The 111197-nt window shown below is 40.7% G+C and overlaps 2 protein-coding genes and 3 non-coding genes across 5 annotated transcripts; 2 read left to right on the top strand and 3 right to left on the bottom strand.

Annotated features, from left to right (window-relative positions):
• Positions 1-26155: 26155 nt before the first annotated feature.
• FAM237B (family with sequence similarity 237 member B) lies at positions 26156-26563 on the top strand. Its single transcript, XM_056117944.1, has one exon. It carries the CDS (start codon positions 26156-26158, stop codon positions 26561-26563), a length of 408 nt encoding a protein of 135 aa, XP_055973919.1.
• Positions 26564-34524: 7961 nt separating this feature from the next.
• Positions 34525-96360, bottom strand: CFAP69 (cilia and flagella associated protein 69). The gene is made up of 23 exons (XM_056118393.1): positions 96209-96360; positions 87762-87827; positions 86296-86361; positions 82996-83105; positions 79850-79926; positions 72925-73023; positions 71473-71622; positions 71201-71378; positions 69304-69427; positions 67858-67906; positions 67647-67768; positions 66189-66405; positions 57429-57593; positions 55555-55673; positions 53214-53332; positions 47716-47797; positions 45268-45460; positions 44106-44243; positions 43087-43163; positions 41297-41494; positions 39986-40072; positions 35856-35960; positions 34525-34883 (listed from the first exon to the last, which is right to left on the bottom strand). Exons 1-23 carry the CDS (start codon positions 96326-96328, stop codon positions 34713-34715), a joined length of 2832 nt encoding a protein of 943 aa, XP_055974368.1. The 5' UTR covers positions 96329-96360; the 3' UTR covers positions 34525-34712.
• TRNAM-CAU (transfer RNA methionine (anticodon CAU)) lies at positions 40151-40222 on the bottom strand. Its single transcript has one exon. It is a non-coding gene; the product is annotated as a tRNA-Met (tRNA).
• Positions 85814-85952, top strand: LOC130027873 (small nucleolar RNA SNORA66). Its single transcript, XR_008793089.1, has one exon. It is a non-coding gene; the product is annotated as a small nucleolar RNA SNORA66 (small nucleolar RNA).
• On the bottom strand, positions 94530-94629 carry LOC130027916 (small nucleolar RNA U13). The gene has a single exon (XR_008793121.1). It is a non-coding gene; the product is annotated as a small nucleolar RNA U13 (small nucleolar RNA).
• Positions 96361-111197: the final 14837 nt, after the last annotated feature.

The raw sequence follows: 111197 nt of genomic DNA, 5'->3' as shown, positions 1-111197 counted from the left end.
AGCCACATGACACTTCATACCACGCATTCTACCCATATTCCAAGAGTACCGCACCACATTTGATGGGATTCAAAGTAGGAGACAACCAATCTTAGACTAAATTTTTTTATAGATATAAATAAATAGATATAAATATATATATATGGAAACTACTTCCACTACCCAGCCGTCGCCACACTCCAGGACGCTTTCCGGACCCACGCACAACTGAAGACCCACAGAACAAGATAAGCGGAACTCTCTGAGACCTTGGACTCCAGGCTCGGCGGACCCAGGGACAGAGCTTCTCTGCTTGCTCCCACCACCACAGGTGACAAAGGGATTCTAATCAGGAGCCCCACCCTACCCTGTCCTGTCTGCTTCCATCAACCACCCAGGGTTCGAATTGTGCACAGGACACCCACCCTACCCAGATAAATACCCCACTGGCAGACTTCCACTCTCGACACTACTTCCACTACCCAGCCGTCGCCACACTCCAGGACGCTTTCCAGACCCGCACGGCCGCTCCGGCCGAGACCCACGCACAACTGAAGACCCACAGAACAAGATAAGCGGAACTCTCTGAGACCTTGGACTCCAGGCTCGGCAGACCCAGGGACAGAGCTTCTCTGCTTGCTCCCACCACCACAGGTGACAAAGGGATTATAATCAGGAGCCCCACCCTACCCTGCCCTGTCTGCTTCCATCAACCACCCAGGGATCGAATTGTGCACAGGACACCCACCCTACCCAGATAAATACCCCACTGGCAGACTTCCACTCTCGACACTACTTCCACTACCCAGCCGTCGCCACACTCCAGGACGCTTTCCAGACCCGCACGGCCGCTCCGGCCGAGACCCACGCACAACTGAAGACCCACAGAACAAGATAAGCGGAACTCTCTGAGACCTTGGACTCCAGGCTCGGCGGACCCAGGGACAGAGCTTCTCTGCTTGCTCCCACCACCACAGGTGACAAAGGGATTCTAATCAGGAGCCCCACCCTACCCTGCCCTGTCTGCTTCCATCAACCACCCAGGGATCGAATTGTGCACAGGACACCCACCCTACCCAGATAAATACCCCACTGACAGACTTCCACTCTCGACACGACTTCCACTACCCAGCCGTCGCCACACTCCAGGACGCTTTCCGGACCCACGTGGTCACAAAGCGGCCGTGCAACACATCATAAGACACTAAATACCCATCTTCTGGAATTGTCGTACCATATTTGATAGGGTTCAAATATGGTAACACCTACAAGGGTGATTAGAGGTCACCCCAAAAGTCTCTATACCTCTCAGAAAGACTGGCAAGCTACCGAGAGTATTCCGCCCGCACGGAAGAGCCTGGCAAGCTATCCGCTGTGTATTCGATATGCCAAAACCAGTAACTACAACTGGTCTCATTCAACTGACCCTGAAGGCTTCACCGACATGGCAGCACTGAGAAGGATGAGAAAGGAGAGGCCGACAAAATCTCAAGGCCGACCTAGGCTGCCACAACGAAGGAAGACAAAAATGATCGTCTGTACTTTCAATGCACGTACGCTAGCATCAGATGCATCCATCGAGGACCTGATGGTACAAGCGCGAATGATCAAGTACGACATCATTGGTCTGACCGAGACAAGAGGGCACGAATCTCACCATGCCATTTTCGACACTGGAGAAGAATTGTTCCTCGGAACATGCGATAAAAGAGGTGCTGGAGGCGTCGGTGTCCTTGTCAACACAAACTTGGCCAAGAGCATTGATTCATTCGAATGCCTAACAACCCAAATCGGACGTTTACATTTGAATAGATGTGGCTCACTGCCTGCAGTTTCTATCTTCGTTGTCTACGCACCAACATCTCATTATGATGAAAGAGAAATCGAGAAGTTCTACATGGAGCTAGAGAAGTTCTATAAAGAAGACCACACCTTCTACAAGATCATTGTGGGTGATTTTAATGCCAAGATAGGACCGAGAAGATCAGCTGAAGAACTTCACATCGGGACCCATGGCCTAGAATGGAACAAACAGGGTGAGAGACTGTCTGAGTTCATCATGTCGACCAAGACCATTCATGGTAACTCACAGTTCCAGAAGGCAGAATCTAAACGATGGACATGGGAGTCTCCCGGTGGACGATTCCACAACGAAATAGACCACATCATATTCAATCGACGGTTTTGCCTGACTGATGTCGCTGTTGTCCCAAAATTTCGAACGGGATCGGACCACCGTCTCCTTCGTGCAAAATTCTACTTCACACAGCGGGGAGAAAGGGCTGCAAAGTTCAAAAAGAGAACTCCCAGAATGACCACCAACTGGGAACTCTTTGGTACTATTGCGGCAACATGGGAAGATGCCATTGTTGACAACATTGATGAGGAATACGATCGACTGGTTCAGCACCTCCATGAATGTGCGAGGAACGCCAAGAGAGAGATAGCCACAAAAAGTCGCCTATCTTCGAAAACTCTTGAGCTAATTCGCCAGCGTGGTTTGGCGCATGCCTCAGGCAACCGCAAACTAACGTCCGAGCTTGCAAAGCAGTGCAGAGATGCGATCAAGGAAGACCTCAGAGAGAGAAGAGCAGAAGTACTGGTAGATGCGGCAGAAGCCGGGAAAAGTATTCGTAAGGCCCGCCTGTCCTTCGCCAACTATAAGACCAAGATGACTGCCCTCCGACGTCCTGATGGATCCATCACATCCTCCAGAACGGCAATGGAGAAGATTATCCATGACTTCTACTCAAATCTCTTCGATAGCCATGTCCACTTGCCGACATACCAAATTCCACAGGATGGGTATGTCGTTCCTAACGTTCTCCCTTCCGAAATCCGACACGCCATTTTGTTGGTAAAGAAGCAAACAGCACCCGGCCCAGACAAGGTCAGACCTGAACACCTGAAGAACCTGCCGTCAGTACTCATCAATACACTGGCTCGGCTCTTCACTCGCTACCTGTCTGAATGCAAGGTTCCGTCCCAATGGAAAACCAGCAGGACCGTACTACTGTTCAAGAAGGGAGACATCCATGACATTGGCAACTATCGCCCGATCTGCCTATTGTCTGTCATCTACAAGCTGTTCACTCGAGTCATCCTGAATAGGATTGGCAGAACACTAGATGAAGGACAACCATGCGAGCAAGCAGGGTTCTGCAAAGGATTCAGCACCATCGACCATATCCACACGGTAACCAAGCTCATTGAGGTTTCTCGGGAGTTCAAGATGCCGCTCTGCTTAACGTTCATTGATTTAAAGAAGGCCTTTGATTCTGTTGAGATGGAAGCGGTCATTGAAGCCCTAGTCAATCAGGGCATTCAAGCCCAATACATCAGGATCCTCCGTGAGCTGTATTGCGGATTCACTACCAGGATCTCACCATTCTACAAAGAAGTGATCGTTGATGTCAAGAGAGGGGTGCGGCAGGGTGATACCATTTCACCGAAACTCTTCAGTGCCACCCTCGAGAACATCATGCGACAACTGGAATGGGAAGGAATGGGAGTGAAGATAGATGGTCGGCAACTACACCACCTCCGCTTTGCTGATGACATTGTTTTAATAACACCAAACATCAGCCAAGCGGCACAAATGCTGGCCGACTTTGACCGTGAGTGTGGAAAGGTAGGACTACAGCTGAATCTTACGAAGACAATGTTTATGAGAAACAGCCTTGTTCCTGACACCCCATTCACTCTCAATGGAACGACCATCTCCGAATGCAACAGCTATGTGTACCTAGGTCGAGAAGTCAACATGACAAATGACCTGGCACCCGAGCTGCGCAGGAGGAAGAGAGCGGCTTGGAACGCCTTCAAGAACGTCGAAGAAATAGCTAAGAGGACGAAGAACCTCCGGCTCTGGGCACATGTCTTTGATTCCACTGTTCTTCCTGCATTAACATATGCCTCAGAGACCTGGGCCCTACGCAAACAAGATGAGACCGCCAGTCAGGTCTCCCAAAGAAGAATAGAAAGAGCTATGCTTGGAATATCACGTTTCACTCAAATGAGAGAACGAATCCGGAGTTCTGACATCCATCGACGATCAAGGATCAGGGACGCTGTCTCATATGCCAAGGTGTCGAAAATCAGATGGGCTGGTCACGTAATGAGATTTAAAGACGACCGTTGGACTAGAGCTGTTACTGATTGGATTCCACGGGATGTCAAGAGACCGCGTGGCCGCCCACCTACCAGATGGTCAGACTTCTTTGTCAAGATCATGAACGATCGGTTTGAGGCCCTCCATGTTCCCGGAGCGAAGAGATGCCATTGGGCTACACTAGCACGCGACAGGGACAAATGGAGACGTTACTGGCCCCCGCTCGAGCAAATCGAGGACTAACGGGAAGTTAAGTGATTAAGTGATATGCACACAAGGCTCAACCTTTAACAACATGTTAGAGATCTCTAATAGAAGGGCTTAATGGCTGATCAGTGAAATACAACAATCTTCACATTCTTTCCTCTAAGAAAACTTTTTTGTAGCATTTTCATGACAATGTTTATGAGAAACAGCCTTGTTCCTGACGCCCCATTCGCTCTCAACGGAACGACCATCTCCGAATGCAACAGCTATGTGTACCTAGGTCGAGAGGTCAACATGACAAATGACCTGGCACCCGAGCTGCGCAGGAGGAAGAGAGCGGCTTGGAACGCCTTCAAGAACGTTGAAAAAATAGCTAAGAGGACGAAGAACCTCCGGCTCCGGGCACATCTCTTTGATTCCACTGTTCTTCCTGCATTAACATATGCCTCAGAGACCTGGGCCCTATGCAAACAAGATGAGAAGGCTATTCAGGTCTCCCAAAGAAGAATTGAAAGAGCTATGCTTGGAATATCACGTTTCACTCAAATGAGAGAAAGAATCCGGAGTTCTGACATCCGTCGATGATCAAGAATCAGGGACGCTGTCTCATTTGCCAAGGTGTTGAAAATCAGATGGGCTGGTCACGTAATGAGATTTAAAGACGACCGCTGGACTAGAGCTGTTACCGACTGGATTCCACGGGATGTCAAAAGACCGCGTGGCCGCCCACCTTCCAGATGGTCAGACTTCTTCGTCAAGATCATGAACGATCGGTTTGAGGCCCTTCATGTTCCCGGAGCGAACAGATGCCATTGGGGTACACTAGCACGCGACAAGGACAAATGGAGATGTTACTGGCGCCCGCTCGAGCAAATCGACGACTAACGGGAAGTTAAGTGATTAAGTGAAGCATTTTCAGTGGTTTTTCATAACAAACAATACAAAATATATTACTTCAGTTCTGCTTTGGGGCAGGGGCTGGAGTTCAGGATGGAAATATCCAAAATATGATGGTGGGAAAGTGGAATGGTATTGGGATTGGTGTTTGAACATAAAATTCAATCAAATATTGTGAATTGTCACTGTCACTGTCCTCCCATTGTTCATTGATTTGTTTGAGCGGGCCCAGTAACATCTCCATTTTGAGACTTGTTGTTACTGTATTTGGCATATTGAATACATCACGAGTAGCTTGCCAGGCTTAGCCATGTGAGCAAGATACTCTCGGTAGCTTGCCGGGCTCTCCAAGAGGAGCAGAGGAATAGAACCCAGCTCAGTCAGGCTGGCTGTGCACAAGGCAAACGCCCTACCACTGTGCTATCACTGAGCCGGGTTCAACAACTCTGCCCCTCTCGGAGAGCCCAACAAGCTACTGAGAGTATCTCACCCACACGACAATCTACCCGTGACGTATTGAATATGCCAAACACAGTAACAAGAAGTCTCACAATTGTGAACTACTTTATTATTTTTAAAAGAAATTTTAAAAAATTGAATTTGAGTTTGCTCACATAACCAGTGATTTCATCAGTCATGTCTAATGTAATGAAACTCCAGTAAAAATTTTGAACACCAAAGTGGGCTTTCCTGGTTAGCAGTTATATATCAGTATTACTGAAAAGTCAGGCATTTTTGGTATTCTGATACAAAAGCTATGTATTTGGAACTCACAGGTCTCATTCTATGGGTTTCTTCATTGGGTTAATTTTGATATATTCCCTTTATAATAAGACTATAATTGTGAATATACAGTTTTCCTGAGTTCTGTGAGTCATTTTATCAAACCTTAGGAGTTAGTAACTCTTGAGATGGTATCCAGCTTGTCAGATCATGAGTGTCTGAAAACCTGATAGTGGCAAGTTCCTAAAGGGAATAGGAATCTTACAGAGAACTGTTACTTTAACTTATGAAATATGACTTAACTTGGGTAGTATTTTCAGAACCACAATGCAAATACAAAGGCAAATTATCTTCAAATTATAGGAAACAGGAAATTGTGAATGCTGTCAAAGAAAAAATAACAACACACTACATACACAGAAACTGTGATGTGAGTGACTGATGACAACTCACCAGAAAAATAAGCACAGAAGACAATCACAGCACCTTAAAGTTCTGGGACAGGGATCCAGAAGTGCTCATTGGTAAAGTTGTAAGAATAAGGGACTGGAGAGATAGTACACCAGGTAAGGTGCTTGCCTTAAGAGCAGTAGATCTACATTTGTTCTCTAGTGCCACAAATGGTCCCCCGAGTACCACCAGGTATTGCTCCCCATCCCCCATCCTCCCAAAAAACTTGTAAGAATAAGACTACAAATTTAATCCCTGGTGCTGGCCACCAGTGTAAGTGCAATCCTAGTGATTTTGCTCTTTAGGGACATCTCAGTGTCAATATAGTGGAAGATCTCTAGTAAGCTGCAGAGATATGTGTGAGCACCACAACTAATATGTGCAACCACCGGAGAGCATGACTGTGAGCATAACTTAAGTGTTGGTCACCCAACAAACACTACAGCAAGAATATACATTCACACCATAAGAGAGGGCTGGAGCGATAGCACAGCGGTAGGGCGTTCGCCTTACAAGCGGCCAACATGGCCGACCTGAGTTCGATTCCTCCGCCCCTCTCGGAGAGCCTGGCAAGCTACCGAGAGTATTCGATATGCCAAACACAGTAACAACAAAGTCTCCAATGGAGACGTTACTGGGCCCGCTCAAGCAAATCGATGATCAACGGGAGGGCCTTTACCTTTACCTTTTACCATAAGAGTATGACATCCATGAGCACATGTTCAAATATCACAATTAAAAATGTTCAACCCTTGCTGAACCTAAGGCTGAGTGTTTAAACATTTTACCCGTATGTATAACTCCCAACTAGTACCACAAACAAGTGGGCACCACAAATAACACCACACCCAAGGATGGGTCTTACCCCTGGTAACTGCAACCACAAAAATGGGATGGGAGTGTGTGTTTGGTGAGGGCAGGAGGTGATGCTGGGGACAAAACAAAACACATCTATATAGAATTTTACTGTCAATGAAAATTATCTCTTAAGAATGGAAGACAGGGGAGGGGAGCACAGAAATAGTACAGTGGGTAAGGTGCTTATCTTGCACATGGTAGACCCTGGTTCAATCCCTGGCACAATATAGGGACCCCTTTCACAGCCAGTAGTAACCCCTGAGTACAGAGCCAAATAGTTAGCTTTTAACACTGTCGGGGTCCTGGCCAGTTGACCCCGGCACTCTGGAGTATGATCCCCCTGGTCGCCGGACTTACTCCCTATAGGAGAGGGAAGGGGAAGGGGAGAAGCCTCTGCCCTGGCCCTCTGCGCACCGCGGACTTGTGCCACCAGAAAGAACGACGTGGAAGGAGAAAGCTGGTGGTCAAGCAGCAGTCCGTTTATTAGCGCTCACTCAGGGGTTTTTATACATACAGCGGGCAATCCACGTGTATCACGTTTACCTTGTCAGGCTCAATATAGATGATGATTTACATATCCCGCTTTCAGGACCAGGTGAATTAGCTCAGGCAGATGGTAACTGTTGCATCCCTCATCCTCAACCAGAGGGCCTACATGTGTGGAGTGCTGAAAAAAGCCCCTGGACCCCTGTAAATAGGGCCAGCTCTTTCTTTCAGGGAGAGGGGATTTACTCAAAGTCTCAGGCTACTGAGACCACAACATAGCACTTCTGGATCTGATCCAGAAACAAACAAAATAAGTGAATAAAAGAATTTTATTCTTTTAAGATAAAATTCTTTTAAGATACTCTTTTAAGATATTCTTTTAAGATATTAAGATATTCTTTTAAGATAAAATTATGTTGACAGAGCATGCACTACAGGAATACTAAAGAAGTTCAGACTGACAACAATTAAAAACAGGCAGAATTCAGGTCTTTAGGAGGGAAACGAAGAGCATTAGAAACTATAACATTTTACCATGGGTTTATAATATGTGTAAATGTTATGTAGCTGGCAATTATAGCAAAAGGAATATGGGGGCAATTAAATGAACTCATACCTTGTAAATTTTCTGTATTTTACATAAATTGATTCAACAGTACTGCTAAGAAGTCTGAAATGTTAAAGATATTGTAATATCTGGTAAGCTAATTATCACAGCTTACTAATAAATGTTTTATATATATTGTGATCTTTACAGCAATCACTAAAAAGAAAAATGTAGAGATAAAGGGGTCATAGAATATATGATGTTTATATTATATATTTTCTATGTCCCAGCTAAAGCAAAATAACACTTTGATTCCTTGTTTATTTTTGTTTGGAGGTGGGAATGGGGTTTGGGCCCCACCTGACAGTGCTCAGGACTCCTGACTCTGCACTCAGGGATCACTCCTTACAGACTTGAGGAACCATACGGGGTACCAGGGATCAAATCCGGGTTGGCCACGTGCAAGTGCCCTACCCTCTGTACTATCTATCTCTCAGATCCCTGTTGTTCTTATACAGTGACAACAAAATACTTCTACTAGTGGACCTTTATGGTAGGAGTGAGGATTAATCCTTTTATTTTTTGCTAAGCTTCTCTCCTGAAGTTTTTCTTTTTCTCTCCCAACACCAAGACAATGTTTTCTTCATCGCTGTCTTCTATGGACTGAAAAAAAGATAATGTCTTCCTTCACTTCAATTATTCAGCAGACAAGAGTGCTTGTTTTCTCTGTAGGGTACTTATTTGTCTCAACTTTATTTCCTGCTCTCTTTCTGGCCAAGGTCATTGAATCACATTTTGATTAATACAATGTCATTAAGGTGTACTAGAGGCAATTGCAATGGTAGACACTAAATTAATGTCTTTCATTACAATGAGTCAGAAAAATCAATGAATGAAAAATTATTCTTTTTGTGGATATTCAGCATTAGTCAGCCAAATATTCCTGCTGTGTGTGGAGTGCTCTTCTGAATTCTTTGTGATGTGATGAAAGCAGTATTTCCTGGAGAAGCATATTGTATAAAGGAGAGACGTGATAAACACAAGTGTGACAGAGCTGCTACTAAGTGATTGGAAGATAGGAAGCATGGCGGGCAAAGACTGACTAAATCAGGAAATCTTCACAAGTAACTACTCTCCAGTTCTAAGAGTCTTGGATGACAATTATAGTTGGAAATGATCTGGACAAAAACCCAGTACTGAAAGTAGGTAAAGTGATATGCACAATACCCTTTCAGTAACAGTATTGCAAACCATAGTGCTTAAAAGGAAAATAAGAGAGAATATGAGAGAGAGAAAGAGAGAAAGAGGGAGAGGGAGAGAGAGAGAGAGAGAGAGAGAGAGAGAGAGAGAGAGAGAGAGAGAGAGAGAAAGAAAGAGAGAGAGAGTCTGCCATAGCCATAAAGAGGTAGGGCTGGGACTGGGGATGCAAAAGAGGAAAACTGGGGACATTGGTGGTGAAAAATGTGCACTTGTGAAGGGACCGGTGCTGGAACATTATATGACTGAAACCAAATCATACACAACTTTGTAACTGTATATCTCATGGCGATTCAATAAAAATAAATAAAAAATAAGACAGGTGACTTTTAGGAGCTGACAAACCTTCAGAAGTGTTCCAATCATGGATATAAAGTTGAAATCGGCCAAAGCTATTTTTGGAGTTACAATTATATTCTATCCCAGTCACTAGAAAAACATGAAATAGGGGCGAAAGAGATAGCCTTGCACACTGCTGTACACTTCCAATCCAGGTTTGATTCTCAGCACTGAAGATGGTCTCCAGCACTGCCAGGAGTGATCCCTGAGTGCAGAACCAGGAGTGATCCCTGAGCATTGCTGGATGTGCCCCACTCACCCAATAAGAAAAACATGAAATAAAGATAATACTTAGGGGCTGGAGTAATAGCACAGCAGGTAGGGCGTTTGCCTTGCACGCGGCCAACCCGGGTTCGATTCCCAGCATCCCATATGGTCCCCTGAGTACTGCCAGGAGTTAACTCCTGAGTGCAGAGCCAGTAGTGATCCCTGTGCATCGCCAGGTGTGACCCAAAAGGCAAAAAAAAAAGATAATATTTAGGGAGGATTATTGCTTTCTTGGGGGAAAAAACACCCTATGTAGATGACGAACAAATGCAAAAAATACCAAGTAATATAGTGAAAATGAACAGCTACATGCAGAAGGGGATTGAATTAGAAGGAACTTTGAAGTGGGGTCAGGGCCTAAAGCTACAGAATAGAAAGGAGAGAGAGTCCTTTCTTTGATATATTTCATAGAAGAAAGACTAAAGAAATGAAGTATGCTGGGAATAGGAAGAAATACCTTGTTGGTGGTAAAAAGAATTTCAATAAAAAATGCACAGCTTGGCAAACATTTACCCAGAGTTTGTTATGAATATAATGATAGATTTGATGGGTAATTAACTTGAATTTATCTTTTTAAAACTTCTGTTAAATCTTAATTCCCACATGAATTTATTGCAGCTATTTAAAAATATATTTTGTGACCAAAGGGCTCCAGATATAGTTCAACAAATTGGCACATACTTTGCATACTAGATACCCAAGTTCAACTTCTGACATCATGTGCTCTTTCAAGGACTTAGCTGGGTTTTTGTTTGTTGTTTGTTTACTTTGGCCATATCCAGCTATGCTTACTCCTGGCTCTGAACTCAGGGGTCAGAGGATTGGGAGACCATATGTGGTGCCAAGAATTAAACCTGAGTCAGCCATGAGCAAGGCAAATGCCCTTCCCGCTCTACTATCTCTCTGGCCCCTCAAAGACCTAACTGGAAGAGATCCCCAGTCACTGCCAAAACCAAAAAGAAAAACACAAAAATTAAAAATTACAAAAAGATGAAAGCAAAATAAAAGAGCTAGAGCTGTCTTTCAAATTAGTTATGTTTTGAATTAGAGTTTAGATATTCATTCCACAATATCCAGAATGAACTCTGGTTTTTTTTCATAATTAAGTCCAATGTAATACATTCTGCATCAAATATATGCTCCCCACTAATCTTCCTTCCAATCTTATATATTTGTAATTGTGATCTCTGTAAGCAATCATGATTTAAAAAATGTATTTCTCTTTTATTCTATTTCCAACTCATCTCAATGTGAACAACTCACCAAGTTTCTTAAATTTGAAACATATCATTATTACTATCCTAAAAGTTTTACTATGTATTAGTGAATCTATGATTCACAAATGCTCTCTTTCTAAACCTCATTCCCTATTTTAGGATATCCCTTTGGATGGTCCACTCTCCTAAATTTTATGTTAACCATTTTCTTTTTTGTTTTTTTTTTTAATTTTTATTAGTGAAACACCATGAGGTACAATTGTAGACTTACACATTTTTGTGCTTGGGTTTCAGTTATACAATGATTGAGTATCCATCCCTCCACCAGTGCCCGTTCCTCACCTTCAGTGCTCCCAGCATCCCTCCCACTCCCCCACACCCCCATCCCACCCGCCCCTGTGGCAGGGCATTCCCTTTTGTTCTCTCTCTCCTTTTGGGTGCTGTGGTTTGCAAAAGAGGCATTGAGTAGCAATCATGTTTGGTCTATAGTCTACTTTCAGCATGTATCTCTCATCCTGGGAGAATCGTCCCAACACCCTTTACTTGGTGCTCCTTTCTCTATCTGAGCTGCCTTCTCCCCCAGCATGTGCAGCTGGACTCCAAGCCATGGGGTGAACCTCCTGGTACTTATCTTGGCTATTCTTGGGTGTTAGTCTCCCATTTTGTTACTTTATATTCCCCATAAAAACGCAATCTTTCTATGTCTGTCCCTCTTTTTCTGACTCATTTCACTTAGCATGATACTTTCTATGTAGTACCATTTGTATGTAAATTTCATTACTTCATCTTTTCTAACAGCTGCTTAGTACTCCACTGTGTAGAGGTATCAAAGTGTCTTTGACCAGTCATCTGTTCTCCGGCACTCAGGTTTTTTTCCAGATTTTGGCTATTGTGAATAGTGCAGCAATGAACATAGAAGTGCAGGTGTCTTAAGTGCAGGTGTCTTTTCGACTGTACTTTTCTGCCTCTCCGGGATATATGGTATTACTGGGTCAAATGGGAGCTCAATGTCTAATATTTTGAGAATCGTCCACACTGTTTTCCAAAAGGGCTGAACCAGTTGACATTCCCAGCAGCAGTGAAGGAGGGTCCCTTTCTTGCCACATCCACACCAATATCGGTTGCTTTTGTTCTTTTGGATGTGGGCCAGTCTCTGTGGTGTCAGATGATATCTCATTGTAGTTTTGATCTGCATCTCCCTGATGATTAGTGATGTAGAGCATTTTCTCATGTGCCTTTTAGCCATTCAGTTTTCTTCTTTGGGAAAGTTTCTGTTCATTTCATCACCCCATTTTTTGATGGGCTTAGATGATTTCTTCTTGTAGAATTCAACCAGTGCTTTGTATATCCTTGGTATCAACCCTTTATCAGATGGGTATTGGGTAAATATCTTTTTTCATTCTGTAGATTGTCTTTGTATTCTGGTTATTGTATCTTTTGATATGCAGAAGCTAGTCCCATTTAGGATGGTTCCATTTGTTTATCTCTGTTTCCACTTGGTTGATCAGTGGAGTGTTGTCTTTGAAGATACCATTAGCCTCAATATCGTAGAGGGTTTTGCCGACCTTGTCTTCAATGTATCTTATGGATTTTGGCCTAATGTTGAGATCTTTAATCCATTTTGATCTGACTTTTGTGCATGGTGTTAGGTCGAGGTCTAAGCCCATTTTTTTGCATGTGGTTGTCCAGTTATGCCAGCACCATTTGTTGAAAAGGCTTTCCTTGTTCTACTTCACATTTCTTGCTCCCTTATCAAAGATTAGATGTTCATACATTTGGGGTTGTGTGTATAGGTATTCCACCCTGTTCCATTGTTCTGTGTCCCTGGCTTTGTTCCAGTACCATGCTGTTTTAATTATTACCACTCTGTAGTAGAGTTTGAGGTTGGGGAGGGTAATGCCTCCCCATGTCTTTTCCCCAAGAATTGCTTTAGCTATTCGTGGGCGTTTGTTGTTACATATGAAGTTCAGGAGTGCTTGATCTATTTCTTTGAAGAATTTCATGGGTATCCTTATAAGGTTCGCGTTGAATCTGTATAATGCTGTCAGGAGTATTGTCATTTTGACAATGTTGATTCTTCCTATTCATGAGCAGGGGATATGTTTCCATTTCCTCGTGTCCTCTTTTATTTCATGGAGTAGCGTTTTGTAGTTTTCATTGTAGAGATCCTTTACCTCTTTATTTAGGCTGATTCCGAGGTATTTGATTTTCTGGGGCACAATTGTGAAAGGGACTTTTTTTTTCATGTCACTTTCCTCTCTCTCATTATTTGCATATAGGAAGACCATGGATTTTGGGGCGTTGATTTTATACCCTGAGACTTTACTGTATAAGACTATTGTTTCTAGGAGTTTCTTGGTAGAGGATTTAGGATTCTCGAGATATAGTATCATATCATCTGCAAATAGTGAGAGTTTGATTTCTTCCTTTCCTATCTGGATACGCTTTAATGTCTTTTTCTTGCCTAATCGCTATTGCAAAGTACTTCCAGTACTATGTTAAACAGCAGTGGTGATAGTGTGCATCCTTGTCTTGTCCCTGATCTTAGAGGAAAGGCCCTTGGTTTTTCCCCATTGAGGATAATGCTTGCCATGGTTTGTCGTAGGATGGTTTTGACTATCTTGAGGAGAGTTCTTTCAAAACCCATTTTGATGAGAGTTTTCATCATAAACAGGTGCTGGATCTTGTCAAAAGCTTTCTCTGAATCTATTGATATGATCATATGGTTTTTATATTTACTTTTGTTGATATGATGGATTATGTTGGTTGATCTGAGAATGTTAAACCACCCTTGCATCCCCGGGATGAATCCCACTTGGTCATGGTGTATGATATTTTTCATGAGTTGTTGGATTCTATTTGCTAATAGTTTGTTGAGGATCTTCACATCCATGTTCATCAGGGATATTGGCCCATCGTTTTCTTTGTTGTTTGCTTTAGGTATTAGGGAGATATGTGCCTCATAGAAGTTGTTTGGGAGAGTTCTTGTTTTTTCAATTTCCTGGAAAAGTTTGAGAATAACTGGCAAGTGGTATTCTTTAAATGTTTGGAAAAATTCATTAGTTAATCCGTCTGGGCCTGGGCTTTTGTTTTTGGGAAAACTTTTGATTACCGCTTCACATTTGAAAAAAATCATATCAATTTCCTTGATATGAATGGGTCTATTCAGGTATTCCAAGTCTTCCTGGTTCAATCTTGGAACATTATAGGAATCCAGGAATTTATCCATCTATTCTAAGCTCTCTTGTTTCGTGGCATACAGACTCTCAAAGTAGTCTCTGAGGATCATTTGGAATTCATTGGGGCTGAAGTGATAACACAGCGGGTAGGGCGTTTGCCTTGCACGCAGCCAACATGGCTGACCCGAGTTCGATTCCTCCGCCCCTCTCGGAGAGCCCACCAATCTATCAAGAGTATCTCGCCTACACGGCAAAGCCTGACAAGCTATGCCAAACACAGTAACAATTGTCACAATGGAGACGTTATTGGGCCTGCTGGAGCAAATCGATGAACAACGGGAGGACAGTGACAGTGGCTGTGTGGTTTCTGTTGTGAGGTCCCCTTTTTCATTTCTGATTAGGTTTATTACAGTTCTCTCTCTTTCTTTCTTTGTGTGTGTTCCTAATGGTTTGTCAATCTTATTTATTTTCTCAAAGAACCAGCTCTTGGTTTCTTTGACCTTTTGGATTTTTTTTTTTTTGGGTTTCTATGTTGTTAATTTCTGCTCTAAGTTTTATTATTTCTTTCCTTCGGTCTATTTTGGGTTCCTTTTGTTGGTCTTTTTCTAAGATCTTGAGCTGTGTGGTTAGGTTGTCTATGTAGACCCTTTTTTCTTTCCGTAGGAATGCTTGCAATGCTATAAATTTTCCTCTTAGCACGGCTTTAGCTGCATCCCATAGGTTCTGGTAGCTCGTGTCTTCATTCTCGTTTGTTTCCAGGTATCTTTTGATTTTGTCTTTGACTTCCTTCCTGACCCACTCATTGTTCAACATTGAGTTGTTTAATTTCCAGGTGTTTGATTTTTAACCATTTTCTTACCATGAAATTATCTTATACATATATATGTGGTAAAGAACATGTGGTTTTATTTTGCTAGTTTTTTTAATTTATAGAAAGGGGGCTTCTGCAATTTTCATCTATAGTGAGTATTGCTGTATTCTATTTCATTTTCACTGTAGCACTGTAGCACTATCCTACCATTGTTCATTAATTTGCTTGAGTGGGCACCAGTAACATCTCACAACGAATTGTGAGACTTGTTGTTACTGTTTTTGGCATATTGAATATGTCACGGGTAGCTTGCCAGGCTTTGACGTGTGGGCAAGATACTCCTGGTAGCTTGCCGAGCTCTCCAAGAGTGGGCAGAGGAATCAAACCCAGTTCGGCTACATGCAAGGCAAATGCCCTACCCACCTTGCTATTGCTAAATATTGTAAAAACATGAGCAAACCACAATTAATTTAAATCCCATAAGTGATCATGTTATTGCCATGTTTTTTTTTAATTTTATGCTATTGTTGACCATTTAATTCTAGTGTATGTCTCTTGGAAACTACATGTGAGAGCTTCTTCAAGATACATAGCTATGAGAGAAACAACTTATTCCAGTGTCATATGCATGTTCCAACTTGTGAGATGAACTTATTTATCCTCTAGACTAATGGAGCCAATTTTTAGACCCCATCACCCTGAGACTCTTTGTTGCTTCGTGTGATGGTTTATTATATGTATCTAACTTGAACTTGAGTGCTCACATATTTGGTTAAACATTATTTCTAGAAGCTCAGAGAATTGTATAGAATTCGGGCACAGGACTGATATTCAGCACAACTTAGCTTCTTCTCCCTTAGTATCACTGCCTGTAATCATGAAATTCCCCAAGCGTGCCTGAGGACACTGATTATCCCTGCATTGCAGGGATTAGCATCATCACATCATCGAGCCCTTGCTCTCAACCACAAGCTGCGTTGGCTGAGGATTGTCTGTAACAGGGACTGGGGACTGGAGTGTTTTGCATGCAGCCAACCTGGATTCGATTCCTAGCATCCCATAAGGTCCCATGAGTAACAGCAGGAATAATTCCTGAGATCAAAACCAGAAGTAACTTCTGGGCATCACCAGGTATGATCCTCCCCACAAAAAAAAAAAACCCTCAAAAGAAGTAATAAAAACAACAGCAGAGAATTACCTGGAGTGGCCCCTCAGTTCCTTGAATTTATTTGAGTCTCTCAGTAAATATATCAGCAGATCCCCCATCTTCCAGTAGCTAGGTGTTACATTCATCAACTGCCCACAGCTCCATTGTGTAATCCCATCAACAGCCAAGACCCAGAGACTATAAAACCAAGCTCCCAGAAGAGAACAAGGCAGAGTCTCCTGCCCCTGTGCCTGGCTGTCCTCAACAGGATCCCTTGAAGGGGGGCGAGTTGAGTTTCTCTCCCCGCACCAAGCAGAGCCCAGGCAGCTGAAGACCTCCAGAACCAGCCACAGCAATGCTTAAGACCACTCTCCACAGGCTTGAACGAGCCTCACACTTGAAGGAACCGGCAGAGGAACTCAGGTGTGCGGGTTCCAGGGCTGAGATCTCCAAGCCTGCTCAGATCGGGACCGGGCCTCCTCCACCCAGATACCCCATCTTCCAGTAGCTAGGCGTTATACCCACCAACTGCTCCCAGCTCTGCCATGTAATCCCATCATTGGCCAAGATCCAGAAACTATAAAAACAAGCTCCCGGAAGCGAGAGGCCACATTTGCGGCGTGTGACCACTTATTGTCTAGTTCTTGCTCTTGGAGAACCTGGCAGGCTACTGAGAGTATGCCAGAGTCTGGCAAGCTTCCTGTGGCGTACTCAATATGCCGAAACACAGTAACAATGATGGGTCTCATTCCCCTGATCCGGAAAGAACCTCCAATGTGGAACTTGCTAAAATCTCAGGGCTAGGACAAATGAAGACACTACTAGGGCCTGCTTGAAGAAATCAGTGAACAACGGGATGACAGTGAGTGATACAGTAAATATAAATACAAAACCAAACCCCACCATAAGGTGGTTTTCTTGGGATTGACAGGTTGTATCCATTAAGTTTCTTTTGGATGGGATTGACATTTGAATGGACAAACTGAGTAAAGAAGATTGCCCTTTCCGATAATTTCCCTATTTCTGAACTTATAACACTCAATTTAGTTGACAGTGAGTCCCTTCTCCTTATTGTTGTTGATGTTTTGTTTTGTTTTGTTTTGTTTTGTTTTGGATTAAGGGCCACACATGCAGTGTTTGGGGCTACTCCTAGCTCTGTTCTGTTAGAGAGGGAGCACCCTGATGGTGTTTGAGGTACCATATACTGTAGAGGATTGAGATTCTGTGGTTTACAATATTGTTTATGATGGCTTCTCATGCACATCATTCTAACACCACCCCATCACCAGTATACACAGCTTCTTCCTCCGTGTACTACAATGCCCCTCCCTTTTGTCCCCTTGAATCTCACTTGATCACTTGATCATTTGACATCCTGTCACTCATCGATTTGCTCGAGCGGGTGCCAGTAACGTCTCCATTTGTTCCCGTCATGTGCTAGTATAGCCCAATGCCGTCTACTCACTCCAGGAACAAGAAGAGCCTCAAACTGATTGTTCAGGGTCTTGATGAAGAAGTCTGACCATCTTGTAGGTGGGCAGCCACGCGATCTTTTGACGTTCCTTGGAATCCATTTGGTAATGGCTCTAGTCCAGTGGTCATCTCCAAACCCCATTACATATCCAGCCCATCTGATCTTGACACCTTGGCGAATGAGACACCATCCCTGATTCTCGATCGTCAACATAGGTCGGAACTTTGGATTCTTTCTTTCTCTTCAGTGAAGCTTGATACTCCAAGCATAGCTCTTTCAATTCCTCTTTGGGAGACCCAAATAGTGTTCTCATCCTGTTTGTGTAGAGCCAGGGCTCTGAGGTGTATGTTAATGTAGGAAGAATAGTGGAATCCAAGAGATGTGCCCAGAATTGGAGGTTCTTCATCCCCTTAGCTATTTCTTCAATGCTATTGAAGGCGTTTCAAGCCGCTCTCTTCCTCCTGCATAACTCAGGTGCCAGGTCATTCATCATGTTGACTTCTCGGCCTAGTTAAATATAACTTTGCATTCAGAGATGTTCATTCCATTGAGAGCAAATGGAACGTCAGGAACGAGTCTTTTCTCATAAACATTGTCTTCATGAGATTCAGCTGTAGTCCGACCTTTCCACACTCACGGCCGAAGTCAGCCAGCATTTGTGCCACTTGGCTGATGTTTGGTGTTTTTAGAACGATGTCATCAGCAAAGTGGAGATGGTGTAGTTGCTGACCGTCTATTTTCACTCCCATTCCTTCCCATTCCAGTCGTCGCATGACATTCTTGAGGGTGGCACTGAAGAATTTTGGTGAAATGGTATCACCCTGCTGAACCCCTCTCTTGACATGGATGATCACTTCCTTGTAGAGTGGTGAGATCCTGGTTATGAATCCGTAATATCCATAATACAGCTCACATAGGATCCTGATGTACTGAGTTTGAATGCCCTGTTTGGCTAGGGCTTCAATGACCGCTTCTGTCTCAACAGAATCAAAGGCCTTCTTTAAATCAATGAACATTAGACAATGTGGCATCTTGAACTTACAAGAAACCTCTTGGTTACTGTGTGGATATGGTAGATTGTGCTGAATTCTTTTTGGAACCCGGCTTGCTCGCATGGTTGTCTTTCATCTAGTGTTGTGTCAATCCTGCTCCGGATGACTCGAGTGAACAGATGACAGACAACAGGCAGATCAGGCAGTGGTTGCCAATGTTTTGGATGTCTCCCTTCTTGTACAGTAGTACAGTTCTGCTGGTTTTCCACTGGGACAGAGCCTTGCATTCAGACAGATTTCATGTGAAGAGCCGAGCCAGTGTATTTATGAGTACTGATGGCAGGTTCTCCGGGTTTTTGGGTCTGACCTTGTCTGGGCTGGGTGCTGTTCACTTCTTTACCGATAAAATGACATGTCAGATTTCAGAAGGGAGAATATTGGGAACGATATATCCATCCTGCAGAATTTGATATGTGGGCAGGTGGACATGGCTATTGAAGAGATCCGAGTAGAAGTCATGGATAATCTTCTCCATTGCCCTTCTGGAAGATGTGATAGATACATCAGGACGTCAGAGGGTAGTCATCTTGGTCTTGTAGTTGGTGAAGGACAGGCGGGCATTGTGAATGCTTTTCCCAACTTCTGCCACATCTGCCAGCACTGCTGCTCTTTTCTCTTTGAGGTCTTCCTTTATCTCTTCTCTGTACTGCTTTGAGAGCTCGGAAGTTTGCTGTGGTTGTCTGAGGCTCGCCCCAAGCCACGTTCATGAATGAGCTCGAGAGTTTTTGAAGACAGGCATCTTTTTGTGGCTATCTCTCGGCGTTCCTCGCACAATCATGGAGGTGCTGAGCCAGTACATCATATTCTTCGTCAATGTTGTCAACGACGGCATCTTTCCATATTGCCGCGATAGTGCCAAAGAGCTCCTAGTTAGTGGTCATTCTGGGAGTTCTCTTCTTAAACTTTGCAGCCCTTTCTCCACACTCCGTGAAGTAGAATTTTGCATGAAGGAGATGATGGTCTGATCTCATTTGGAATTTTGGGACAACAGCGACATCGGTCAGGCAAAACGGTGGATTGAATATGATGTGGTCAATTTCTTTGTGGAACCGTCCACCGGTTTATATCTTTTGCCTAGAATCTCAATCAATAAAACATTTTTTTTCCAAAAGAGGGCTTGGAGCAATAGTACAGTGGGTAGGGCATTTGGCTTGCATACAGCCAACCCAGATTTGATCTCTGGCACCCCGTATGGTCCCCTGAAACCACAGGAGTGATTCCTGAGTGCAGAGCCAGGAGTAACAAATGAGCATTGCTGGGTATGACCCAAAAACAAGTCAAAAAGTGAATCTGTTCTTTTTCCCCCTTAATGCATGCATACTTTTATAAAAACCTCAACTTTTAGGGAACTTTTAAATATTATTTTCCTTCAAACTTAATTTGTATTGGTCATTATTCTGTTTCATAGTCTCTTTTCTTTGTTATCATATATTTAAAGATATTAATTTCCTCCCAAGAATATTATTTTTATTTATTAGATGAAATAATAATTTTGTGGGTGATTTTTGGACAAGCAGGAGAGGGTTCAAAGATGTGGTACTGTTAGGCTTTCTGGCACTGGGGACCACTAAGGCTACCTCAGCCATGCTTGGAGCCTCCAGGGCTGCACTCAGAGATGCTTGAGGGATCATGTGCTGAGGAATGAACCAGCACCAGCCCACAAAATGCTGTATTAGCTCTTGGCCCCAGAATGATTTTCAATGACTTAACAAATGTTGTTCTGCAGTATTTTATTATTATACAGTATTAAGTATTTTTATAGTTTTCTTTATAATTTTATATTTACTATTGCAGTTGTTAAGAAATGCATTTATTTTCTAAATTTCAAAATAGGTGAAAATCTGTATTACCTTTTTTGTTGTTGTTTTTGTTTTGGGGTCATACATGGCAGCACTCAGGGTTTATTCCTGACTCTGGGTTCAGGGATCACTCCTGGCAGACTCAGGGGACCATATAGGGTGCTGGAGAGTGAACCTGGGTCAGCCATATGCAAGACAAGTGCCCTCCCTGCAATATTATCAATCTGGCCTCTATTTCACCTCTTTTTGTAAACATAATGTATGATGTTTAAGCAAGAAAGTCTGAATAATACCTTGTGAAATTGTTGAGGATTGCTGTTTACTTGCTTTATTTTTATATTACAATAATGGTACACTCTTTTTTTAGGGATGGTGGGGGGGGGGAGGAGCACACTGGACAGTGGTGCTCAGGACACTGAGGATCATATGGAATGCCAGGGATTGAGGCAAAGCAAGAGCCCTACCCGCTGTCATATCTCACCCAATTCTATCAAGCACTAATAATCTTATATTGCTTTTCTCTTTCCTTTATGTCATTTGCATGGTTTAGCAACGTCTTTTTTGTACAGACACAAGAAGACAGTTTGTGCTATGCTTGGGAGTTAATTGACCTCAAATGATATTTAATCCTGGGCATCCATCATATTTATCTGACTTAAGCCTCAGTTGCCCTTACTTCCTAATACTCCCAAAAGGAGAATACCAATGAAGGGACTGTATGGACCAAGGTCAAACTGTAAGCTATCCTGGCATTGAAAGGGGACAAGTTAAGCACCATGAGTATAAGTTAAGAGCATGGTAATGGGACAAACTCTATCATGATACTAAAAGAAGTAACTGAATAAGGATCCTGCTGGGATTAGGAAAGACTAATCTGGTGCCTGAGGTCTGTGGTCTGGAATATATAGCGAGATATCCCCAGGAATAGCCAACCTTTAACTTTCATATATCTCTTACTATGTTCATACAAACTGACTAGAAATATTAGTAAGTAGTAAATTTACTATGATTGGTTAAATGAATAGGGCTGGAGCGATAGCACAGCGGGTAGGGCGTTCGCCTTACAAGCGGCCAACATGGCCGACCCGAGTTCGATTCCTCCGCCCCTCTCGGAGAGCCCGGCAAGCTACTGAGAGTATTCGATATGCCAGACACAGTAACAACAAAGTCTCCAATGGAGATGTTACTGGGCCCGCTCGAGCAAATCGATGATCAACGGGAGGGCCTTTACCTTTACCTTTTAAATGAATTACTAACTGAGGAAAGGGGAAAGCAATACACCCTAGATGGAATCCCGCCCTTGAGCAGATCTCCTAGTAATCTAGAGTGCCGAACCCTCAGATGAGATTTTATCCTTCAGTTAATCTCCTAGAATTTCCCCGAAAGGAGTGACTTTACCTCTCTTTGTTGTTATGACAATGTTCAACCCCCCTATGTGTGCCCCCACCCTTCACAATTTCTACATAACTGTTTTGTAAGGGCAAAGAGGGAGCTAGAGAGAGAAGGACTAGACTAGATGAGAACTAGAAAGATGGTGATTATGAGGACTAGGACAAGAATGAGGATGATGGAACTATGATGACTGGGACTAAAACCAAAACTACGGCTGTGATTGTGCTGTGAGGGAGAGATCAGACTATGCTGGGGAGGAGAGAGAAATAAATTGTCTACCAATCATCTGGGGACATGTTTCTCTGTTCCCCTGGTCCTTCATTGTCCATTGCTGTGGGCTAGCCAGGGGAACCGCTCTCAGCCACTGAACACTGAAGTTTCCTGAGTCCACACTTTGCCTTGAAACTCATACAGAGGGAGGAGGAGCACTATGACTACCATCCAGTTTATCTATAAAGCAGCTTTGGTGGGAGAGGGTTTCCTTGGAAGTGTAGTGCCCGGATCTCAGACAAGATGTGGCTGCTAGGTGGATAATTTTCAGTGCCTTATCCAGCTTCAAAAATTTGTGACTAATGGTGTGAACATCAATTTCAGAATCTTAAAGCACAGGAAAATCTGGTGAATGATGGACTTGTATAAATCCTACCTGAATGAACTAATTTAATCCTCTATTAGTTCTGTTTTGTGCATAAGATTATCATAAATAAGGAGGGGACAAGAAAAGAGATATTGTCATGGGAGAAGTACTGAATGAACAGCTCTTCTGCTATAAAGAAGAGTGTAAGGGAGAGTTTGGTAGAACTGTGAGAGGATGGATTTAGGGATGGGACTGGGAAATTGGGCTATTGAGTTTGGCACTCTTCTTAGGTTCCCATTCCAGCTCAAGAACCCAGAAGACAAACTACTGCTTAAGAGTAAGTGGAGCCCTCACCTTTTACACACTCAGGCTGAGTCTCACCCATGAGTAAACCTTTTCCTGCATGACACTTTATACATTTCATAGAACACACTCTATCCATACTCCAAGAGTACCACACCACATTTGATGGGATTCAAAGCAGGAGGCAACCAGTCTCACAGGGAAATATTATATTATTTTGATTCTGCTTTGGGGCAGGGGTTGGGGTTCAGGATAGAAACACCTAAAATACGGTGGTGGAAACGTGTAAAAGTGGTGGGATTGGTATTTGAATATTAAATGTAATCAAATATTGTGTACTAGGGGCTGGAGTAATAGCACAGCAGGTAGGGTGTTTGCCTTGCACGTGACCTGCCACAAGTTCGATTCCCTGCATCCCATATGGTCCCCCGAACACAGCCAGGAGTAATTCCTGAGAGCATGAACCAGCAGTAACCCCTGTGCATCACTGGGTGTGACCCAAAAAGCAAAAAAAAAAAAATTGTGAACTATTTTATAAAAAAAAAGAGAGAGTAAGTGTGATCGAGGCAACTAGCCTTGTATTGATTTAACATCCTGTCCCATTTGGTGATAGCTCTTGGAATTTTGGCATAGAAGATTTATACATAAAGATAGTCCAAATGATATGTTGAGGCTGAAATTGTTGAATACTACACAGATAGGGACTTGTCTGGAGTATTCATTCCATTGAAGACTAAAATCAAACAAATAACCAAAAAATGGGGATGGGGGAGGAGGCGATTACAGAAAGTTAGTACAGTAGTGGGTAAGATATGCAAAGCATCACCAGGAGTGATCCCTAATCTTAGGGCCAGGACTAAGCCCCTGAGCACTCCCAGGTGTGGTTCTAAAACTGTCACTGTCACTGTCCTCCCGTTGTTTATCGATTTGCTGGAGAGGGCCCAGTAACGGCTCCATTGTGAAACTTGTTACTGTGTTTGGCATATCGAATACGTCAGTCACCGTAGCTTGCCAGGCTTTGCCCCGGGGCGAGATACTCTCGGTAGCTTGCCGTGCTCTCTGAGAGGGGCAGAGAAACTGAACCCAGGTCCTCCAGGGTCAGCATTGCAAGCAAGGCAAACGGCCTACCTGCTGCTTTATCGCATGAGAAAGAAAAAATGAAGGGGAAAAAAAGTTAAAAGGGGGGAAATAAAAAGGATAGGAAGGGTTGGGGGAGATGGGGGATTTGGTGGGGTGCCTGTCTTCCCAGTTAAACTGTGTTTTTAGGTGAAGGGAGTCTTTCTTTGTGTCTGTGTGCATATTAGTATTAGTCATTTTAATCTAAATGGGATTTAGCTACAGGTTAGAATCCATCAGGGAGCTCCAGGATTTTATTGGGGACCTATGAAAGTTTTTCTCTCCCTAGGGAACTGGCCATGGAGGCTGCTGGGTCGTGGGAGCTTAGGTCTGAGGGCCGACTCCTACCTTGATGGGCCTTTCCCAGAAAAGACTGGGAGAAGAAAAAAAAAGCGCGCCAGGGAGCGAGCAGAGAGGACACCGGAGCGGTGACTCATTTGGAACCACTGGGGTGTTGGCTCGTGTGCGCGCGTGGGGGCTCCCCACAGGGAAGGTGAAGGCGGGGCCCGGAAGCGTGCCGCTCCCTGGACCCCTAGAAAAGGGGCGCGGCTGGCGGTCCGGCTGAAACCGCAGTGCCAGAGCGCAGAGCAGCGGAGGTAGTCGGGGGAGCGCAGAGCATCGGAACAGTTCCCGGGCGGCGGCAGGAGCATCTCTGAGACCTCGGTCCCTGCGAGTCGGGAGCAGTCAGCGCGTCGCGGGCGAGGTGGGGCCCGAGAGGTACTTTCACGCGGGTTTTTCTCTCTACTCAGGGGCGGGGACCATGCAGAGATACCCGAAGTTCTCCGCGAAGGACAATACTCTGGTCCCATCATCATCCCTCCCTTTTAGACTCCGTGTCATCCCTCCTCCGGCCGCGCAACAGTTCAGTTTCGGGAGGGATCTGCACCGTTTGCGGTGGTGCAGAGAGATCTCAGTGAGCAAAGTTTAACACTGGTAGCGTTGGGTTTGTCTCCTTATCCCAACTTTTGGTGGGCAGGTGGCGGGCGGCGAGGATAGGACAGAAAGCGAGAATCGAGAAATGTTTTCAGGGTCTGGTTTCCCCCACCCTATTCCCGGGGGCTGTCAAGGGGCTGGTTTCAGAGACATTTCCCAAGCCAGACTGGAATGGCCAGACAATTCATTGCCAACTTAGTTCTTCCTTTCCATCCAGCTCTATGCTTTAGATCAATTTTCTGCAGGGAGGAGGGGGGCGGGGGGCGGGACAAAGGGCCAGTTGTCAGGCTTTTATCATCTTTACTGGATGTTCCTTAGGTGGCTGGGAATCTCTGCAACTAGAAACAACCTAAAGACTCCGGGGACCCACCAGACACTGGGTGTTTCATTTAAAATATAAGTATTTCTCAGTGAATGGAAATGAAGCGTCAGGTCCTTTAATCCTTAATATATTTATTGTATTTAGCAGCCCAGCGCCTCTTGGGTTAATAGATTTCTAACACGAGCATTAAATTAAAAAAAAGCCCTCAGCTCTCCCCCTGCCCCACCCCACTGTGCTACATAGACTGGGCTTCATTTAGATCCATGGGGTTGAAATGTGGTGAAGAGAGTTGGAGAGGGAGACAGAAGACTTGTGAATTTACTATCATTAATTGAGATGGGTCCCCCCCACAACCCCTAATCTGTAAAGGAGGAAGGTTGGTGTATATGTTTTTGTTTTCCCAAATCTCTTCCAGAGATTTGGATGAAACTAATCTATTATATCACTAGGAATATGTGTTGAATTTCAGTGGCTCCTGAAGACTGTTTATCAGAATATTGGTAAATAAATTGGAATATCTTTCCAAAAGCAGGCCAGGAGTGTGCAACCAAAGAAAATCAGTAAATACATAGTAGGCAAATCTGGCTTGATCAGAACCGAATGTGTATGTTTATGTATGTATCTTTAATATTTAAACTGGACAATAATTAATTGGATAATTATGTTTTAAAATTAAAAATACCTCCCCTTTCTTTTTGCTTCTATGTAGAATATGGGTTCTGCCATAAGAAGATGGTTCTACCTACCTCTCAGCTCTCTGATTCTGGTCAGTCTGATTCAAGCTGATTTTGAATTTCAGAAGGGAGTGCTCTCCAGCATCAGCCCTGGGATCACAGAAGACATTGATCTCCAGTGCTGGAACACTTGCTCTTTGACGCTGATAGATCTCAAAGAACTCAAGATAGAGCACAGTGTGGATGCTCTCTGGAATTTCATGCTATTCCTGCAAAAATCCCAGCGACCTAGACATTATAGTGTCTTCTTAAGTATAGCTCAGGATTTTTGGGACATGTATGTAGACTGCTTGCTTTCAAGATCTCATGGAATGGGCCGCAGACAAGTGATGCCTCATGTGGCTGATTTTCCACAGAAGATAACTAGAGGTAATCTAAATGTGTAATTAAAGAAACAGAATTAAAAAGTCAATATTTACTCCTTCAGATTTTGTATCTAACAAGCAAACAAATGATAAGCTTTTTTTTAATCCTTTACTGATTTGACATCATTTAGAAACCATAGAAGCTCTGATGTGCAAACAGCTGATTCTAAATTACTTTGGAATATGTCATTTTGTTAGGTCACTAAAATTATTTTCCCACATGCATAGTTTATAATAACTTAATCTAACCTAATATTCATATTGTATATAAGTATATATGTATACACACATATACATGTATATTTGGTAGTGCTAGGGATCAAACCCACGGCCTCATATATGCAAGGAAAGTGTTCTCTGCTTAGCTACATCCTACGCCTATATTTTCATTGTATTTTTAAAGACATTTAAAGGAATGAGACCTCATTGACATTTTTAATTTTTTTCAATAGAGCTGTATAAAAAGGGGAATCTTTATATGTCATATTAGAGAAAAATGTTAACATTTTTTCCTCTCTAACCTTATAGGACTGGGTTTTACAAGACATGTTCTACATTTAAGAATGAGAACTTGGAAAATACCTTAAGCAAGATGATACATCCTGAAAGTTTATCAGCATTCAAGTGGTCAAATTATTTTCTATAGTATTAATCAAAATTGTTATTTCAAATTCTTTAATATTGATGATTGTATTTTTGTTGATATGCAGTTATTTAACAGTCATATTGGATTAGCATTTCCATCTTTTTCAGGTAATTTGTCAATAATTTTTCATTTAGAGAGCATCTGTAAAGCATCTTTGTTTGAAGGAAAACCACTTAAAATGCAAATTTACTAGTTTAATAAAGTTAATGAGCAATACTGTAGCAAATTTTATAGAGTAAAATACAAAAATACAAAATACATAATATTGTATTTAAAACTTCCAAAATTAAAGCCAATATTGTCTTTTTTTTTTTTACTTTTTGGGTCACACCCAGCGATGCTCGGGGGTTACTCCTGGCACTGCACTCAGGAATTACTCCTGGTGGTGCTTGAGGAACCATATGGGATGCCAGGGATTGAATCCAGTTTGGCTGCATGCAAGGCAAATGCCCTACCCACTGTACTATCACTCCGGCCTCAGTATTGTCTTAAAAGTAAGCTCTGCTGCAAAGTACTGTGTGAACTTGAAATGTGCATTTAATTACCAAGCCTTCTTATATACTGAAGTATTTTTCTATGTAATAGAACTATATTTTTATTCCTCTATTTTTTCCTTACTTCTCCTCCCTTCTTTCTTCCCCCTTCCTCTTTCCTAGCTCATTTTCTCTTTTGCTTCACCTTTCCCTCCCCTCCCTCTCTTCCCATCCCATCCCATCTCTTTCTCCATCCCTTCATTCTTTCATCCACCTCTTTTTTCCCCTTCAATATTATGTACTGGTTCAATAGGAGTATTTATTTTCTTTTGACCTCCTTCCCACCATGGTGCAAGGGATCAAACCTAAGTGACTCCCAAGCCCCTTTGTTGCCACCACCAAGCCTATACTATGCCATTATTTAGGCCCTAGGCAATAGCCAAAACTTTGGTCTGTTGCGTCTCAAGGAGAAGAGATATTCAAAAACAATTTCAAGATGCGCAGTGCACTATGAACCTAACTACTTGTTTCAGAAGTCCAGATTTTGCTAGGATTAATAACTAAATGTTATCTGTCCCATGGGATTCCTAAGCACTACTATCATGGTGTATAATACTGTTGTCAAATATCCCAACAATGCTAGTTTTCCTTCTATGTAAGTTGCTCCCAGCACAGTCAAGTTCAATTAAACAATTTTTTAAAGCATCAAAAATAATACTGAATGCAGCTTAATAGCCTTGATCCAAGGAAAATTTTCACTTTCTGAGTCGCTCTGACATTCTTTGAGTTAGGGACTGCTTTGAAATTCTTATGAAGCAATAGACTCTTCACTATGGTTTTTCTATATATGTTCACCATATTATATAACTTCAGGAGGTTAAGAATCTCCAGTATTGGTAGCTTCCCACAAGTGGAAGGGTGGAGGGAGGACAGTTAGGATAGAAAAGGACCCGTAAAACAGTGCTAGTTGGAAATGATCAATGATCACTCTGGACAAGAACAGTACCTATATTGCAAACCATAATGCCCAGGAGGGTGATGGGGCAAGGAGAAGGAGAGGGAGGGAGAGGGAGAGGGAGAGATGGAGAGGGAAGGGGAGAGAGAGAGAGAGAGAGAGAGAGAGAGAGAGAGAGAGACAGACAGACAGACAGACAGACAGAAAATACCTGCCATAGAAACAGGGTGGGGGACAGGTAGGGAGAGCAGCAGAGGGAAACAAGGAACATTGGTGGTAGGAAATATACACAGGTGAAGGGATGGGTATTGGAACATTGTATGACTGAAACCTAACCATGAATGACTTTGTAGTTGTATCCCACAGTGATTCAAACAAATTTTAATAATAATTTAAAAAGTATTTCCAGTATTGGACTGAAGCAATAGTAAAGTGAGTGGGGTACTTGCTTTGCATGCAACTGATTTGGGTTCTATACCTGGCTTCTCATATAGTTCCCCATGCACCACTGGGAGTAATTCCTGAATGCAGAGTCAAGAGTAACCCTGAGTACTGCTGGGTGTGGCCCAAAGGGGAAAAAACCTTCAGTATTGAAGAATGGACTGCATAGTTTCCAAGTGTTCTTTTGCAAATATTTCATATAACTGACTAATAATAGCACTGTCCTCCCGTTGTTCACTGATTTGCTCCAGCAGGCACCAGTAACGTCTCCATTGTGATATTTGTTGTTACTGTTTTTGGTGTGTCGAATATGCCACAGGGAGCTTGCCAGGCTCTGCCATGTGGGTGTGATACTCTCCGTAACTTGCCAGGCTTTCTGAGAGGGACAGAGGAATCAATCTGGGTTGTTGGCATGCAAGGCAAATTCCCTACCCGCTGTGCTGTCATGCTATTAGTGCTATTAGTCAATTATTCATATAACTTACTAATAATAATTTACATAATTATTTGTAGTCCAATGAATTTCTAGATTTAAAATTTCTTTCCAACATCTGGATCCTTAAGATTAAGATTTGTTGGAAGGAAGGGTCTTATAAAAATGAGTAGAGAGATAGACAAGAAGATTCCCTATTCTTATTCTACAGATCATCTGAAGAATTAGCTAGAGACACAGTGCAACAGTTTTCTTTAGAATAGATGCCTTTGACAACCTGTATACAAATGATTGAAGGTAAAAAATTCAGTGACATAAAGCAAGATTATAACTTTAGAACAAAATTGTTCAGCTAGATGTCAATTACATCTAAAAATTTTACAATTTTTATTATAGCTCTGCTTTATTTTAATTTATAAAATTGGGCTGGAGCGATAGCACAGCGGGTAGGGCGTTCACCTTACAAGCGGCCAACATGGCCGACCCGAGTTCGATTCCTCTGCCCCTCTCGGAGAGCCTGGCAAGCTACCGAGAGTATTCGATATGCCAGACACAGTAACAACAAAGTCTCCAATGGAGATGTTACTGGGCTTGCTCGAGCAAATCGACGATTAACGGGAGGGCCTATAAAATTGTTAGCCTTTAAAAATCAACTAATTTTCCAGTCCTCCTAATTTAATTTACATATTAATTGAATTATTAAAATATTTGATGTAACAGTTGACAAAGCTAGTATTCTCATTTTAGAGCTGTTTTGAAGTAATTTAAAGTCTTTTTGCAGGTACTTAGATACCATGTTCTGTTAAAACGTCCTTCAGAATTTCTCCCATGGCACAAATTATGGTATTTGTATGTAGAATATTATTTAAAAAAAATTCATTCATTCAGCAAGTACTCACTGAGCCTGAGGGTACACTGGAGGTATAATTCAAACACAGTGTTGTTGCACAGAATTGTAATTATAGCAATTGTCATTGCTGTAAAATACACATGTAGGAAAACCATGTGTGTTTTACCTTTCCTTTTCCTGGTAGGCAAAATCTACATCGAAGAAGAAATCTACATAGAAAATCTACACAGACATCACAGACTGCCTTAAATGTTGTCAGTCCAAATCACACTTCATTTTTAGTTTATCACTGTTTCAGGGGCTGGAGTGATAGCACAGCAGGTAGGGCGTTTGCCTTGCACGAGGCTGACCCTCTGTCCCTCTTGGAGAGCCCAGCAAGCTACCAAGAGTATCCCGCCCACATGGCAGAGCCTGGCAAGCTCCCCGTGGTGTATATGATATGTTAAAAACAGTAAAAAGTCTCACAATGGAGACTTTACTGGTGCCTGCTTGAGCAAATGGATGAACAACGGGAGGACAGTGATACAGTGCTACTGTTTCAGAGAATAATGCATTTTAACTTCTGTAACACTAATGCTTAGCAGTATGTATAGTATTTGTGGCTGCTTTCCTGTTGTACTAATGACTTTGCTCCATTTGCCGAGTTTGAGCAAAGGGCTGCCAGTTCATACTACTAAGGCACTTATTAAGTAATTTATTAACTAAGGTGTTGGTTACAATAATGAATGATATGTCTTCTATCTTGTCTTGTCTTTTTTAAAATATACAGTTTGGGGGGTCAGAGCTATAGTACAGCAAGTAGGGCATTTGCCTTACACATGACTAACCCAGGTTTGATCCCCAGTACCCCAGGTAGTCTCCCAAGCACCTCCAGGAATGATCTCTGGGTGCAGAACCAGTAAAATCCCTGTGCACAAACAATTAAATTAAAATTATAAATAAATAAATATATAAATAAATTATAGTTTGGGAAACATGCCTACAATAATGTTAGTAGTTATGGTCTTTATGTATTAAGTTATTGCTTCCCACCACCACCAAATTATCCAAGAACCTTCGTTTTCAGGGAGCAAAAAGTAAAAAAGGCTTATAGCCTAGAAAATACCATAAGAATTCATTGTTCTTATCTATAGACACTTTATTATGATCTCTATATGCATGAGTTTTTAAAAGGGTTTTTGGCAACTCCTGGTATTGCTCAAGGGACCATATGTGGTGTAGGAGAGTAAAAAAGCAATGAGTGTGTTTGCAAGGCACTTGACTTATATCCTGTACCATCTCTCTGGTTCAGGTACTTTTTAAAAATGGGATCTCAGTAAACTTAGAATTGAGCTGCCATACAACCCAGTAATTCCACTTTGGGGTGTCTTCCCCAGAACAGAAAAACGTTCAGTCAAAGGACAGATGCATACCGTTATTCATTGCAGCACTTAGTACAATAACCAAGATAAGGAATCATTTGAGATGTCTAAGAAAGATAAGTGGATCGTGAAGATGTATATACACACAACCGAATATTGCACAGGTAGAAGCAACAAAGAAACCATGCAATTTGCTGCAACATGGATGGAGCTGAAAGTATCATGTTAAGTGAAGTAAGCCAGAAGGACAAACACAGGAGGATGATCTCACTTATATGTAGAAATAGAATAACTGGACAAGGGAATGCAATGTTTTAAAGGAGGAATGCCCAGATGACCCTTTGTCGGGTAGTATACGGAGGAGAGAAGAGAAGGAAAGAAATCAAGGGCATAGGAAAAAGAGAGGAAGTATGTGGTGTGGATGTGGAGGGGAAATCAAAGGAATTCAGGTACGTTGGCAATATAAAGAAATGGCATAGCTACATATCCAGAACAGAGTCAACAACACTAAAACCATGAGACCCAAACTATTAACAACCAAACTTAAAAAAATGTCTGTTAGGATGCAGGTGATGGGGGGAGAGGAGCTAAAGTAGAGAGGAGATCTGGGAACACCAGAGGGAAGTTGACACTGGTGAGTGGGATCGGTGCTGGAAAACTGTATGTCTACAGCTCACCTGTGAATAACTATAAGTAGTGGTGCTTTAAAAAACTAAAAAAAGTTAAAAAGAAAGTGTGTGTGTGTGTGGTGTGGGGGGGGGGGGGGGGGGCGGATCTTACTGCTCTGCCTACTGGAGTTCATTCCTGTCTTAGTAAATGCCCTTTACATAGAATCTTTGCACTCAAGAACTTCCTGTGAAGGAGAGGAACAAATTCTATTATAAGGGTGAAACTGACGCCATGACAGGCAAATCAGCTAGACCTCAGGTTCAGTTCCTGGAACTGAAACATTTTTGGTTTCTCAGCAATGAAACAATGCGAAACTAGCCAATCAAGACTCCACTTGGATAGTCCTTGGGCCCAGCAGGTGGGCTCAATCAATCACCATAGGCCCTATCAACAATGACTATTGCCAGAAATTGTTCAACTCTTGCCTGACCGCTGTTGCTTGACTACTGTTACCATAGTGCTTGTTTAACTTTGAAACTTATATAAACCGCTTGTGATTTGGAGTGAGGGTCCTTGTTAAGACTCCACTGCCTTGGATGAGACTTGGACCACAGCTTGAGCTGGCAATAAAGTTCCTTTGTTTTTGCATTATTGTGTGTGGATTTGGTCTCTCCGTGACTAAGGATCTGAATCTTGGGCATAACACTATTTTCTACTATCTTGTTAGGTATATTAGTAATAGAGAAAGGGATTCAAGAGAGAACAAAGATCACCAATGAACTGATATATATGATCTACAGCTGTGACCATAAGGAGAATGATCAGTTAGGTCAGGATGAGAGAATGTGGGTCAAAGGTGAAGTGGTAATTTATTCCAATGAGAACCACCACAACAGCTGTAAATCTCCTCTGGTTGTTGGTGCTACTATCCTCACAAAGGGAAATTTCTCGAGGATTGAGTAGGGGGAGGAAGAGGCATGATGAAGTAGGAGAACGTGGGAGCAGTGGAGGGATGGAGTCTTTTCTTTTTGATAATGAAAGTAGAATTTGAGGTGCTGAAGCAATAGCATAGCGGGTAGGGAGTTTGCCTTGCATGCGGCCGACCTGGGTTCGATTCCCAGCATCCCATATGGTCCCCGAGAACTTCCAGGAGTAATTCCTGAGTGCATGAGCCAGTAATAACCCCTGTGCAATGCCGGGTGTGACCCAAAAAGAAAAATAAATAAATAAAGTAGAATTCGATGACTATCTTCCTATCTCTTCATTTGGTAGCATCAGGTAGGTAGTTTCAAATGTAGCAAAGATGAAATAGTTACATAATAATTTGACAAATGCAACAAGTATGGGCTTGTTCTACTGGAGAGCTTGCTGTGACATATAACCAGTATGTGCTGAGTGCCAACAATGGGCTAGAATCTAGACAGCTCTTGTCTTTCTGTCTGTCAGTCTGTCTGTCTGTCTCTCACTCTTTTCCTATCTCTCTGTCCTGCACATGAACTCAATTATGTGGCTTTCTGGGTAGAAAAGGGGACTCATGAGAGTGGAGAAAGACTATAAAAACCTCGTAATATCATCCAGACACACACATATTTGGTTCTACATCCAGCGTTTACGGTATCAGCCTTTTATTCTTTGGAAAGATCCTCTACCCCAAAGGCTGGAAGACCCTCCTCAATCTCCCTTTCTCTTTCCCATTAAAGTAATATTAGAATTTGCTTAGCATATATTAAGAGAAAGACCATCTGCATTTCAAGTTTTATTGTTCACTTCATGACTAGCTTTTGCTTTTTGTAACAAAGATAAACCTATTTCACTTTGATCAACGTATTTGTCACAAAATTTTATTGTTACATATATTTTTGGTAACAATATCCAGATCCCCATTTCATTCACATATTTTGGGTAAGGGTTACCTGATACCGGCTCCAGGAGTAGATAGTACTTAGTTATGGTCAAAGCCATGAGGTGTGGCCTCTGACATGTAGTCAGTGAGGGATTCCAAGCTCAGGGGCAGCTGCAGAGACTTTTGTGATAAAAGCAGTCACTGGAAGGTCCTGTTCACATACTTTCAGTCCCTAGAGTTAACAATGCTTATAGTATTAATTATTCCTAGATTTCATAGCTACAGAGCCAGTGTTTTATTTTGTCTTCATTCAGTTATAGCAGATGCTTAACCCATACAATATATTTTACAATTTCAGTGAAGAACATTGGTAGTCTTTCCAAAGAAATCAGTGATAGCTTATCTAGGCTATATATTTATATTTTTAATAAAAATAAACTATGTTTGCTTTTATTTTATAATATAAAAACTTTCATTCTAAAATATTTGCTTTATTTTTGTATACAAAGATATCTTTGACTAAAAAATTATAAGCAGGATTTATTTTTAAATAGAGTACTCATGTTGCAGCATTCTTCTTTGGTTCATCCTCAGTTTTCCCTCCTTTCACCCTTTGTAAGGCTCCTCCACGAATAGGCAGCTTCTTAACGGCAATGTCTGTATCAGCCAGAGGACCTCCCAGCAGTCTGTTAGGAGTACTTTCCACTGTGACTACCCGACCAGTGGGCACCTAAAAAACCAATATGTAGGAGTCCATTTACAACATTTTCAATAAGGGCAAAATCTGTTCTTATTTTCTTTTCTTTTTTCATGGTTTTTGTGTCATACCTGGTGGTGCTCAGGACTTACTCCTGGCTCTGTGCTCCAGGATCACTCCTGGTGGTACTCAGACCATAAAGTGTGCCCAATCTGCTGTACTATCATCTGGCCTACCCATTCATACTTATGCTTTTAGGGAAAACACATAAAAAGTAAATCATAAGTTACTAGGAAGCAGACTGGCATAAAGGAAAGATAAGGACTTTGGAACTAGGAAAAATAGATTTGATTCTACTTCTGGTTATTAGTATTGCAACCTGGGGACTATATGTCCAGATATGGACAACAGGGATACAGTATTTTGGCAAAGGAGGCACTACATATTTTCTAGCAGAGAACCATAAGAAGTAATATTTACATTAATGTGTGTATAAGTTTCTTGGGAATCCTAGAGGTATAGGTCTGAGTTAAACCAGCAGTAAGTAAGGATGAGGTACCTTAGGGATGAAAATAAACCGTGTGAGGCTGGAGCAATATTACACGGCTAACCTGGGTTTGATTCCTGGCATTCCATATTGTCCCCTGTGTACCACCAGGAGTAATTCCTGAGTGTAGTAACCCCTGACCATAGCTGGGTATGACCCAAAATGCAAAGAAAAAAAATGAATGATGTGAAATTCTTTGTTTTTGAGCCATACCTAGCTGAGCTCAGGGTCTATTCCTGGTGGTGCTTCAGGATCATATGGGGTGCTTGTGATCAAAACCCAGTTGACTATATTGAAGATAAGCACCTTACCTCCTGTACTATCATTTCAGGTCCCCAAGTATGTGACATTTAAATAGAGAAAAGAGAAATATGAGACTAAATTTTAACTGGAAATAACTTTCTTTGGTGGCTATATTCAGTATCAACCAAAACACCTACAGAGAAAAAATAACTTACTGTTGTGTTAAGGCCTTTAATATCTGTCCGATGAAATACCGCATTTGGTGGTCGTTCATTGTATCTAGAGGATTCTATAGCTTTTTCCTGGAGTCTTTTTGCTTTCTAAAGATTTTAAAATTAGAAAATAATATTAATCTCTATTAAAACATTAGCTATGGTACTTACAATGAAGTATACAAAGTTCATTTAGTTGTGTCTGGCTAATCCTTTACTAGGCTTTACTAATGTCTACATTTATCTAGTCTGAGAAGAGGCTTATTAGCATGTTACATCTTGCATACAATGCAGAAGAGACCAGTCATGTGAAAATGTAGAGACTTCCAAACTTATAGATATATGACCAATAAATAAGCTGGTCCTAAAGAAATCAGGTTAAATTTTTGGCACATCATTTAATAAGTTTCTAAATTTATCTAGTAATATATATTTTCAAAATATTTTGCATAAATTTGGGCCGAAGAGATACAGCAGACAGTGGCTGACCCAGGTTTAATCACCTGCACCACATAAAGTCCCCCGAGTCCAGCCAGGACTGATTCCTGAGTGCAGAGCCACAAATAAGCCCTGAGCACCACCAGGTGTGGTCCAAAAACAAACCAACATAAAAAAGTATAAGTTTGGGGTGGGAGGGCTACTAGGATCATTGGTGGTGGAGATGGGCACTGGTAGAGGGATGGGTACTCGATCACTGTATAACTGAAACCCAAGCACAAAAGTTTGTAAGTCTACAACTGTACCTCATGGTGTTTCACTAATAACAAAAAAAAAGAAAGAGAAACTAGAAAGGAAGTAAGAAAAGATGGAGGGAGGGAGAAAAAGAAGGAAGGAAGGAAGGAGGGAGAGGGGAAGGAAGGGGAAGGGAAGAAGGAAGGAAGAATGGAAGAAAGAAATTAATAAATTTGAAGCTCTATGCTTTACAGTACTGTTATGGTACAGTTTCATGCATAGAATATTCCAACACTGCATCCCCTCCTCCCCAAATTCTCTCCATAATTGTGTCAGGGTCTTACAACCACCTTCTGTACCTCCACAGCCCATTTCTGTAAATCAAAAAAATGTATAAGTTAAATATTAAAAATTCAACACTTAAATTTTTTTTATTAGTGAAACACCATGAGGTACAGTTGTAGACTTACAAATTTTTGTGCTTGGGTTTCAGTTGTACAATGATCGAGTACGCATCCCTCCACCGGTGCCCATTCTCCACCACCACTAATCCCAGTATCCCTCCCACCCCACCCCACCCCACCCATATCCCCCCATCCCAACGTGCCTCTGTGGCAGGGCAATCCTTTTTGTTCTCTCTCTCCTTTTGGGTGCTGTGGTTTGCAAAAGAGGCACTGAGTGGCAATCATGTTAGGTCTAGAGTCTACTTTCAGCATGCTTCTCCCATCCTGGGAGGATCCTCCCAACACCCTTTATTTGGTGCTCCCTTCTCTATCTGAACTGCCTTTACCCCTAGAGTGTGCGGCTGGCCTCCAAGCCATGGAGTAAACCTCCTGGTATTTATCTTGGCTATTCTTGGGTATTAGTCTCCTATTTTGTTACTTTATGTTTCCCAGATGAATGCAATCTTTCTATGTCTGTCCCTCTCTTGATGACTCATTCACTTAGCATGATACTTTCCATGTAGTACCACTTGTATGTAAATTTCATGACTTCATCCTTTCTGACAGCTACATAGTACTCCATTGAACACACTTAAATGTTTTAAACATCAAGAATAGGGGCTGGAGCAATATTACAGAGAGGAGGGTGTTTGCCTTGCATGTTGTTAACCCAGGTTCAATCTCCAGCATCCCATATGGTCCCCGAGCAAGCACTGCCAGAAGTAATTCCTGAGTGCAGAGCCAGGAGTAGCCCCTGAGCACTTCTGGGTGTGACAACAAACAAAAAAACAAATAGAAATAAACATCTAGAATAATGTCACATGATTTGTTTATAAGTAATGTTTGAAGTCCTAGAGCGGGAGGATTGTTTCTTATTTTTGCTTTTGGATCATACCCAGCAATGCTCAGGGGTTACTCCTGGCTCTACACTCAGGAATCACTCCTTCATGTGCAAGGAAAGCAACTTGCTTGTTACACTATTGCTCTAGCTCCTAGAATAGGAGAAACATGAGACATAAATTGGTCTGCATGGAAACGGCTGATTTTTATGAACTGATCCTTAAAGGAGAGGCTGTTCTGAAGCTATTTTGTAAGTAAATTTGAGAAAACTTTTTTTGTGAGAAGGAGGAAACAGGACCTGAGGGTGTCCTTCCTATTTTTATTATGGCTACACTAATTTAACATTTAACATTTCCTTAAGAGGGGCCAGAGCAATAATACAGTGGATCATTGAGTTGTCTTGCATGAGGCCAACTCAGGTTCAATTCCTGATACTACATATATAAATCCCCTAGAGTCGAGATAGAATGTCCTTCTCTCCCAGGAGGGAGCATAACATGATGCTGTAATCATGTCACTGGACCCCACGCCAGGCTGTTTCACTCAGGCTGCACCGGAAGGGGTAGGATGAGACCCATCCATGCCCCAAGGGAACCAGCCGTGGCTGCTGAAAACCTCCAGAATTCAACCACCTCATGCTCACGACCGCTCTCCACACTCTCAGGGCCTAGCTTCACCCATGAATGAATTCCCGGAAGACCCAGGTATGTGTAACTTTGTGACTAAACTCTGGGTTCAATGGGACCGGGAATGGGGATTCTGCACCCATATCCCCCGTCTCTGCAACTCAGCAGTCCAGCCCATAAGACACCTCTGGCTGGAGCCAGATAATCTCGTCATCAGCCACCACCATCCAGACACACATGTCCTTCTCTCCTGGAAGGGAGCATAACATGACTCACCATAACCATGCTGCCGAATCCCACACCAGGCTGTTTCACTCAGGGCACCCTGGAGGTGGGTAGGTGAGACCCCTCCCTGCCCCAAGCAGCCAAAAACCTGTTCCTGGAAGAACCTATTCCTGGACCACGCAACACTTCACACCACATACCTACCCATACCCCAAGAGTACCGTACCACATTTTGATGGGGTACAGAGTATGAGGCAACCAATCTTAGAAATATTATTTTACAGACATATATATAAAAGCACACAAGGCTCAACCTTTAATAACATGTTAGTGATCTCTTATAGAAGGGCTAAATGGCCCCTCAGTGAAATACAACAATCTTCACACTCTTTCCTCTAAGGATACTTTTTTGTAGCATTTACAGTGGTTTTTCATAACAAACAATGCAAAATATATTATTTTCTGCTTTGGGGCAGGGATTGGGGTTTGGGATGGAAACATCCCAAAAAATGGTGGTGGGAAGGTGTAATGGTAGTGGGATGTGTTTGAATATTAAATGTAATCAAATATTGTGAACTATTTTATAAAATAAAAAATTTTAAAAATAAAAAAAAATAAATAAATCCCCTCAAGTCTTGCCAGGAGTGATCACTGAGCACAAAACCCTGAGCACCACTGATATGGTTAAAAAGAAAAACAAAACAAAACAAACTAATTTTGTCTAGAGGAAGAATTATGATATTACATAAAATATATATACAAAGTATGTACAGAAAAAATGACACAAAAATGCTGGTTTTGGAAATCATGATGTAACTCACATATTTCAAGTGAACAAGAGCATTATAAACTTTTTAGATGACTTTCTAGAATCTAGCTGAAACAGTTTATCCTATTTCTCCAGAAGTATGTTTAACCTCTCCCTGCTCATAAGCTTCAGTAGAATCTTTCTGGAACACATGAACAGCATACACTGTGGGAGAAAGTAGTGTGGATGGCATTTTTTCTGACTATCACAGTTTCTTACAAAAAAGAATCAACGATAAGGATCAGATAAAAAGTACAAGCACATTTTCTCTATGATTATCATCATAGAAGTTAGGATGACAATTTCTGCTTCCCAGTTAAACCAAACAAAACCTAGAACTGTATTCTAAGTTTGAAAATGCCTATTGTTGGTTATGCTACATTATACATGAGGCTCTTCTTATAGTGCCAATATTCTACATAAAGCTTAAAAAATAGAAAAAGATGAACAAGCACTTTTTCCTGAAAAAATATGAAAGTGGGCTATTTGCATGGATATCATAGTACTATAAAAACCTACCTTTAACGTTTTAGCATTTGATGTTCTAGCCACGAAATTTTCCCATGATTTATTAGCCAATTCTCGTTGTTTATGTGTGGCGTGTATCTGAAATGAGGAAGATATTTAAGAGCTCCAGTTTCTATAGCAGGATACCAAAAGAATTGAAAAGCTTTTTCTTTTTGATAGCAGAGGATGGTTTCGATCCATCGACCTCTGGGTTATGGGCCCAGCACGCTTCCGCTGCGCCACTCTGCTTTGAGGGGCTGGAGCGATAGCACAGCGGGTAGGGCGTTCGCCTTACAAGCGGCCAACATGGCCGACCCGAGTTCGATTCCTCCGCCCCTCTCGGAGAGCCCGGCAAGCTACCGAGAGTATTCGATATGCCAGACACAGTAACAACAAAACTCTCCGATGGAGACGTTACTGGGCCCGCTCGAGCAAATCGACGATCAACGGGAGGGCCTTTACTTACTTTACTTTACTTTTCTTTTTGAAAGAAATTCAGTTATGCCAAGGTAAAATTTGAGGCTGTACAGAAAAAGGACTGGATAATCTATGGAGCTGAATATTTTTAAATTAAGAAAAATTTTAAATTAATGAAGAAAGTCCTTCTTCCAATATGTGGCTAAGGTATGAATTTCTCCTCATGAAATGTAATATGAAACAGTTGTTACAAATGTGAAACAAAAATAACAATAGCTCTCTGAAAGACTAATTATAAACCATAACAATCTATAAAATGACTCAACAGCTACAATCTTAGGAGAAAATAAGCTTTCTGCCATCACTGGTAATGATTTAAGCAAGATAATATTGGTAAAACTACTTTTAACTTATGACTGCTGCAAGACAAGGTATTTTGTGAAGGTGTTGAGTCTGCTGTAATAATGTAGTCTAGGGAGACAATTAGAAACAGCTGCAAAGACTATAGTTCTCAACAGGTTAGTCACAAAATATATAATCAGGACACATGCCCTTGACTAGTGTATCATACATTATCAAATTTAAATCATGTACAAGAAATATCTAAGTCAGCACAACTTCTAAAAAAGTAATTGGGGTCGATTTTTAATATATTTACAAGAGCCAGTGACCAATGGTCAAAAAAGCAGATATTCTGCCTTCAGAATTACTGAATGCAGCAGTTAAATCTCAAGCTCTGAACGCTGTGGTTTCTTTAAAAAAAAAAAAACTGCACCAAGACACTGAAAGTAATTGTCAGAGAAAACTAAATGATGAAATATTCACAACAAAGTCAAATATATCCCATGGGTTATTTCAATTAGTTATACTGAAATTCATTTTGCCTCAGTGGTATGTGTGGCTTACTTTTGAGTACACTTTTTGTTCATTCTGCATGTCTTGGCGTAGTTGGCTTTCAATCATTTCACTTTGCAGAGTAGCAACCATCTTGCCAATATTTTCTGATGCTGTTGTAATGGAATCCAAAAGTTTTCTATCTGTAGTGATTGGTCGCAAATTTTCTAATTTTATTTCTTCATATATTTCATTCCATATTTCTCCAATCTGTTAGGTCAAAGTTTTAAATTTTAAAAGTTCTTAGGGGCTGGGAATTTCAGGTCAGTGGTTGAGTACATGTTTTGCATATATTAGACCCTGGATTCGATCCTTAGCATTCACCTTGCAGCATCTTCCCACAAAGGATACATCTTTAGGCAATCCTTTATTTCAGTGATCATTCCAGGGTTAGCACTTAGTGAAACAGCTAGTCCTACCTCCTTGGGAACAAGTTAAGTGCACTAGGAATGATTTGGGGGCACTGGTTATACATAAAATTTCAGAAGTAATTTATGAAATTTTCACAATAATAAAGTTTACATAGATGAAGCTCCATGAACTACATTTAGTTATAATAAAGTATCTTTAGTACTATCCTCTAGTTTGGGGTTATTTCTCACAGCCACAGAAAAAGCTGCTTTAGTATCATCCTCTTGAAGTACTTACTGATGCTTTCCTCCCTAAAGTCCGGTATGGATAGTGAAGCAAGTTGAATTTGTAGAACAATGAACACAGGGACTCCTGGAACCCTAGAACTCTACTACCCTGGGAAATAGCGGCCTGCCCCTTATTTAATAAAAGACAAGAACTGAATCTGAGCTTGTAGCTTCATTAATGCTAACAATTTCATCTAATCCGGTTTGCCTAACTTTTAGATAAAAATTATATATAATCCGGTTTGCCTAACTTTTAGATAAAAATTATATATTCAGGATAGAGTTTAAAATTCAGACTGGGGACATTGGTAGAAATGTACACTGGTGAAGGGACAGGTGTTGGAACATGATATGAGAAATCCAATCATGAACAAGTTTGTAATTATGTATCTCACTGTGATTCATTTAAAAATAAATAAATCAGTTTTGTTTTTATTTGAAAATAGGGGCTTAGTCATTTAAAATGCTCAAATACTACTAGGAGAGAATTCTTACAAAATTTTGTCTAAGATTTCAAAAGAATTTAGCAATAAAAATGGAATGAGCAGGATAAACAATAATAATATCCTTTAACAGACCATTATCATATAAAGCAATGAATCATACATTAACAAATTAATATTTTTGTAACTAAGAATTTAATTCTAGTTCTTAATACTTTTAAAAAAGTAATTATCTACATCTCTAAATAGTTCTATGACAGCAATATTTATCTTTTTTACATAAAGTAATAGTTGAATACTAGGTTCACAAGTTCCACTAGATCCAAGGCAAGCGACCCGTGGTGTATTCGATATGCCAAAAACAGTAACAATAATGGGTCTCATTCCCCTGACCCTGAAAGAGCCTCCAATATGGCAGCGCTGGAAAAGACGAGTAAGAAGAGGCTGCTAAAATCTCAGGGCTGGGATGAATGGAGATGTTACTGGCACTGGCTTGAATAAATTGATGAACAATGGGATGACAATGATAAAGTGATAGAGTTGAATACAATCTTATCCTCCAAAAAAGTCAATTAATGTTTTTTTGAACAGGATGAGATATAAAGTGGAAAATAAGATCTATGCAGCTACATGGATGATTGTTCACAGCTACAAAAAGATCTTTTATTTTCCTTTTTTTTTTGCCATAGTAGAGTTAACATATTATTAGGAAGGTACTCACTTTAAAATCAAGATATCTATGTATGATACAGAGGGTAACAAAATCTTCAGCTGTTAGGCCAGGTAAATTTTCAAAATCTAAAGGAATTTTATAAAGCAAGAGTTACTTTAATGAAGCAAGTTATTCCAAAAGACATATGCCTATCATAAAAATAAATGCAAATAGTTACATTTAATTTAATTTAATTTCAATTTATGAAAATGTTACTTTGATGAATTTCTGGTTTCCTCCCCAAACAAATCTCTTCAAGGTCATCCCTTCTAGGGAATTAGAAGAAAAATATTTCTGAGCAGTAACTTCAGAAGCAACAGGGGATTTGAGAACTTTTTCCTTAGTAGAATAAAAGATAAACTTTTAAAAACTCAGGGTTAAAGATATGGAGAGATGACTCAAAGGGTCAGAGCACATGCTTTGCATGTAGGGTTCCCAAGTTTGATCCTTGGCACCCATGGTCCCCCAGCAATGTCAGGTGTGACCCTGCCCACTGGCTGTCTCCCCCAAAAAACCAAACTCAGCTGATTCAGAATTCTAGTGTTTAAGCCTAACATTTAACTTGTATTTAAACAGAGTTGCACAATAAAATTTCTTGGGGGAACTTCAAAAAATATTGATATCTGGGCCCCACAACCAAGAGATTTTAATTTCACTGGTTAGGGTACAGCCTGAACACTGGCATCAATGGAACATGTATTTATGTGTATAAAAAGATTTTTGTCCATTATGAAATAGCACAGCGGGTAGGGCATTTGCCTTACAAGCGGCCAACATGGCCGACCCGAGTTCGATTCCTCCGCCCCTCTCGGAGAGCCCGGCAAGCTACCGAGAGTATTCGATATGCCAGACACAGTAACAACAAAGTCTCCAATGGAGACGTTACTGGGCCCGCTCGAGCAAATCGACGATCAACGGGAGGGCCTTTACCTTTACCTTTACCTTATGAAAAAATTAACTCCAAGACAAAATAACACATGCATTCTGCAACAGAAAGGCTTTTGGGACTACGCCAAGTGGCTTCTTACCTAATTTTCCCAACACAGCATAAATTTTTGCTCTGATATTCTCAGCAACATCCATAACAGCTAAAGTGGGGCAGTTGGCAGGCTGTGGCAAGAGTTTCTGCTCTTCTTGAAAACTGGTAAATAGGGGTTTCTTTGTATCTAATCATTCAATACCATGAAAGCAGAGGAGGGACAGATAAATATAGTGATTTAATATTCATTTTGAGGTTTTTATTCTAGACAGCATATGATACATGTAAGTATAGTAAAATAGTGGCTACTCTTGAAAACACAAACAAATCAGTTATTCCCCAATCTGCAGCAAAAATTGGCTTTCATTTTTATTATTTCCATAAACTAAAAAAAATTCATAAAATTGCTTTAAGATAAAGTTTAATGTAGATAAATTTTTTAGTTTTGAGATCAAGAAATTGAACAGTCTAAGTTTAATAATGATGTAATCTTCTTTGTTTTTGTTTTCTATGTAATGTTATATTTCTAAGATGATTTTTTGGGGGCCTGGGAGATAGCACAGGGGTTAAGCACTTGACTTGCCTATGGCCAATCTAGTTAGGTTTCCAGCACTACAACTGGTTCTCTGAACACTGCTAGGAATGATCCCTGAGCATAGAGTCAGAAGCCAGCTCTGAGTGTGGCCCAAAATCAAAACAAAAATATTATATGATTTCTAGATAATCATAATTAAAAAATGATATGAATACCAAAAGCAAAAAATGTCTTAATTTAAAAATTATTATTATTAGCAATTTAGACAAACCACAGTAATTAATGAGGTTAGCCTCATTAATTTAGAATCTCGCAATTAAAATTTATAAACATTTCATTTTTTATTTAGAAAATGTCTCCTAAAATTATATTGTCTAACTATAAATCACTTGAAATATGAAAAATGTTATAAAATTAATTTTAAGTATTCTAACTCTGCTCCAGATTTAATTTGCAAATAAAATATTACTGACTTTAGTTGTAAAGGCAGGTGATACAAAGAAACTTATTTTTACAAACTATGTATGAGCTAGTTTTTTTAAGTTAAAGAATATAGCTAAGTGCTATTTCCTGAAAAATACTCTCTAAAACAATGAGAATATTTGTTTCCTAATATCTTTTGAAAATCTTTTTAAAATATACATTCATTTCTTCTAACAATTATAAATATACTCACCAATGATCTTCCCATATTTATCACGTTTTACTCCTAGTTCTTTTTCTTCCTTTCTCCATAATTTAATTAAAAGACTAGCAGCTGTCAGATCCTTCTTTCCTCGCCAAGCTTTGACATGAGCTGTAGTCTTAGGATTATCACAAAATTCAACCATTATTCCAAGTATTAGATTACAGAACTTTTTTTGGCTCAACTTTTGCAAGGAAACAAGAAAGGAAAAAAAACGCAATAAATATAATAATGCTTTAAAAAAGGAGAACTATTTATATTAATCAGTAAGTTTTTTCTAAATAATTGAAATAAAATTCAGACTCTAAGACTCATTTAGAACAATTTTATGTCAAAATACTCAATGTAATTAGTAAGTTAATAAAGCACTAAGAATTAAAAAAGGATGGAGGTCTCAGTCATCCTGAGCCCAGCCTATGTTCATAAGCTCTGTGCAAAATAACATCTCCTACTAATCTTCCTCATTCTTTTCCATCAAGGAAACCTAGCAAAGGCTAGTGAACACCGTGAGTAATGTCTTTTAAATTTTATACGTAATTTTCAAATAAATATATGGTTTAACCATTTATTATATACATGCCAAAAAGAAAACCTCATTAAACTTTGAGTAAGAGCAAATTTCAGGAAACTATGACAAATTCATTTGGAGACTTTTATCTTCTAATCTATCAATCTGAGCCTATGGGCATATTGCACCCTAGTCAGAGAAACATGGTGGTCAATGCATCATTTAGGACCGCCATAGCGGAACTACAAATACCACCTTCAGTATTACGTTCAATTTTCTGAGCTTTTCCAGGGTTTCTGGTTATGAATCATTCCTTTTTATTAAAGTGGTATATAATTTTATATTATTATTTACTTATTTTTGTTGTGTGTTATACTTACTGAGTCTGCTCTCATCTCAAGTACCAACTCATTCTCCTGAGATGAGGGGACAAAAATAACTTTAGAAGGTTTTATTAAATCAAAGTAGATTGCTCTGTGAACACAATAAAGAATGATAGCTATCACAGGTAGTGACATAGCTAGAAATTTGCACTAGAATATCTTCCAAAGTTTTCATGAAATAAAACTATACTTTTCGAGGGCTGGAGCAATAGTACAGGGGGTAGGGCATTTGCCTTTCGCGGCTGACCCGGGCTCAATTCCCAGCATTACATATGGTTCTCTGAGCACCACCAGGAGTGATTCCTGAGTGCAGGGCCAGGAGTAACCCCTGAGCATCGCCGTGTGTGACCCAAAAAGCAAAATAAATAAATAAAAAATTTAAAAAACTACACTCTTCACATCATCTTAACTAAGAACCAATTAGACTTCAGGTAAGTAGGAAGTTGTTTTGAGTTAGATAACTGAGGATCTTTGGTAGCTTCACAACTGCTTTTACTGGAAGTTTCTTATTCTCATTCCTGCTCATTCTGTAAAATAGTGGCCCAAAACATACTACACTTGGCATTAGTTATGGACTACATACAGTTCTTTAAAAGTGCTGATCCCTTCGCCCTAGAGTATAGGGAGGATAAGGAAAGAAAAAGTGGAGGGGAGGTGGAGAAGGAGAAGAGACAGATAAGAAACAACAGGAGAATAGCTCAGGGAATTAAGGCACAAAAGTGGAGTTAAGGAATGATAGAGCCAAATATCCAAATCACAGAGTCAACAACACTGAAATCAAGAGACCCAAATTTTAACAACCAAACTCAGAAAGGTGCCTGTCAGGAGAGCAGGCTGCAGAAGGGCAGAGAACCTGGGAATGTTGGTGGAGGGAAGCTGACACTGGTAGTGGGATCAGTGGTGCAATGGAAGCTGAAATATTGTATGTCTAGAATTCAGCTATGAGTAATTTTATAAATCATAGTTGTTTAATAGAAAGAAAAGAAAAAAGTGCTGATTGTTATTTTGTTTAACGCAGTCCTTGCAGTACTCAGCTAGAAGTTATTAATAAATAGTCATGAGTTTGATGTAGTCTATAGTTCAAAAATGTTTGCATATATAAGGTTGGTGGAAAAATAAACCATCAAATAAATTCTGTTACCCAGATTTGGGAACACTTACATTAGAAAACATTTCTTCATTGGAGAAATGTTTTAGAGTTTTTTTTTAGAGTTTTTACATGATAAAATTGATATTTATTAATTTCCAGGAGAATTTTTTTTTAATTTTTTGCTTTTTGGGCCACACCAAATGCACAGGTGTTAATCCTGGCTCTGCACTCAGGAATTACTTCTGGCAGTGCTCGGGGGATTATATGGGATGCTGGGAATTGAACCCGGGTTGGTCACGTACAAGGCAAAGGCCCTATTGCTCCAGCCCAGAGAAAAATTTTTTAAAACAAACACTTGAAGATGATTTAATCATAAAACAGTATTTTCTATTTGGAAAGGGTCAATAAGGACATATACATCTTTTTCTTTTTTTGACAATTGTTGTAATCATACTTACTGCCAATAAGTCCAAAATAAGAAAAATGCCTTCTTTTTCAAGAAAGTAATCCTCTGAGGAATAACATCCCAAAATGCAGCACCTTAAATAGAAAGTAAATTATTAATTTAACAAGGTGTTCTGTTAAAACTTAATCTGTGAGTTTATTTCCATCAGAAATACTTTGTTAATTTTGGTTTGGGGCCACACCTGCAATGCTCAGGGGTTACTAATGATGGTACACAGGTGACCATATAGGATGCCAGGAACTGAACCCAGGTTTTGACACATTCAAGAAAAATGTCCTTACTACTCTACTATTGTTCTGGCCCCATCCAAAATACTTTTAAAGGCAATTTTCTCTCCACTCTCTAAAAATCAAATCGCTATTAAAAAAAAACTAGTATATACTTTGCTTATTTAGTTTAATTTCAACTATTTTAACCAATATTCTTTTATATAACATCCTACCTTTTTCTGAAGATATAATTTTAATAGATTTTATGATAATAATTCTCTTGTTTGTTTTAGTGGTGCTAGAAATCAAATCCAAGAACCTCAAATGCTCTTTTGCTGAGCCACAGTCCCAGTCCTGTTATTACTTACTCTTCAGTCTCTTCTGGTTATTCAAGTGACTGTTTCTATAAGAATTAGTTACGCATTGTCTCTTTTTCAGTGTACTCCAAACATCTGATGACTTTTACATCTCATTTTTGCCATTGGAATTATTTGTTAAAGTGCCTCATCTGGGATCAAAGCTATAGTATGGTATTTGCCTTGCACATGACAGACCTGGGTTTGATCCCCACGTATGGTATTGCGCCCAATAGAGATGATTCCCTGAGCACAGAGCCAGGAGCAAGCCTTGTGCACTGCCAGGAGTGGTGCCAAAACCAAAGTTAAACAAAGTGCCCAATTCTTAGGTCAATGCAGCTTACATGGAGTGAAGGATTTAAACTGATTCCAGGGCTACTTTTTATTGATGGGACACTTCTCAGGGTACTGATTAATGAATATGGGCTGAACAAGCTGGCAGTTGTGGTGGTTGTATATCTAATCTTTATTCTCAATTACTGAAATCCTGTTGGGGCCAACTTTCTGTGTCCCTTTTCTATTTAACATGGCCCATATTTAATTATTAATAACAATTATTTAATAACATAGTAATGGCCCCCTTGAAATAGGAGACACCCTTGAATGGACTCACATCCACAGATTTTGAAACTCTCCTCACTGCCACACCCTACCAGGTAAAACTAATCTCGAGTCTCCAAACTCAACTTCTACCATTTCAACAGGTCCAGCTCCATGTCTTCTGAAGTGATAACTCCTCATTAAAAGTCATACTGTTGGGTTGGAACAATAGTACAGTGGGTAGGGTGTTTGTCTTGCACATGTAAAACCCGGGTTCAAACCCTGGCTTTCCATGTGGTCCTCCAAGGACTTCCCAGAGTAATTCCTGAATGCAAAGTTAGAAGTAAGCCCGAAGCATTGCCAGGTGTGGCACCCCACCCCCGTCAAAAAAAAAAATCACACCACTCAGTTATACTTCCTATCATTGGTGAAGACTGGAAGGGAAGGAAGAGAGTAATATCCAGCCTAATACCTCAGAGAGTCCCAGAGAAGTCATCTACAAAGATGCACCCTCAGCACATCAGGAGCACAGCAAACCCATGGGGAAACATGTAAAAGCCCCTTGAGTTCAGTGAGCAACCATAATTACACAGAAATCTCAATCAGCACCAACCAGCTCAATAAATCCTCAGACAATTACTTTAGTGACACCATGGTGAGGATGTTTAAGGAACTCAAAGACACAATGGTACAGGCAGTGAGCAAAGCACAAGAAAATATAAGAGCAGAGATAAAAAAAAAACTGCAAACAGAAATGAAGAGTATGGTATGGTAGATGATATAAAAAAAATCAATAGAAGTTTTGAGAAGCAGACTAACAGCAACTGAGGAAAATATTGAGGTGCTCCAAGATGAGATGGAGAAAACCACTAGAAAACAGAAGGTGGAAAAATGACTGTAAAGAAATTAATAGCATACCAGAGAACTATGGGGTGAGTTCAATAAGGACAATATAAGAAAATCAGAGTCTCTAAAGAACAGGAAGGCAAATTGGATGAACAAAACAATAGTTAAATAAATTATAAATAAGAATTTCCCAGAAATTATAGATATGAATTTCCCAGAGTTGAGGAATGCAGACACTGAGACCCAGGATGCCTGAAGGGTTTCAAATAAAACAGACTCAAATAGGAAGACTCCAAATACACATTGTTCTTGAATGACAGAATCTAAAGATAGAAACAGAATACAGAAAGAAACACGATCAAAAAAGAAACTTACAGACAAAGAAAACATCATAAGATTCACAACAGTTTAGTAAATGAGATTCTACAAGTCAGAAGAAAATGGAGGAACATGGTACAAAAACTCAATAAAACCAATACCTGTCCAAGAATGATCAACCCAGCTAGATTATCATTCAGATAGATTACTATTCAGATTTGAGTATAGCATTCAGTCTTTGTTTTTGTGGTTGCCCTCTACTAGATTAAGAAATGTTTGTTTACTCCTATACTACTAAGAAATTGTATATATTTGCATAATAAATTAATATTTCATTTATATTGTGTTATATAACCAATCAGGTGTTTTTTTAACATACACAGATTATTTTTATTATAATACTTATTAATGCAGACATTTAAGCAGTATATATAATAGTTCCTAACATAAAGTTAATATTCCTTTTATTTGAATAAAACATACTTTTCACTTCTCTAGATCTATTCAGATACTCCACTTATATTTTCCTTAACTTTTTGCTCTTAACAAATTTAACATTTGCAAGATTTATCTACTTCATTACAACTATTACAACAAAATTGTAAAATTAAAAGAACTTAGGAACTCTGTACTAGGAATATATCAATAACTGATTATTATTTGAATCACAGTAACACAGTACTTGAAAAAACACATATTATGTAGCTATTAAGAAGATTATTGTGTTTATGCCTGCTAGATTTACTTGGCCTATAGTCATTTGTTTTTATTTTTAAGTATGTGTTGTAATAGGCACATAAATTTCATCCAAAAAAAAAAAAACAAAAGAAATGTTAAGTGTTAAATGAAAGACAAGTCATTTTCTCCAACATAAAATTCCATAAACAAAGTTAAGAGAGTATCTTTTCTTGTCCTTAGGAATACTAAAAAGTTTGGAAGTGAGACTCAGTAAATCTTGAAAGAGATCAACCAGCCACCAAAAATCCTTTGGACACTCACACATGGCTGAGATATCCAGGCACTTGGAACAGGCTGGGTGGAGGAGGAAAGCCCAGGGCCCACCAAAACAGAGCCCAGGCAGCTGCTCCCTCCCACACTGCAAATTCTCTGGCCATGCCTACAGCCAGACTCCACTGTCTTGGAACCAAGCCTCACCCAGAAATTAACTTGCTGCAAATTCAGGTATGCAGGTTTTTGTGACTGAAGTCTCTAGGTTTTCTCAGAGTCAGGATGGAATACCTGTAGGGACTCCTCTGCTGTCACATTCACACCCAAAGACACTGCCCGATTAAAAATTTAACTCCAGCTGTATCACTCAGTTTAAAGTTCTGGACTTCCTGGAGTAGGTGGCTTCCTTAGTAGTCATGTGACATTTCCAAAATCTATAACACTGATAATCTAATAGTAGCACTCCAGATTAGATGGGATATCACATAGAAGGCAACCAATTCAACTAACCAAACAGTAACACAGAATGCTTCTTAGTAATCCCTCATATAAGGACTTCATGTCTCCATGGTGAGATAAAACAATTTATACTAATTTTCTTCTAAGGAAATTTTTTAATCATTCTGTTAGCCATCTATTGATAACAAGCAATATAAAATAAATTATTGTGGACCTACTGTGAGGGAAGCCTTGAGGGGTGGTTGGAAAAATTGGAGACGATGGTGGAGAGAAGGTGATAATAGTTGTGAGATTGGTGTTGGAATATTAAATGCCTATAACAAATCATTATGGACAACTTTGCAAACCACAATGTTTATATAACATGTAGGGAGGAAAATTTACATTAGTAGGTCTTACCTGTTTCATGCAAACTTCAAAATATATTAGCACAGAATTTCTTTAAAAGTTTTATTAAATATTCGATTCCAGAGTTGAGAACTTACTTATGTAAATGAGAATAAGCATTGTATTATATTGTATTAAAGGGTTTTATTTTCCTTATTTACGTGTTAAAATCATATAGCAACCATAAATTGGCTTTTATTGATTTTTTCTGATCATTCTATTCACCATTTCTTAAAGTTTTGTTGGAACAATATAAGGTCAATTTATAATGTGCCTAAAGGGGGCAGGTTAGGGATGGGGGGTAAAACGGGGACATTGGTGATGGAAGGTCACACTGATGGTTTTGGAACACTAAATACCTGAGACAACTGTTCATTATAACAACTTTGTAAGTCATGGTGTTTTAATAAAAATAACTTTTTAAAAAGTTTGGAAATGATCTTGGTAAGAAACATAATCTATTAGTTTTTAACTCCTTGAAACAAAGTGAAATGAGGACTTCAACATATTTCCAGCCTATGAATACTATATAACTGATATTAGATGTTTCAGTATTCCCAGACCAGGCAAAAATGAATAGGTTCAAATCATAAAAATAAAGACAAATTTAGATACAAGAATGGCTTTATTTGAGGGATGGAAACTTTCAAAGTATAATAGTAAATTTCACATCTGGATTATTAAAAAGGCCATCTTTTCAGCCGCTTGGGAGCTTTGTGGAAAGCCAGATATGAGACGGTGGTGACAGGGCGACTAAAACCTCATGGGAAGGGGGGCGTTCCCGGCTCGTCCTTCACACCCTACCAAGGTCACCAGTTGCCCCCCACGAGCAGCTCTCCAGCACGGCCATGGCTCCAGAGCACAGAAACCAATCTCGTAATTATCTGACTCTCAGTAGAAATACTTCCAGGGTTAATAAGTAAAATAGCAGAAATCCAAAACCGCGTGGCCGCTATTGCAGCCACACAACATCATTTAACTCTTGAACCCAGCTGTAGAAAGCAAATCATTTCACAATGTTTTTTTAGCAGGTCTGATTTGGGGGGGGGGGGGGGTAAACTCTAAATAATAATGGTGCATCTTTTATCGAAACAATGAATCTAGTCAAAGTAGATAGAGTGTTAACTAGAATTCATCTGCCTCACAGGAGGGGTGGGGAGTGGGGGTTTATTGGGGTTCTTCGTGGTGAAAAATAAGTATTGGTAAAGGAAAATGTGTTTGATATTTGCATGACCGAGACCTAAACCTGAAAGCTTTGTAACTTTTCCCACAGTGATTCAATAAATAAATAAATTATATATAAAAAAAGGCCATCTTTTTAGTGATCTTTCTAGTGTGGTTTTGAGGGAAGAAAAATGGGACACAGAGCTCTAAAGGCAATTTCCTTCCACTGTGATTACATCTAACTTAGATACAGTTATACTTACCAAATGCTGTCCAGTGTAGCAAAAAGAAGTACATTATAACCCAATCCGCTCTGTAATTTCTTAGGGTCTATTTTCATTACATGTAGAATTATATCCACTCCTTCAGTTCCAAAAATTTCCTAAGAAATTTATTTTAAATTATTTTTTGATATAAACAATCCCTTCCTTTCAACACTTTATCCAATCACCTGAAACTTACTCCATAAGACAAATATACCATTGTTAGAGAAACTGTACTTTTAATATTTTTTTTTAAAAAACTGAACATTCTACCGCCACCTCCTTGTAAATAATGGCTCAGTTCATGACTAATCTCAGAAGTGATGCAAGCCAAGCCGCTAAGTTCATGGTAAAACTCATAGGCAAACTAGTCTTCAGGCTAAAATTTCTCCCCCCACCCCCCCCCCCGCCCCAAAGGGCGGGGGGGGGAGGGAAGAGTGAGCCGAGTCCCCACCCTGCTGAAGCCCCAGCAGATGCACCCACACTCCACAGCTGCCACCAAACCTGTAGTTCACCGCTTCACAATAAATCTCTGCAGACACACCAAGCTGACAGAACTTTCAAGTATACCGGTTTTCAACTGAAAACTCTGGAGTCTTCTCAGAGAGGGGGCAGACAGCCTCTCCCCAATCCTCATATTTCTGGAAGCTCCAGTAGCCACACACACATCCACAGCTGCTATGTAAACAATGACCAGCTTCATGACTAATCTTGAAAGAGATGCAAGCCAAGCCACTAAAACTCATGGGTATACCAGTCTTCAGGCTGAAAACTCTCGGGTGCTCTCAGAAGGGGGAACAGGCTGAGTCTCCAACCTGCCAAAGCCCCAGCAGCCACAGCCACACCGGTAGGAGCACACCAAATTAGATAGGAGAGTAACACAGAAGCCAATTAAGCTCAATAAACAAAAACAATAACAGAAGGCTCAATTAGCAACGAAACAGTTTAGTAAACCCTCAGCCATTGACTTTATTTTTTTTTTAATTTAATCATTTTTTTATTAGTGAAACACCATGAGGTACATTTATAGACTTATAAATTTTTGTGCTTGGGTTTCAGTTATACAATGATCAAGTACCCATCCCTCCACCAGTGCCCATCCTCCCCCATCACGGGTCCTAGCATCCCTCCCCCCATCCCCCCCCCCCCCCCGTCCCACCCTGCCGCTGTGGCAGGGCATTCCCCCTTGTTCTCTCTCTCTTCTTTTGGGTACTGTGTTTTGCCAGAGAATGACCCTATTGTAAAAAACAATTTTCATAAATTTTCTTCTACTTAAGTATTCTTTGATAATTCCATTAGCCATTCTGTTCTAACAAGCATATAAAATTAAACTTATTTTGTGCCTGCTAAGGGGGCAGGCTTTGGGGGAGGGGGGAGAGGAACTGAAGACAATGGTTTAGGGAAGATCACATTGGTAGTGGGATGGGTGTGAGAACTCTGAATACCTGAAACAACTTCGTAAACCATGGTGCTTAAATAAAGTTCAGAAAATAAAATAAATACAAGGAAAAACAAAAAAAATTGTAAACTATTCTAAACATATAAGACAAATTATTAAAAGTCAATTATTTTAAGAGAGGGCATAAAGGCTGGGGATGTGGCTCAAAAGTAGAACATATGCCTTAGATGGATCCCTGGTTTGATATTAGTTAAATTGGTGTATCGATTTGTCAAGATTTATTGAATTCAGTCCCAGATGATTCAGTGGCTTTAAGTGCTTATCCAGCAAGTTCAAAGTTCAAAGTTCAAACTCCCAGTACTGTCCTCACATACTAAGGCAATCCTGACAGCTCTGTTGTTAGAAATTCCCAGTGAGAAAGGGCCTAGAAGATGGCTCAGTGGTTTAGGACACAGGCTCTCAAGGCTGTGAGCTTAACCCCTACCACTGTGTATGCACAGAGGCAATCCTGACTACTGCCCACACAGTGTGAGGTCCCCACCAAACAAACAAAAAAAAAAACGAACAAGCTAAAACCATATTAAACTAAAATCTGAGAACAATAACACTCAAGGTAAATAACTAAACCGCAGTTATAAAAAGAAACATTACGCAGGTCTAAGAAAGAATGAAATCTTATGAACTGCTACAGCTAAATTGGACCTTCAGGGTAAAGTCAGAAGGAGAAAGAGAAAAACCTGGCAAGTTCACTCACTGAAGGTATGCCAAGACACAACCCAAGGGAATAGACTGTATCCAGAATATGAAACAAAGTTCTTGCAGTTAAAGACAGACCCTTGGACTTTAACTCTTCAAAGGATTGAAAAAAACACCAGTATTTCTATACGGTTAGTGCTAGGTGACTTGAAGATTTAAATCAAACTGAGACACAGGCATTCATACCTTTCTAGAAAGATGATGCTCACAAAGACCAGATAAGATAAGAAATATATCAGATTGAATTTCCAAAACAATGGCCTCATCCTTATCATGAGGCTTGTTTATTGTATTTTTAAAGATTCCTGTAATTAAAGAACATAAAGTTACTTGATATTGTATTTATTGTCTCAAAAATTTCCCTATATAATTTCAGCTAGACCATTTAGGACATGTGAGGGAGCCTACGCCATACCTGGCTGTTCTCAGAGGTTGCCATCCCTGACTCTGTTCTCAACAGTGAATCTTGGCAGTGCTCAGCAGTACCATATGTAGTATAGTAATTGAAACAAGGTTAGTCCTGTGCAGGGAAAATCACTTTACCCCCGGTACTATCTCTGGCCCAAGAAAAACTATTTTTAAAAGGCCATTTTCATTACATAGTTACCTAAATACTAGACAAAGATAACACATGAATTCTGGTCTTAAGGGATGGACTCCCAAGAGTTGCTCAGGAAGCCTGGGACCCCCAAGAACAATTCGGCCAACTGGACCAGTTGCACAATGCAATGTCCAGAGGATGAGATACTGCTTGGGTGCCCCTGCCAAGGATAACATGTGCACCCAGTAGTGCTGGGGGCTTCCAGGTCCGCAGCTGGTGATACTCAACAGGAACTACATAATACCAGGAATCAAGTGTGTGTCAGATGCGTACAAGGCAAGCAGCATAACCACTTGAGATCTAAGTACAAAGTGGCCGTGTATTGAATTTTTATAATTAATTTTTATAATTAATGAGTGTCAGTAAACAATGGCCTAACACCCTGGTACTCCACTCATCAATCAAAATTATTAAAAATGATGTTAAAATTTGAGCCTGATAATACAGCAAGTAAGGCACTTGCCTTGCACATGGCCAAACCAGCTCCCTTCCCTGGCACTACACAAGGTCCCCAACCACTGCCAGGAATGGTCCCTGTGCAAAGAGCCAGAAGTAAGCCCTGAACACTGCCAGGTGTGGCCCAAACAACGAAGCAAAATAAAATTATTTAAAATTTCATGAGACAGGGATGCGTCCTTCTAAATATATGTCCAAAATATCAGCTTATCTCTTCTAATGAGTTAATTTTAAGCAAGATCTTTCCTCTCTGTGTCACTTATTTCTGCATCTTCTTCTGGTGTCTATCTAAATATATCTCCAATCATTTTAGATAAAAGTGTTTTCCAAATTTCTTCCCTACTTTAATCAGAATTAAAAAACACCCTAAAACAGTCAATAACACTGATGAAATGAGATTTTTCAGTAAAACCTGAGTTCAAAGAAGTTTTCCTTTAAAATGTAAATAGAGATAAATAAAATTTTCCTAATATTCAATGGGACATTGTAATAGCAGGAATGGGCTATGTTTCAAAGCAGGAGACCCTGATATCATAGCCTGTCTCCAAAGACGGCCCTGAACTGACATGTCCTGGTCCTGTTAAACAATTCCAGGTGAGGATCTGACTCAAAGGATGCTAGTTGAGCATTCAGGAGGCTGAATTTAGAGACATGTCACAGACAGAGGGGGCTCTATGAGTCATTATCAAGAGCATCTTCTAAGACCCCAACCATGCTGACCACTGATAGGCTTCTTCTTTCTATATAATCACTTTATTTTCTCCTTAGACGAAGACTTGCTATTTTCCCACTATATATAATAAATTTATGTGTAACAAGTTTATAGGTAACATTTCAGGAAAAATCTCTAAAGTTGTAATCTTTCTAAAGTCTACTGAAACCCAAGCACAAAAATTTGTAAATCTACAACTGTACCTCATGGTGTTTCACTAATAAAAATCTAAAATAAATAAATAAATAACGTTATATTCTTTCACCAGTGCACGAGCATATTGTGTTTTACCTATCAGTTGCTGAATTATTCTCTTTTCACAAAGATCACTGTTTATAGTGTCATCCTCAAGGTAGACCATGGCTCTCAGGAGTCTTAAAGTATAACGCATCTGGGCAAACTTGGTGCCTCGGCCACCTGAACCGTGAAAACTGTTACCATGGCTAAAGAAGGGATCTGTGGAGAAATTGTCAAAATGTACTTTACATCAGAAATATTAAACATTTGAAACATATAAAACAATATATCAGCTACACATTAAATAGATGTCAAGATTACTTTTTAGAAAATTGAGTATTATCCTTCCCCTTTCTCCTTCTCGTTCCTATATAAATATTTGCTTAAAAATTTTACTCAAAAAAATTGGAGAAGGGGATGTCTCCCAAGGGATGCTCAGGAGGTTCGGAACCCCACTGGCATTCTCAACCAATCAGGTCAGTGGTTCAATGAAAGGGCCAAATATGAGGTCTGCTCATACTCTTCCTGTGGTGCCAGGGATACCAGAGCCATCCTGTGGTGCTGGAGGCCTCCAGGTCTGCACCCAGTGGTGGATGCTCCAGAGGCCATGTGGTGCCAGGAATGAACCTAGGCGGTGCATGCTAGGTATGTGCCCTAACCACTGTCATTATCTCTGGGCCCCTTTATTCAAATTTGTTTTGTTTTTAAACTAAGAAAAAAATGTATCATGTTTTGCATCTCTTTTACAACTTGCTTTGTTACTTCTATTTATCTCATTAAAATTTTTGTTTTTGAATTTTCAAGCCACAACCTGTAGTGCTTAGAACTACTCCTGACTGTGCTTAACGATCACTCTTTGGGGACCATAAGCCATGCTGGGGATCGAATCAGGTGGGTTGTGTGCAAGGCAAGCATCTTACCTGTTTTGTACTATCTCTCCAGGCCTTAATTTTATTTTTAAAATTTATTAGTCAGATTGGGACTGAAGAGATAGTAAGTGAATAATGCATTTGCCTTATATGCAGCTGAATCCCCGGCATCCCATATAGTCCCCTGAGCCCGCCAGGGTAATCCCTGAAGTGTACAACCAGGAGTATCCCCTGAGCACTGCCAGGTGTAGTCCCAAAACAAAACAAAATTTATTACTCACATTGCTACAGATTTAGATGAAACAGTTGTTTTTGACATTAACTTTTAAATAACTCAAGGTATAGCCATTCACAAGTATAAACAACAAACTGCAATATTCTGGTTCATGTCTAATTTCCACTGAGTGACACCAGAATCATATAGGTATGCCCACATAAAATGTTATTAAAGTTGACAAACTGTTTCCCAAAGTGGCCATATAGATAAATATATAAAGGTAACAGATTTCCCTAAAACTGATAAATGTGAAACAGCACATTGCTATCTTAATGTATGTTTTTCTACAGTGGGATCTCTTATATTCTGATCTGAAAAATTTACATTTTTTCTTTTATTTAGCAGACTATTCTTTGCACTCATTTTTCATATGTACAAATTTATTATGAACCTGAACTTAATTCTTTATTAGTTCAAAGTGTAGCAAATGCCTTCTCTCAATTTGTAGATTTGTTTTTTTCATACATACATTTCTAAGTCATAGTAAATGCATCAAGCCTTATCTATATGGTCTAAGGCTTGTCTTTCAAAAACTTTTTACTACCCTGTAATCTCAAGTACAGTATTCTATTTTTCTTCTAAACTTTTTTGATAGTTTTAATTTCTCATAGGTAGGCCTCTTAATTAACACTGTAATGGAGTTTAAAAATAAGGTGAAAGGATCAAAGTTTAGTTTTTTAACCTCAAGGGCTATTTGTTTCAACACCATCCTTCAATCATAGATTAGAAATATCACTTAATCACTTAAATCACTTAACTTCCCGTTAGTCGTCGATTTGCTCGAGCGGGCGCCAGTAACGTCTCCATTTGTCCCTGTCGCATGCTAGTGTAGCCCAATGGCATCTGTTTGCTCCGGGAACATGAAGGGCCTCAAACCGATCGTTCATGATCTTCACGAAGAAGTCTGATCTTCACGCCCATCTGGTAGGTGGGCGGCCACACGGTCTTTTGACATCCCGTGGAATCCAGTCGGTAACAGCTCTAGTCCAGCGGTCGTCTTTAAATCTCATTACGTGACCAGCCCATCTGATTTTCGACACCTTGGCAAATGAGACAGCGTCCCTGATTCTTGATCGTCGACGGATGTCAGAACTCCAGATTCTTTCTCTCATTTGAGTGAAACGTGATATTCCAAGCATAGCTCTTTCTATTCTTCTTTGGGAGACCTGAATAGCGTTCTCATCTTCTTTGCGTAGGGCCCAGGTCTCTGAGGCATATGTTAATGCAGGAAGAACAGTGGAATCAAAGAGATGTGCCCAGAGCTGGAGGTTCTTTCGTCCTCTTAGCTATTTCTTCGACGTTCTTGAAGGCGTTCCAAGCCGCTCTCTTCCTCCTGCGCAGCTCGGGTGCCAGGTCATTTGTCATGTTGACCTCTCGACCTAGGTACACATAGATGTTGCATTCGGAGATGGTCGTTCCATTGAGAGCGAATGGGGCGTCAGGAACAAGGCTGTTTCTCATAAACATTGTCTTCGTAAGATTCAGCTGTAGTCCTACCTTTCCACACTCACGGTCAAAGTCGGCCAGCATTTGTGCCACTTGGCTGATGTTTGGTGTTATTAAAACAATGTCATCAGCAAAGCGGAGGTGGTGTAGTTGCCGACCATCTATCTTCACTCCCATTCCTTCCCATTCCAGTCGTCGCATGATGTTCTCGAGGGTGGCACTGAAGAGTTTCGGTGAAATGGTATCACCCTGCCGCAGCCCTCTCTTGATATCAACGATCACTTCTTTGTAGAATGGTGAGATCCTGGTAGTGAATCCGCAATACAGCTCACGGAGGATCCTGATGTATTGGGCTTGAATGCCCTGATTGGCTAGGGCTTCAATGACCGCTTCCGTCTCAACAGAATCAAAGGCCTTCTTTAAATCAATGAACGTTAAACAGAGCGGCATCTTGAACTCCTGAGAAACCTTAATGAGCTTGGTTATTGTGTGGATATGGTCGATGGTGCTGAATCCTTTGCGGAACCCTGCTTGCTCGCATGGTTGTCCTTCATCTAGTGTTCTGCCAATCCTATTTAGGATGACTCGAGTGAACAACTTGTAGATGACAGACAATAGGCAGATCGGGCGATAGTTGCCAATGTCATGGATGTCTCCCTTCTTGAACAGTAGTATGGTCCTGCTGGTTTTCCATTGGGACGGAACCTTGCATTCAGACAGGTAGCGAGTGAAGAGCTGAGCCAGTGTATTGATGAGTACTGACGGCAGGTTCTTCAGGTGTTCAGGTCTGACCTTGTCTGGGCCGGGTACTGTTTGTTTCTTTACCGATGAAATGGCGTGTCGGATTTCGGAAGGGAGAACGTTGGGAACGACATATCCATCCTGTGGAATTTGGTATGTCGGCAAGTAGACATGGCTATCGAAGAGATTTGAGTAGAAGTCATGGATAATCTTCTCCATTGCCGTTCTGGAGGATGTGATGGATCCATCAGGACGTCGGAGGGCAGTCATCTTGGTCTTATAGTTGGCGAAGGACAGGCGGGCGTTACGAATACTTTTCCCGGCTTCTGCCGCATCTACCAGTACTTCTGCTCTTCTCTCTTTGAGGTCTTCCTTGATCGCATCTCTGCACTGCTTTGCGAGCTGGGACGTTAGCTTGCGGTTGCCTGAGGCATGCGCCAAACCACGCTGGCGAATTAGCTCAAGAGTTTTCGAAGATAGGCGATTTTTTGTGGACACTACTTCCACTACCCAGCCGTCGCCACACTCCAGGATGCTTTCTGGACCCGCGCGGCCGCAAGCGGCCACGCAACACATCATAAAACACTAAATACCCATCTTCCGGAATTGTCGTACCATATTTGATAGGGTTCAAATATGGTAACACCTACAAGGGTGATTAGAGGTCACCCCAAAAGCCTCTATCCCTCTCGAAAGACTGGCAAGCTACCGAGAGTATTCCGCCCGCACGGAAGAGCCTGGCAAGCTATCTGCTGTGTATTCGATATGCCAAAACCAGTAACTACAACTGGTCTCATTCATCTGACCCTGAAGGCTTCACCGACATGGCAGCACTGAGAAGGATGAGAAAGGAGAGGCCGACAAAATCTCAAGGCCGACCTAGGCTGCCACAACGAAGGAAGACAAAAATGATCGTCTGTACTTTCAATGCACGTACGCTAGCATCAGATGCATCCATCGAGGACCTGATGGTACAAGCGCGAATGATCAAGTACGACATCATTGGTCTGACCGAGACAAGAAGACACGAATCTCACCATGCCGTTTTCGACACTGGAGAAGAATTGTTCCTCGGAACATGCGATAAAAGAGGTGTTGGAGGCGTCGGTGTCCTTGTCAACACAAACTTGGCCAAGAGCATTGATTCATTTGAATGCCTAACAACCCGAATCGGACGTTTACATTTGAATAGATGTGGCTCACTGCCTGCAGTTTCTACGTTGTCTTCGTTGTCTACGCACCAACATCTCATTATGATGAAAGAGAAATCGAGAAGTTCTACATGGAGCTAGAGAAGCTCTATAAAGAAGACCACACCTTCTACAAGATCATTGTGGGTGATTTTAATGCCAAGATAGGACCGAGAAGATCAGCTGAAGAACTTCACATCGGAACCCATGGCCTAGAATGGAACGAACAGGGTGAGAGACTGTCTGAGTTCATCATGTCGACCAGGACCATCCATGGTAACTCACAATTCCAGAAGGCAGAATCTAAAAGTTGGACATGGGAGTCTCCTGGTGGACGATTCCACAATGAAATAGACCACATCATATTCAATCGACGGTTTTGCCTGACTGATGTCGCTGTTGTCCCAAAATTTCAAATGGGATCGGACCACCGTCTCCTTCGTGCAAAATTTTACTTCACAGAGCGGGGAGAAAGGTCTGCAAAGTTCAAAAAGAGAACTCCCAGAATGACCACCAACTGGGAACTCTTTGGTACTATTGCGGCAACATGGGAAGATGCCATTGTTGACAACATTGACGAGGAATACGATCGACTGGTTCAGCACCTCCATGAATGTGCGAGGAACTCCAAGAGAGAGATTAGAAATATCATCCAGAGATAAAGCCAACCTCCCACATATTCCATTCCATCAGTCTGTTCTTGACTTAGAATCCACACAATTCTAATTACTATAGCTTTGTGGTGAGATTTGACAGACAGTAAGGCAAGTTCTTCTTTCTTCTTTACGATTCACATCCCTTAAGAGGTTCTCTAAGAAGTTATTTTTCATTTAAAGAAAAAATAGTTCAGAACTGCTCTGAATATTAAGCATTATTAAAAATACATATTAAATATACGGGTCTGGGGCCAGAGTGGTAGTAGAGTGGGTAGGGCTCTTGCCTTTGGCCAACCCAGATTTGATCCCTGACACCCCATCTGGTCCCCTGAGCCTACCAGGAGTGATCCCTGAGAGTGCAGCCAGGAGTCAGCCCTAACCACCAGGTGTGGCACAGAAAACAAATGAAAAGTAAGAAAAAATAGATATAGGTCTATAGCTAAACTGCCTGCAGTCTTAGATCCTGATTCTGTCACTTGTATGTGGTCAGGAATAAGTTATTTTGCTTCTCTGTGTTCTAACTATCTGATGAAAGGGATACTAATGGTACCTATAATCCGAGATGTGAGGATGTTTAACAATGTAGGCGTTTACATCCTACCCATACTCCAAGAGTACCACACATTTGATGGGGTTCAAAGTAGGAAGTAACCAATCTTATTTTTTTTTTTTTGCTTTTAGGGTCACACCTGGCAATGCACAGGGGTTACTCCTGGCTCTGCATTCAGGAATTAACCCTGGCGGTGCTCAGGGGACCATATGGGATGCTGGGAATCGAACCCGGGTTGGCCGCGTTTAAGGCAAATGCCCTACTCGCTGTGCTATTGCTCCAGTCCCAGGAGGTAACCAATCTTAAAGGAAAAAAAAATTTTACAATTATCTATCTATCTAACTATCTACCTATATGGGCTGAGGCAATAGCACAGCGGGTAGGGCGTTTGCCTTGCACGCGGCCGACCTGGGTCTGATTCCTCCATCCCTCTTGGACAGCCCAGCAAACTATCAAGAGTATCCCATACGGCAGAGCCTGGCAAGCTCCCTGTGGCATATTCGATATGCCAAACAGTAACATCAAGCCTCACAATGGAGACATTACTGGTGCCCAATCGAGCAAATCGAAGAGCAAACAGTGCTATAATGCTATATATATATATATATATATATATATATATATATATATACACACACACATATATATATACACACACACACACGACTCAACCTTTATCAACATGTTAGTGATCCCTTGTAGAAGGGCTTAGTGGCCCTCAGTGAAATACAATCTTTACACTCTTTTCTCTAAGGAAACTTTTTTTGTAGCATTTTCAGTGGTTTTTCATAACAAACTATACAAAATATACTATTTCAATTTTGCTCTGGGGCAGGGGTTGGGATTCAGGATCCATCCAAAATGTGGTGGGAAGGTGTAATGGTGGTGGGATTGGTGTTTGAATATTAAATGTAATAAAATATTGTGAACTACTTTATCAAATAAAAAAATAATTTTTAATTGTAGGTGTTTAAAGCCTCCCACACAGTAGATCCTTGCTGTTAGCTATCAATCTTTATTTTGCTAGGCAGCACTTCCTCTTCTGCTTTATAGTCTTCTGTAAATGCAAGTTATATGGACAGAAGAATGAATTGTTTTATTTAATGCAAAGTAATTTAACAAAATGTAATATAATATCTTATAGGTGCCCCCGCACCTGGCTGTCCTCACCGGGGCCCCTTGGAGGGGAGCGGGTTGGGTTTTCCTCCCCGCCCCGACCAGGGCTCCAGCAGCTGAAGACCTCCAGAACCAGCCACCACCATGCTGAGACTACTCTCCACACAAATGAAGGTACTGGCAGGGGAACAAAGGCACACGGGTCCTGGGGCTGACATCTCCAAGCCTACTCGGATCAGGGCTAAGCATCCTCCGCCCAGATCCTCCAAATTCCAGTAGGTGGGGGTCACACCCACCAACTGGCCCCCTGGTGCCATGTAATCCCATCAACGGCCAAGACTCAGAGACTATAAAACCCAGCTCCATTGGGGCCGCGCGACATCTTATCATCTCATTCCTACTTTGGACAAACTGGCAAGCTACCAAATGTAACCTGCCCACACAGCAGAGTCTGGCAAACTCCCCGTGGCGTACCCAATATGCCAAATACCAGTAACAATGAAAGATCTCATTCTCCTAACTCTGAAAGAGCCTTGAATATGGCACTTTTAAAAAAAATCTCAGGGCTAGGACGAAGGAGACGTTACTGGGGTCTGCTCGAGGCAATCGACAAATAACAGGATGGTCATGATCGTGATCGTGAATATAATATCTCAGTCTACTAGAAACTAGGTAATAAAAATAAGCATTAATTTTTGCTCTCTTATGGATAAATGACACTTAAATCTTCCAACATGCTTCATATAAAATTATTTCCAGTGAAAAATTACTACCAAAAAATGCATTATCTTCCTTTAACAATCTACTTTTTATTATTATAAGAAATTAGAAATGAAATGAAATATTTATACAGATTGGGGATCTATTAATTTAGAGCCAGTACTTCAGTCTTTCAGCTAGAATGAAAGGTCTAGATGTTGAAGGGCAGGAAATTGGTTATTTCACACTCAATGTTCTGGGATATCTCCTAGCAAGGCTTGGAGGACCTTATGCAGTACCAGAGCTCAAACCCAGGGTTCCTATCTGCAAAGCATGTGATCAGCCTATTGAGCTATCTCTGTGGCTAAAATGGAGCTCTTGAGCTTCAAGAAGACAAACTTTTGGTAGGAGGTGGAAAGGTAGCTTGGGCCTCACCTGGCTGAGCTCAGGGCGTACTCCTGGATCTTTGCTCAGGGATCAGGCCTGTTAGTGTGCAGGGGACCATTCATGGTGCTGTGTATTTTGTTTCAGTTAGGCAAGATCATCTTCATTAGATGAAATTTAGGAAAACATGAACATGTAGCCAAGGAGAGGAAATATGTGTTCAAGAAAGAACACATGCTTGAAGATCAAGCAAAGAGACACAGATGCAAACAAGTGAGATATGTGATGAAGAGAGAACCTGGGCCTGAGAGAGCAAGCCTTATGGCACTGGGTTTTTGAACCCACTGAGCCTGGGCTGGCTGCGTGCAAGGCAAGCATCTTACACCTTGGCCCCTATTTATTCTGAACATACCTTTAGCAGTAAAAACAGCAGTTGGCATTTAGCAGGCATTTAATAAATATTTACTAAATCAATAAATGAAATACTAGTAGAATGTGATTTTAATTGTTGGTAAGTCTAATACATATTTTGGGGGCGCCACAATCTCCCAAATACTTAGGAGATCATGTGCTGCCCCAGATCAACTTTGGACTGTGACATGCACTCCAGCCCTCAGAATCATCTTTCACGCCCATAATACAGATATTTAAATCAGATTATTAAAAAAACACCTCTAACTGAGAAGACATTAACAACAGTTATGACATTCATGTATGATTTTAAATGAAATCTCAGGGTTTTATCCTTACAATATGCAAATATATAAAGATCAGAGCAGACAGAGCTTAAGCATTTTTCATTGCTTTCATATTATTTTATGTACATATTGAATTCTTTTGAAATATGTAGGTTAAAATTTTGACAAAATCTTGAAGTACCACTTACCTTCACTGTCACACCAATCTAGAAATGCAAGAACTCGAGCATTTCCTTGGCATGCCATATACTCTGATATTAATAAAGGAGCCACAGATGACAAGGTGGCAATCGCATGCAACTGTAATTCTTCATACTGGGTAGCAGACCATTCAATTATTTTGAGTTTCTCTGGTTTTTTAACATAGGTGAACAAAGCCTGAATAACTTTGCCTTCAATTAGTAACTATGAGAAAGAGCAACAAAAGGTACTTTGCTGAAGACATTATTAAAACAATTTTACTTAATCTAAAAAATAAAGATTCCCAATTTGAAGCTTTATTGATCACTTCAAAATACTAGTTTCCAAACTAACAAAAAATATATAAACAAATAAAGCAACTCAATAACAACATTCTGTTCTGATTCTCTTTTTAAAATCATTTTAATAATTCTATAATTTCTAATACTCCATTGAATTAATAAACCATACTTTATTGACAACTTTTATTTGGCAATAAATTTAGGTATACAGAATACAAATATATTTAACTTAAAATGATTACATATTAGTTTTATGTACATAATATAATTTGGTATTTGTATATTGCAAAATATCACAAGTCTACTTTCCATCTATTTAAAATTTTTTTTCAAATATCTATGTACAACCTTAGTCCCTATGAACTTCATACTGTGTACTAGATGCTTATGATTATTTACTTTATAGCTGAAAGTCTATACCTCTTGATTCTTTTCACCCATTTCATCCATCCCCAACTCCCATTTCTGGTAACTATGAAATACAGTGAGCTGGAGTGATAGCACAGCGGGTAGGGCGTTTGCCTTGTAAGCAGCCAACATAGCTGACCCGAGTTCGATTCCTCTGCCCCTCTTGGAGAGCCAGGCAAACTACTGAGAATATCTCGCCCGCACGGCAAAGCATGGCAAGCTACCCGTGACGTATTGGATATGCCAAATACAGTAACAATTGTCACAGTGGAGACGTTACTGGGCCCGCTAGAGAAAATCGATGAACAACGGGAGGACAGTGACAGAACAGTGATGAAATACAGTATGCTCTCTGTTTCTACACTTCTTATTTTGTTTTCTTTGATACATTTTTAAAATTTTATTATTTGAGGGGCGGGCTGGGCCACATCTGGAGGTGCACAGGGCTTACTCCTGGTTCTTCACTCAGGAATTACTCCTTGTGACGCCTGTGGAGCCATATGGGATTCAGGGAATCGAACCCTGGTTGTCTGCATGCAAGGAAATACCCTACCTGCTGAACTATCTGTCCAGATTGTTTTACTTTTTAGATTTCGCATATAAGTCATATCACTACATGGCATTTGTAGTCCTTTTTGAATTTATTTCAGTTAGCCAGACATCATGTGCACAACATTCCAAATGAAATCTTGCCATTTGAAATATACAGTATTTTATTATAGATATACCACCTCATCGTGGTTGATTACTCTTTACCTGTACAGTTGATAAATCTTTACATAAGATCACGATTATATTGAATAACAATTTCTTCAACTCAAAATCTTCATAGGAATTAGAAAGCTTAAGACCTTTCACCAAAGGATCTTGACTTTTAACTGTGTGGGGAGAAAAAAAGAATAAAACAAAAGCAAAGAAAAAAATGCAAAGGTTCATCAAGATAACTAAAAGTTCTATGGGCTTTTACCTTCATTAAAAGTTGCAAACAGTACCAAGTCCCTGGTAAAGCCACTTTCCTAGTACAAAGAAAACATACCAAAAAAAGAATTTATTTAATATAAATTAAGATATTAGTTCTATATCTATTATTTAAATATATTTACCAGATTTCCCAATTTTTGACCGTTTGCATTCTGAAGGCACTAATACTAATGAAAGCAGAAAAAAAAGCAGACAGTTCAGTGGCACAGTGCCCAATTTACAGGCATGAGGCCAGGTCACAGAGCTGATCCCCTGCACTGCCACACATGCCTAGGGCAACCCATGCAGCATTACATCTGTGATCTCTGGTGCCACAATGAATGTGTGACCTCTGGTGTATGACAATCAAGACTGTCCAGCACACCAAGAATGTAAAACTTCTAGTTACAGGAACAACAAAGGGAAGAGAACAGAAAGGAATACACACACACACACACACACACACACACACACACACACACACACAGGACATAGTATGATAAATTGACACACTCAAGGGGTTCACAAGCTGGAGAAATACAAAGAAAACTGCACCTTGATACATCCTAGCAAAATCAAAAACAAAAGCAAAAAAATAAAAGGGTTGCATAACTATATGTAACATTTTTTTCCAAATAGTTATCTTTACTGAGGCACCATGATTTATAATAGTACTGACTTAAGCATTTTAGACCAGTGTGTATGTGTGTGTTTGGGGGGGAGGGGCAGGGGGGAGGTGAGTGGTTTGGGCTATATCCAGCGATGCCCAAGGATTTTTCCTGGCTCTACACTCAGGAATTACTCCTGGCAGTGCTGAGGGGAGCATACGGGATGCCAGGGATCCAATCCAGGTAAGCTGAATACATAGCAAGCACCATAACCCTTGTGCTATCACTTTGCTTCCCCATAAAGATTTTAGACTAGCAGTACTATGTACCATGCCCACCCCTGCAGTGCCAATAACCCTACTTCTCATTAGAAATAATGGAGCAAAAAAACAGGTATTTTTAAAGTGCTAACAAAGAAAAATAATTCAACCTAGAATTTTAGATTCTGTGAATAGATATACCTCAGTAATTAAGAAAAATGGTATTTTCAGTAAAAGAAACAGAAAATTTGTTGCCAGCAGCCAGTACATCCATGTCAAAAGAAATGGTGAAAGTTCTTCCAAGGGAAGAAATGATACTAGAGAGACACTTAGCATCAAAAAGGAAAGAAGTAGAAAATACTGGTAAATAAGTAAATGAGAAACTCTAAGGAGGACCGCTCAGATTTCCAAAGGGATGCAAAGAAGAGCAGGCAGGGTAAGGAGTATCCTGGGGAGCCTCATGACACTATGACATGACCTGATAGTACAGTCAAGTCCACAAACATTACACTGTGTTTAGGATTCCCTCTCCACAGACTCACAGCTTCCACAACCACAATTAATACCACTGGGATTCATACTCACAATCATTGGTGCTCCACTATTTTGAGCTATAATTGTAGTGATCACTAGTATATCATTTCTAAGTTGACGATCATAATGACTAAAACCTCTCATAAAAAGGTTTTTAAATACTTCCTTCAAAGCCCTAGAAAGTAAAATAATATTTAAAAAACTGTATTTCTATGTAAATAATACTAAAGTGCACATCTACAACTTATCTTCCTTCCAATGTATGCTATTCATTTTAATGTAGTCCTAATCTCTTCCACACTTCCCAATCTCATTCTTTGTGTACCAGGTAAGAATTCACCAACAAAATCTCTACATGAAGTCAGTGACTCTAAAACAAAGATCCAATCATGCCATTTTTCTTCTGAAAGTTTCAGTCTAGGGGTCAGAGAGATAGGACTGAGGGGAGGGTGCTTGCCTTGAATGGGGCCAACCCCAGTTCAATCCCTCGCATTCTATATGGTCTTCCTCCCCCCTCCCCCCAAAGTACCTCCAGGAGTAATTCTGGAGGGTAGAGAAAGGAATAACCTCTGATAATTACTGAGCATGACCAAAAAAAAAAAAAAAACCCTTAAAAAAAAAGTTTCAATCTTTCAAGACTTCTCTTGTTTTTGAGATAAAGTCCTACTTCCTCATCAAGGCTTGCTACAGTCTCTGCTTGCATTGTTGGCCTCATCTCTCACTTTTCTACTTTTACTTTCTGTTTTCACTACATTTAATTTATTTTTAGTTTATTTTGCTAAATTTGTTCATGTCTGTTCCCCTAAGGTGTTCTCTACAAGCAAAACTCTTCTGTATCGCCAATTTGTATTTATAATTTAGAAGTCAGGTTAGGTTTCATGAGGAAGCATTTATTAAGGTTGCAAGTCTGGAACAGATTTCCTCTAGATTTCTTCAGCCTTAGGCATTCAGTCATTCAACCACAATTGATTTTGTGATGTCCCCATAAGGTTCACGTAGCCACTAAGATCTGTCTGCTACTAGTTATTCTTTCTGGAATAGGTTTATAGCAAACACCAGACTGAACAAGATCACCAGGGACTTCATTTAATGTGTTTCTTTAAGCTTTCAGAATATTCCAGAAGGAAAGAGCAAATCTTCTGCTTAATTTGGGATCATACAATGTAAACCTATGGTCTTTGGTATCACCACAAGGCACTTTCACATGAAGCCAACGCTATGAATGATAGCTCAGAGAAAGAGGCCCAAGCACTGCTCTCTACTGAGCTCAGTACTGAGTTCAGCTGCAAGTGAAAACAGTTTTATTCTTTATTTTGTATCACATGAGTTCATAAATTTGTTGTGTAACTTAAGTTAATTAGAGGTTCATTCATTTGCAAAAAAGGGGATAATTTACTGATTAGCCTCTTTTCTAGAGAACATGTAGCACCTTGCAATAATTTTTCATAGCATACAGTATCCTTTCTTTTAGTTGCCTGTTTACTTATTCTCTCACAACATAAAGCAAATTCCATGAAAGCAGAGATCATTTTAATTCTACAATCTAGTACTAAAATTTTTATAGTGCAGACAAAACAATGAGCATGTAACTTAAACATTCCCCCATATTTTATATATTGTTAATGCTTATTACAGTTTCTGAAAATCAGTAAGTACTCAAAAAGATTTATTGAATGAACAAATGCAATAGCTCTTTTCAACATTGAATCTTACTTTCTATAACTTAAAGACATAATTTAGTATTGTTAAAAAGTTAATTCAAAAGTCTCTCTCACACACACACACAAAAAGCAGCTTTTTGTGCAGATGCGTTTCTGTCACAACACAAAGATGTCCCACAACATGAATCAAAAGCCAGATGAACACAGGATTCAAAAAAAAGTATTTGTTCTGTCACTAGTTCACATCTTAAGGCTAAAAACATTCATATCTAAAAACCTCTACTTACAGCAAACATTCCAAGTTACTAAGCTGTTCTATGACTTCTTCTTTTGAAGATTTTTCCAGTAAGTTCCAAAGTATTTCTGATGAACGAAATAGGAGCTGTCCAGAAGGATCTGGGTCATTGAGGTGAGCACAGATCCCACTGGCTGCTTGTGCTTTCATCATTAAAGTACAATTAACTTCTGAAAATAAAAAATTGTATTTATACTGTATAATCTTGACAATCAAAAAGAAAAAGTTTACCTTTATAGTATTTAATTTTAATAATATACAAACCAGAAGTTGAAAGATGTTGAAGAGCTTTAAGTACCCAAAGTTTCTCAACAAGTTGATTTTCAAGCAAGGTCAGTGACTCGACCATAGATTTTGCCAATCCTCCAATTTCAGCCATTTTAATCTTATATGATGAACTAGCTTGCTGGTAACCTAGTAACAATTAGTTCATAAATATGTAGAGTATTTTCTATAGCAATCTTCTACAATAAAAGAATGAGTAATTTATCACTAAATAACAGTAGCAATAAAAAATTGAAATAATATCTAAAATTTTATAACACAGGGAAATATAAGCTTTTTACATAAAGGCCAGATAGTATTTTTAGTTTTTGGTAGGTTAGGGTTTCTAGCTCAAAAATTCAACTTTGCTATCACAGCATGAAAACAGGTAGGAAGAACATGAAATAAATGAGCAAGGTCATGTTCTATTCTTCATTTTTACTGAGCCAGTTTTGAGTTGGGGTTCATAACTGGCTGATCCATGACACAGCATTTGAAGCCGAACACAAATTCGAGAGGGGAATATCTTTCTTAAAAAAAAAGAAATTATTTGTTTTTCAGAAGACATACGTTCTAGTATAGGAAAAGGCATGGTTACAAAGAGTGTTTTCACTATTCAAATCAATGTATTCAGTACTACCGAGGGACAATTATGTGATGGTGGCAATGAAACACTAGGAGCAAGTGTAATAAGTTATGATACACTACTAGTAATATGATGGTATTTTAAAGGTAAAAGGTAAAGGCCCTCCCGTTGATCGTCGATTTGCTCGAGCGGGCCCAGTAACGTCTCCATTGGAGACTTTGTTGTTACTGTGTCTGGCATTTCGAATACTCTCGGTAGCTTGCGGGGCTCTCCGAGAGGGGCGGAGGAATTGAACTCGGGTCGGCCATGTTGGCCACTTGTAAGGCGAACGCCCTACCCGCTGTGCTATCGCTCCAGATGGTATTTTAAGGAAGTTTTATCTGACAACATGTCTTATAAGAATTTCTATTGTGGGAGGAGGTAGAGAAAGGGTGAGGAAGGGAAATTTGAGATATTGGTGGTGGGAAATGTACACTGGTGAGGGGATAAGTTTTGTAACATTATATGACTGAAACCTAATCATGAACAACTTTGTAACTGTGTATCTCACTGTGAGTCCATTAAAAAAATTAATTTAAAAATTAAAAAAACATTTTTCCTGAGACTCACAGGACCACTCACTGGCAAAATGTTTATCTTGGCAAAGGTAAGGTGTGAGTTTCATCCCCAGTGCCATGCATCTGTGCCAAGAGGGGTCCTGGAGGCTCTCTTGTACGGAATTCCTGGTGGTACAACAGAATGTGTGACCTCTGATGCACCATGTGGGAACATTGCAACCAGATGAGTGATTCCCATTGAACACAGCCTCTGGGCATCACCAGGTGTGACCAATTCCCTCCCTAAGTAATAATAAAATAAAATCTTACCTGGAATATGCTTCTTTGGTGGTTCTGCATGATAAAAGTCAACAATACACTTACAAATCTGTATCCTCAATTCAGAACTTGGTATTTGCATTAAGTCACCTGCCAGAAAGAATAAAATAAAAAGCTATTAATAAGTCATGAGATTATTCACAAATTTAAGTATCCTGTAATAATAATGACATTATTTAAGATAACCTAATTTAAGATTCAAATTCAGTTAGTTTAAATTTACACACACACACACACACACACACACACACACACACACACCACCTTGGATCTATCACCCTGATAACTCTACATAATCTAACATTTGGCTCTTCAACTCAGACTCTCCTCTTTCCAAAGAAGTAAATAATCGGGGGTATGGTGCCTCCAGCAGGTGAATCTGTACCTGTGAGGCGAGTGCATCAGCAGCCTCATGGTGCCTTCAGACTTCCAGATACCCCAAAATTGCTGCTGTGCCTTTGGTCAGATCCCAAAAACTTGGGGCAAAGTTTACTAAGAAAGTAAACAGCCAAAAGTTCGGTATGTGGGAGACACACCCACAAACCACCTCCGGCTTAGCTATCTAATTGAAGGCAAGGCCTCTATTGTTCCTGATCAAACTGCTTAATGGCCATAATCCCAGTGACTCAGAGACAACTCTCAGAACCCAGCAGCTTTTGTCAGAGATGCATCCAGTCCCCACAATGGGTTACCAGTGCCAGATCACCCTGGGGGGAAAGGGTGTTGTCCCTCCACCTGCTCCCCCTTGGCGACTCAGTGGCCACCATCTTCCAGAGGCCATTGGACAGTCAGGTTTGAGCCCGCAGTGATGAGACACATGGGGCCTCACAGGATAGGGGTGGAGCCGGCCCTTTCCTCCCCGCCCCAATGAGAACCCCGAGTCACCACCCACAAACGGCCTCTCTGGCTCCTGATCAAGCTGCTTAATGGCCATGATCCAAGAGACTCAGAAACAAATCTCAGAACCCAGCGACTTTTGGCAGAAATGTGTCCGGTCCCTGCAGTAGGTTACCGGTGCCAGGCCAACCCAGGTGGGATTAGGTTTCGTGCCTTGGCCTGTTCCCCCTGGGGGCTTGGTGGCTACCATCCTCCAGAGGCCATTGAACAATCAGGTTTGGGCCCACAGTGACGAGACACCCTGGGCCTCACGGGATGAGGGTGGAGCCGGCCCTTTCCTCCCCGCCCCAACGAGACCCTGAGTCGCTGCCCACAAACGGCCTCTCTGACTCCTGATCAAGCTGCTTAATGGCCATGATCCAAGAGACTCAGGAACAAATCTTGGAACCCAGCAGATTTTAGCAGAAATTCCTCCAGATTTAATGGTTAAAATTTCAGAATTCCAAAATCACGAGGCCACTACTATGGACACACGACATCATATGTTATTCATAACCAGCAATAGAAAACAAATTGTCAACTATTACCTTTTCAGCAGATCTGAGTGTTGGGGTAAAACCCCAAATAATAATGGTGAGTGTGGTGTTGAGTTGTTGAATGTAATCAAAGTATAGAGAGAACAATTTGGAAATCATCTGCCCCACAGGTAGGGGGAGGGTTTGGGATGGGGGATTTACTGGGGTTTTTGGTGGTGGAAAATGGGTACTAGTGAAGGGACGGGTGTTTCATTGTATGACGGAAACTTAAACCCGAAAGCTTTGTAACTGCTCTCACGGTGATTCAATAAATAAAATTATAAAAAAGGAAAAAAATGTAAGGTGGAGTTCATGCCCAATCCAATCAGCCTAATCAATGGTTGAATAAATAGCAATACTCCTACATTTTTTTTAAAAAAAAGAAGTAAATAATCATGATCAACAACATAAATTCTTGAAAAAGAGATTTAAGATTAAATATTAGTTATCTCTTAGTGGCTGGTGGACTTAGGCCTTTACTTTCTCACCTATATAATAAGTATACTGGGGTCTAGAGTGACAGTATTGCAGGTAGAGTGCTTGCCATGCACACAGCTGACCCTGGTATGATCCCTAGTACCACATAAGGGAGCACTGGCAAGTGTGTCCCCTACCAGCAGCCCTCCCCTCAAAGTATACTAGTAGTTACTTCTAAGATAAATGTGTATAAGAAAAGGGCTGACAACTGTATCTTCATATATCAAATTACTATTACTTATTTTGGCTAGACATAAGCTGGCATTTTTCTTTCCTAACTAGAGACCTGGTAATTTGTTGCCTATAATAATACATTCTGCTGTTTGAAAAATTAGAAGTGCACATTCTCTGCTACCTGCATCATAGCCAAGGATATGTTCTTTCTCTGTCTCTGCATTTTTTTAAATAAAACTAGTTTTGCATTACTATTTGCATTTTTCTGAAATTCTTTTCTGTAATGGAAAGCGGCAATCCTAGAAAATCTAGGCAAGAGCTAGGACTGACTTTATACTTCCCGCAAAGAGTAATTCCTCACTCCAGTCTGATTTAACAGCTCCCTGAGAAGTTGAGAGGTGGGGAACAGTGCCTCTGCCATGTAGAACAAGAGGTTTCCAGGTCCAACTTGACAGCTGCCTTGTGAAGGGGCTGATGGGATGGCAGCATCTGTAGCAGACTTTACCAGTCCAACCCGAAACGCCTAACCAGGCACTTCCCCGGATCGAGGTGGGTCAAACACAAAGTGGAAACAGTCGTCTTGAGACCACCTTTCTTGCTCCCCACTTCACCCAAATCATGTGCAACATTTGGCAGATAACCAGGGGCTAGGTGACTTGCAAAATAATTCAGGAATCGCCCAGGGAACCCACCTCTTAATGGGAGCCACTCCTCCCACACCTGCAACAACTTCCATCTCCACTATCCACTAATATGTCCTTACTGGAGTTTTTTTTTCACAGTAGAAGGAGTAAATGAACCACTTTAACTTTTGTCCAAGGAGAAGTTGGTAACTTAAACATGAACAACAGTCACACCACCATCAGGAGTGGCTCAAAAATAAAAAGTAACATAAAATAAATTTCAAGAATATGTTGAATGGTATTAAAGGGTGTTGTGAAGACCCTCCCAGGGTGGGAGAGACATGCTAAAAGTAGTCTATAGACCAAACGTGATTGCCACTCAATGCCTCTCTGGCAAAACACAGTACCCAAAAGAAGAGAGAGAGAACAGGGGGGAATGCCCTGCCACAGCGGCAGGGTGGGACGGGGGTGGGAGGGATGCTAGGACCCGTGGTGGGGGAGGATGGGCACTGGTGGAGGGATGGGTACTTGATCATTGTATAACTGAAACCCAAGCACAAAAATTTATAAGTCTATAAATGTACTTCATGGTGTTTCACTAATAAAAAAAATGATAAAAAAAAAGAATATGTTGAATGGAACCTAAAACAAAAAGAAACAAAAAGGTAGGATAAGAGCCCGAAGTAAATGTTGAAAGTGAAAAAAATAACAAGATTGGGGAGCTAGTTTCTGGAGGATTATTTGCTAATTTACAATCCACAATAAATAAAGTGGGGTTCCACCAAAAAAAAGAGGAAAAGAAAAAAAGAGAAAAAGAAAGAAAGAAATAGGAGGTGAATCCTGCTCTTCACTCGCCATCATATTGAAAAGCAGTGAATTCCTAGGTAGTCTTTACAGGTAATAATTTTACATTTATTTGGGTGGTGATAAAGGATAGAAAAAACTCCCCAATGTCTGCCAGGAGTGATTACTGAGCACCACCACGTATGCCTCCCCCCCCCCCCCAAATAAAACAAAACTCTTACTCCTCCTATTTCCAGAATTTTTTTTTTAAGAGTGAAAAGGGACAGTACTTAGTAATCATTCCCAAACTATTTCTGGACCATCTTCACCTTTATTTCAAACTGAACTGCATTTGTCCTAGTGAAATTCTATAAATGGGACCCTACGAAATCTGAAAATGATCTTCTATGTACTAAGGACAGCTGGAGTTAAGTAGATGTAGCAGTTTCAGGTCTGAAACTCATCTGTTTGGATTCAATAGTGGAAGGGAACTTGTATTTTGCCCCAGATCTTGTATGTTTATCTTTGAAGATAGGCACTAAGTGGAAGTGCAAATGGACAGATGTGGAGAGCCAGTAGGGAAACAGGAAAATCTTTCAGCAAAAGACACTGTTTTTTTTTTTAAAAAAAGTCTCAAGATTCTCTTTTAATTTTGTATTCTGGAACTCTTCTTTGACGATGGAGAGTCATTATGGTTTGAAAAAATTATGCAACATTTTTCCAGCAAAACTAACCAAAAATTCAAGTTTTTGGGAAATCCTAAGATTCCATGCCTGCTTATCCACCCTTTGTTCCTGTAAGTTTAGATCATTTATTATAGTTTCTGTTTCACAATCTCAAGGCAGTGTACCAACTTCTTCCCTCATAAATTTCAAAAGTCTTACTCTTGAGTAAGAAATATCCGTCATTTAGAAGAAAAAGAAATACAATTTACTAGTACAGTATAAATTGAAAATTATTAGTAAAAATGATAAATAATAGCATTTGTTCAATATTTTATATTATACAATAATACTTTTAGTTAAAACTCCTATTTCTGGGGGCCATAGCAAAAGTACAGTGGGTAGAGTGTTTGCCTTGCATGTGGCTGACCTGGGTGCAATCCCAAGCATCCCATATGGTCCCCTGAATCTGCCAGGAGTAATCCCTGAGGACCTCCCCCACAAACACCTATTTCCAGCAATTAATAAAAAAGAGAGAGAGATGGGCTGGAGCGATAGTGCAGTCTGTAGGGCGTTTGCCTTGCAAGCAATTGACCCGGGTTCGATCCCCAGCATTCCATATGGTTCCCCAAGCACTGCCAGGAGTAATACCTGAGTGCAGAGGCAGGAGTAACCCCTGAGCATTGCTGGGTATGACCCGAAAAGAAAAATAAATAAATAATAAGAGAGATAAAAGGAACAAAATGACAGTTTAAAAAATTAGATAGCGATACATATCAGTTTAAGGGCAACATTCGGCAATGCTCAGGGCTTAATCTTGGCTCTGAGCTCAGGAATCACTCCTGGTGAGCTCAGGGGACCAGGGATCATACAGGGTGCCAGGGATCAAACCCAGGACGGTGGTGTGCAAGGCAAATATACTACCTGCTGTACTATCACTCAAGCCACAAAATTAAGTATATATTTATAGTATATATTTATAGTATCTGCACTTTCTTCTTTTTTCTTTGTTTTTGGGGGGGGGTCACACACGGCAATGTTCAGGATTTACTCCTGGCTCTACACTCAGGAATTACTCCTGGCAGTGCTCGGGAGACCATGTGGGATGCTGGGAATCGAACCCGGGTCGGCCGCGTGCAAGCAAACGCCCTACCCGCTGTGTGCTATCACACCAGCCCCCCTGCCAACTCTCTTGAAACAAAATTTTTAAATAATGAGGGCATCAGATGCATTTTGCTTTTTGAAATGTCATCAATCAAACCTAAAATTTTAGTGCCAGAGAGATAATACAAGACTTTAGGCAGATGCCTGGCATCCTGCCACACCCAGCTCGAATACCCAATCCTGCATATGGTGTTTCAGGCACTGGCAGGGGTCACTCCTGAGCACAGAGCCAGGAATAACCCGTGAGCACCAATGGCATGGCAGCAGAACAGGGAAAACAAACAACAAAACAAGCTAACCTATACTTTAATGACTGAAATTTAAATAATTAAATTTTGCTGTTTTGTTTTAGGTAGTCTTAACTTCCCAGGTTTTTCAATTTCTTTGACACCTCCCTCTATCCTAGGCTCCAATAATTTCTTCCAAAGTATCTACAGGGAAGACAAAGAAATTTCTTTAGATATAAAAGGGTTGGTGTACATGTCAAAAGGAAAAAAAACTTAGAATCCATTTCAGTCAAATCTCTCAACATTTTTCACTATGAAGTACAATATTGGGAACACAGCTATTCCGTAAATATTTATTAAAAAATTTTTTTGGCCAATTGTGGGTCTTTTATTTCCCCTTTACAAAACCTAAATTAACAAATAGAAACATAATGTAAGATTTGTTTGGGAACATGCTGTCACATCTCAGCTAATTCAAGGAACAGTATTTCATTCATCTCACTTCTTAGGAACTTATTATTTTCTTCTTTAGGAAATAAAATAGTAAATAAATCAAATAACCCAAATACAAATATCTGTTCTTTTTTGTACACAAAACTAAGGTACCTACATTTTTATATATATTATGCTAGAGTTCACCATGTTCCATCATTTATGATTTATCTTAAAACTTGTTTTTTAATGATCTGAATCTCAATGACGCTGGCAACTAATTATAGCAGTCACAGAAGTGAAAGTTGAAAACATTTTTGCAATTAATGAAAAAAACTATAGCTCTTATTTCCATAAAACGTTAGCCAACATTTTATCAAGCTAAACATAAAACAGATTAGTGCAAAGAAGCATCTACCTGTCCCCAATATTATAATAATATAGAATCTGGGGGCAGAGCAGGTAGGGCCTTGCCTTGCATATGGGATCCCCAGCATCCCATATGATCTCCTGAGCACTTCCAGGAGTAATTCCTGAGAACAGAACCAGGAGTAACCCCTTAGCATTGTGTACCCCCAACCTGCACCTCCAAAAGAATCGAGAATCTTATTGATATAGTCAATATAGCACACAGTCAAAAATAATATGATATAACATCAAGTGTACTATGTTTAATTCCCAACCAGAAAATTTAAAAAGTGCCTAAATTTGGAATCTTTTGCTTTGTTTTCTTTTGGAGTCACACCTGTCTATGCTCAGGGCTTCCCCCTAGCAATACGTGGGAGACCATGAATGCATAATGTTGGGGATTTAATCTGACTCAGCTACATGAAAGGCAACAGCCTCACCCCCTGTACTTTCTCTTCAGCCCCATTTAGGAGTGTTCTTAGAAAAATTAAGTAAGGTACACATCTTACATATGTCATATTACACCTCACTTTTTAAAAGAAATCTTAACTTACCCAGAAGTCCTATTGACTTGGCAGTTTCTTCAGCATATGTTATCTCATCCGATGCTTTCTTTTTCAAAAACGGCAAGCTTCAATAAGAATGAAGAATGCATGAATTATGTTTAATAAAGGCCTTAATGAAAGCACCATCTGCAAACTATGGGAATCTTTCTAAAGAATGAAATTTAGATGCTATTCTATTCTGTAGTCCTGCGGGATTAATACCTCTCATAAATAAACTTTATGTTTCTAACCAAAGAAAACAGACACAAAATGAAGAGAAATGGACAGAAAAGGCGGATTTAAGAATACCATTTTGTAACACTCCACAAATAATTAAAGAATTCCCTTTCTGAAGGCAAAATAATAGTACATATTATGTAGTAGCAATTTAATAGATACGTACTATCAAAAGTGGAAGACAAATCTCTTATGTAGGTTTACTTACAATTTAAACATTGGTAGAAGGTTTTTCTTAAGTTTTTGCAACTAGTTAATCAACAGTCTGTTCTTAAAGATCAGTATCTCCTTTCTTACCAGCTGCATCATCTGCTTTTCATAAAATAACAGACAGACATTTTGACCACTAGGAAATTCAAGTTAAAGTGTCCATTTCTAGTGTTTGCTAGAATTTTCCACTTGAAACAACTTCATTATTCCACCCATTATTAGACTACTAAAGTAATGAATTCTAAAACAAAATTTATTTTTTGTCCCAAAATTTTCCCATCATTATCAAAAGATACAATCTAAAAAAAAGGTAAAGGGGTTCTTGATCAAAACATCTGTAAGAAGACAAAAGCCTTATACAAGCATTATACTATTGATACAGTGAGAAAGGCACTATTTAGAGGGAAAAAGAGAAAGGTTTATTTTTATTTACTTAACTTTCAATTTTATCTTTATCTAACCCAAAAGATGTTTTGTTGTATTCTGGACCACCACCAGTGGTACTGGGGGCCATTCCTGTGGTTCTGTGCCTATGAGTGACCACCGGCCAGCTCTGGGAGACCAGGAATCATATCAGGGTCAAGTCCACTACAAGGCAAGCACCTTAACTCCTGTCTGATCATTCCAGTCCTCCCAAAAAAAGTCTAAAAAGATGGTGGGCTGCATAGCAAAGTAGAATGAAAGAAATAAGTAATGTGAGAAACATATGTGATTATTTAAAATGAAGTATAATGAGTACAATTCAAAGGACCTATTTCTGGTTATGTGCTCAGGAGTAACTCCTTGTGATGCTCAGGGGGGCCTTGTACTGTGCTAGGGATTCAAACCTGGGTCAGCTACATGCAAGGCTTACCTCCTGCACTTATCACTCCAACCCAAAAAGTCATTTCCTGATAGTGCTGTCGTAGCAGCATTAATGTTGAAAGTAGTAACTTTGAATCTAGTGTTCTAGTACATGCAGTTTCAAGCACTGAAGATGTTTTACAAAATATAATCTCATATCAATTTAATAATTTCCAATTAGCATATTAATGTCTATTAAAAGCACCAGACAATAATTTTTCTTCATTTTTTAGTCCCTATTAAAAATTAAGATATGGAAAAGCATTCAACAAATTGTTTTCTAATATTTTATTCAGAAATTTTAAAAAATGTAAGTTGCCACAAAAACGTATACATGATAACTTAAAGTATTTAGAGTTAAAACTGATGCATCACATATGCCTATTATTTGAGTATTTAAAAAATATGATTTAAAAATTCAAATTGAGGGGACAGAGCGATAGTACAGGAGAGTGTGTGCTTGTTTTACATGTGGCCAACCCAGGTTTTATCTCCAGCACCCCATATGGTCCCCTGCCCCTGCCAGGAATGATCCCTGAGCACAGAGCCAGAATTTAGCCCTCAGCACCGAGGGGTGTGGCCCAAAACCAAACAAACATACAAACAAAAAAGTTAAATTGGTAGAAAAGTTTATAAGGTTAAGTTGCCAGAAAGGTTTATTTATATTTTAAGAAACTAGGAATGTCTGGTGAAGCGTATGGTGTTGGAACATAGTATACATGAAGCCCTATAACTAACAGCATTGTAAACCATGGTGCCTAAAATTTAAAAATTAAAAAAAAACAAAACACACCAAGATGAAAATTTTAATATCTTTATTAGCCACTATGTGGCAGCAAAGAAGCAGAATATACTCCCATTTCCTCAAAATGGTTGGAGAAACAACAGTTTAGAATATGGGATGGGACTAGAGCAATTGCACAGTGGGTAGGGTATCTGCCTCGCACGCGGCTGACCGAGGTTCGATTCCCAGCATCCCGCAGGGTCCCCTGAGCACTGCCAGGAGTACAGAGTCAGGAGTAACCCCTGTGCATTACTGGGAGTGACCCAAAAAGCAAAAATAAATAATAAATAAATAATATGGAATATTGGGTCTGGACTACAGGGGATATGGTGTTTGACTTGCACGCAGCTGACCTAGGGTTGGTCCCATCTGATTCCCTGAACACATCCAGGATCAATTCCAGAGTGCACAGCCAGGAGTAACCCCTGAGCATGGCCAGGTGTGACCCCAAAACAAAGCCAAAACAAAACAAAAAATAGGGGATATAATATAATTTTATAATTCTGAGCTTTAATTTGCCTTTAAATATATTAAGCAAAAATAATTAGTGACATTTATTCTTCATTCAAAATTGGAATATCAAATAAACTAGGATACAGAACTTTTTACATATCTTAGTCAAATTTTCTAAGGAGAAATTAAACAACTATCAAGAATTGTTTGTAAATTTATTTAATGATTCTCAAAAATACTAAAATTACTTTCTTACCTTATTATCATCATTCACCTGAGAGATACTTATGAGAAAATATAAGAATCTAAATATCGACAAACATATTTGTAGTATAATCTCTTGTAAAATTGACTACCTTTGAATTACTTTTTTTCTCTTTTCTTTTTTTTGTGGTGACCCTGTGAAACTCCCTGATCAAACTCAGTGCTCACACAAGCAAGGCGGATACTCTATCACGAAGCCACATCCCCTATCTCCAAGTTGACTACCTTTGAAATCTGCTAGATGAAGTGATCAACTGAAGTTTTCTGAGTTCTTTATTTTTTTGTTACAGGGGATATGTTTATAAAAACTTAAACATAATAAAAGTGAGATAATGTAAAATAAAGCAAAAGAAAAACAACTTACCCACATAATTTTAAAATACTATAAGCAGATTCTATAAAAACAGGCTGGTTTTCAATTTTTCTTGCACACAGATTAAGAAGTTTAAATATTTGGGCTAAATCTCTTAGGGGCTGTAATATTATTAGTTAAGAAATAAAATTAAGAATGATATTTTCTTCACTTATTCTTTAAGGTACTTCTGTCTATAAAATTCCATCTATTTTGTGTAATGTGATAGACACTTTTAGAGTAATTTTAGAGTCTAAAGACAAAAACTCAGAACAACAAATTTTATTTATTTTTATAATGCTATGTTTTGGGGTCTTTATTTAGAAGTCTGAAGTTCTGGGTGCTAGGAATCAAACCCAGGACCTCACAAATGCAGGCTAGTGCTCTACTTCTAAGCCACATCCTCAGCCAGATCCATAATTTTTTTCTTAATTACCTCTTTATTAAATTGTTCTCTTCTCATGACACCTTTAGAATTTGTTTACCAACTACGACACCATAAATCCAGTTGGTCATTAATCTTTTAATCTCGTCTCCCCCGTGCCCCCCCCTATAACGGGCTCTCCTCCGCCGAGCAGAACTGGGCCAACCTGACCACGGAGGAGCGGCTCACTGCTTCCCAGCCACCCCTCTTCCCGGACCCGGCGTCCCGGGATGGCAGGAAATTCCCTAGTCGCCCCAGCAGGTCTGCTTCTAAGAAGCAATATGTGTCATGGGGCTCATGTCACCCCAACAAAAAGGTCCGGGATGTCTGGCAGCCTGGGGCGCCCTTCCTTGTTGACACAGCCAGATGACTGGGGATGGGGGAGCGGGGAGAGGTGCTTGCTGGACAGACACTCCTCATGACCTGATGGCAGGTTGTCCTGGAACATCTGGGGTCTTCCTGACGGCCTAGGGTCACTGGTTTCCCTGCAGGTACAGGCAGAGTAGTTCTGGGGATCTGGGCAAAGGTGTTAGAGGTCTGCTGGCCTTTCTCATCTGTTCCTCAAAGCCCAGAGCCAATCCACTCCATCCCTGGAAGAGTCCCTCGGCCAGGACTGTCTGTGCTCTGACTAACCTGTCCTCAGAGAAAAGGGCTGGTAGAGGCTGCTGGGTCAACCTTGCTCACACATGCAGCCTGGACTCGATCTCCCCCACACCCTCACCCGGGGCACCTCCCTCCCTCCCCTCCCGCTGAAATAAACAGACCTTGATCACAAGCCGGGTGTCTTTTTTTGTGGTGTGCCGCCAGGCAGAGTGTGGAGGAGTCTCCGGCTCTGCCCAGCTGAGGAGTCTCTGACCCTACCCAGGCTAGTCTCCTCGAGCCATTCTGCCTCTCACAGTGCCCTGCGTCCTAACCCGCCCACTCCCGCCCAACCGCCTTTGCAAATGTCTTGAGTGCGACCCCTCTTCCCACCCCCACTCCTGTGGCAGGCTGGTTTTAGGATAAGTTATGACATATTGAAAAAATTAACTAAACAGCTTAATTATATTCATTTTTACCAACTCACACACGCCAATACATTACTCCAGAATTAGCAATCCAATACTCTATTAACAATAGTCAGGTGAATTTTACTATTTTGAAGGTTCAAATTGGCTGAGACTTTATTTCATTTAAAACTAGTAAAAAAAATAAAATAAAACTAGTAAAGGACAATAAATAAATGAATAAATAAATAAAACAAATACTGGGACTGGGGCAATAGTACAGTGCGCAGGGTGCTTATCTTGCATGTGGCTGACGCAGGTTCGATCTTTAGTACCTCATTTGGTCACCCAAGCACTGCCAGGAGTGATCCCTGTGTGCAGAACCAGAAGTAAGCCCTGAGCACTGCTGGGTGTTCAACCCAAGCAAAACAACAAAGCTAATAGAAATGTACAATAAACACTTTCTAGATCATCAGGTAAAAACAATTTTTATTTTACCTATTTAAAAAAAAAATAGTTAAATGGGGACCAGAGAGATAGTACAGAGGTTAATATGCTTGCCTTGCATGTGGCCAACTTTGGTTTAATCCCTGGCACTGCCAGAAGTGATTCCTGAGCACAGAGCAGGGAGTAAGCCCTGAGTACCACTGGGTGTGGTCCCCAAAAAGCAAAAAGGAAAAGGAAAAAAAAATGATAGATGGTCCATAAAGGAATTTCATAGATTTTTTTTTACAGCTAAGGGAATTTGCTATTCTTGGTTTAATACTATCATTCCTATTATTTTTCTAGAAGTTTCTTAGTAAAAGATGGAAGAACGGCTACATTATAAGTACAAATCTCTGTTAACTTCCTAGAGATGTCACCAACATACTCCTCTCTCTCATGCTTTACATTTTATAATCTGAGTCAGCCTATGAATGTGAAAAAAAGTAGAGCCATTTACTACCACCTCTTTAACCTTCAGGGGAAAAATGAAGGAGGTGTTGTAACATCAGGTTAAAATACTACAGTCTGTTTCCTTATGATTGGAGAAGTTTGTCAGCATTGGAAATACTAAGTTAGTAGAATGAAGACTCTGAATTGGCCCTCTTAACACTATCCACTGTCTGTTCAATTCTGCAGAAGCAGATACTGTCTGCACAGAGTTTTTTGCATCATACTGATTTCTTCAATTCTATATTCTCTAATAGAAAAAAAACATTTTTATTAGAAAATAGAAAATGTGTTATCTTTTGTGTGGTGTGCACAATAATGATCTATCCAAAGACAACCATATTCCAATTCCCAGAAATTGTGAATGTTATTCAGTGTCTTTTCAGATGAAAATAAATATCTTGAGATGGGAAAGTTGTCTTTGAATTTCTAGGCAACTCCAACATAATCATTCGGTCCTTATAAGGGAAAGAGAGGGCCAGAAGCAGTGCAAACTCAATCACTAATAATACTGCATCACTAATAGTACAGAAATGAGGGTCACCAGGTTTATAGAAGTAACTGCAGTGATAGAAATGGATTAACTTCAGACTGTATTGAGGTGTCTGTTCTCCCCTACTATAGAGTAAAAAAGAAAGAAAGAAAGAAAGAAAGAAAGAAAGAAGCAGAAGAGTGATGCTACTCTGAAGAAGGGGACATAAATTGAGGCATTCAGTAAGTCTCTGGAAGCTGGAAAAGGAATTCTTCTCTAAAGCCATCAGAAGGAACTACTCTTGCCAATTTTGATTTTTGCTCAGTAAGACTGATTCTGGACTTGTGAACTCCAGAGGTCCAAAACAATAAATTCATATTGCTCTAAGGCACTAAATTTGTGGGAATGTACTATGGCAGCAATAGGAACCTAATACATTATCTAATAAATATCTTCCATCTCAGGATAAAGGAAATGAACAATTATATAAAGGATACAAGTCCATTCTGATAACACTGCACCAATTTCTTGACAGATGTAAGTTGTTTTTCTTCTACTTCACCCTAAAACAAATAACCTATTTTAGTTTTTTTTGTTTAAAAATATTAAATACTAATTTAAAAATATTAAATCTCTTAATATTTTTAAAAGTTCATTAATATAAAAAAGTAGACAAATTAAAATTCTTAAGTAATCCTTAAATTACTGTAATATAGGCATTACAAAATACTTCCTTAAACAAGACCCAAATACTCTTACATTTTATTAGAAATTGAGAATCAAAACCAGGTTAATTAAAAAGAAATGATTGTTTTCAGAAATACTATTAACAATATCTGACACATCTTGAGCCTTTTTTCTGTCATGAACCACATAAGCACTACATATATGTATCAATTAATTAATACTCTATACAACCTTATTAAGGTGGTACTATTATTATCCCTCTTTATAGAATAGAAAACGTGAACTGAAACACTTAAGTTGTCCAAAATCATACTGCTCATAAGTGATGGTGTTAGGAGTCAAATTTGGCAACCTGACTCTAGACATTGTATTTTTGACTTCTGAAATATGTCCAGTGTGCTGTGCAAATCAAAGACTTTCAGCTAGTTTAACATAAATAAGTAAAAAGAAAAATGAAATAAAACTCTAGGGTGGGGAAGTAGCTGGAACACATGCTTTTCATGCAGGAGCCCAGGTTTAATTTTCATCACAGCATGGTTCCAGAGCACTGCCAGGAGTCTCTCTCTCCAAACAAAATGAAACAAAACTCGATGTATTTCCATTTCCAAAATCACGTTATCCTAAAAGAGGAATTATAACATTTTCTTTACCTTGTTTGCTTGTTTTGGACAAACCTCATTTAATAACAATTAGGGGCTCTATGTTACTATATTTTTAAATGCAGATATATTCATATGAAAAATAACTAACAATACTCAAATTCACAAAATTATTCTTAGTAATTATATTTAAAAATTTAGAGGTTGAAAATATTAAAGCAGGCACTAATGACTACTAATCACAGGACATTGTGTTTTTTGATAGGCCTCCTACAGTCAACTCTTTTTCTACTTAAAAGTTCATAATCTTCTTTGTTTGGTTTGGTTTTTTTAGGTGAGTTTTATTGTGGATTGGTCTTTGGGGGTGGGGGTAGGGGCACACCCATCAATGTTCATGGTTAATTTTGACTCTCCACTTAGGAATCACTCCTGGCAGTGCTTGGGTTACCTATGGGATGCCAGGAATAAAATCTGGGTCGGCTGCATGCAAGGCAAATGCCTTTCTCGCTGTACTATCACTCCGGCTCCTCTAAATTTAAAGTCTTTGAGTATCAGACAATCTGTTTAAAATGCTTTTAACAAAAAGAAGAGAAATGAAAGTTATGTTTCAGAAAATACATGTTAGCTTTCAGAGAAAAGAGTTTACAAGTAATATAACAAAAACATTTTTTTCTCACACTTACTCCATCAGTCTCTTCAAGGAGTTTGATGATACGATTCAGGTCCATAGATTTGAAAGTAGCCTGAAAAAATACACCTCTTAGTATTCTACATCATGAGAACCAAGAAATCCTATGACCTTACCACTTTTATGTAATATCCCAGAAAATTAAAAATATCTATGGGAAAAAAAATGACAGTGAGGGCAGAATAAAAAGCAGATGGTAACTTAACGTAATAAATAAATAGTAGATTGAAAACAGAATACTTCCTGGACTCTAATGTTATTTTATCATCTTAATGTCTTTAAATTTTATTAGTTCTAAAAGCCCAAGGGAACATCAAGAATAACACCACTTGCATGCTTTGAAAAACAATTGTATCTCATATATACTTGTCACATTTCCCATGCGTACACATTACCCTGTTTGCCTATGCAGGTGTATGTGTATACATACAATTAGCTTCAAAGTACAGATAGGAGATAAACTTCCTGAGCTAGGTATCCCCTCTTTTAGTTGCTATCAGCTGTCAGTCATCCAAATTGGAAAGCAGCATTATTTTTGTAGGGAGGGGTAAGGGAGGGCAAGAAGATGAGGCCACATGTGGCTATGTACAGGACTTTCTCCTGTATTCTGGCAGGGCTTGGGATCATGTGGGGTGCCTAGGATCAACCCAGGTCCAGCTGCATGCAAAGCTACCCTACCTGCTGTACTAACTCTCTGGCCCATCTCTTAAATCTTAAGCACTTTCCATCTGATTCATTTATTCAGTCCTCATTTCTTACTCAGTTGTGAAAATTTCCTGCTGTTTTCCTTGACCCTATTTTTACATCATTCAACCTCATTACCTATTCTTAGTGGGAGTAATATAATTAAAAATCTAAATATGACCCTAAATCATTTAGTTAGTCTCCATTGACTCCCACCCTATTGCATTTAGGTTGATACAACTCTATTTTTCTACTTTAAGATATAGCTCAAGCTTAAACTCCCCCAAAAGATGAACAAGGATAAAACAAATGTCCCTTCTCTGAGCCCCCACAGTTCCCACCGCAATTCCCATTATGTTATTCTAAAACAGTCTATATATTTATTCTAGCCATACTCCATCCCAAAGTCCATTGAAAGCCTTTCTCCTGCATCCCCAAACTCTGGATCTGGCATATAGCATTGTAAATTGTTCAAGTCAAGCTTATAAGTCAAGAAACACTTACTTTATAATAAAGTTATTTGTAGGTAAGTTGTAGAAAGGAATAGAGGGCACTAACACCTAAAATGTATGGATGGATGTTAATGCCAGAGAGAAAGCATGGGTTAAAAGGTGCACACCTGGCAAGCAGCCAGACCTGTTTCGATCCTGGGCACCACATGTCTCCTGAGCAGAGCTGGGAGCAGCAGTGGAGGTCCTGGAGCATAACAGCATATGGCCCTGACAGCTCCAGAGCACCATGGGGATTAGAAGGGAAGGTCCCAGAGCGCTACTGGAGCAACCTGGGTAATCCCTGGTACCGCAAGGGCCCCCACATTAATTCTCTGCAGACCAAGACTCTCTAGGAGCCCCATCCCACACTCTGGATCTCCAGAGAACTGCCTGGGAGAGCCCAAACCCAAACAACAACAAATGTGTTTATGATGCACAGAGGGTAGGGCGTTTGCCTTGCACGCAGCCAACCAGCGTTCCACTCCTCTGTCCCTCTCAGAGAACCTAGCAAGCTACCAAGAGTAACCCACCCGCGGGGCAGAGCCTGGCAAGCTCCCTATGGCGTATTTGATATGCCCAAAACAGCAACAAGTCTCACAATGGAGACATTACTGGTGCCCGCTCAAGCAAATCAATGAACAAAGGGAGGACAGTGCTACAGTGCAGTGCTACAATTAAATTTTTTAATTATAAATGCAGCCTGAGTACTACTTACCTTAGAGATTAATGCTTTGTTGCAGTTTCTTTGTTTTTGTTTTGGGGCCACACCCAGCAATCCAGACTCTTACTCTGGAGAACCTGGCAGGCTACCAAAAGTATCCTGCCCACACGGCAGAGTCTGGCAAACTCCCCGTGGCATATTCAATATTCCAAAAATCATTAACAATGATGGGTCTCATTCTCCTGACCCTGAAATAGTCTCGAATGTGTCACTTTTAAAATCGCAGGGCTAGGATGAAGGAGAAGTGACTGGGGCCTGCTCGAGGCAATCGATGACCAACAGGATGACAGTGATACAGTGATACCCAGCAATGCTCAGGGATTACTCCTGGCTGGGCACTCAGGAATTATTCCTGGTGGTGCTCGGGGGAATATATGGGATGTGGGGGATTGAACCCAGATTGGCGGTGTGCAAGGCAAGCACCTAACCCACTGTACTATCTCTCTGGCACCACAAAACATTTTCTTTTTAATTAAAAAAATAAAAAAATTCTACCAGTTGTTTTCTACTGTTATAAGACTTAATGAGGGGCTGGAGTGATAGCACAGCAGTTAGGGTGTTGCCTTGTACGCAGCCGACCCGGGTTTGATTCCCAGCATCCCATATGGTCCCCCAAGCATCGCCAGAGTAATTCCTGAGTTCATGAGCCAGGAGTAACCCCTGAACATCGTCGGATGGGACCCAAAAAGAAAAAAAAAATTTAATGATCCCAAATCCCTGTTTATCCTTTCCCATCTGTCAAGATTTCACATCTAATTCTGCATATAAAATAACTGTTTAAAAAGATGATGTAACAATATAAAAAATACTCAAAAGAAGGAAAATTCTACATATTCTTAGCACCTAACTACATCTATATACATTATATATTATTTTTGTTTAATATATTATCTTGGTTTATGTTCATATACTTTACTACAGTGTCAGCACTATTGTCTTTATGACTTTATATCCATTCATACTTTCTCATAGCTTTATGCAATTAGTATTCCAGTGTTACTTAAGTTTAGAATTTCCCTTCTACAATAATATATTAAAATTATTAAAATATACATTCAATATATGCAAAAAAGTTAAATTTGTAACAGAGATTTCTAAATCATGGATTTACAGCAAAAACTGCAACAGTCCGAGTGAATATGATCACACAAGCAGAGAGTTGATGCAAAAGAGAACATACAATTGTAAGTATTAAAATAATTACTGTCAGGGGCTGGAGCAATAGCACAGCGGGTAGGGCGTTTGCCTTGCATGTGCCCAACCCGGGTTCGATTCCCAGCATCCCGTATGGTCCCCCAAGCACCGCCAGGGGTGACTCCTGAGTGCAGGGCCAGGAGTAACCCCTGTGCGTTGCTGGGTGTGACCCAAAAAGCAAAATAAATAAATAAATAAATAAATAAATTACTGTCATTAACATCATAAGGTATTTCTGGAGAAATCATTAAAAACAAAACATTTTAAAGATCTAAAGTTCAATAAACTGCTTTGAAGAAAATTAGACCTCTGCTTCAAGTTGTAGAATGGACTTATTTTTCCCACCTTACTAAGGCATATCTCAAAGAGGAAATATCCTTCTCATTTGGTACTCATCAAAGCAAGGGACAGACATGGTCCTTAGCTGTGCTTAGTACTTAATATACCAAATGCAGAATTATTATCCCTATTAATAAAAGGAGGGCTTTGAGAGCTAACTTCCAGCATCACAACTAGTAAACAGGCTAGGCAAGTCAAATGTAGGAACACTCTTTCTTGGCACCTTTACCTGATTTTTCAAGTGATCGCACAGTTACTTCAGAATTACTCCAAAACAGGGGTAGGCACGGGGTAGGGGAGGAAAGGTATCTTTCTAAGTGGTACTCAGGGGCCCAGGGGTCACTCCCAGTGATGCTTGGTCAACCTGTCTGGCTGTTCAAAGCTAGGCCCTGAGGAAGCAGTGTTACTCAGGAACCTTAGCTCTCAGGGGCCTCAGGGCCACACATGGCAATGGTGGGTGTCCTTCAGGGTTATAGCCAGTGTTGCTCAGGAGACCGAGTAATGCCAGGAATCCGACTCTAAACATCCCTAATTTCTGTACTATCTCCTCAGTGGGTAGGGAAGTTTATAGTCCAGGTCAGTATTGCAAACAGTTGACAGGATATGACATCAACTAATAAATGTGGAGGTGCTCAGAATCTCTCAGAGTGAAACTTTGGTTAAGGGAGCTTAAGCATGCTATTTAGGCAATTTAATCAATAATAATTTAATATTTATTACTTGTCTACATTATTGTTATTTATTGCATGTCTACATTATGCAAGGCTTTGTTTGAGGTGCTAAAAATATTATACTGAATAAAACACACGAAATGTCCTGCTTTGGGGATGAAGAGATAGTGTGTACAGAGGTTAAGGTGCTTGAATGGCCAAGCCATTTGATCCCAGACACTACATATGGTCCCCTGAGCCCCACAGGAGCAACCCTTGAGAACAGGGTCAGGAGTAAGTCCTGAGCATAGCTGGCTGTGACACAAAAACAAAAAACAAAAACAAATCCAAAAAACCCAAATCCTTCCTGCTTTCCTAAAGAACTGATATGGTTTGGGGGAAGACAGAGTAAGTTACATAGTATAATTAACATAACAACTTTGTTTTTTTGGAGGGAGAGGGTTTGGGTTTATTCCTGGCTCTGTGCTCCTGGCAGTGCTCAGAAGACCATGTGGTGCCAGGGATCAAACGGGGTTGGCTTAACCTCTGTGCTATCTCTCTTTACTATAATGTTTTGGAGAAATGCATAACAGTGAGGGGAACAGTGGTCAGCAAGACTAAGAGACGTTCACATTTCAGCAACCTTTCAGGAGGTAAGGAAAATGCCACCAATATCAAAGGGAAAACTTCCAGGTAAGGGGTGCAGCAGGTCCGAAGACCTCTCTTAGGTGGCAGTACACCAGGCAGGAGTGACAGAAGCCAGGTCAGTGTGGTCGAACATGGAAGCCTTTGAACATTACTTATAAGGCCTTAATTTTTATTCTGAGCTCAGAATAGAAGAGTGAAGGGCACAGAAGCATTAAGGTTTATCTCCTAGGGACAGGAATATTGCTCACAGGGCTGATGCTCATGCCTAGCATGCACAGAGTCCCAGTTTTCATCCCTGGCACAAGGCCTCCCTAGAACCTCAGGATATGCAGGCCTTGCTCCCACTGCAGCAGACTGACCCCAAACCTGTACTTCAGCAGAGAAAGAAAATTTAAACATAGGAAACAGTGATCAACAAAATAAATGACAACTAAAAGAAACTGACTCATACCCAGAACTACATCCATTCATGAGATCTGAGAATGCTTCCTACTAGAGAGTACTTTAAACGGGATAGGAAGGATCTAAAAACAGAGGAAGAATTATGTGGCTGGAGCGATAGCATGATGGGAGCTCGCCTTACACACAGAAAACCCAGGTTTGAGTCTCAGCATTGCATATGATGCTCAGGCACCACTTGGAGAGATCTTTGAGCACAGAGCCAGGAATAAGCCCCGAACACCACTGAGTGTAGCCCAAAACCCAAAATTAAATAAATAAAAGTAGAGTTAAGACTTAAATTCAGCAAAAAAAGTAGGGCATTCATTGAGTATTTCACATCGCCTCCCTTATACTAGGCATTCTTCTGGGTGCTGTTTGGTACCCCTGTTGATTAGACTATACACTACAGAAACACAAGTTTCTGCCCTCATGGCTGCGGCAAAGTAGATGCATACAAAAAGAAGAGATTATGTACTGGAAAATCTTGAAAACAGGACCAAGAAGTTGAAGGATTTTAGGAATGGCAGAGTGATGAATGTTATCAAGTTCAATTGTCCTAAAGCTAAAAGTCACTTTCAGGTACTTTTTATGGGTCCACATTGGGGATTTTGACTAGCTCCAAGGTGTAGCCCAGCTACCAATAGTTGTTTTATTAATTTTGAGGGTTTTTGTTGTTGTTGTTGTTTTGGGGCCATGCCCAGGGGTGCTCAGGAATTACTTCCTGGCTCAAGAACTACTCAAGAAATACTCCTGGCAGGCTTGGAGAACCATATGAGGGTGACTGGGATTGAACTCAGGTCAGCTGCATGCCAGACAAATGCCATACCTACTGTACTATTGCTCCAACCCTAATATAATTGTTTTAAAGGTCTTTTGACAGGGGCTGGAGCGATAGCACAGCAGGTAGGGCTTTTGCCTTGCACGCGGCCGACCTGGGTTCAATTCCCAGCATCACATATGGTCCCCCGAGGACCACCAGGAGTAATTTCTGAGTGCAGAGCCAGGAGTAACCCCAGTGCATCGCCAGGTGTGACCCAAAAAGCAAATAAATAAATAAATAAAATAAAGGTCTTCTGACAACAGTTTAAGGAATTCAGAGATTCAACTCTCACTCCACAACCAGACTCAATATTCCCCTACCAATGTCCCAAGATTCTTCCCTTCCCATACTCTGCCTTCTTAGCAAACTTTCTTTTCAATTTACTTACTATAGTTTGCATCACAATAATACACTAGTATCGACTCTTATGGCTCTGGTGTACATATTCATTTGTCTTTGATGTACATTCATTTCTTGTACAAATTCATTTTATAGAGAGGGGACACCCTTAGAGAGGTTAAATGATCTGGTCAAAGGTAAAATAAGATTAGAAGTTACTGTAGGTCCTGAAATAAACAGGGGAAGGGACTCAGGAGAAGGTAGCAGGATGACAAGGAGATGTTTCAAGGAGAATAGACGGGGAAGAGAGAATGCAGTGTGAACCAAAGAGCTGAGTGGAAGGACAGCCAAATAATCTAGGATTGATGAGACATGGTAATAGGTGATAACAGGAATAGGAAGAAAGAACAAGTTTAGTTTTTTCCCCTTTTTTCACATCAGGTGCACTGACATCTTAATAAGGTTCCAGGAAGCACATGTCCCACGGATACATGGGTGACAATTATCATGCATATGCGCCACAAAAGGATCTCAAGCAATTTTCTTTCGGATGGAGGTTAGAAATGCAGGATGTTTGAAAGAACTGGAAATTGGCATCAGGCAGAGATGAAAAAAAGTTATTTTAGTATTATCAAAGAGAACTAGATTCCACTTTATAAATTAAGAAACAGAGCGACTTTCACTGTTTCGTAAGTCTTAGGGGTCTCATTTAAAAAAGCAACCATAAACAAAGAAAACACAAGAAGAGAGTTGAGTTATTCTGGCAATGGCATCCTAAAGACGCCCGTTGCCAAACCTCAACACACATTCCCACCCACCCCGTTTGCTAGTCTCATATAATCAGTCCGGCCTTAAGAAATAATAGTAACATCGAGGAAGAATGAGAACCCTCAGATACCCAAATCACCTACTTCTCAGGTTTACCGGGTACCTGGAAGAACAGCAGTAGCGTAGAGCCTCCTGGCAGTGTGGAGAGCTCCAGTTCCTCCAAGTTCTCCCCTTCTGGATTGGAATACTTCCACTATCCGATGAGGGAAATTCCCCTAAACCCCCCTCCACCTCCTGCAAACGTGTTGTTGCTCCAAGGGTTATTGTGTAGATGTCTGAGAATCCTCCGAGAGCTTAAACCTTTTCCCACAGTAGCAGAGGTCCCCAGTCAACCGGCCATGCTCCGGTGCTCCAGGATGTGGACGCAGGAGACAGGGTTCCTGACGCAGCCAGAGACTTTGCGAAACCTCCATGGGAATTCCCATAGTGGCCCCAGGCCATTAGTGTGAGGATGCAGGCTGGATTCCTCCATAGAATTCACCTTTTAAGGCAAGATCATGGCTCTCTAGAGAGAAGCAGTGGAGCCAGCGCATGAAATTAACGATCTGGAGTTTCTAAACACCCTCACCACGAATGGAGAGGGATCCGAAGAGAAATTTCTCAACAGATCAACCTGAAATAATTAATTCCGTATACACGACAAAAAATAACAAACAAAACAAAAATTTTAAAGCACAAAAAAAAACCCTCACGTTTGTTCTCTCCCAATGCTTTCTGACCTACCCTCCAACCAGCGTTCAATTTTAGATAAGGGCGACGCTCAAGTTTTTAATTCAACAGCTTTTTTTTTGGCCCCCTAAGTTTTGTAAGTTTTAGCTGCGGGAAACCAAAACACAAGAGAACAGACGCCTCTGTCAAGCACAGCGCTTGCTCGCGGGGATTTAATGCGCAATGGTTGAGATCGTCAGCTCACACTGGTCGTTGCATCTCTTTCCCCCAAGCAAGCCCGCGTGGTTTTAAGCTTTACCTCCCCCCCCCCACCTCCCATCCCACCCCAAGAAGCGCTCCCAGGTCCCTCCTGCTTTTCCGTGGGATGCTCCGGGAGGACCACGAGGCGCAATTCCCCAGACAGGCAGGTTGACGACAGTCAATCCCCTCCCCGAGCAGGTGGCGCTGTTCTCTGGGGGATCCGCTCTGCGCTGGCACCTCCGTCCCACGGGAGCTTGATTCCACTCGGACCCCCATTTCCATCCTGTTGCCCCCCAAACTTTCCGCACCCCCCCCCTCAAACTTATGTTTCTCCCATTTTCTCTCCCCCGCCAACACCGCCGCCGGCCGTACCTGCGAGTCCTCATCCTCCGCCACCACTCCGATCACCGGGATGTGGCGAGGGCTCAAGGATTTTGCACGGGCGCCGGCTTCCTGGGGCTCGGCCGCGGCCGCCGCCTCTGCTCCGGACATGGCTATTCGGGAGCCGGGGGTCCCCCGGCCCTACCCAGTGACCGCCCGGACACCGGCAAGAGTGAGCCACCAGTTCCCCCACCACCACTGGGCGCCGCGAGTCACGACGGCTCCTGGAGGTCCCGCGGTAGCCTCTGCCACCTCCACGCCGGCCGCATGGCGCAGTGGCGCCCACCCGAGGCCTCAGTTGCCCGCCGGCTTCTCCCCGTTGTTAATGCCGCCGACGCGTTGCTAGGGGCGGGGCCGCAGGTGCCGCTGCTACGGAAGCCCTAGCATCCAAATCACCCCCAAATCAAATCAGTGTCTCTGGGCTCGCTGCAGGTTAATGAGCTTGCTCACCAGGAGACCCGAGGAAACTGCAGTAGGCAGCAGGGGAATATGATCTTAAGTACCAGGTGTAGGATAACGTTGGTTTGTCCTTTCTGCCTTGCCACAGGGACCTTAAATTTATTAGGTAACTCCCATCACAGTGCTCCCATGTCTCTTTGTTTATCTGTAACCTCTTTGTGCTCTGCTTCCCCAAGCGGTCAATCACCTTTATCTCCTAATCAGACCGTTAACTTGTAAATATTGCTTGTCTCTTCTCCTTGGGTCTTTTTGCATAGTTAATTTAGAGCAATGTCCTTTTTTTGTATAGACTCAAGAAGACAGTTAATGCTGTTTTTGTAACGGGTGTTAATTGATTCCGAATGATATTTGGTCCTGGGCATCTGTTCTCGCAACTTAAGCCTCAGTTGCCCTTACTTCCTAGCACCCCCAAAGCAGGTCCCGACGAGGGACTGGATGTACAGCTAGATAGGACCCTGCTAGGGTTAGGAAAGAGTAATCTTGCCTGAGCACTGTTGTCTGAGATCTATAGTGAGATGTCCTCAGTAGAGCCACCCTACAAGCTTAATGTATCTCTTACTGTGTCCATACGGTCCATGGTCACGGAGCGGAGGAATCAAGCTGGCGACTCGGCAGGGCTGGCTGTGCCCAAGGCAAACGGTGTCCATACAAGATAGCTAATATTAATAAGTAGAATTAAGATGTTAATTAAGTTGTTGGACTAAGGGAAAGGAGAAACACCCTTAAGTGGTATTTTGCCCTTGAACAGAAGAAGGGCTTTCATATGTTGATTTTGCTACCAGATGGGTTGCTCCTGGGGTGTGGTTGCTACTCCCAATGTGGGGAGTTGGTGAGAGACTAGAGACCAAGGCTGTGAGTTGAAGCATGAAGCATGCAGAGACTAGCAAGGGGGACAGGGGGAGAAGAATGTAGGGGAAGAATTTGGGAACAGGCATGTGGGGAGAATGGAGTAAGTGGCAACTGATCACCAACAAGCCTGGCCCTCGTTTCCTCCTTTGTCTACCCATGGCATTGGCTGTCCCAGGTGGGAGGTGTCCGGAGTTCATCAAATGCAGGCAGTGAGAAAGTGCCGGTAGGGCTTCCTAGGTGCATGGAGATTACACACCAAGTGTGTTTTGATCTTGGTAGTTTTTTGCTACAAAGAGTCCTAAGAGGGGAGAAACAATCCTAAGTGGTAGATGATAGACACTAGCTAGTGTCTGGAAGGGGAAGCCTTTATAAAAGTCCTGTAGCATCCACATTCTCCAGAATTTTGTTCTTCTGTACTCCAGTGACCCTAGTGCATCGATAAATTAACAAGCAGGCCATCATATGCAATGTAAGAAAGTTTTTTGAGATAAATCACTAAATCCAAAGCATGTAAACCCTTGACACTTTTCTCATCTGTAAAATAGGATTGCTGTGGACAGAGCAAAAGACAGGGCAATTTTGTGAAGTGGTGCTTGGCCCATAATAAATACATCATGGTCAAGATTATCATTTTCTTCATTATTGTTTTATCTGGGCTGGAGTGATAGCACAACGGGTAGGGCGTTTGCCTTTCATGCAGCCATCGGCTGTTCGATTCCTCCTCCTCTCTCGGAGAGCCTGGCAAGCTACGGAGAGTATCTCACCCGCATGGCAAAGTCTGGCAAGCTACCCGTGACATATTCGAAATGCCAAACACAGTAACAAGTCTCACAACCGTTACTAGGCCCGCTAGAGCAATTCAATGAACAACGGGAGGACAGTGACAGTGACAGTGATTGTTTAGCCATTATATTCTTAGAAATAGTACAAAAGGATTGGATTTTTTAAAAATGCATTTGATTAGTTTTAAATGGAAGTGATATTATGTAACATTGTGTAATTTTCATGTATGCATCACTGAAAACCAACATTCTTATAAGTTACACTGAGTTTCCCACTTTAAGTCTAATTCTATCCTTCACAATACAGTTTTCCTCTCTCAACAATTTATCCATTCTTCTGCTTCTATTCTGGAAACCACTAATTGGTTTTATACCCTCAAAGTGTTAAATTTTATTTATTTATTCAATTTTATTTGTTTTTTGCTATATACAACATATAAGTAAAACCATAAGGTGTTGTGGTTTCACTAAGCATCACTATCACTATCACCCCGTTGTTCTTCAATTCACTCGAGTGGGCCTAGTAACGTCTTCATTTATCCCTGTCACGTGCAAGTGTAACCCGATGACATACTGGGGGCTCCTTCAGGGTCAGGGGAATGAGGACCATTCATTGTTACTGTATTGACATATCGAGTACGCCACGGGTAGCTTGTCAGGCTCTGCTGTGTGGGCGGGATACTTTCAGTAGCTTGCCGGGCTCTCCGAGACAGATGGAGGCTTTTGGGGCACCCTCTAATCACCTTTACAGGTGTTCCTAGTCAGGCATATAGACAGGTATAATATTCTCAGTAGCCTGCCGGGTTCTCTGAGAGTGAGAACTAGAGAATAAGAGATTCGGGAGCTTGGTTTTATAGTCTCTGGATGGCCGTTGATGGGGTTACACGGCAGTTGGTGGATGTAAAACTGTCTAGCTACTGGAAGGTGGGGGAACTGGGTGGAGGAGGCCCGGTCCGGAACTGAGCAGGCTTGGAGATCTCAGCCCCGGGTCCCGCACACCTGGGTTCCTCTGCTGGTTCCTCGTCCAAGCATGTGGAGAGTGGTCTCAGCATGGCTCTGGCTGGGTCCCGGAGGTCTTCAGCTGTCAGGGCTCTGTTCGGGGTGGAGAGGGGAAACTCAACCTGCCCTCCTCTAAGGATAATACTCCTCACTAAGCATAATACCCTGTAATTCCATATCCATGTTTGTGCAAGTGGCAGTATTTCATTCATATTTTTCATAGCCAAGTGGTCTCCCATTGTGTATATATATATACCAGAACTTTATAAAAAAAGTCAGAGTTTTAACAAAAAAGCTTCTAGTAATCATCAGGATAATTTAATTACTTGACCATCATATATATAAAATCTTATTTAGGATCCTCTAAATATTTTCATCTTTTTTTAATCCCCAGGAAGTTAAAATTAAAATATATGTAATCTATAAAATACATATATAAAATATATGTAATCTATAAAAGGTATAGAGAAAAATTATGTATAGTAAACTCCATGATAATGAATTTCACCTTGATTTTTGTGACATTGGTATTTTTTTTATTGGCAACAAAAACAAATTAATGGTACTACATCAAACAAAAAAAATATTTTACAGAAAAAGGGGTGAATAGAATGAAATGGAATTCTAAACAACAAAAGACAAATACACGGAACTCCTTAGTCCTGCTGTGTAAACTAAATAAAATAAAATTAAAAATTCTGCTTGTAGATTTTCCATGCACTTTGTTTCCTTACTATTGATAATATTGTATGAATTTGTTTTTCTTTTTTGATAAGTGTGCCAAGCTTTAGGTGTGTGTTTGTTTTTTAAAGATTTAATTGTGCAAATTATGCGTGGGGTTTAAATTTAGTCACTTTCTGTAAGTCAGGTTTTTATAGAGCTAAGTTGAGAGCACAAGACAAACTTTCATGACATCCAAACACAAGAATTTATGGGTAAAATGACCATTACAGTGTAAATTCTTTGATCAAAAATTTAAGTAAACAGCAGAGTAATGAGCTATATAGCTAGAAATGCTTCAGTCAGTTCTCAGTTCTGCAGAACTCAACATCCCTGTTAAGTTACAAATTACAATGTCTTAAAAGCAGCTGTTTACTTAAAGATTAACTCCCAAGTTTTAATGACATGCTGATCTCTGCCCAATTTTTCCTGTCAAAGGTAACAGAGAGGGTGCTGGCAGATGGCTCAATGGTTAAAGTGCTTGCCTTGCAAGCATTAAGCATGTTCCAACCTGCTAAACAGGATCCTGGCAGTTCCTGTTTTAACCAGGCAGCTCTGCTCATGAGACCCCTGGGCCAAAAAGGATTGTTGTGCATACACTGCATCCTAGTGGATGGGAACATCTCATCCTGATGTGCAACTCCTGGTTATTGTAATGACATAAACAGATGAAAAAAATTAAATAGAGTAAAATAAAATAGTCTATACCACAGTTAGATTTCAAAAGAGCAATTAAAAAAAATAAACAATTAAGAATTATGGGTTTTTGTGTAATACCTGGCACTGCAGGGTCAAACAGAACTGTGCCCTTAGGCCCTGGCATTGAACGCCTGGCCTGTTTGGCTGTAAATCATCTGTAGGCATTACCCCCCAACAATCCCCCACCCTCCCTGAGCACGGCTTGGAAGCTTGGAACCAAAAAACCCCTATAACTGTGTCTCCTCAGCTGAAAGAGAAGATAATGTTAACACATCTCCGCTTAAAATTACTGATGAAGATTCCAAAGGACGTGGCTCCTGCTAAGTAAGTCCAAGACAGAAAACTGACCCCGCACCAAGAGTCTGAGTATGAGGGTCAGAACACTGTTGTCTGTCTTTTCTGCTGGAACCGCCATCTTCCAGTAAATCATAAAAATGACGAACGCAAAGGGAAAGAGGAGCGGCACCCGCTACATTTTCTTTAGACCTTTTAGAAAGCATGGAGTTGTTCCTTAGGCAAAGTTCATGCGGATATACAAGGAAGGTGATATCATAGGAATAGGCACTGTCCAAAAAGGACTGCCCCACAAATGTTACCAGGGCAAAACTGAAGCGTCTACAATGTTACCCAGCATGCTGCTGTTATTGTCCCTAACAAACAAGTCAAGGACAGAATTCTTGCCAAGAGAATTAATGTTTGTATTGAGCATTATAAGCACTCTTTTTAAAAAAAATCTTTGTATTTCAACTTTTATTATATAAACAACTTATACAAGGGGACTGGAGCTGTAGTACAACAGGTGGAGCCCATGCCTTGCCGTGGTTGGCCTGGGTTCAATTCCAGGCATTCCATACACCCTACACCCCATGCACAGTAATTCCTGATCGCAAAGCCAGGAATAACCCCTGAGCACTGTGGGGTGTGGCTCCAAATCCTCCGCCTCCCCCTTACATCCCCAAATTTATACAAGTAGACAAGTTGTACTCTTGAAATGTGCCCTTCTGTTGTATAGCAAGTATAGCTCAACCAAAGTCATTTTCAACTAAAGGCAAATCTTGTTCCTTCCGTCCTTCCTCCACTTCTCTGCTCCTAGGTTAATTTGAAGCAATTAGAAGAAACTTTATTCTATGTATATTCGGATCCTCTTCATTCTGTATGTCACTATCACATTTAAAAGTAATCATTTTATAAAATAATAAAACTGTGAATTAAACAATTCAAGTATTTAAACGTTACAAATTCAGCAAGTGTTCCAATTTCCAATTCTTATAAATGCCAAGACATTTCTTTTTAGGATCTTCTTGAATCAAAATCTAAATGAAGCTTCTGTGTTTGCACATTTAATTAATTGATTGGTTTGTCTTTTTTCCCCCTTCAGTATCAAGAATTGATCTCAGGGATTCATACATGCAAGATATATACTTTACCTTAGTCACAGCCTTAGTCATTGATTGACATACCTTTCTAAAAATTTTTTTTGTTTTGTTTTCCAAAATCACCACCATACTCCCAGCCTGACTCCACTGTCTCACGATGGACCTCACCAAGATGTAATCTGTTGAAAATTCTTGTATGCGGGTTTTGTGACTGAAATCTCCAGGCTTTCTCCAGGAGTTGGGATGGGTTACCTCCCTCCACTTTCCAATACACATGGAAGCACTGGCAGTCACCCCCACGAACCAAGTCCAGCACCACCCTGTAAGCTCTACTATCGGCCTTGCCTCAGAGACACCTAAATAAATCTTGAAAGAGATCAAAAGCCAGAGTTAAGCTCGGACCTATGCATGGACCTTAACAGACTGGGGTAAATTGGAGGTGGTTGGGGGTGGGTTGACCTCCGACCTGCCCAAGCAACGCCTCTGGAAGCCACTTGCTTCCACAATCCAAAATCGCTACCATACCCCTGGCCTAACTCCACTGTCTCAGGATGGACCTCACCAAGATATAATCTGCTGAAAATTCTGGCATGTGGGTTTTGTGACTGAAAGCTCAAGGCTTTCCCAGAGTTGGAATGGGCTACCTCCCCGACCTCCCTGTACTTCGGAAGCTTTGGCAGTCATATCCAAACCCCAAAGCTGCCACCCAATTGAAAAGCTACTCCAGTCTTACCATCCCGATAAAATACTGAATACCCTGAACCAATACCATGACCTCTTAGCACTTGTATTGAAACCATAATGCATAAAAGGAAAAGGAGAGAGCAAGAAGGAAAGTGTCTCCCATAGAAGGATGCTGGGGGTAGTGGGTAGGGGTTGGGGAAACAGGGAACAATGGTGTTAGGAGGTGTGCACTGGTGGAGGGATGAGTCCTGGATCACAGTATGACTGAAATTCAATTATGAACAGCCTTGAAATGGTCTATCTCACTGATAGCCAAATTAAAAAAATTTTTAAAAATTAATGTGGAGTCCATGCCCAGCTCAATCAGCTTAATCAGTGGCTGAATAAATAAGAGTACTCCTACATTGGGCTGGAACGATAGCACAGTGGTAGGGCGTTTGCCTTGCACGCAGCCAACATGGCCGACCCGAGTTTGATTCCTTCACCCCTCTCGGAGAGCCCGGCAAGCTACCAAGAGTATTTCGCCCGCACGGCAGAGCCTGGCAAGCTACCCATGACGTATTTGATATGCCAAACACAGTAACAACAAAAGTCTCCAATGGAGACCTTACTGGGCCCGCTCGAGCAAATAAATGAACAACAGGAGTACCGTGACCGTGACTTCTACATTATTAAGCACTCTTAAAAGCCAAGATGACTTCCTGACACGGGTGAAGGAAAATGGTCAGAAAAAAGAAGGAAGCCTAAGAGAAAGGGACTTGGGTTCAACTGAAGCGCCAACCTGCTCCACCCAGAGAAGCACACTTTGTGAGAACCAGTGGAAAGGACCCTCAGCTGCAGGCGCCCATTCCCTATGAATTCATGGCATGAGAGGTATTTGTTTAAAAATAAGAAGACTCCTGGACTATTTTTTCAAAAAGAAAAAGAAACATTACTGTCAGTGAATCGGTGCTGCTAGATCCTTCTAGAGGATTCCCTTCTAAATAGTTAGGAAATGTGGTTGATTATATAATCTCTAGCTTCATGTCAGTTTCATCATACTCACTTCTGAAAAAGCTGGCTACAGATTTGGGGATTGAGAGGAATGGTCCTTGAGTACTTTTACCTAAAGATCCATAATGAGGGCCGGAGCGATAGCACAGCGGGTAGGGTGTTTGCCTTGCACGCGGCTGACCCGGGATCGATCCCCAACACCCCGTATGGTGCCCCAAGCACTGCCAGGAGTGATTCCTGGGTGCAGGAACTTCTGAGCATCGCTGGGTGTGACCCAAAAAGAAAAAAAAAGATCCATAATGAATCTAAAAATGAGCTTGATTGAATACTGACCTGCCTTTTCTGTGGGGAACAATTGTCATATAAATATAGAGAACCTTTTAAATATAAAATACAGTTTCACATATAGTCTGTAGGCAACGGTCAGTAAGTTAGTTGATTAGATAATGTAGTTTCTCATGTAAACTGCAGATAATATACAGCTTCCACATGTAAAAAGAATTTGATGATGATGATGAAAGAAACGTTAAAACATCAAATAACTGCCAAAAAAAGAATTCTAGTTTTTTTTTTTTTTCTGGCAACATTTGTATAATGCCTACACACACACACACATACGTTCTTTTTTTATTTTAGGGGGACACTCAGCAGTGCTCAGAGTTTGCTCCTGGCTCTGAGCTGTGGGATCACATGGATGGGCTCAGGAGACCATATGGTGCCAGGGATCAAACCCAGGTCATATGTGCAAAGCAAGTGCCTTATGCACTATTTCTGCAGTCCCTCTTTAAAAATAGTAAAATAATGGTTACTCGTTAGTGTGCATTAAGTGTGTTTCCTATAAGTATGTTAGCCTTTCATGTGTGAAGTAAAATATTTTTTAGAGAAATTTATTTAGAGGTATATGAGAAGAGAGAAAAGAAGAGAGGTTGAGAAAATCTTCTAACATGTATTCAAGATTACAAATGAATTTGGTAGTCTCTAAATGTCAGATGCTCCAAATGGTCAAGCAAATGTTATTGCTTTCTGAGGCAAAGTAATTTCTTTGTAATGGATTTTTCTTCACTTTCTGCACATATAAGAGGTAATTAGGCTAGTCCTTGTAGGTTAACTCCGAAGTAGTAATGAGGGCTCAGAGAGACAGTGCAGGAGATAAAGCACTTACCTTACATGTGGCTGCAGTGGCTGGGACTCTTGTTTGAATCTCCACTGCTGAGTGCTCCTCCCACCCCCAAAAGAAGTAATAACATAAGAAATACAAAGTGGGATTTATTGTAAAAGTCCCGCTTATGTTGCTGGAGAGATATCACAGAGAGTAGGGTGTTTGCCTTGCATGCGGCCGACCCGGGTTCGATTCCCAGCATCCCATATGGTCCCCTGAGCACTGCCAGGAGTAACTCCTGAGTGCAGAGCCAGGAGTAACCCCTGTGCATCGCCAGGTGTGACCCAAAAAAAGCAAAAAAAAAAAAAAAAAAAAAAGTCCCGCTTAGTTCAGGTGGACTGTTACAGAAGCAAAACATAGGAAAATAAATAAATATCTTTCCCCACCAGAATCATTAATGCAAATTTTGGGGGAAAATACATGAAATAAAAGCCATGAGAGTATAGGGGCTCAAAACATTTGCCCGTAAAGTCAACCATTTTAATCAAAATATATAGACATTCCCAATTGCAAATGAGTTTCACATGGAAAACTGGAGGAGGTATTTGTGGTCAGTGTAGAAATTGAATAAATAAAACTAAATTATAGTGTCCTTTAAAGGGTCTGAATAAGATAAGGCATTAGCTTTGCATGTAGCAGACCCATGTTCAATTCCTGGCTTCCCATATAGTACCTGGAGCATGGCCAGGAGGGAGGGATACCTAAGTGTAGAGCTAGGAGTAATCCCTGAGCACTGCCAGGTGTGGCCCCAAAACAAAACAAAACAAAACAACAAAACAAAACAAACAAAAAGTATCCTTTCCAGGAACCAGAAAGATAGCACAGTAACTAGGGTATTTGCCTTATATAGCCAACCCAGCATCCCATACAGTGCCTTGGAATTGCCAGAGTGATTCCTGAGGGCAGAGCCAGGAGACTCTCTGAGCACCACTGGGTTTGGCCCCAAAACAAACAAACAAACAAACAAAGAACAAACAAAAAAGTTTCCTTCCTGGATCAAAATTTCAGTTCATGATATGGGAACATTTCCATGAAAGGAAAATGTTCTCCAGACGTTAGGGGGGTAAAGCCATTCTGTTCACATGATAGAGATTATAGTAAGGGCCCCTAGCATCAAATTGTATTATAGAGTGGCATTAATCAAAATCTATTACAATGACATGTTAGACATGTTATTTAAGTTGTTCAGTTGACTTGCTCAGACTCCATAATTATAAGTATGCTAGAGCTCCTGAGTCAAATATCACAGCCTGAGTGGTTCATACAACTGTTATGTCATCATAGAATGGAGCTACAAAATTCTTGGTCAATGTGTTCAAGTTAAATTAGGTTTTTCATTAGGGGGCTTGGGGTTCAAGCCACACACAGGAACTATTCTTGGCTCTGTGCTCCAGTGACCCCTGGTGGTACAGAGTATCAAACTACATTGCAAGGCAAATGCCTTAAACCCTGTATGTACTCTGGCCTGTAAGTTTCATTCTAATATGATTCTGTTTAAGTAGTAGATTGTTTCTCATCACACTGTTTTTCCCTTCTCTTATAAGAACATCAGTGGTAATAAATTATGGCCCAATCCTATGACCTAATTTTTTCCTTACTACTCTTTAAAGTTTTTTTGGCCAAATAGTAATTCTGAGTGTTAGGACTTCAAATGAATTGTAGAGGGATTCTAGATATAGCACAAGGGTTAAGGCACTTGCCTTGCACTGGTGACCCTGCTTTGATCCCTACTACCTCTTATGGTCCCCTGAGCACTGCCAGGAGTGACCCCTGAGCACAGAGTCAGAAATAAGTCCTGGGCACAGCTGGGTGTAGCAAAAAAACTAAAAAACAGAAAGGGAATTGTAGGGAGTTTCAATTCAAACTAATGCTTAGAGTTATAATTTTAATTTATAAAGTTTCTTATTTGAATTTGTACTCTGAGTACTTGAGTCTGTCGCTGAGAAGGGTCCACCCTGAAAACTTTCAACCAATCTGGATTTTGAGAATACAAGATTTTGTCAAAATCAGGGTTTCTCACATGCTCCATTTTTCCATTTGGAGAACATGCTACCAAAAGTAGTTTTACAGCTTAGGTTCCCATGAGCCTGCCAAACACGAACATTCAGTTGCTGCTACTTTTAGGGAGGGGGTATCCTTTCTAGAAAGCAGAAGTAAGGATCAGAAGGAAGAGAGGCAGGCAATGGAGAAGAGAACTTAAATGCAGATGTTATTGAGCCACAGCTTTGGAACAACTGCCCTGAACTGCACATTCTTTTAGAAAATTTTTATGGATAACTTATGAATTAACTGCACTTTTTAAAAAAATTTTTATTAGTGAAATACCTGAGGTACAGTTGTAGACTTACAAATTTTTGTACTTGGGTTTCAATGATCAAGTACCCATCCCTCCACCAGTGCATATTTTCCACCACCACGGGTCCCAGTATCCCTCCCACGCCCCATCCCCCCATCCCACCCTGCCTCTGTGGCAGGGCATTCCCTTTTGTTTTCTCTCTCCTTTTGAATTAACTGCACTTTGGATAAAGCATCTGGTGAAAAAAGGAAGGAGACTTTATTCACAGTTCCCTCTTGTGCTGTGTTTTCCTGATCAAAGTTCACTGCTTAAATCATAGTGCCAGATTTAGTCAAAGGAATAAAAAAGCTCCACGTGCTAATTGTAAAACTAAGAATTTATTTGTCTTTATATTGCACTGAGTGACCAGTATTTTGTCTGGCCACCCTACACTCTCCATATCCCTCTCTAGCATTTCCAGAAACTGTGGATGACACTCCCAGGGGCAATGTCAGGAACAGCAGCAAACGTGACTCCAATCTGGGATCACTGGAAAGCCTTTTGTTTTTAGAGCAAAAATAAATAAGTAAAAGCTTTAACCTATTCATTTAAATATAGAACAGATGTACAAAGCTTCCTGGTAGTTTAACATTCAAGAAGGTGCTATTCTTATCACAAAAATTGTTTGAAAGCATGATTGATTGAGTCCATGTATTCCCCTACATAATTAGCTATTACAGTCTATTAAATAATGTTGATAACATTCAACTGATAAGAGTTTCCCGGGGTGAAGTGTAAAGAAAGATTAAATATATCTAATAAATAAGCACCAGGAAAGAGGTAGGCACCCAGCTGCGTTAGGAGATTTAGTGTTCATTGTGTTCCTTCCTTTGTACAAGTCATTGAAGGGTTTTTGTCTCACTTCAAACGCACAAGGTTACAAAGGAAACTGTCAGGTTTTTTGAGTTTGTTTTTGTTTTCTTGGCTTGTTTTTTTGGGGGTGGCCACAACCAGCACTACTCAGGGATTTAGTCCTGGCTCTGCTCTCAGGAATCACTCCTGGTAGCTTGAAGGAACACAGAAGATAAAGCCAGAGTCAGCTGTTTCAAGTCAGGCATTCTACTAGCCAAAAAGCACTTTGAACTGAGAGTTTACAGTTTATAAGACTGTGTATTTTAGTAGTTTCACACTTCTTCAACTATATGTCATCTTATCACAATCACCACCAAAACACCAATATCCCTCCTCCACAGTCTATTGGACACTGCAGGCTCTCAGTTTAGTGGTCAGTGTTATGTTCTCAAGAGATTCTATTAACATAATTTCTAACATAGAACATGCAAAATGCCTCTTCTTTTTCTTGCACGACTTTGATTCCAGCTGCACAATCTTTTGGATTTCAGTTGTCTCTAGAGACTAGAGGCAACAGATTATAGGTAAGAGGATGCTGACACGAGTGCAAAAATACAGAGTGATAAATAGCCTAATTTTCTATGAAATATCTTATTAATATCTTGGGACCATATTGTATTAAAAATTCTGAATATCCAGTTCTCAGTATTAGATTTGCAGGTACAACCATGCATGGAAAAAACATACTATGTAATTAGGCTGTATGAATCAACTCTGCAGATTATTTTTCCATTATTCTCTAAATAAAACTACTTATAAAATGCTTTCTATGATTTGTTGCCTACTGTCTGAACCCCACCAAATCATAGAGAGGCAACGAATCATAGAGAGAAATATATATATGTGTATGTATATGTATATACATATATACATATATCTTGCCTCTCAGAGAGCCCGATAAGCTACTGAGAGTATCCCACCCATATGGCAGAGACTGGCAAGCTAGCCATGGCATATTCAATATGCCAAAAACAGTAACAAAAACGGGTTTCATTCCCCTGATCCTGAAAAAGCCTCCAATACATTGTGCAAGACCAGTAAGGAGAGGCTGCTAAAATCTCAGGACTGGAATGAACGGAGATGTTACTGGTGCCCGCTCAAGTAAATTGATGAACAATAGGTTGACAGTGATACAGTGATACAAAATACTTACACAGCATTAGGTATTGAAGTACTGTAGGGATAATTCAAAGTATAAGGTGTGATGATAATGTTTTGTACCATTTTATATACAGCATGGTGATGAGCAGAGCCCTGAACCAAATTCTATTGGATGCTAAGTGACCAAGGGATGTCTGTAATTTGAATATTCTGTTGGATGCTGGCTTAAAGAGAATTAATTATGGGTCTGAGGGACAGCTGATCACCAAAGTACTGAAGATGTTAGTTCCAGCTCCCTGCAGCCAGGTACATAAGCACCAAAGACGTGTGAGCACTGAAGACAGGCCTGAGTTCAAGGGAACATGTACACCCAAGTTACTCTTGTGAGCACTAGAATGTGGTCACTATCAAGTCTGTATTGGAAGCACTTCAACAAAACCAAGTGTGAAACACCACAAACAAGTGTGCATGTGACATGTGACTACTGTTTACTGAAATAACAGCATTGAGAGGAAAGGCAAATTTAAAAACATATAAAAAAAAAGAGGCGGGGATGGGGGGCGGGAGGAATACTGGGATCAGTGGCGGTGGAGAATGGGCACTGGTGGAGGTATGGGTACTCGATCATTGTATAACTGAAATCCAAGCACAAAAATTTATAAGTCTACAACTGTACCTCATGGTGTTTCACTAATAAAAATTAAAAAAAAAAAAGAGGCTCTGAGGCTCTGAGTGATAGTACATGCAGCCGATCCTGTTTGATTCCTACCAGCACATATGGGTCCTCTGAGCATTACAGTGATTAGATTCCTGATTAGAGCCAGGCATGGCTCAAGAACCCTGTCCTCTCCAGAAAAGGAATTAAATGCTGTTTAAATAATTTAATAGCTCTCGGGGGTATGGTGCTGCAAGCAGGTCAATCTGTACTTGTGATGCGAGTGCATCAGCAGCCTGAAGGCACCTTCAGATTTTCAGATACCCCAAAATTGCTGCTGTGCCTTTGGCCAGACCCCAAAAACTTGGGGCAAACTTTTCTAAGAAAGTAAATTGCCAAAAGTTAGGTATGCGGGAGACACACCCACAAACCACCTTCGGCTCAGCTATATAATTGGAGGCATGGCCTCTCTGGTTCCTGATCGAACTGCTTAACAGTTATGATCCCAGATACTCAGAAACAAATCACGGAACCCAACGGCTTTTGGCAAAAATGCATCCAGACCCTGCAGTAGGTTACCGGCACTGGGCCACCCCAGGAGGGAATAGGTTTCATGCCTTGGCCTGTTTCCCCTGGCAGTCTGGTGGCTGCCATCCTCCAGAGGCCACTGGACCGTTAGGTTTGGGCCTGCAGTCACGAGACATGCAGGGTCGCACAGGATGGGCGTGGAGCCGGCCCTTTCCTCCCTATCCCAACAAGACCCTGAGTCGCCGCCCACGAACGGCTTCTCTGGCTCCTGATCAAGCTGCTTAATGGCCATGACCCAGAGACTCAGAAACAAATCTTGAAACCCAGCGGCTTTTGGCAGAAACACGTCCAGACCATGAAGTACTTTACTGTTGCTGGGCCACTCCAGGTGGGAAAGGGTGCTGTCCCTCCGCCTACTCCCCTTTGGCGGCTTGGTGGCCGCCATTCTCCAGAGGCCACTGGACAGTCAGGTTTGGATCCACAGTGACGAGACACATAGGGCCTCACAGGATGGGGGTGGAGCCGGCCCTTTTCTCCCCATCCCAACAAGACCCTGAGTCATTGCCCATAAATGGCCTCTCTGGCTCCTGATCAAACTGCTTAACAGCCATGATCCCAGAGACTCAGAAACAAATCTTGGAACCCAGCTGGTTTTGGCAGAAATCCCTCCAGATTTATTAAAATTTCGGGATTTCAAAATCGTGTGGATACCGCTGCAGCCACGCGACATCATGTTATTCATAACCAGCAACACAAAACAAATTTTCCGGGGGTATGGTGCCGTCAGCA

This window comes from Sorex fumeus, unplaced genomic scaffold (assembly GCF_029834395.1).
Source record: "Sorex fumeus unplaced genomic scaffold, SorFum_2.1 ptg000037l, whole genome shotgun sequence".
Classification (NCBI taxonomy): domain Eukaryota; kingdom Metazoa; phylum Chordata; class Mammalia; order Eulipotyphla; family Soricidae; genus Sorex; species Sorex fumeus.
The sequence above is the reverse complement of the archived record's forward strand: the minus strand, read 5'-3'. Positions and strand labels throughout refer to the sequence as shown.

What these genes read in the sequence shown, in the direction of transcription:
- FAM237B (XM_056117944.1), top strand. Translation starts at nt 26,156, where the DNA reads ATGGGTTCTGCCATAAGAAGATGGTTCTACCTACCTCTCAGCTCTCTG.
- CFAP69 (XM_056118393.1), bottom strand. Translation starts at nt 96,328, where the DNA reads ATGTCCGGAGCAGAGGCGGCGGCCGCGGCCGAGCCCCAGGAAGCCGGC. An exon ending in AGTGTTATCAGAATGGACTT is followed by an intron (nt 83,106 to 86,295) that starts GTATCCTTTATA and finishes ATAATATTACAG; the next exon opens with CCCCTAAGAGATTTAGCCCA. An exon ending in AACAAAAAGTGTACTCAAAA is followed by an intron (nt 40,073 to 41,296) that starts GTAAGCCACACA and finishes TCCTCATTTCAG; the next exon opens with ATACACGCCACACATAAACA.